The sequence below is a fragment of the Arachis ipaensis genome, chromosome B7, assembly GCF_059453495.1.
Source record: "Arachis ipaensis isolate K30076 ecotype BB chromosome B7, ASM5945349v1, whole genome shotgun sequence".
In the NCBI taxonomy this organism is placed as follows: Eukaryota; Viridiplantae; Streptophyta; class Magnoliopsida; order Fabales; family Fabaceae; genus Arachis; species Arachis ipaensis.
Window position 1 is genome coordinate 2,711,934 of NC_142442.1, and position 107,676 is coordinate 2,819,609.

A 107,676-nucleotide genomic window follows, 5' to 3' on the forward strand; every position below is an offset into this window, starting at 1 on the left:
GCGCTTTCCAATGCTTAATGGCTTTCTCTCTGTTCCCTGTTCACTTTTTGTATTTTTTTTTCTTTATTTCAATCTAAAGGGGTTCGCAAGGGGTTGTGGGTATGTTTGAGTAGCTATCCTGGTCGTTCTCTCTTTCTGCTTTATAAATCTTCTTCCAAAAATTTTAAGTTGCTATTTGTGAAAGTACGGTCAGTGGAGGCCGTGTATCCCTTTTATTTGGACGACAAGTTGATAGAGAGGTTTCCGTTATACTGGTGCTCCGAACCATGTCAGATTCTTGAGGCTGTCGAATAGAGTGAGGAAGATGAGTGGTTGATAGATTTTCTGGTGGAGAGTTTTGCTGATGGGGTGTTGTTGTCTATTCCTGATTTACTTCGTTATTACGATTCAGGGGATATGGAGGGTTTAAAATCGTATATAGGTAATGTTTGGCTGTGTTGTGTTTATTTCTCGCATATTTTGTTCATTTTGACCGTTGTTGTTCTGTGCAGGTGGACGAGTTCCTCTCCTTGACCCCTCCCGATTTCAATCTTTTATGAAGAAGAAAAAGGAAAGGGATGCCGGTGGTTCTAAGATGCCAAAGGATGGTGGTGGGGAGGCTACTCAATCGACTGCATGGCCGGCTTCTTCGCATAAGAGACAAAGAGACGATGGTGATAAGTCTTTAGAAGTTATATCTGAGTGTGACAGAGAAGTGGTTGGGGGTAGCAAATCTGTTTTTGATTGGCAGAAGAAACTCCATGGTTTTATTGCCGGTTCGAGCTCTCATTCCTTGTGGAGCGAGCAATTTCCCATTGCTAAGCTCTCGGACAGGGTTTCCCAATACCCAGGTGATATGCTCATGACACGTCGCATCGGTATGGATGGTATGGGGAAGTTCATTCAGGTCGGCTCATTTATGTATTTGAGTGGTGTTCTTTTCTTTCTGTATTTGTTGTTTTTGTTCATATTGTTTGTGCCGCTATTTGTAGATTGTTGCGTCACGTCTGATGTGCGTCGGTCGCACCACTGAGTTGATTGGGGTTGAGCAGTAGGCTGCCATGGGAAGAATTACCGAGTTGGAGAGATTGCTGAAGGAAAAAGATGTTGCTATGGAAAGGGTTTCGAAGGAGAATGATGAAGTAATTGTGGACGTGACAGCAAAGATGAAGTCGGCTGCGGACGAGGTTACCCGTCTCAGAGACCATATCCGACTTCTTCAATTTGATATTAAGGATAGTGATGTGGCTAAAGGGAAGTTGACCTCCTGGGTTCACGAATTGGAGGAGTTGGGGATGGAAATGTTTGCTTCAGGCTTCGACCGAGCTGTTAGTCAGGTTGCTGTCTTGGCACCTGAGTTTTATTGTGCTCGTCTGGATGTGACAAAGGTTGTTATCGATGGGAAGCTAGATGTGGATGGGACGGTGAAGGATCACGACGAGAATGCTCCTTCCTCCTGAATTTTCATATCTTTTGTTGCTTATGTGTAGTTTGTTATTTTGATAGACTTTTTGATGACATTTGGTTTGTATTGGCCGCGTTTGTAGTCGGCTTTTGGTTAACTGTTTTGATAGCATGCATGCGAACATAGTCCTTTGAACAGTGTTTAGTATTTGAAAACATAGATTGGTATTTATAATTTGTTGTTTGTATTTGATGATATCAAATTTTTGGCGTCCGGCCTCATTAAAACCCTCCTTAGGTAAAACCCTTAGATATGGGAAAAAACCTCTAAGGGAGAAAAAGAGTACCTTCATTCGCTGATTTTGTACAAATTATGATCTGTAGATTTTCAAAGAAGATACATTCCAGTTTCCAGATACTGGTTCGCCGAGTAGTGTTTGGAGCTGGTAAGCCCCCAGGCCGAGTACTTTTGCCACCCGAAATGGTCCTTCCCAGTTGGCGGAGAGCTTTTCGTGTGAAGGTGGTCGCCTTGCTTCCTCTGTTTTTCGGAGGACTAGGTCTCCTTCATCGAATGTCCTCGACACCACTCTTGTGTTGTGCTTTCTTTCAGCCAATTGTTTTTTAGCTTTCTGCTTGATAGCTGCAATTTCCCTGTCTTCTTCACTAAGATCAAGCTCGGCATTTCTCGCGTTTGTATTGTGTTGTTCGTCATATAACTCGGCCCTCAGCGTAGGAATGCCGATCTCAATAGGGATTAGTGCTTCCGACCCATAGACTAGCTTGAAAGGTGTCTCGCCCGTGGTGGACTGTATTGTTGTGTTGTAACTCCAAAGTATTTCTGGGATTAACTCCACTCACTCTCCTTTCGCGTTATTGAGTTTTTTTCTTATTGCCTGCAATATAACTCTGTTAGCAGCTTTGGCCTGCCCATTGGTCTGTGGGTGTTCGACTGAGCTAAAGTGATGCTGTATGTTGAAATTGTTGAGAAATAATGCGAGTTTGTTATCTGTAAATTGTCTTTCGTTGTCTGTTATTATTTCTTTCGGTATTCCAAATCGACAGATGATGTTTTTCCATATGAAAGATCGTACTTTTTTTGCAGTTATTCTCGCTAGTGGCTGTGCCTCTATCCATTTTGAGAAATAGTCTACTGATACTAAAAGAAATTTTACCTGTCCTGGCGCTATTGGAAATGGGCCGAGGATATCGAGTCCCCATCTGCTGAAGGGACAACTTACCTCCATGCTGTGTAATACCTCGGCTGGTTTCATAGATATGGCGGCATGCTTCTGACAGTCGTCACATGTCTTTACCTTTGTTATGCAATCCCTCTTCATGGTCGGCCAGTAGTATCCTGTTCGGACGATCTTTGTGGTGAGAGCTCGTCCGCCGATGTGGTTTCCACATATGCCCTCATGAACTTCATCCATTACTTCTTTTGTCTCATCTTTGTTTAGGCATTTTAGCAGTGGTTGTGAGAAACCGCGCTTGTAAAGTTCTCCTGCTATGCTCGTGTAGAGACTTGCTTTTCGCCTAAAGTGTGGCGGGTTGAGTTCGTCTTTGGGTATGGTACCTGCATTGATATATTCAAGAAAAGGTGTTCTCCAATCGTGGAGGTGGTTAATGTTTGTTATAGATAATAGTTTGATGCTAAGCTTTTTAAGTGTGAGTTGTGATAACATCGATGTTTGTGTGTCCGCCCTAGTGGCGGCGAGTTTAGATAATATGTTTGCTCTAACGTTCTTCTCCCTATGCACATGTAGTATGATAAATGAATTGAATTTTGAAATAAGATCCTTTGCTATGAGCCAGTATCACTCCAGCAAGGGATCTATTACCTGAAATTCTCCTCGAATTTGTTGAACCACCAAGAGAGAATCACAATGTGCTATCAAGCTTTGTACTTGGAGGTTCAGGGCGAGCTTGAGTCCTGCTATGAGGGCATCATACTCGGCCTGATTGTTGCTTGCTGGGAAGTTGAACTAAGGGATTGTTTGCCTATCACTTTGTCCCCTTCTTTTAGAATTATCCCAGCTCCGCTCCCTCCTCGGCTTGATGCCCCATCAACATGCAACTCCCAGGGCTTGTTGGGCTCGTCAGGGGTCAGTTCTGAAACGAAGTCTGCGAGGATCTGTGCTTTCAGGGCCGACCTTGGTTGAAACTGGATATCAAATTTCGAGAGCTCGATAGACCATTTAGTCAGACGTCCGGCGAGTTCTGGTTTTGTCAGTATTTGCCTTAATGGTTGGTTCGTTCTCACTATTATTGTGTGGCTTTTGAAGTAGTGCCTGAGTCTTCTCGCTATTATTACTAGTGCTAAGGCCAGTTGTTCTATTCTCGGATACCTTTGTTCCGCTGGTTGCATGACTCTATTGACGAAGTATACTGGTTGCTGTATTTTTCCTGCCTCAATGACAAGAGCCGAGCTTATAGAATAATTAGAAACGGACAAGTATAAGTATAAAGGTTTACTGACTTTTGGTCTTTATAGCACTGGTGGTGATGATAGAATGGTTTTGAGCTCGGCGAACGCTCTCTCACATTCTTCTATCCATTGAAATTTCTTATTCTTTGATATTGTTTGGAAGAAAAGGTATGATTGGCTTGACACTGCTGGCAAGAACCGAGATAGTGCAGCTACCCTTCCCACCAATTGTTATACCTCTTTCATTGTTTTAGGGCTCACCATATTAAGTATTGCCTCACATTTTTTAGGGTTTGCTTCAATTCCTCGTGAGGTCAGCATGAATCCGAGGAATTTGCCTCCTTGTAACCCGAAAGCGCATTTCTCCGGGTTGAGTCTCATATTGTATGCTCGGATTTGTTTGAATATCTCCCTAAGGTCGTCGCAGTGTGACCTCTCTTGAGTGGTCTTGGCGACCATATCATCCACATAGATTTCCATATTCTGACCTATTTGATTACGGAATACTTTGTCCATCAGTCATTGGTAGGTTGCACATGCATTCTTTAGACCAAATGGCATTACTCTATAACAAAAATTTCCATGTTCAGTTATAAATGCTGTCTTGCTTTGGTCTTCTGGATGCATGAAGATTTGGTTGTAGCCAGAGTATGCATCCATGAAGCTTAAGCTTTTGAAACCTGATGCATTGTCTACGAGCTTATCGATGCATGGTAAGGGATAAGCATCTTTAGGACATGCCTTATTTAAATCTGTAAAGTCGACGCACATGCGCCATTTACCTGAGTTTTTCCTTACCATTACCACGTTTGATAGCCATGTGGTGAAGCGAATCTCTTTGATGAAGTTAGCTTTAAGGAGCTTTCCGGTTTCTTCTAGGGTTGCCTTTGATTTTTCTGCTCCGAGATTCCTCTTCTTTTGAGCTATAGGTCGGATTGTTCTGTCAGTGGCGAGCTTGTGGCAAATAATGTATGGGTTTATGCCTGGCATGTCCACTGGGGTCCAGGCAAATAAGTCGGCGTTGGCTTGTAGTACTTTTATGAGCTCCGATCTTTCTTCTCCTTTTAGTGCTTGGCCGATGTATGTGACCTGTTCTAGTTTTGTCGTCAGTGAGATTTTCTGGAGCTCGTCTGCTGGTTGAGGCCTTTCTTGGGTGTCCCCTCGAGGGTCAGGCTTTGCTGGGGACAGTACCTCATTTGTGCTGTGAATTGCTTTGACTTCTTGTTGGAAATCTTCTTCTGGAGCCGACTTCTTTAGACTTGCATTGTAGCATTGCCGACTTGTTGGCGATCTGAGTGGAGTGTCGCTATCTTTTCGTCCTGTGCCTGAAATTTAACACATAGATAAAAAGTGGATACTACTACCCTGAACACGTTCAGAGCAGGTCTTCCGAGAATAATATTGTAAGGACTGGGGCAGTCAACTATAAGATATTGTATGACGGCGGTTCATGATAATTGGGGGTCTCCCATCATCATTTTTAGCCATATGTAACTGATGAGTGACCAAAAGCATGGGTTTGAATTTTCGCACTAAAAATAGGATTGACGTTGCAAGTATAGTCCAAACCCAACCATTGATCATCAATCAAATTTAATTCCTAAAGATATGTCACTATTCAAACCAAATTAACCAAGAATATTTAGCTCCCGGGTCGTCTTCCCTAGGAACTAATGCCAATAAGTGCACAATTTTGGTTGTAAGAGAGCAAAGGGGTTTTCGATGATTTAGAGCAAACAAAATAAAGGAATTAAAGAACAAGACAAAATTGCAATTAACAAGCAATAAAGGAATAAAAGAAATATTATGTAATATAAACAAGTAAGACTCAAAATTGATGGAAAAGTAGTTTAAAACATAAATGAAACCTTGACTTGGGATGAGTTATGGAATCCCTTCCTTGCCATAACTACAACTATGATAATTATGACGGATTAATCTCACTAAGTCAACCCTCACATCGGAGAGTAAGTTAAATGAGCATAAGTGTTCTTAACCCACAAATCCTAGCTTGCTTGCTAATTACCTTAGCAACAAATTAGCGTTAGTGGGAATAAGAATAAATAACAACCTAAGAATTATCACTAAATATTGGACATTATGGCTCTAGTAATCCATACACTCATTTCCCCCAAGCCAAGGGGTGGAAATTACCCCATAATCAAAATTGGTATTTCATCAAATACATAGTGGGCATAAACATAAAACATGGCAAAATTGGTAAATTAATGAAAGCTATGAATCATAAATGCTCAAAATTAATAAAAGCAACTCAAACAAACATATAAAAGCCATCAAACATCAAATTAAACAACTAGGAATCCAAAATTACAAAACTATGTATATAGTGACAAGAGGAATGAAAATATGAAAAAGTGTAGAACAAGTGTAGTAATTAAAAGAGAAATTAAAGAAATACTTACAATGAGATAGCAAGAATCCAAAAGCAAAACTTGAACTATAAAATTCTACATTGAAAACCTAATTAAAACCCTAATGAAATTGAGAGAAAACCTAAGCTAACTACCCTAAAACTACTCCTAAAATGTGTTATATCAAGTATGGTAATGTATGGTATGATATATAGTTGCTCCCCCCTTCAAATATGCTCCAAATCCTTCAAAAATGGGCCAAAAAGCCCCCAAAACGTGAGTGCACGTGTATTTTTAATGAAGGCACGCACTGGTACTTGTGCGTCCGCACAGGTCTGTGCATGGGCACACTTGCTGATTTTCCTCCTGTGCGTGGGCACAGACCTGTGCGTCCACACAGGTCTTGATTTCCATTCTGTTCTGAGCATGGGCACAGCCTGTGCATGGGCATAGGTCTTGATTTTTACCCTGCCCTGAGCGTGGGCACAGACCTGTACGTGGGCACAGGTGCTGTTTTTGACCCCTGTGTGTGGGCACAGAAGCTGTGCATGGCACAGGCTGAGATGCTTTTCTCCTTTGTTTTCTTCATGTTTTCTCCCTTTTTGCATGCTTTCTTCTACTTCTACCAACCCATTCTTGCCTCTAGGATATGAAATTACTCAACAAATATATCATGGCATCAAATGGAATAAAAGTGGGATTAAATTGCTCAATTTAAGCACAAAAATACATGTTTTCACATTTAGGTTCAATTTAGGGATCAAACACAAAAGTATGCTATTATGGTGCTTAAGTGTAGGTTTATGTGATGAAATCCACTCAAATCAAGCTAAAATATATCGAAAAATATGGACTCATTAGTAACCCTTAATTGGAACTCTTTCTCCAGAGAATCCGACCAATTCTCCGGATGAGGGTTGTATGAGTTTTTCAGATATTTTCATTTTTAGAAAAGTAGTGTAAAAAAGGACATCGGCACTACTACCTGGATCCAAAAGGACTTTTCTTACCAATAGCTCGCCTGTCTGGATGGAAATTACCACTGGGTCGTCTAAATTTGGAGAGGCCGATGATACATCTTCCTGCACAAAGCACTCCGACGCTCAAGTAAGTATGTGAGTTATAAGAGAATGAAGAGTAATAAAACTAGAGTGAGTTCTGTGACCTATTTTCTCCAGGGCTAGTTAGTTTTGTTTTATAGACGAGTGAGATGCCCTCTTCTGTTTGCTTGTTCCAATATCTTAGGTAGTGAGTTCCGTTATTGTGGATAATGGTCAGGGGATAGTGTTTGACTTATGAACGGCTTTGTCAGCTACGTGGCTTTGATATTATTTCCGAATCTTAAGATCGGTTTTGATTCTGATATTGTTTCCAAGTTTATCGGGGTACACGTCAAAAGGTAATCAAGGAAATGAATCAATTGAGGTTGAGAGAAAGAGTTGTGTTTGTAAGGGAAGTGAAGTACCGGAGGATATCCGATGTCTATGATACGAAGAGGTCACGAAAAGGAGAAAACAATCGGAACAATATGGTTTAGAATCCACAAGGTGAAGAGGCTCATATTGATGCGCGTCTGAATACGGTCAGGAAGGAGAAAAAAGAATAAGATCCAAATGGAAACGGGTGGACTAAAAAGATAGAAGTAGCAGTGGCAAAAGATAACTTGGATTGGTTGCAGAGAAGCCTAGTAGGAGGGACAACAAAGGCCACTGACTTTAACTCTTTGAAAGATAAGATTGCGAAAAACCTGCCTCAAGTTATCCAAATACAAGAACTTGATGCATATAAAGCCCTTCTGACGTTTGAGTGCATGTTGAGCACTGAAGAAACTTACACATTTAAATTGAACAATCTTCTACAATTCTTCCATAGTGTATAGAGATGGGAGGAGGCAAAGCGGAGTGAAACTAGAAGAGTGTGGCTAGAATGCTATGGAGTTCCTTTGCATGCCTGGTCGGTGGACACTTTCAATATCATAGGAACTCAATAGGGTGAAGTGGTGGGCTGTGATAATTTGACAGAATCATGTAATTCCTTTAGTGTTGGACGTGTGCAAATCGATACATGTGTTTTGGACGCTATCAAAGAATGGATACATATTATAATAGGGCTCAGTAGTTTTGATGTGTTGGTAAAAGAGGTGGGAGAAGAGGTGGGAGAAGAGACATATGGTTTGGCATGTAAGTTGGAAAAGACTGATGCTGGCAAAACAAGTAGCAAACCATGACATAACGATGTAACAAGTTACTCTCAAGATACGATTATAAAGTCAGCAAGGCAAACAGACAAGTTAGAATGCATGGACCTGGCGACGAAGCTGGTAACGATGGTGATGAGGGAAATTGAAGAGGACAAGGACAGAATAGTAAATTCAGAAGAAATTTTGAATGAGTGTAGTAATGACAATTCAAAAATAATCTTTCGAAAATGGTAACGTCTAATTCATATCAACAGGGAATTAAAGAAAGGGCTAATTTGATGGGAGAGGATATTATGAGTGATGGAGAGGATTCTGAAAGAACTAGATCTGGGGTTTTTGAATACACTTCAGGTGGGCTGGAAGAAGGAGCCATAAGGGAAAAAAAACACAAATCATAATATCATGAAAACTGGGCCAGATACACAAGTTATTATAATATGGGCATGTTTATGCAAATTGGGCCAAAAACCTCCATCAGGCCCTAATCCAAGTAGCATTGGGACAAGAGGCACGAATGGGAAGACTCGGCTGCACCAATCTGGACCGGGTCGGGTGGTGCATGGCTTCAGGGGGGAAAGGAATCCCGCTCCTAGCGCAGCTGCTTTGAGGGAAGCATATGGCGATGGGGGTGTCATTTCGCACAGTAGCCATGGACTTTCCGTAACAGAGAAGAACGAGCGGCAAAGGGCGAGACCAGCGCCTGGATACTCCATGTCAGTGCCTGCCTGCTTCGTTCAAGAATGGAGACTTGTGTGGATGACAATGACGCGAATAGGCTTAACGGAGTTGTTGGTGCGGTGGCGCTGGGAAAGGGTGAAGCTGGGTCGAATAAGATGGTCTTTGGGAACAAATTAAACGTAAAGGAAGCTGTGGTAGAGGAAGTTGAGGGAATGGTCACAAGGTGCTCTGGAGATGATGAAGAGGATGTCGATATGATCGGCAGGGGGAAGGGGGCTGGGGATGCTAGTGATGAAGGGGATGATACTGGAAACACGAGTATAGAGGGCGAGAACGACGCTGGCAGTAGAACTGAAAATAAGACCTTGGCAAAGGAGCGTGTGGATCATGAAAGTGTTGGTCATAAACATAGAGAACATAGAGATGCTATGATAGGCAGGAAGGGTATGGTGAAGGGTGGGGATAAAGCTGGAGCGACTATAATAAATGGCTTGGATAGTGAAAATGATAGCGGAACAGGTGACAATTAGTGTTCAAAAGCGAAGGAGCAAATGACGGAGAACAAAAGAACATGGGAATTAGTAGTGGAATTCAGTGCAATTTTATACGACGAAGAAGATGATATTATGGCGATACTCCAAGCTCAGAATGAAGAAAATGCTCTAAAAAGAAGATTGGCAACACAAAAGGCGAAAGCAAGACGATGCAGACCCAAGAATAAAGATAAGGTGTGTAATAATCTTTTAAAATGATTTTTAGTTCATGGAATGCTAGGGGGTTAAGGGGGATGGAAAGGTGAGAATGATAAAGAACTTAAAGATGAAAATTAGACTTGATATGCTAGGTTTGATAGAGACTAAAAGGCATGCTGTAACTAGATTTGATGTAGCACGACTTTGGGGGTGCGATAGTATGGGTTGGAAATATGTTGTGTTTGATGGTACATCGGGTGGATTGTTGTTAATGTGGGATGAAATTATGTTTAAGATGCATAACTGTTATAAAAGAGAGAGGTGGTTGTGTATCGAATGTGTGTTGTTGAAGAATAATTTTAATTGCGTATTTTTCTTGGTTTATGGTGCTCATGCTAGAGATGAGAAAATTGTTGTGTGGGAAGAGTTGAGCTATATTATTGGATTATGTTAGGTCCCTTGCTGTTTCATGGGGAGTTTAATGAGATTGTACAGGTAGAGGAAAGAAAGGGCGCTGATAGTTTAACAGTAGCTGCTGAAGAATTCAAGAATTGGAAACAAGATATACACTTAGTGGACTTGCCACTTAATGACCGCAAGTATACATGGTTTAGAGGACGTTTATATAGTCGGATTGATAGAGTAATGGTCAGCTTGGAATGGATTGAGGAGTGTCCAGAGACTCGACTAAAAGGAGGACCGAGGGGTTTGTCATATCACTGTCCGATGATTGTGGAAGATACAAAGATGCGAGGCGGCCCAAGACCGTTTAGAAGTCTTGACTCATGGTTTACTCATGAAGGTTTTCTAAGAATGGTTAAAGAGGAATGGAGGGGCTTGAGAGAGGTAGACTTCACAGATAAATTGAAGGCTTTGACAGCTCTTCTAGGTAGATGGCACAAGGACAACTTTGATGACATGGATAACAAAATTCTGCAGTTCGAGAATGAGATAAAGAAAATAGATGACATGGTAAGTAGTGGGACATATGATGGAATAGTGGAGGTGTAACACCCTACCATACTTAATCTTATGCTTAAGTCATAAGACTGAGATAGTAAGGTATTATGACCTCTAAAAATAGAAATATATATATAATAATAGGAAAAGAGATACTTAACTAGGAGCCTTAAAAAAACGGGTAAAACAAAATCACAAAATAAAAAGCGCAATGCTCAAGAAACAGGACTACTTGGGTGCTAAGAAACCTAAAGATTATAGATATAAATAAGCAAAAGAACGAAAAGAGAGCCAAGGATACAGTGAAACGAGCTCCTGACTCAGACAGCGAAGCCAAGGCTGGTCGGAGAATATTTACATATATATACATAAGTATTCCGAATACCCAAAGTACAGAAAAAGGACCCTAGCTCTCCTGTAACCTCTATGAGGAACAAAATAATCAAGTATCTTGGAGAACAAGCTAAGTACATATATACATATATAAATAAACATAAAACCCAAAATGTCCCAGACTACTCCGCTTCAGAAAATACAGACGCCTAGCGAGGAGCCTCTCGACCTACATCTGAAAATAACAACACAGTATGGGATGAGAACCGGAGGTTCTCAGCATGGTAAAGGTGCCACGCGTATAATAAATAAGGTCCTGGGAATGCCAAAGGCAATCCTAGAACTCCGTCATACAAACATAAAACTTAATTTCTAAACAGAAGCCATAAATAGGGGTAGGTATACTAAATCTACCTAAACTCACTCAATCTTAAACCTAACCTACATCAAACCATTTCACCCTTCCTCCACTCCTCCGTCATCCATAATTCAGCAAAGACAAGCAATCAGACAAATTCATGCACAAGTAATAGGCAGATAGTGCAAGTAGCAAGTATAGCAGGTAGCAGGATATATATACATACAGTTAGGCAAACTCAGGAAATGCATAGCAATCAAAACAAACAAATGCACATGATGCATGTCTGTTCTATGGCTGATGGGGCCCATCTGTCGATTATCCAGCCAACCCGACAAGTCCAAAAACCTTAGAATGTCCCCCGTCGCGCATCCCCAAGTGTCTATGCATAGAGTTCACATTCATTTATCATATAATCACTCAATGGGGGTTATCCATACCCGAAAATTTATACGTGCCCGGTCACCCTTACGACGTAGGGTCAACAGAGTATTGAGATTCAACCTGGAACACGTGGTGGCAAGTCACGGTTCTGTTACCCAGGGAAACTCGTATCTCATATATCATTCATAAGCCATTTCATATTTATAATCAATATATCATAATTTATCAAGCCTTGGCATTAAGCTCCTTTAATATTCTTATCTTCTTCATGTACGCCATCATTTACCTCTTACTTCACCCTCAAGTTATCCTATTTTCCTAGCTTTGCTTTTCCACTGTACTTAGTACTACACTTTAAGTCTAAAAAGGAAGAAAATCGAGGTTTAAAAGTGAAAATTTGGCTTAAAATAGTCAAAACCGGTTTTTGCAGCAGGCAGCATCCACGCGTACGCGTGAGTCATGCGTACACGTGAATATGCACACACGGGTACGCATGCTTCTCGCGCATGCGTCGCCAAAATTCCACACCACGCATACGCGTGGGTGGGCGTTTTTTCAAAAAAAAAAAAATGGGCGGAATGCCCAGAAAGCTACTATAAACCAGTTTTTAACACCTGCATCATAGTTTTATATACCAAATTTCCGTCGTCCATAACTTCCTCTACAAAATTCCGTTTTTCTTATACTTTATATCAATCTCAAGCTTATTAAACACACTTTAATTTAGAACAAATGTAATTTGTATTCAAAATTTAAAGAGCAAGTTATGGACTATCAAAGTTCATTAAAAATCACTTTTTACCAAATTTTGCCAAACCTCATTTTCTTACTAAAACTACATTCCTTACCAATATAACCTGCACAGTTAGCACACAACAAACTCCATCTCATTCATACTATCTTCCAACACTTAAATATCCACATCAATTCATAAAACTCATATATTATTCAACAATCCACCCCTTTCAACCATAATCTTCTATTTCAAAAATTCATTAACCCATTCTCTTCATTCATACATAACCAATCATAAATCAACTTCAACCAATTAAACAAGCCATAACCATCAATTCCATTAACATATGCCAACATCAAGCCATCATTAATAAGTCCAAGAACACATACTCAACAATACCAACCATTCATGCTCATAAATTCCAACACAAGCTCAATTTCAATAACACATATTCAATAACTTCAACTACTCATGCTCATAAATTCTAATTCAAACTCAATCATAAATCTATCCAATGTCATCATGAAGTTAATCATTTAGTGTATCCAACCTTTTCAACTTAACCTATGGTTCTCTAGCCTAAGTTTTTACAACACCTTAAATATTAAACGCGTGAAACCTAAACCATACCTTGGCCGATTTTTACGTATAACCCGGGGCAACCCCACAATGCAAGCTCACAAGTTCTACTTCCAAAAATCCAGCCACCAAAGTTGTTCCCAAAAGTTCTAATTCACCAATTCAAACTTCAATCTAACATAATTTCAATCTAATTTACACAATTCACTGAATTAGCACTAGGTACACAAAATTGGATAACCCACAAGGATTTAGAGTCTCCTTACCTTACCCATTGATGATTGGAGTATAATTCAACAACTATCCAATGTTAGATTGCACCTAAACCACCAAAATCATCAAAATCACTCAAAACTCAAATCAATTTCGCACATAAATGGGAAACAGAATACTGGGCACGAATTAGAGAGAGACATACGTTTTTGTTTGGATAGAATTGAAGAGGACTCAAAGACAAACGCGTGGCCGCAAATGGCTCGTCAATCGAAGCTCCGGATCAAAAGTTATCTTGGTTTAAAGTTCAATGTTTTGTGAGAGAGCTTCTTCCCCCTTCATGCTGAGTTTCAGCATGAAAATGAAGGCCAAGAAAGGAAGGGGTGCTGTTTTATTCAATTGGGCTGAGTTGGGTTGGGCCTTGGGCTCAATATGGGCCCAGTCCACCCGATTCGGCTCGTTCGGTCTAATTTTGGGCCAAATTTTTTGAAATTTATATCACAATTCTCGTTTCGACGAGCTCTATCCTATTTTGATATTAGTTTTGTGTTTTTAATTTTTCTAATTAAAATTCAATTTATTAACTAATTATTTACCGATTTTAGCGGGATGTGGGTAGTCCTACGGCATATTCAGAGTTTCTTGAATCTTACATCGTCACTCGAAACATCCATCTCCTTCCATTTAAGCTGGCTTAGGTTGTAAGACACGGATTTGTTTTGAAAGCGTGTTCTAGAAGTTACGAAATATGAAGCACTGCACGTCGGATAGGTTTGAAAGGTACGGCAGAAAACTATTTGGTACGCCACTGGTTATTAATACTTTCCAAAAATTGAAATGGGCTAACTCAGCGGGTTTTAAATTCCTTATTTTTGATTGCTCATCCAACTCTAGTTCATTGAAGTAATCTTCAGAAATAGGTATCCTCTTCCTTCCAACTTGAGAAGTCTTCTTCTTAAATCTGCCTAGCTCTTTTGTCGGCTTTTATAATGAGAATCCTAACTCAAATTTGCGTAGCTTTGTCTCCGTAGTCTCGGCTATCAAATTCAGGAACTAAGACGTTCAACGTTCCAGTTTCTGATTTATTCAGAGGTGTTTAGTGTATTGCAAAGTCTCACCTTTTCTCTAATGTATAGTCTCGTTGATATCCTCAATAAGTAGTTTGCTCCGATGGGTAAAATGGGCTTGGTCACTTGATCCACGATTCTCTAACAGTATAAACTTTTGTCCTAGTCCTCGGCAACCTATTATGAAATTGATGGCTATTCTCTGTTATCTTTAATGTAGACCCTTCGATGGTTGTAGCTTTTCGTACGGCTCCTATTGGTCTCTCTTTTCTTTCTTATGCGTCGAACGTGTAATCACATAAATTGTTACTTCGTTCTTCACTTCTGGCGGCTCAAAATATCTTCTTGGAATCGCGATACGTCTTAGAAACCTCAAGGTAACTTCAAAATCCTCTTTGTAAGCTTCGGACAACAGTTTCTCACTCTAACTTCTGATCTCGACATATAACCCGCTCATGGTGTCTTCTTGATTCAACCGACTTCGGTTCTCATAGTAGCCCCTTATCACCGTTATTGCACTCCTTAAGTCCTTGACTCTACGATCTCTATTTCGGCATTAAGCATATAAATCTTTTCTTAGTTCCCTTTTGTTTACCAAACTTCGACATCCTCGTTAGGTCTTTATCGTCTCCTTACGCTTCTTGCATTTCGTCTTTGCCTTGTTTTAAAACTGCAATAGATTTAGTTTGACTCCTTTAGCTATACCCCTGGTATCCAATTTAAAGTTCCAACTTACCTAGCCTTCCTTCCTCTAAAATTTATATCCAAGAATTTCTCTAGAAACTTCTTACTCAGGGAGTCCGTAACCACTTCACGATGTTGTATTTACACGTATCCTAGACCCCTCTAGTAATGTATCGCACTAATTCCGAGTTGTTAAATAAGTTCGGGTATTCTGATTACTGGATTTAGGGTTAATCCTTCTCTTGGAGTTCAAAAGCTCTCTTCACATTCAGGTATCCATGTAACCGGTGAATTTCTAGCGCGTTAAACTAATTATAGGCTTTGTGGTCGGCAAGAATTTAAAGTTCTGAAACTCTTCTTGACGGTGCACACTTACATGCTTCATCTTCCGTATCCAAAAGTCTTGCTCTTAAGGAATCAACATCACTACAGTTCAGCTATAATTTATACATGATACTAATATAGGCTCGAAAGCTTTCATCAAATCTTGGTATTTCATTCCCACGGTGCACCTCATTGCATCTATTTAGTCACGAGTGATACGATCGGCGAGGATTAAGGTTTTGAATTCTCTCGTAATGTCGCTAGTTTACTTTCATGTTCAAAAGTCTTGCTCTAAAGAATTGTCACTCTAATAATTGCATCTAAGAATTACGCGCATCGCAAGATCCAATACGAGTTGATTTTTCAAAGAATTGTTATGTTCAAAGAGACGAACGAGTAACATGAACGGTGTTCACAAGAAATCAAAAGAAAGTCTTGTATACAGTTAACCGGAGTTGTACAGAACTAATGGAATACACAAGAAGAGAAACCTAGTGGCATTTTAGGGGAGAAGTTCGAATCAAAGCTTGAATAGAAAGAATAAGATATATCGGATTAAATAGGTTCTATTTGTCTTTAAAAGAATGCGAGCTTCCACAAGAGGGCAACTCCACGCACCGCAGGTCTCCAAAATTTAAAGAATAGGTAATTATATTAGGATGAGTTCAAGCTTATTCCAAAAGAGGTAAGCTTTATGCAAGTAAGGAATAAAATCAGAAGAACGATGACTTGGGCTTTTACAGGAAAAGATTCAAGATAGAGTTTTCAAGGTAGGCCGGAGAAGAAATTTTAGATTAAGTCGTGGAAATTAGTTGGCGCACTCTCGCAAGGGAACACTTAGTTGGACGATTCTCTCTTCTAGTACTCCCTTCACTCGGTCCTAAGTTTCACCGGTTATAATGATGTCTTCACTTGTGGTGCAATCAACGCTGATTCGGCTTTTGGGCACTAGGTTTGTCGCAACTCACGTTCTCTCTCTCTAAGGTAGGAATTATGATACATCTTCAAGAATGGTCTCAAAAACTCTCTCTCTCTCGTATAGGAATTTGGTCTCACCTTGACTCGTCTTTTAATCCGTTAGCAACTAACAGTTGAATTCGCTCTATTCCTCTTCCTCAAAGTCTTAATGTCACTGGATTTCAAACGGTAGCTCCGCATAGCTCTCGACAGTTCCAGTTCCTTATGTATAATCCACTCTGCTTCCATTGCGTCATTCTGATTCTTATCCTTCAAGAATCTAGCCACTCCTCTAAGTTAGCTAAGTATCACTCCATCTCAATAACTAATAGTCTTCGACTAATCATTAGCTTGGACTCCACGATCATCAAAACTTGTCATGCTTCACAAATGGATAATACATATTAATGATATGCAAAGTAGCTAAAACTTCAACTACTATTTCATGGTTACCTCGGGTCTAACAATTGGATTCGGCTGCATTCCGGCGTTTCCTATCTGGAGCTGTCTCTCCATAGCCTTCCTGTAGTATTGCCAACTTCATAGAGTAATCTTCTGCGAACTGACTTTTCTTAACCAATTCAGTGAAATCCGTTATCCTTTGCGGATACACATAGTTGAAGATGTCTCTCCTAAGTCCTTTCTCATACTGAGCACACTTCCACGCTTTATAGTCGACTGGATTTCCTTGACAAGCTTTTGAGAGGCGACACAGGTTGTCGAATTCACGGGTATAGTCAGCAAGAGACATATTCTCTTGCTTTAGCTGCATTAACTCCAACTCCTTTGCAACGCGAAGTGCATGTAAGAAATATTTCCCGTAAAATTTCGTCTTGAATCTATGCCAAGGGATATCCGTTAACTCTATCTGCAAGGTATGATATAACTCCTGCCACCACTTCTGAGCATCTCCCTCCAAGATGTAAGTCACTATTTCTACCGACTGCACTTCTGGTATGTGCTGAGTATATAAAAACCTCTCCACGTCTTGAAACCACCGATCAGCCTCTAATGCATTGGCATTTTCATTAAACTGAGGTGGACCACTCTTGAGGAACTCAGTAAGGGTCATAAACCTATAGTATTGACTTATGTTGCTGGTACCAGCACCCAAGCTTCCATCTCGAGGTCTTTCCATCGGTTCGATCCTAAGATTTTTCCTCCGAATGCCTCGCTCAGATCCGTGAGACGATATTTGGTCCCTGTTCACACCAAACAATTGATATTAAGGTGATCAGTCTCAATATCTAAAGTTTAGTGCTTAAGAAACCCAAACGCATGCACACGAACATATATGCTACACATATCAATTAGATATCCTAATAGCACATAGAAACATACACAAAGAATGCACATAAGCATAATCAGTCCGTCCTCAGGCTCTATAGGAACAAACTGCTCTAATACCATAACGTAACATCCTACCATACTTAGTAAAGGTGCCACGCGTATAATAAATAAGGTCCTGGGAATGCCAAAGGCAATCCTAGAACTCCGTCATACAAACATAAAACTTAATTTCTAAACAGAAGCCATAAATAGGGGTAGGTATACTAAATCTACCTAAACTCACTCAATCTTAAACCTAACCTACATCAAACCATTTCACCCTTCCTCCACTCCTCCGTCATCCATAATTCAGCAAAGACAAGCAATCAGACAAATTCATGCACAAGTAATAGGCAGATAGTGCAAGTAGCAAGTATAGCAGGTAGCAGGATATATATACATACAGTTAGGCAAACTCAGGAAATGCATAGCAATCAAAACAAACAAATGCACATGATGCATGTCTGTTCTATGGCTGATGGGACCCATCTGTCGGTTATCCAGCCAACCCGACAAGTCCAAAAACCTTAGAATGTCCCCCGTCGCGCATCCCCAAGTGTCTATGCATAGAGTTCACATTCATTTATCATATAATCACTCAATGGGGGTTATCCATACCCGAAAATTTATACGTGCCCGGTCACCCTTACGACGTAGGGTCAACAGAGTATCGAGATTCAACCTGGAACACGTGGTGGCAAGTCACGGTTCTGTTACCCAGGGAAACTCGTATCTCAGATATCATTCATAAGCCATTTCATATTTATAATCAATATATCATAATTTATCAAGCCTTGGCATTAAGCTCCTTTAATATTCTTATCTTCTTCATGTATGCCATTATTTACCTCTTACTTCACCCTCAAGTTATCCTATTTTCCTAGCTTTGCTTTTCCACTGGACTTAGTACTACACTTTAAGTCTAAAAAGGAAGAAATCGAGGTTTAGAAGTGAAAATTTGGCTTAAAATAGTCAAAACCGGTTTTTGCAGCAGGCAGCATCCACGCGTACGCGTAGGCCACGCGCACGCGTGGAGCGTACATCAAGTCACGCGTACGCGTGAGTCATGCGTACGCGTGAATATGCACACACGCGTACGCATGCTTCTCGCACATGCGTCGCCGAAACTTCACACCATGCGTACGCGTGGGTGGGCGTTTTTTTTTAAAAAATGGGCAGAATGCCCAGAAAGCTGCTATAAACCAGTTTTTAACACCTGCATCATAGTTTTATATACCAAATTTCCGTCGTCCATAACTTCCTCTACAAAATTTTGTTTTTCTTACACTTTATATCAATCTCAAGCTTATTAAACACACTTTAATTTAGAACAAATCTTATTTGTATTCAAAATTTAAAGAGCAAGTTATGGACTGTCAAAGTTCATTAAAAATCACTTTTTACCAAATTTTGCCAAACCTCATTTTCTTACCAAAACTACATTCCTTACCAATATAACCTGCACAGTTAGCACACAACAAACTCCATCTCATTGAGACTATCTTCCAACACTTAAATATCCACATCAATTCATAAAACACATATATTATTCAACAATCCACCCCCTTTCAACCATAATCTTCTATTTCAAAAATTCATTAACCCATTCCCTTCATTCATACATAACCAATCATAAATCAACTTCAACCAATTAAACAAGCCATAACCATCAATTCCATTAACATATGCCAACATCAAGCCATCATTAATAAGTCCAAGAACACATACTCAACAATACCAACCATTCATGCTCATAAATTCCAACACAAGCTCAATTTCAATAACACATATTCAATAACTTCAACTACTCATGCTCATAAATCCTAATTCAAACTCAATCATAAATCTATCCAATGTCATCATGAAGTTAATCATTTAGTGCATCCAACCTTTTCAACTTAACCTATGGTTCTCCAGCCTAAGTTTTCACAACACCTTAAATATTAAACGCGCGAAACCTAAACCATACCTTGACCAATTTTCACGTATAACCCGGGGCAACCCCACAATGCAAGCTCATAAGTTCCACTTCCAAAAATCCAGCCACCAAAGTTGTTCCCAAAAGTTCCAATTCACCAATTCAAACTTCAATCTAACATAATTTTAATCTAATTTACACAATTCACTAAATTAGCACTAGATACACAAAATTGGATAACCCACAAGGGTTTAGAGTCTCCTTACCTTACCCATTGATGATTGGAGTATAATTCAACAACTATCCAATGTTAGATTGTACCCAAACCACCAAAATCATCAAAATCACTCAAAACTCAAACCAATTTCGCACATAAAGGGGAAACAGAACACTGGGCACGAATTAGAGAGAGACATACCTTTTTTGTTTGGATAGAATTGAAAAGGACTCCGAGACAAACGCGTGGCCGTAAACGGCTCGTCAATCGAAGCTCCGAATCAAAAGTTATCTTGGTTTGAAGTTCAACCTAGGTTTATGTTTTGTGAGAGAGCTTCTTCCCCCTTCATGCTGAGTTTCAGCATGAAAATGAAGGCCAAGAAGGGAAGGGGTGCTGTTTTATTCAATTGGGCTGAGTTGGGTTGGGCCTTAGGTCCAATATGAGCCCGGTCTACCCGATTCGGCCTGTTCGGTCCAATTTTGGGCCAAATTTTTCGAAATTTATATCAAAATTCTCGTTTCGACGAGCTTTATCCTATTTTGATATTAGTTTTGTGTTTTTAATTTTTCTAATTAAAATTCAATTTATTAACTAATTATTTACCGATTTTAGCGGGGTTTACAAAAGGCAAGAAGGAAGGCGCTGGTGACTTGTTGTGAGAGATGATATGTCAGAAAAGAGTTGCACTAGAAACAAATGTCACGATCGAGGCATGCGAAGGATATGGACAAAAATAGCAGATATTTCCACCAAATAGCTTCTTCAAGGAGGAAGAATAACAGAATTGATGCTCTAGTTATTATTGGAAGATTTGTTAGAAACTCAGCTAGAATAAAGATCGCTATCCTTGAGTTTTATAAGCAATTGTATCATCAAGAGAAGTCTCCTAGGGTGAGATTCAGGGATGGGTTGGTGGCTAGGATATTTGAAGAGGATGCTTTGGCGTTAGAGGTATTGTCGTCAGTTGAGGAGATTAGAGAGGCAATATGGGATTATAAATCATCTAAAGCACCAGGCAGTGATGGGTACAATATGAACTTTATAAAGAAGTGCTGGGATGAAATTGGGACTTATTTTATAGAAGTTGTGATTGCTTTCTTTCAGACAACCAAATTACCTAAAGACTCTAATATCACTTGGGTTGCGTTGGCTCCTAAGTTCAGTGGGGCCAAGGAAATCAAAGACCTTCGTCCGATTAGCATGGTTGGTTGTGTGTATAAGGTGATTTCGAAGGTGCTAGTTAGGAGGATGAGAGCAGTGATGCTAGAGTTGCTCAGGAAGACTCAGAGTGCGTTTGTCAAGGGTCACAAAATACGTGACGGGGCACTTATTGCGTGTAAAACTGTGCAGTGGCTCAAATTAAGGAAAAAGGAAGCGGCAATCATCAAGCTGGATTTTCAAAAGGCTTATGATAGAGTAAAGTGGAGCTTTGTGGACATCATGTTACAGAAGATGGGATTTGGTTGAAGATAGAGGAAGTGGAAAATGGAGTGTTTCGGCACTTTGTCTATGTCTGTTTTGGTAAATGGTTCACCGACGAAGCCATTTATGATGGAAAGGGGTTTGAGGCAAGGTGATCCACTATCCCCCTTTTTATTTGTGCTTGTGGTTGATGTACTACATAGAATGGTCGGAGAGGCAGTTAGAAACGGCCGTATATCCCCTTTGTTGGTTGGGAGAGACAATATAGAATTGTCCCATCTTCAGTTCGCAGATGACACTATCTTGTTTTGTCCACCAGAGAAGGAGACTATCAAGAACTACAAGAGACTCTACGTTGCTTTGAGTTGATGTCGGGGTTAAACATCAATTTTGACAAATCTAGTCTAATCCCAATCAATTGTGACCAACAGTGGGTAAGGTGTATGTGCAGATTGTTAGAATGCAAGGAAGCTGCTCTGCCAGTCAGATACCTTGGAATTCCTCTAGGAGCTAATCCGAGGTTGGTTAAGACTTGGAAGCCAATAATAAACAAGGTGGAGGAGAAACTCAGCTTATGAAAGTCGAAGGTGCTCAACAAAGTGGGAAAGCTGGTGCTCATCAAAGCTGTTTTAAACAGCTTGCCGGTATATTATTTAAGCTTGTATAAGATGTCGAAGGTTGTTGCTGAAAAGTTGATTTCATTACAGAGGAATTCTTGTGGAGTAAAGAGGATGGTAGAAATGGCTTGGCTTTGGTTAGATGGGAAATGGTTCAGGCGCCGAAAAGGCTAGGTGGTCTAGGTGCCGGAGATACGATGATCCGTAACACATTGCTATTGTTTAAATGGTGGTGGAGATTCTCAAAGGAGGATTGTCTATTATGGAAGAAGGTGGTTTACTCTTGTAATAATCTCAATCCCAACAAGCTACTATCCACCCAGGCATTGCCTACTAAAGGAGGCCCTTGGAAGGATATATGTCAGTTGCAGATCAAGGAGCAATATGTAAGAGAGAAGATGATAAATGGTTTGTCCATGGAGGTTGTGGATGGTAGAAGAACGCGATTTTAGGAGGATGTCTGGCTATACTGTGGTCCACTAAAGGATAGGTTTCCAAGACTCTTCTCAGTTTCAATCCAAAAAGGATGTGTCATTGGGGTCTGTGGGTTCTGGGACGGGTTAGAATGGATTTGGAACTTCCAATGGAGGCATGAGCTATTCCAATGGGAGTTGGAACTTGTGAATCAATTACATGACACTCTGAGATTGGTTAAACTAGCGGCTAACAAAGAAGATAGGATTGTGTGGAAGTTTGATAAACAAGGTATTTTTTCTACTAACTCATTTGTGCAGGTGTTGCAGAAGGATACGATCCCGAAGGACGTAACAAGTTATAGTTTTACTAAGTCTATTGAAAAGGCTTAGTTCCACCAAGAGTGGAGCTATTTATTTGGTTTGTCTTGATAGGCAGGCTGAATACAAAAGAAAGATTGTGTCGGTTTGGGATAGTTAGTCATGAGGATAATATGTGTGCTCTATATAGTAAGGATGTTGAAAATGTTTATCACTTGTCTCTTGGGTGTTATTTTACTTAGCAGGTGTGGTGCGCATGGTTAACTAATTTTGATAGGAAGTGGTCCTTTCCTGGTACTGTGAAGGAACATTTTTAAAGTTGGACAGGTGTAACTATGAGAAAGGAGGAGCGGAATAAATGGCTAATTTGCTTCTTTGCGATTGTGTGAAACGTCTGGATGGAAAGGAATAGGAGGCTTTTTCAAAATGAAAGAAAAAGTGTAGAAGATATTATTAACGTGTCTTTTCATAGTTCCTAGGAGTGGAGGTGTAAAAATCCCTTTTGTTGTTGATGGCAATGTCAAAAATGACAACGGTATATATTTTTGCTTTGTATGGTGCTACTTGGTTGCTGGTTGTGTTAGCTTATTTTTATGTCTCTTTCTTTGCTCCACTTTTCTGAATTATCCTTAGACTGTCCCCCAACGTGCATCCCCAAGAGTCTATGCATAGCTTTTTCTTAAATAATCAATATTACTCAATTGGGGTAACATTCCCGGGAATTTATATAGTGCCCGGTCACACTTACGCTATAGGGTCAACAGAGTATCGAGTTTTCAACCTGGTACACGTGGTGGCAAGCCATAGTACTTTATCCAGGGAACCTCGTATCTCAGATAATTCAAATTCATAAGCCATGTGAATAATTCAAAGTTCATATCTCAACATTCTCAACATCATAATCATTCATCAATCCAAATCTCATTTCCAAATTCATTCAAAAACCATATTTCAAAGAAAATCGTCGTCATCCTTCTTTCCATTCCATCCATTAACAATCCCAATTCAAAACATAATTCTTTCTCTGATAAATAAATCAATCTTAAAACATATAATGTTTAAGAACAATTCTTTTTAATTAATTACTTCAAATAAAACTTCCAATTTTATAAAATTTTGGCAGCATCTCCTCTAAAACTCGGACACTGCCACCCTTTTCGGGTCTCATCCAAACATTTCTCAAACCTTTTCTCAACCGTTTCCAAATCTCAAACATTTTCCAGAGTTGAACCAGTTCCAATATCAATTTATTTTCAAATCAAACCAATTCCAACAATAAAACTCTTTTTAAAATCAAATAAGCTCAAATATTAAATCATTTATAAAATCAGACCAACTCAAAATCAAACCGCTTCCAGAATCAATTTATTTTCATATCTCAAATTATTTCCAAAATTGATTCATTTATATTACTAAGTAAACTCTAAAACTAAGAAAATCCACCTTTCATAATAATCAAGTAAATAATATTTCAAACCGGTTTTTACCAATAACCATACACCACTCACGCAATCAAGCACCCAATAATCCAATCCAACAAACCATCACATCCACAAGACAAATATAATCACAGAAGTATATCTTTTTGCGTTAATATCTATTTATCACAACTCTGTAATGTAAAATAGATTTTAAGAAAAACCCCTACCTCGATGTCTCAATGGCAGAATTTAACTCAATAATCCCCTTTATCCCCAATTCATGGCAGCAGCAGCGATCTTAGCAGCTCCATTATCAATTATGACTTTGCAATAGATAAATTGACAGTGGCTAAAATGGAAACATATTTCTGTAATTAGAGTAAGGGTAGCACAAGAAAACCAAATAGCAGTAGGATAAAGGCAGAAACATTATAAATTTCAGAATTAAAGGAGTTGAAATCAAAATAGGAAGAATAGTGCTACTGGAGACAACAACATTTAGTGGTTCCAAACAAGGGCGGCAGCGCCGAGATATGACAATAGTGACTCTGGTAAATTAAACAGATCAAAACTAGCTGCGTAAATAAAATGGCACAAAGAAGAATCAAAGCGATCTTACCCATAAACTTACCAAGATGAAAAGTAGTGGCTACAACATCTCTCACTACAATCAATCAGCAGCAAGGACACAACCAGGTTCATCACCAAAAACGGCAGGAACTGCAAGCTCCGGAACACCGATAGTAACAGCAGCAGCAGTGGAGGTATCCATCCCCACCTTCTTCCTTTTCTTGCTCGGACTCCTCCCTGCGGCGAATCCAACAGCAGCAACAACTCTCACGATAAAGGTAAACTTAACGGATGAAGAAGCTGAAGAGGGTTAGGGCTTACCAATAGATACAGGCTTGAAAGGCGGTTTCCGGCGTTAGCAGCGGCAGCGAGGAGCTCCGACAACGCAGCAGCCGCGCGAGCAGAACGACGGAGAGCCCATCAACGCGGCGGCGACGGCAGCTCCGCGACAGTTTCCTTCGCGCGCGTTCCCCTGTTCGCAACTCAAACGGCGGCAGATCTGAAGATGATAACACGCGGTGGTTGCAGCGGCGTTCAAGCTCCAGCGACGGCGTGGATGGACCCTCGACAGCGATGAGCACAGACGACGGCGAGGCTCGAGGCGACGGCGGTGACTTCGCACAGCACGGCGGCGTGGCGGTGGTGCGACGTCAACAACAGAATACAACTCCTCTCCCTTCTCGCGTTCTGTTCAATGGCGCTCTCTCTCCCTCTCTCTTCAGATCTCTCTCTTCTGCCAACCTTCTCTCTCTTGTTCCGTTTCTTTCCTTCCTTTCTTTTTTCTTTCTTTCTTTAGTTTTTCTGAAGCTGGATTTTGGGGAAGGTTAGGGAAGAAGGGTTGCTGGTGGTGAATAGAAAGAAACAAGAAAAACTGAAAAAGAAAAAGTAATGATAAAGTTAAAGTAGAGAATTAGTATTTAAAATTTATATAAATATATAAAAGAAAACATAGTATACAGTATTTATTTTAAATATTTGTTTAGTTAAAATTTATATAAATATATAGAAGAAAACAATTTTAGTATCGGTCATTTTATTAAGGTAGAAAAATTAGGATTTTGTCAAGTTAGGATTTGATTTGGGGATTAAGGTTTTGTGTACGAAATTGGGGATTTTGTGGTTTAATTTAGATTTGGTTAATTTTAATCAAATTAGGATATAGAGGGTTAATTTAAAATCTAATTTAATCTTAAAAATTATTTTAAAATATTATTTATTGTATTAAAATACTAATTGGTTTGAAATTAAATTCTTTAATTGAATTTATAAGATAATAAGATTAATTTTCTTTATTCCTAAAACTTGAAGTATTAAATCATAGAAATATCAATTATTTGAATTAAATCACATAAAAATTCTTGTCATTCTGTAACTACTAATTTTGTAATTTAAATATAGAAAATAATTCAATAATTATAAAATTAAGTTAAATTCTAATTAATTATCAAAACCTGATTTAATTTTTTATTTAATTAACTTTAATAAAATAATTTTTGAGAATAAAATTTCTAATGAATTGAAATTAATTCATAATAAGATTTATTTGAAAATTTTGGATCTTACACCAATTGAAAGTGTGTTCCTAGACAGAGAAAAAATGGAAAATGGGATAAGGTACCTACATATATATATACCAATTTTTGCAACCACATTTATTTATATTTAATTTCGTAATTTAACTTGAAATGTTATAATAAGCTAATGAGTCACATAAAATTGTTTTTGGGTAAAAGACTATAATTAAAAATTATTAAATAATTTAATATATATAATTAAAGTAACATTTAACAATTCTTAACTATTAAAAGATGAAGACAATTTTATGTCTTTTTTTTTTTTTTTACATAATCACAAATTCATCTTTAAACACTACTTATTAATTAAGTTAGAAATGGTATAATATTCGTCTAATAATTAAGAATTTCTTTTTAATATATAAGTTTCTAGAGTGAAATACATATCCTATTTATTATTGAGTGTTCAAATTCTATTTATGAGTTTTATTATGAAATTCTATTCACTTAATTAAGGGGAAAAAGCTGAACAACTTTTAAGTTTTAACTCATTATAGGTTACATAAGCTTTCTCTTTGACTATAAACTATACTTTCTAACATTTCAATCTGATGATATATCGAATGATTCAAAGAGAATAGTGGAGTGTTTTGGAACTCATTTGCTTATTAGGGTAAGTGATTTGGTTGTTGATTTTTTTATCCCGCCGCCCAAAATAAATTGGATCGACGTAATATGAAATTAGTATATATAAATTTGTAAATTCTATATATTAAGTAATAAAATGTTATTTTAAAAATTAAATTTTTAACAAATATTATTTTATATTTATATTAAAATAAATAATTTTAAAACAAAAATAATATCATATAATATAAAATATTAATTAAAGTATAAAAGTATAATATGACATTATCAATTTACTAAAAAATATCCAAAAATAAAATCGGATAAAAATAATAAACCCAAATCCAGTAAAATATATTTTGAATCTGGACGGTGTCTTGAATACTCATTTGAATATGGTGACTAATCCTAAACATAGTCTAAATGAAATCGAGTTTGACTCTCAATCTGAGTGGTCTTTTTTTTTTGCTTATGTTTTATGTACATGACTATGATTTTTTCCGTTAACAGGTTAGTAACGTCTCACTTTTGGTACGATCATGACGTGCTAAAAGTTAGGGTGTTACATTATGGTATCAGAGCAGTTCGTCCCTGTTAGAGCCTTGGGAATGGATTGACTATGCTTCACTGCATACTCTGAATGCCTGTCATTGATAAACCCCGATTTTGTGGTTTATCTTGTGCTTATTTTGGGGGATTTTATCACCTCTTCTCACATTTATTCAATGAAATAGAATGGTTTTGCAATTCTCCCTTGATTTGTGCTTAAATATGAAAACATGCTTTTTAGACCCTAAAATTGGTGATTTTAATTCACTTTAATTCCATTCGATGTCTTGATATGTTTGTTGAGTAAATTCAGGTTCATAAGGCAAGTATTGGATGGAAAGAAGTGAGGAGAAAAGCATGCAAAGTGGGAGAACTCATGAAGAAATGAAGGAACCGTAAAGCTGTCAAGGCTGACCTCTTCGCACTCAAATGACCATAACTTGAGCTACAAAGATCCAAATGAGGCGGTTTCAGTTGCGTTGGAAAGCTAACATCCGGGGCTTCAAAATGATATAAAATTTGTCATAGTTTCCTGACGTATAGGGGCGCGCATGCGCCATGTGCGCGGACGCACCGATGATGCACGTGATTCACTAAGAAGCAACTCGTGGCCAGCGATTTCTAGCTCATTTTGGACCCAATCCAACTCATTTCTGATGCTATTAAACCCAAGAATATAGGGGGGGAGGAATGAACCAAGTAGTCATAGTTTAGTTTTCATCATGTTTTTAGGTTAGAATTCTAGAGAGAGAAGCTCTCCCTTCTCTCTAGAATTTAGGGTAGTTTAGGTTTAATTTTCTTAAATCCAACCTTTGATTCTTGTTTTGATTTAGCTTTTCCTCTTAATTTCTTGTTATTACATCTTGGATCTTCTAGTTTTACTTATTAGTTTCTTATTTTACTCTCTTTTATGTTTATGAACCATTGTTGAATCTTGATTTCTTCTAATGCAATTTTATGTTTCCATGTCTCTTTTATGTTTATCTTCATTGCTATTGTTGATTTCTTGTTCATGATGGTTATGGATCTTGTTAATTCTTGCATTTGGTGATGTTTACTTTTCTTGCACTCTAGGTGTTTGATAGAATGTTTCCTTTAGTTTTTGAGTAGTTCTCTTGACTCTTGGCCTAGGCTAAAGAAATTGAGTGATCTTGAGTTATTGGGTCTCATTGAATTGGTGATTTGAGAACCCTATGTGATCAATTTGACACCCATTGATACTAGCCTACTACTAGGTTAATTATTAGTGAGGTTAGACCTTATGGGTTGATGTGATCAAACCCATTTGACGTACTTCAAGCTTAGGAGTAGACATTACGTACTTAAGGCTTTTAGGAAGTAGACTTAATGAGTTGGTATCTCATAATTATCAATATTTGGTTTGTTGACAAGGATGGTGATCTCAATTACCTATGTCTAGCCAAGAGTACTTTTCCTTTATTTTATTAGTTTTTACCATTTTACTTTCTTGTCATTTAATTTTTCTTGCCATTTCTTTTCTTGCAAAAATATAAAACCAAACCCCCTTGCATTTTCATAGCCAATAATTGATCACTTCATTGCAATTCCTTGTGAGACGACTCGGAGTTTAAATTCTTCTTTCTATAAGAGAAATTCGTAACCAACGCAATTCTCGCTATCAAATTAATGGCACCGTTGCCGGGGAGTTGCAATGGTGTTATGTTATTGGTTATTATACATATGTGAATAGTGTGAATATTTTGCTTTTTGCTTTATTTGCTAGTTGTAGAATTTTGTTTCTCTTGTTTTGTATTAGTTTTTTTTTTTATTTTCTCTTTCTACTATGAATTCTCACTTTGGCTATGAGTTTGGTTCTAACTATGTTGTAGGAGATGGAAGCTGTAATGGGGACATGCATCAAGGATTTGAAAATCAAGGATGGGAGAAATCTCAAGCTTATGAACAATCTTCATGGCAACAACCTCCTCCGAACTCTTATGGGTATAATCCCGATCCTAATGCATATCAATCTAATGTATGTGATGACCCTCATTATGGTTGTCAACCACAATCATCATATGCATATGAACCCCCCTTCTCAACATAGCCTTCCACCATACTCACAAGCCCTTCCATACCAAGCACCTCCTTATGATCCATATCTACCATATGACCAATCATCCATACCATATTCTTATGACCATTATGAACAAGAACCTATAGGACCACCACAACCCTATCATGATTATTACCAAGAACCACCTCAATACTCGCCTCAATACTCACCATCTCCATACCCTTACCAAGAAGAACCACCTTCATACCATGAACCCTCTCTCCAAAATAATGAACCTTCCTATTCACCCCAAGCCCCAATAGATGATTCTCTCACTTTGATACTTCAAGGACAAAAGGCCATGAAGCGGAATACATTTGAGTTTGTGACCAACTTGACCAAGGTGGTGCACGCTTTAGCCCACCAATGTTTGAATACTCAAGTTGTTTCCATAAACCCATGTGAAAAGTCAAAAGAAGAACAAAGCATGAAGGAGAATTTAGAAAAGGCGATGGAGAAGGAAGAGTCAAATTTTGAGTTGGAACAATTGGAGGAGCCTATGATCATTGAAGAAAAGAAGAAGAAGTGGTTGAAGAGTTAGAGGAAGTTAAACAAGAGGTGGATTTCAAGCTTGAGAACCCTTCCACACCAAGTGATGTTGTTGGTGATATTGTGGAAGTTGTGGAACCTTCTTCCATTGAACTTGAGATTGATGTTGAGGAGGATAATGCGCAACCTCCAAGGCATAGTATGAGTGATAAAAGATTGGAAGAGGTTGATCAAGAGATGGATTCAATCATTGAGAATTTCTTATCTATAATTGAATCCTCTCCTCTTGAGCTTGAAATTGAGATCAAAGAAGAAGATGCACATCCTCCCATGCCCTTGGTAAGTGATGAGCGGATAATTTATACGCTTTTTGGCACTGTTTTTAGTATATTTTTAGTACATTTTAGTTAGTTTTTAGTATATTTTTATTAGTTTTTATTTAAAATTCACTTTTCTGGGCTTTACTATGAGTTTGTGTGTTTTTCTGTGATTTCAGGTATTTTCTGGCTGAAATTGAGGGACCTGAGCAGAAATCTAATTCAGAGGCTGAAAAAGGACTGCAGATACTGTTGGATTCTGACCTCCCTGCACTCGAAGTCGAATTTTTGGATCTATAAAATCCCAATTGGTGCGCTCTCAATTGCGTTGGAAAGTAGACATCATGGGCTTTTTAGAAATGTATAATAGTCCATACTTTGCCCGAGATTTGATGGCCCAAACCGGCGTTGCAAATCAGCTTCAGAATTCCCGGCGTTTAACGCCGGAACTGGCACAAAAATTGGAGTTAAACGCCCAAACTGGCATCAAAGCTGGCGTTTAACTCCAGAAAAAGTCTCTACACATGAAAGCTTCAATGCTCAGCCCAAGCACACACCAAGTGGACCCCGGAAGTGGATTTTTACGTCATTTACTCATTTCTGTATACCCTAGGTTACTAGTTCACTATTAATAGGACCTTTTGATATTGTATCTCCACCTCATGACACATTACACGTTTCTTATTGTATCTTCTACGGCATGAGTCTCTAAACCCCATGGTTGGGGGTGAGGAGCTCTGCTGTGTCTTGATGGATTAATGCAATTACTACTGTTTTTCATTCAATCACGCTTGTTTCTATTCTAAGATATCACTTGTTCCTCAACTTGATGAATGTGATGATCCGTGACACTCATCATCATTCTCACCCATGAACGTGTGCCTGACAACCACCTCCGTTCTACCTTAGATTGAGTGAATATCTCTTGGATTCCTTAATCAGGAATCTTCGTGGTATAAGCTAGAATTGATGGCGGCATTCAAGAGAATCCGGAAGGTCTAAACCTTGTCTGTGGTATTCTGAGTAGGATTCGAGGATTGAATGACTGTGACGAGCTTCAAACTCCTGAAGGCTGGGCGTTAGTGACAGACGCAAAAGAATCACTGGATTCTATTCCAACGTGATTGAGAACCGACAGATGATTAGCCGTGCTGTGACAGAGCGCGTTGAACATTTTCACTGAGAGGATGGGAGGTAGCCATTGACAACGGTGAAACCCTACATACAGCTTGCCGTGGAAGGAGCTTTGCGTGCATGAAGAAGAAGACAGTAGGAAAGCAGAGATTCAGAAGATAGAGCATCTCCAAAACCTCAACCTGTTCTCCATTACTGCAAAACAAGTATTTATTTCATGTTCTTTTACTTTTCACAATTAAACCTGAGAATTATTGATATCCTGACTAAGATTTACAAGATAACCATAGCTTGCTTCAAGCCGACAATCTCCGTGGGATCGACCCTTACTCACGTAAGGTATTACTTGGACGACCCAGTGCACTTGCTGGTTAGTTGTGCGGAATTGCAAAAGTGTGATTGCAATTTCGTGCACCAGTAAGTAATAAAGAAGAGGTTGAATTGGAAGGAAGTTACCAAGAGGAAGAGGTTGAAATTGAGTAAGCTTGTGAAGAGGTGAAGATAATCAAAGAAGAGCACAAGGGAGTGGAACTTGCAAGACCATTGGAGACATCCCTTCCTAAGTCACCATCCAACACAATATTCAAGTGGGTAAAATTTCTATCCCTAAGCTTTACTTTCTCACTTGAATATGGTTTGATTGAGACGGATGGGCAACTTAGAGCTCTTTGTGGGGTTAAGAGCAGAAGAGAATTTATTAGTAGGTGGAAATGCCAAACAAGGTTCATTATGGTTGAGTCATCGAAGTCTAAGTGCAATGGTTGGTATAGTCCTCAATTGAAGGGGTCTAGGAACGTGCTTTGGTGCTTACATGAGAATTCGAATCACTTACCACCCAAATGGAATTGTGATGATCAACTTGAAGATGGGTGCAAAAACAAGATTTGGGACCCCGGAATTCATTTCAACAATCAACACTCTTGGGGCCTTGTCATTTACTTGAGCTTACTTGAAGGCCTTGTGCGCCTAATTTGGGATCCCGGTGGACATTGGAGATGCAAACAATGGTGGGGATTCAAGGATGAATTCAAGCATAAACCACCCTAGCAAGGACCCCCACCAAATGTCCAACTTAAGGACTTAAACTAAAAGTGCTAGGTGGGAGACAGCCCACCATGGTAAACTCTTTCCACTCTCTTTTAGATTTGGTTAATAAGTGATTGAAGTTGCCATTGTAGGTAGTTTTTGTTATTTTTTATGCTCTTTTATATTTTGCTTTGATTGATTGGTTGTCTCTTAGTTTGTTTTCATTAGTTTAGTTGTTGTTGAATTGCATTTTGCTTGTAGTATAAGTTTTGTTTTTAGTGTATTTGAAATTTTTTCAAAAACCAAAAAGATTTGTTGTTAAATTTGAATTTTGGTTGTTTTAGAATGCTTGTAGATTAGGAGAGTGCTCTGTTTTTGGAAAAAAAAAACGGGCAATCGGCGCGCTAGCGCGCTGTGCGCGCGCGCGCCGGTGTGGTTTCACAGCTCCTAGTACTAAAACCCGAGAGTTGTGCCCACTTTATGCCTACTTTGTGCCAGGCAATTCGCGCGCTAGCACGCTGTGCACGCGCGCGGAATCGCCCTGCCGCATCGGTGCACTAGCACGCTTCGCGCGCGCGCGGATTGTCTCTGCTGCATCCGCGCGTTAGCACGCTGTGCGCGCGCGCGCGAATTTGCATTCTGTTTTTCTCTTTTCTCCTTTCTCCTTCTTTCTTCTTTTCTTCTTCTTTCTTTCTATTTTTTTTCTTTTTCTTCTTCCTCCTCTCTTGAAAAATTCTTTTTTCTCCCATAAAAAAAAATAAATAAATAATATAATAATAAAAAAAATAAAAAATAATAATAAATTTTTTTTTCCCTTTTCTTCCATCCTCTTTTATTGCATTTGCTTGTTTTCATTCATTGCATTTTAATTTTATTTTTGTAACTTGTTTTCCCTTTTATTTTCTAAGTTTTTTATTTTAATAATGGTGTTAGATTCTTATATTCAATTGTTGAGAATTTCTTGGTTAGTATTGGTGCTTTGTGACTTGTTGCATTAATTGTAATATTCGCTCTACATACAAGATTAGTGCTTTAGTCCTTCCTAACTCATGATCCCTTATGTTTATACATTGTTGTCATTGTGTTAGGATAAAGCCAAATACTCTCATGCTTATCCCTAATCTTGTTTGTGTCAATTTCCGTTTGAACTTGATGCTCAACATGCTCTTCATGCTTTAACTTGCTCTTGCATCAAGTATTAGTTAATATGCCTTTGCTTGAATTGCTTTCTCACTCACATGTTGTAGCTACCATGTATTTGAGAACCATACTTCTATTTGGCATTAACCCCCGCCTATGTTATATTTGCTTAATATCTTTGTTGTAGGCTTAATTCTCTTTCTTTTTCTTTCCTTTTAGGTTGGCCACCGAGAAGGGAGAAAGGAAAGCTTCTAAATGGGGCGACAAACAAGTTCATCCGCACAATCCTTTGTAGAAGCTCATCAATTGTTTCAACCCGTCTACCTTGCTCTTCTTTGCATGTACCGAGGACGGTGCAAATTTCTAAGTGTGGGGAGGTCGTCCGACCAATCTCCATGGGTGACAATTTCTTTCTTTCAATACCAATTCTTGATTTTCTTTGTTAGTTAGTTGTTGCATTGCATGATAGGTTGCATGTTAGTTATAATTTGTATATATTCTATCATTTCTTTTTATGTTAGGACTACTTGGTTAGGGTGATGATCTCTTTTCCAAGAAATCTAATTTTAGGGCACCCTACCAATTTGAAAAATTTTTTTTCTTGTTGAACTTGCTTGAAGAATTTATTTTGGAACATATTTTTTGAGCTAAGAACACAAGCATGTGAGTTTTGAGCCTAATTGTGTGGTTACATCATATAACCACTTATTTTCATTCTTGTGTGCATTATTCTTTTTCTATGATTGTAATCCTTGCTTTGTTTGATTCTATATGTCCATTATTCTATGTATACATACATTTATATGACTAAGGCCATCATTTCATTTAGCTCGCTTACCCAAATAGGCCACCTTTCATCAACCATTGTTAGCCAAATTTGAGCCTATTTAATCCCTTTTGTTCTTAATGTTAGCACATCACTACCCATAAGCGAAAAACAATAAATGTCCTTGATTTGGATCTTTGATTAGCTTAGGCTAGTGAGGGTGTATATCATTTGGGTATGGAAAACTTGGGACATTGGTTGAGGTAAAATTGTAATTTTTATTTTTGTTGAAAATATTGGGAACTGGGTACATATTCATGCACTATATGTAAAAACATATGCATTGATAAGTTTGTATATACTTTAGAAAAAAAATGATAAAGAAAAAAAAAGGAAAAAAATAGAAAAAAAAAGAGAAAAAGAAATAAAAAGGGGACAAAAATGCCCCAAAATAAAGTTCAATAAAAACAATCAATGCATATGAAATGTGAATCAAAAGAGAATGCATGAGTATGTGAAAAAGTGAAAAATGGGTAGTTAGGTTAGTACTCAAATTGTATAGGTGGTCATAAGTTAGGTGGGAAGTTTAGGTTAATCAAAGATGCAAATTTTAAGCTCACTTGACCATATACATCCCTACCTTGACCCTAGCCCCATTACAACCTATGAATAAGTCCTCATGATGAATGTATGCATGCATTGAATAATTTTTGATTGTTAGATGAAAAAACAAATCTTGGAAAGCATGATTAGAAGAGAATTGAGTGATTGACGAATGAATTTTTGCCGGTGTAGAAATTATCAAGTGATCAATCGTAGTATAGTCTAAACCGACGCAAAATCCATCATCAAACAAATCTACAATCTATAATCGAGAGTATTAGTCCCGAGTCGTTCTTCCCTAGGAATGCTACAAGGATGCATGTATTGGTTAAGTGGTCTTTTTGTGGCTTGAAGAGTGTGGCATAAAAGTGTGAATAAAAGAAAACAACAATCAATCAATATTAAAAGCCTTGGCCAAGGTTGAACATTGGAAGTCCCATCACTATAGCTTCATTCAATTGTGATAACAAAGGAGTGTTGCTTTACTTAGTTAACCCCTAATCATAGAGGAAAGTCAAGTAAAAGTAATTAACTCAAGTCACAAGTCCTAGTCTTACCCTAGGGAAGTCTAGCTTTAGTGCACTCTAAGTCAATTAGCAATCCTCAATTCTTAATCAACAATTGACATCCATTATTCAAGTGTCTCCAATGACTCAACCACTAGGCCAAGTGAGGAGATACTACTCCATATCTAAAATTGGCATTTTCTCAAACATTTGGAGAGCAAGAATGAAAGACATAGTAAAATTGAGAAGAGATCTAGAATCAAAGTAATTCAATACAAGAGATTAACAACAATCAACAATGAACAACAATGAAAATGAGATCTTCAATGAATTAATAGAATCCAAAACAACAAAGTTAAACCTAAGATCTATAAGAATTGAACAATTACAAACACTAATTGAGATTAGAGAAGAGGATCTACAACATGAACAAAGTGAATTGAGAGTTGTACTAGATCTCACCAAGGAATGGTTGAGAATTGAGAAAATGAAGATGAATCCTAGAGAGAAGTTGGAGTTTCTCTCTCTACAGATGTAACTAACTAAAAATATCTACCTAAGGATCTAAAATTAGTCTATGGATGTGAATGTGTGTTAATCCCCTTCAATCCTTGGCTCTTATATGCATTTTGGCGCCAAAGTTGGTTGTTGAAACCTTCCAAAATCGCCAGGCACGTGTTGCCTTAATGAAGTCATGTGCGATCATCGACGCGTGCGCGCACGGTACGCGTGCGCGTCCCTGGCCGATTCCGCAATGCGCGCGCGAGCGCCTTGTGCGCGTACGCGTGCATGGCTGACTTTGCTTCTTTGACTTTTTGTGCTTCTCTCCACTTGCATGCTTTCTTCCTTGCTTCCTTTGATCCATGCCTAGCCTATTTCAACCTGAGATTACTAGCAAACACATCAAGGCATCTTATGAAATCAAACAGAAACTAGAATTCATCAAAATAAGGCTTGAAAAGCATGTTTTTACACTTAATCACAAATACGGGAGAGATAACAAAATCATGCTAATTCCTAGGCTAAATGTGACAAAAGGTTATCAAGATGCTCTAAATTCAATGCAAAACAAACCGTCAAATTGGGGTTTGTCAACCTCCCCACACTTAAGCCTTAGCATGTCCTCATGCTAAAATAAGAAGGAACTAAGGGGTATGACATTGAATGCAACTAAACTACATGAATCCTATCTAAAGGCAACTATCTAAAGCAATTGGAAATGCTTAGTTCAAACAAATCAATTCCCAAGATAGCATGCATAAGCACAATAGCTAGGGCAATAGGAGTTAAGTCCAAACCACAATTGTATTGAATTATCAAAAAAAGAGTTCAAACTTGCGAGAATATAGATAATATGGGTGAACACATGTAATTGAACTTTTGAACCCTCACCGGATGTGTATCCGCTCTATTCACTCAAGTGTTTAAGGGTTAATTCACTCAATTCTCTTCTAATCATGCTTTCCAAAATTTGATTTTTCTTCTAACAATCAACATTTATTCAATGCATGCATACATTCATCATGAGGTCTTTCATTTAGGTTGTAATGGGGTTAGGGTCAAGGAAGGATCATTTATGGTTAAGTGGACTAGAGTTTAGATCTTTGATTAGCATAGACTTTCCCACCTAACTATATAATATCCTATACACATTCAAACTATTCTAACTACCCATTCTTCACTTTTTCTTACATATTCATGCATCTTATTTCTTGATTCATAACACTTATGCATTGATTCCCTTTTGTTGAGCTTCACTTTGGGGCATTTTGTCCCCTTTTATTATTTTTCTTCCTTCTTTCTTTTTTTTTTTTCTTTTTCACTTTTATTTCTCTCTTTTTTTTTTCTTTTCTTCTTTTTTTTTCTTTTCTTTTTATACTTTGTATAAGGACATCAATTGCATAAGGTCTTATACATTCAATCAATACATGAATATGTTCCCAATTCCTAAATATGGAAGTGTACTACCCCTTTTTATTCCATCCAATGTTCCCAAGCCTCACCAACTTTGAATAATAAACACTCTCACTAGCCTAGGCTAATCAAGGATCCAAACAAGGACTTTTCATTGGTTTTCCGCCTTGGGCTTGTAATGTGCTAAAATGAGAATAAGTTGGTTAAGCATAGGCTCAAAATTGGCTAACAATGGAGAGTAAAAGGTAGGCTATTTGGGTAAGTGGGCTAATGAAATAATGGCCTCAATCATACAAATGCATGAATACAAGAAATAAATGGATATATAGAATCAAGCAAATCAAGGATCACAATCATAGAAAGAGAACAATTTCACACAAGAATGGAAAATAAGTGGTTATAAAATGTAACATATCAATAGGCTCAAGTCTTACAAGCTTGTGTTCTCAATTTAATACATGCTTCACAGTGTATGAAATTCAAGCAAGTTTCAAAAATTCTCTTTCAATCAATTGGGTTAATGCCCTATATTTAAACTTCTTGAAAAAATCTCACTGTTTGACTAAGCATTGTTGTGATTGAAAAGTTCAAAAATTTTCTTAGTTCACCCTTTCCTTTTTCACTTAGAACCAATATATTATGCAAAAAGGGTGACTAAATATTTGCAATCCAGGGTATGATTTCTAATCACAACTACAAACTAAAAACAAAGATGAACAAAATGTACAAAGAAGAGTCCAACTAAAAGTACGGAATCTATCATCCAAAACATCTAGAAATATCCAAAAGCATCAAAATATCTAAAATTCAAAATAAGCAATAAAAGTATCCAAAGCAAACTAGAAATGCATCAAAATATATACAAAGATGTGCAAAATAAGATAACTAGGCCGAAAAGTTCACCGGTTCCCAAATAATGCTACCGGTGCCCTCCCCACACTTAAAACCAAGCATCGTCCTCGATGCTAAACCGGGGGATCAGTGGGAGGTACAACGATAGGCTCTGGCTCTGACTGTGGCTGTGGCTGTGGGACCGGCTCTTCATGAGTCTGTGGTGGCCCGGTAGTGTCAGGGGTGTCCTGCTGAACTGGTGCCTCCGCATCCTCCTCCTGATGATCCTGCTCATCGGAGGCCGGAGAATCGGGAAGCGGAGGTAGCTCAGCACCCAAAGAGATGAGCGCCTGGTCCATCCGGTCTAAACGGCATCTGACATGGCGTCTCTCGCGCTCTAAGAACCGGAATAGACGCTGGACCAGGAGATAGGTGGGCTCGGGTGCTGCGGGTGGATCTGTAGATGATGGGGGAGCTGCGGCTGTAGAGGAAGATGGGGCAGCTGTAGGGGCTGATGGTGAAGGTGTCCCCATGGCAGCTCTAGCTCGAGAGCGGCGTCTAGCAGGTGGTCTCTCATGCACCCAAACGCCCCAAGGAATAGTAACCTCCCTGTCATCTGCATCAGGGGGTGGTGGTACCACATCATCATCCAGCCATGGGACATCAGCTAAGGCCGCCATACTCGTGACCAATGTAGGAAATGGAAGTAGGCCACGAATATGCGCCCGCCACATGCATTGTCGGATAAGTCTAGGGAAGGAGACATCCTTCCCCTCCATCACACACCCGATCAGCAAAAGCATCTCCATGGGGACCTCAGAAAAGTGGGTGGTAGGCAGGACGTAGTGGGCGAAGATCATCTGCCAAGTCCTGGCCTCCCTAGTCAAATGAGTGAATAACATCCCCTTTGGCTTGGTGTTGCCCGCATCCATAACCCATGAAGCCTCCGGTATCCCAATCACGCGCCGAAGCACCTCATAATCAAAAGTCATGGTATGGATGGCTATCTCAGCCTGATGATGGGCACACTGGTCATGCGGAATGTGACGGCAATGTAATGCCTCCCCAATGGCGGTCTCGGTGAGCATAATCTCTCTACCCCACACCTGAACTGAATCCAAGGTCGGACGGAAAAAATTGCAGTAGAATTCCTTCACCCAAGATATATTGATGTCACCCAAATCCCGGTCAACAAAGTCAATACCTAACTCAAGGATCCGACCGTTAATGCGCCGTCTCACATCATTAGGTAGGAGCAACTTCTTCTCAATATTTAGCTTCATGGTTCGATATCTAGAGAACCGAAGCTCACAGTAGAGATTGGGGAATTTGGTTGGGTTGGTAGAGGGTAGCAACTGATTTTCCTTTTCTTCTTCACTCAAAGGATTCTTAGCGATATTCTTGTAGGTGGAGGGAATAGAGGGAGCAGAACGTTTTCTTTTCTTGGAGGAAGTGGCGATAGCTTTTCCTTTATCCGACATCCTGAAAAATAGAATAGAATATAGGCAATTAAGCACTTAGCACGAAGCAGAGAAAGCATGTTCAGGATATCATTTGGCCAATAAACAATCATGCTGTGAACTGAACTTGAAAAGTAAATTGGTAAACAAGTAAGCATAAGCGAACAAGTAAACCAAGAATGCGATGTCCAATAAAGTCACAGCTCCAATTCATTAAGCACTACTATCAACATACTTTTGAAAGAATGGTTAAAGAGGGTTAAATGGTTAAAGAAATTAGTAGGTTAGAAAAGTGAATTAGTGGTATGATGATATTTAGGCTCAATAAGAGAGGGGTTGTGGCTAGTCATAGAAATCATCAAAATGTTTAATGCAGATCCCGGAAGTCGAAAGTAACGAGAATTAGCCCAGAATTATAGTAAAGATCAAGATGAAATTAAATTTCTTGAAAATTGGGCAGCATCTCGGCTTAAAAGTGGACATTCCCGGATAGCAAAATAGCACAAACAGCATGATTACAACATCAATTAAGCACAACGGCAATCAGATAGCAATTATCAATACAAATTGCAGAAAAGAGCAGCCCAAAATCAATCATACAGCACCCAAGGAAACAAACAGCAAATTATGCACGAACAGAGCACTTATCAGGCCTAGAATCCTCTATCCAGTCCTAGCTACCTAACCGCAAGTATTTCTAACTAATCCTAACATACAACATTCCAATTCTAACTAACTAACAGAAAACTTAACAGAAATGAAAGACTAACAGAGAGGGCAGAGTTGGAGCAGGAACCTGGAGCAGAGCAGAAATGGAAGTAAGGCAGAGGAGTAAGGGGGTTGGGGAGTAGGGCCACAGAATCCGAAATCGCGCCGCCGTCGACGGTGGCGGTGGTGAGTGAGAAGAAGGAGAAGATGATGAGGGAGAAGAGAGAGGGTGCGTGACTGCGCAGTGTGCGTCGCGTGCTAGGGTTATCCCTATTTTTAAATCGGCACGTGCGCGCACATTGCGCGTCCGCGTCGATTGAGAGAACGTGGGCTCTACGCATGCACGTACAACGCGCCTAAGCGTGGATGAGCAAAATAGGAAGGGACGCGTGCGCGTACAACGCGCACACGCGTGCATGGAGTTGGGCTAGGGGCTTAGAGGTGGCCCAACTCAGGCCTAACTCTCTAGAGAATGGCCTGGAAGTTGCGCCACCAGATCTGCGCGCACGCGGCATGTACGCGTCCGCGTGTATTGGCAGTCTGTCGTAGGACGCGCAAGCGCGATGCGTGCGCTCGCGTCTTTTCCTGCTTTTGACATCTATGCGCGCACGCGGCATATGTGCGTCCGCGCGAGGTGAGTTGAGCTGGGGGCTTGAAGTTGGCCCAGATCCAGCGCAACTCTCTGGATATTGGCCCAGAAGTTGCAGCAGCGGATCGACGCGGACGCGGCAATTGCGCGTACGCGTGCAGTTCCCTATAGCTGTCTGGGCGCGCACACACGTAGTGCGCGTCCGCGTGGGTCGTGTTGGGCTCAGGGCATAATGTTTGCCCAAGAGAGGCCTAACTCTCTGGAAGGTGTATGGTGGTGGATCCGCTCATGGACGCGTGCGCGTGCAGCGTGCGCGCGCGTCCTCCCCCCTTTGTTTGTTTGTTTTTTTTTTTTTTTTTTTTTTGAAAATGCCTAAAAGCTCTAAATTGCTCAAAGACTCCCCATGGTGCCTACAACTCCTTATTTAGTCAAAAACCACACACTTTCTAAAATGCAAGTTGGTTTTGAGATTTATTCCATTTCTACTAAGCACAACACACATGTTAATATGCTAGCAACTAATGTACACAAACAAGCTAATTATGAAATGAAGACCTACCTACAATGGTAACTCAAATCACTTATTAAACAAAATTAGAAGAGAGTGGAAGGAGTTTACCATGGTGGGGTGTCTCCCACCTAGCACTTTTAGTTTAAGTCCTTAAGTTGGACATTTGGTGGAATCCTTGCTAGGGTGGCTTATGCTTGAACTCTTCTTCGAATCCCCACCAGTTTTTACACTTCCAATAGCCTCCGGGATCCCAATTTAAACGTTCAAGGCCTTCAAGGGGGCCTAAGCAAGTAACAAGGCCTCTAAGTTGATAGTGATCTATGTATGTTCCGGGGTCCCATACTTTGTTTGTCAACCCATTTTCTTCTTGATCTTCATGCTTCCAATAGGGTGGCAAACTTATTGAATTCTCCTTGTAACTCGTACTCATCATCTTAAACCCATTGAATTTGGCTTCACTCAACCTTTGAAACTCAAAGTTTGATCTCCCATCCTTTATGCACCTTGTTTCACATTGTCTACCAACATCTAGTCCGTTCTTACTCTCTAGCCCACAAAGAGTTCTAAGTTGACCGTCCGTTTCTAACAACGCATATTGATATGGGCCAAGAAAATTAAAGGATGAGATTATTACCCACTCAATTTGTGATTGGGACGGCGACTTAGCAAGGAAGATATTCGATGATCTTGACATTGTAGGTTCCACTTCCTTTGGCTCCTCCATGATGATTTCCATCTTTTGATAACTCTTTTTAAATTCTTCTTGTTTGCTAACTTCCTTCAAACCTTTATCATTGATCAAGTTATGTGTTGGAGGTTGCGCACCCTCCTCAACATCGGTTTCACACTCGAAGGGGGAAGCTTCAACAAGATCACCATTGTCACTTGATGTAGAGTTATTTTCGTTGATGGAACTTCCTTCTTGTTCAACCTCCTCTAGGTCTTCTTCCACTTCTTTATCTTCAACAATCTCCATTTCCTCCGCTTGTTGCAACACATACTCTACTTCCTTGTGCTCAACTTGAGACTCTAAAGTCTCCCTCATACCTCCCTCTTTGGTTGCTTTCTCACAATCATCCGTGAACTCATTTTGCTTGTGATATGAATCCCAAGAATCTATCTTTTGACGGATGGTTGCTTGAAGTCGATCCATTTCTTCCTTTAAACGATCTGTTAATTCTTGTTCCGCTTTACTAACATAAGTAAGATCATATTGCTCTTGGATTAATGGACATTGATATGCTTCCATGGAGGTTTGTGGCGGAGAGGGAGAATCATAATATGGTTGGAAAGAAGATTCATCAAAGCTTTGAGATGGGAAGTCATTTTGGTTATTGGTAGAGGGTGAAATTATACGGGACGTAAATTCTTGGAGGGTAGAGGTGAAACTAGTGAAGGCGGTTTGGAGCTCGTCTTGCTCTTGAAGAATGATGCCAAGTGTATCATTTATGGGGACTTGGGTTGGAGGGAAAAAATGTTGGAGTGGTGGTGATTCAAGGGTTGCTTGTTCATAATCGTCACAAGGGTATGCATAGGGGGAATATGGATTTGGATCATATGTAGGCAATTGGTGGAAATAAGATGTGGGTTGAGAATATGGTGCATAGAATGGTGGTGGTTGAGAGGTATAACCATGATAAGAGTCATCATATTCATAGGAATGATATGCATTATAGGAAGGATTACCATCATAGTAACTTGAAGGGGAAGGTTGCCATGATGAGTGCTCATATGGATATGGCTCCCTTCCTAAGAATTCATCTCTCCCATAATGTGAGCCATCATTCAAGTTTTCATCGCCTACAAAATAGTCATAGTCATATCCAAAACCACAAGGAGGAGAATTCATAGTGACAAATAGGAACAAAATTAATAGAGATCTAAAACTAATGAAAACTAACAAACAAACAAAAGGCAAACATATTCACAATATTCACATATTTACATTAACCAAAAACATGGCACTCATGCGCATTTCCCGGCAACGGCGCCATTTTGACGAATGAATTTTTGCCGGTGTAGAAATTATCAAGTGATCAATCGTAGTATAGTCTAAACCGACGCAAAATCCATCATCAAACAAATCTACAATCTATAATCGAGAGTATTAGTCCCGAGTCGTTCTTCCCTAGGAATGCTACAAGGATGCATGTATTGGTTAAGTGGTCTTTTTGTGGCTTGAAGAGTGTGGCATAAAAGTGTGAATAAAAGAAAACAACAATCAATCAATATTAAAAGCCTTGGCCAAGGTTGAACATTGGAAGTCCCATCACTATAGCTTCATTCAATTGTGATAACAAAGGAGTGTTGCTTTACTTAGTTAACCCCTAATCATAGAGGAAAGTCAATTAAAAGTAATTAACTCAAGTCACAAGTCCTAGTCTTACCCTAGGGAAGTCTAGCTTTAGTGCACTCTAAGTCAATTAGCAATCCTCAATTCTTAATCAACAATTGACATCCATTATTCAAGTGTCTCCAATGACTCAACCACTAGGCCAAGTGAGGAGATACTACTCCATATCTAAAATTGGCATTTTCTCAAACATTTGGAGAGCAAGAATGAAAGACATAGTAAAATTGAGAAGAGATCTAGAATCAAAGTAATTCAACACAAGAGATTAACAACAATCAACAATGAACAACAATGAAAATGAGATCTTCAATGAATTAATAGAATCCAAAACAACAAAGTTAAACCTAAGATCTATAAGAATTGAACAATTACAAACACTAATTGAGATTAGAGAAGAGGATCTACAACATGAACAAAGTGAATTGAGAGTTGTACTAGATCTCACCAAGGAATGGTTGAGAATTGAGAAAATGAAGATGAATCCTAGAGAGAAGTTGGAGTTTCTCTCTCTACAAATGTAACTAACTAAAAATATCTACCTAAGGATCTAAAATTAGTCTATGGATGTGAATGTGTGTTAATCCCCTTCAATCCTTGGCTCTTATATGCATTTTGGCGCCAAAGTTGGTTGTTGAAACCTTCCAAAATCGCCAGGCACGTGTTGCCTTAATGAAGTCATGTGCGATCATCGACGCGTGCGCGCACGGTACGCGTGCGCGTCCCTGGCCGATTCCGCAATGCGCGCGCGAGCGCCTTGTGCGCGTACGCGTGCATGGCTGACTTTGCTTCTTTGACTTTTTGTGCTTCTCTCCACTTGCATGCTTTCTTCCTTGCTTCCTTTGATCCATGCCTAGCCTATTTCAACCTGAGATTACTAGCAAACACATCAAGGCATCTTATGGAATCAAACAGAAACTAGAATTCATCAAAATAAGGCTTGAAAAGCATGTTTTTACACTTAATCACAAATACGGGAGAGATAACAAAATCATGCTAATTCCTAGGCTAAATGTGACAAAAGGTTATCAAGATGCTCTAAATTCAATGCAAAACAAACCGTCAAATTGGGGTTTGTCAGTGATCGACCCTATACACTAGAGCGACTGGAGCGGATACACTTCCGGAGAGGGTTCGATGCTCGATTCCTTGTTCCCGACTTTCATGAGCTCTCTTCTTGCAAGTCTGTTTGAACTTTATTTTGATATTTGAATTGGTAGGATTCATGAGTTATCATACTACTTAGCCCTACTTGATATATATTCTTGGAGATTGATTTACTTTTGACCAAGTAGATAGAGTCATATTGTATTTAGTTGCATGCATGTAGATAGGTACATATAGTTTAATTGCATTGAATAAATGTTCATACCCTTTTCTTGTCCTTCTTTATTCTTAGCATGAGGACATGCTCGGTTTAAGTGTGGAAGATTTGATAAACTCCGATTTTGTGGTTTATCTTGTGCTTATTTTGGGAGATTTTATCACCTTTTCTCACATTTATTCAATGAAATAGCATGGTTTTGCAATTCTCCCTTGATTTGTGCTTAAATATGAAAACATGCTTTTTAGGCCCTAAAATTGGTGATTTTAATTCACTTTAATTCCATTCGATGCCTTGATATGTTTGTTGAGTAAATTCAGGTTCATAAGGCAAGTATTGGATGGAAGAAGTGAGGAGAAAAGCATGCAAAGTGGGAGAACTCATGAAGAAATGAAGGAACCGTAAAGCTGTCAAGACTGACCTCTTCGCACTCAAACGACCATAACTTGAGCTACAGAGGTTCAAATGAGGCAGTTCTAGTTGCGTTAGAAAGCTAACATCCGGGGCTTCGAAATGATATAAAATTTGTCATAGTTGCCTAATGTATAGGGGCGCGCACGTGCCATGTGTGCGGACACACCGATGATGCACGTGATTCACTAAGAAGCAACTCGTGGCTAGTGATTTCTAGCTCATTTTAGGCCCAATCCAACTCATTTCTGATACTATTGAACCCAAGGATTGAGGGGGGGGGGGAATGAATCAAGTAGTCATAGTTTAGTTTTCATCATGTTTTAGGTTAGAATTCTAGAGAGAGAAGCTCTCCCTTCTCTCTAGAATTTAGGGTAGTTTAGGTTTAATTTTCTTAAATCCAACCTTTGATTCTTGTTTTGATTTAGCTTTTCCTCTTAATTTCTTGTTATTACATCTTGGATCTTCTAGTTTTACTTGTTAGTTTCTTATTTTACTCTCTTTTATGTTTATGAACCATTGTTGAATCTTGATTTCTTCTAATACAATTTTATGTTTCCATGTCTCTTTTATGTTTATCTTCATTGCTATTGTTGATTTCTTGTTCATGATGGTTATGGATCTTGTTAATTCTTGCATTTGGTGATGTTTACTTTTCTTGCACTCTAGGTGTTTGATAGAATGTTTCCTTTAGTTTTTGAGTAGTTCTCTTGACTCTTGGCCTAGGCTAAAGGAATTGAATGATCTTGAGTTATTGGGTCTCATTGAATTAGTGATTTGAGAACCCTATGTGATCAATTTGACACCCAATGACACTAGCCTACTACTAGGTTAATTAGTAGTGAGGTTAGACCTTATAGGTTGATGTGATCAAACCCATTTGACGTACTTCAAGCTTAGGAGTAGATATTACGTACTTAAGGCTTTTGAGAAGTAGACTTAATGAGTTGGTATCTCATAATTATCAATATTTGGTTTGTTGACAAGGATGGTGATCTCAATTACCTATGTCTAGCCAAGAGTACTTTTCCTTTATTTTATTAGTTTTTATCATTTTACTTTTTTGTCATTTAATTTTTCTTGCCATTTCTTTTCTTGCAAAAATATAAAACCAAACCCCCTTGTATTTTCATAGCCAATAATTGATCACTTCATTGTAATTCCTTGTGAGACGACCCGGAGTTTAAATACTTCGGTTAATTTTCATTTGGGGTTTGTTACTTGTGACAACCAAATTTAATTTGATGTGAGATTTGTTTGTTGGTTTGGAGCTATGCTTACAACGAAATTCTTCTTTCTATAAGAGAAATTCCTAACCAACGCAATTCTCACTATCAGTCATGCGATAGGACTTGTCTTAATGACGAGTTTAAGTTTTAGATGCATGACTGTCTATTGATTAATGCTGTTAGTCGACCGTTGCATTCCTCATGGTATTAAGTCTGGCCAACTTAATACTAATGACTTATGTATATGGGAATGCTAATGGATTATCATAGACGAAATAGAAATAATAGGTTATGCGAATTACAGGATTTGGTTTCGTTAGAAGTTACGTTTTATGGGTTGTATTCGATTCGACGTATACTCTTTACTCGTGCTATGTGACTTGGTGTCATCTCTTCTTTCATTGTTTTCATTGGAATTCTTTGTTCCGGATTCCCTCTTTAAAAAGTGGTTTGATTACTCCTTTCAACCACACCTTATCGTTCATATGTTTCTTTGCCTGATTGTGATCCTATCTGTTCATTTAAATCTTTTCGGATATACATTCTTGGCATAGCCTGTATCATTCTTCATGAATCATGTTTTCTTTTAGTAAAGTCTGAACTTATTTTATTATATCAATTTTTTAGGACGAAAATTTTTTATAAGTGGGATAGGATGTAAGACCCCTAATTTTTTAAAAATTAAATAATTAATTATTTATGAGCAAATATATTATATTGAGACGTAGGTTTTATTATTAATAATATTAAACTATTATTATTATTATTATTATTATTATTATTATTATTAAAATTTAAAAGAAAAAAAAAAAGTTAAACGTAGATATTTATATGCCTGCATATATATAAAGACATACGCACCTTAGTCATCATATAATTCCACACATGCACCTTAGTCATCATATAATTCCATTTCCTTTTCTTTACTTTACCGAAAACCAAAAAGAAAAAGAAAAAGAAGGAAACGTGGACTAGGTGCATGAATATATATATATATATATATATATATATATATATATATATATATATATATGTATGTATTTGTGTGTAACTTGACACCTAATGAATCTTTTATATCCACAAGTCACCATTAGCCTTAACTATCTTCATTTTTTTTCACTCAACACCGAACATAAACCCAAAAAAAGAAAAAGAAAGGTCGATAGAGAATGTGATGCTTCCATGGAAACCCTGAGTTTCCGACTCTAATTTCTTGCGATCCGTAACTAAAAAAATCTAATCCGGTAAAAGTGTTTATATTCTTCTCCTCTACGCGTTGGCGTTATTTTTGTCCGGTAAAAGTTGACGGTGATGTAGCTCCTCTTCCCCTTGAGTTCGGCTAACTAGAGTTCTAGGAAGCACAGACGATTTCTGACGCTTTCTTCTTCAGCAGCTCAATCAGAAAGAAGCTTTCGAGGATTTTGGTTCCGTACGAAGGTAGGGGATTTTATTTTGAAATTAACTGTTTTAAACTATGAATGCCATGGAAGTCTAGTGGGTATTTGTAAATAATTTAAGATTGTTTGGAATGACTAAATGATGAATTTGAGTTGTGGTTGTGACTGAATTTGATGAATATGTATTTGATTTCTTGATTGAAAAGAGATTGAAAATGGTTCAGTTGGGATCCGAAAAGGGTGGCTAAGTCCGAATTTTAGGGGAAGTGCTGCCAAAATTTTATAAAATCTGAGGTTTTATTTGAAAAGTTATTTTAAAAGATTTGGTTTTAGAAAATTAAATTATTTGAGATTTATTTAGTTGAGAAAAGGTGTGTTCTATTTTTTTTAAAAACTCGATTTATTAAAGAAAAATATCATGTTTTAAATCTAATTTTGTAAGGAGAGATTTTGTTTTAAGTGTTGTTTTGAGCTCAGTTTTTTAAGAAAAGGAATCTCTGCCACAAGAGAACAGGGAATAAGAATTTAAAGAATATATTAACTAAAAGGATCTCTGCTACAGGAGAGCAGAGAACAAAGATTAAAGAAATATATTAAATTAATGAAATGTCTGCCACAGGAGAGCAGATGTGATATTGTTTGAGCCTTAGTGGCAAATGTAAAGTGGGGACGCCCACACACTGAGAACTGTTTTCCAGATGTACGCTTATTGATTTGGAAAGTCACACTGTATGCGGCCTAGCCGTACGACTTATAAGCACACTGTATGCATCTGGAAAGCCATATCTGGGACTTGTGTCCGGATAATGTCGGGAGCGGATAGGCAACCGACACATGAGCTCATAGCCTGCATTAGGGACAGGCATGCATCATATGCATTTATATGACATTGTTTGGGTGTGCATATTATAATTGGTTTGCCTATGTGAATAGTTACATTTAATTGCTAATTGTTCTACTTGATATAAGTGCTTGATTGTGTTTGAACCTTCTTACTTGTGTTTGTGGCTGAAAATTGGTTGGATTGTGATGAATTAGTAGTTGATTGAGTTGCTTGGGCCTAGGGCCGTGGTTGATTATGAGATGTTGTGGTTGAAATATGACTAATTTTGTGATTAAAATCTGTTTTGAGTTAAGAAGTTTAAAGAAAAGTAATTATTTATCTGAAGTAGAGATAAAAGTATTTCCAAAGGTTTAACAAAATAGTTTTATTGAGTAAGTTAATTATTTGTATTGAATTCATTACTTTTACGTCATTCCCAATCCCTATTGAGAACGTGTGGTTTGTTCTCACCCAAAATCTTCCACCCTTTCAGTGACACAGGTTCGAAGATTCAGTAAGAAGCTGCAGACGATTAGTAGATTTATTTGTGGTTCCTGTTGTTTTTTATAGAGTTCCCTCGCCCTTGTTGTTTCAGGGTTTTTATTTTATCCAGAGGGATAGGTATTGTATTTGAGTTTTACATTGAATTTAATTGTATGGCATCTATTATTATTAATAATTATGTGATTATTGTTATTCGAAGACCTTTTGTTATGTGATTTTAATTACTAAAATCTATTTTCTGAAATTTTCTTAAAAACTAAAACGTGATACCGATGTAAAGGCTTAATATTAAATAGTAAATAAGGAAAACAGGTTAGTAACGCCTCACTTTTGGTACGATCATGACGTGCTAAAAGTTAGGATGTTACATAAGGTTAAGCCAAATTCTTTTGTTTAGTGGCATATAAAATAAGACATAGATAGACATAACTGGTACAGAAGAAATAAAAGCATTTCCAAAGCACAACATAGCCTATCTTATGATCTATTTATGATATGATCATAACCAAACAAATGCTCCAAAATATGTTTTGGCTGCAATCAACCTCATTCAAATCTTAGGAATTATTATCTGAAGAAATCCATCCCTGAAATTTCAGAAACAAAGAAAACAAGATTAGAAATATCAGCTTCAATTCACATGTGTCTACTATTGATGAAGAATGTTAACATAGATTCAATCAAACACTAACACTTCTTTTGTAAGTTCAAATGAACTTATGTGATTGTGAGATATTGAGTCTTTATGAATCATGATTGTACTTAGTTTTCTAGCTGAAATTGAAAATTTGATTTTAGAATACTATTAACTCTGTAATGAACTATGCATCAGTGGCTAGTTTCAAGAGTTATGAATCTTAAATAGTCAACAAATAACAAGTTAAATAACACTTGAGGTTTCACTCACTGGAATTCAGCTGATATATGATCCTTGTTCACGCCGGAAGGGAGTGGCCAGACCGCCTCGCATGGTCCATATAGTATCTCGCACTTGTTATACGAAGAAAACGAGGCATTTGGAGACCCTGCAATTGTCAAGTAGCTAGTAGAGCCTCTACCTTTGAGAGATAACCTGCCACACAGTTCACATATAGTAGGTCACAAACTTAACACAATTCATAACCAAGAATGTTAATTATTGTTAACATTTTGATTTTCTACCTACCATTCTTTCTTTCACAATTTTTTATGAAACATATATCATAAGAAATGGTTTAAACATATACACTAACATAATTTGATTTGATCAATGTAGCCGATTCCATCTAGTTAGATAAGACTTACTTTTCGATGCGTATGCATAAATTGGATCACATATGAGACTTCAATAGTGACTTGAGTAAAAAGATTGTGCAACATTTTATTAAGCTTTATCCTTTCCATCAGTTGAGAAGATTATAACAGAAATGGTTACTTACTTTTGATCATCAACCTCCACTCTTATGTCATTGATCCTAACTCCTGGAACTTCAACTGTGATAACATATTTTCCTTTTGATTCCGCGACATCCATCCTCGGAGACCACTCAGTTCCTGCTAAGAAAAAAGTTTATAAATGTAGCATACTTCCATTTTAATAACTTTTGGGTTCAAATCTCTAACATACTAACCATTAATTTCAGAATGTAGTTGGTCTACTCGCGGTAGCGGTTTCCTTGGCCTAGAAAATGAAGGAGGTTCAATTGTACTAAATTCACCACCCTGCACTGGAGCCAATGGTTGAACCACTGAACTTAAGTAATCCGATTCAGTTCTCGCCGATCTAGCAAAACACGGCGCTCTTCCGGGTCTGGCAAAACAAGGTGTACTTTCAGGTCTAGCAAAACATAGTGCTCTTGTGTTAGCAGGACTCTGATAAGATGCAGAACCAAAAGTTTTAGGAGTTGGAGCACCCTGCAAAATTTTTCATATTAATTATGCTACTAAGTTTCTTCTTCTGAAAAAGAATCACATAGAAGCAGTATTTCAGCCAATAAGAAATTTGTTGTTATTACCTCTTCAGCTGAAATCTGCCTCATGAAATAACCATAAGATTCAGATGATTGGCGCGCGAAATACACCTTGTTATCGCATCGCCGGAGCACAGAGTTCAAACTACCACTGCAGTTCTGATGAAAAAGGGAATGAAAATGAATTAACAAAACAAGTTGCATACACATACTAATGATGAAAAGGGTAAAGATTATTATGTAAGACATCATACAAAAAAATGCTAGAGAACAGTAGCATATGGAAATTCTGAATTAGCACCTTAATATAGAACTAATTAATTCCTTGCCCTTTATGAAACACAGAGATCTGATGTTAAATCCTTTTGTTTTATAAAGTTGAAAGTTGCTAGAACTCTATGCTAAGCTTAGGAACTTTTAACATCTTGGATTTCAACATTTACTACTACCTATGAATGCAGATATGCAATGATAATGATGTCAAACTACAGAGTCACAAAGAATTTATCAAAAGCTAGATGCACAATTACATCAATTCATCCAATTTTAAACCTAAAAAGGGAAAACATTATCCAACCTTATATCAATTATGCTATGTGTGAATCTCACCAATTGATTTAAAGAATAAATTTTCCCTGTCTCCCTTTGGAGAGAAACCAAAAATGAAACAAAAGAGAATTTAATTTACATAGGATACCCAAATTATATTCAGTTAGTTAGATTCTCTCATGACAAAACATGATCCTAAGATTCTTATCATATGACCTCAGTGAGGAACACAAGTTCACAACCCTTGCTCCTTGTCAAGCATGTCAATAAAAATCCATAATTTCAATTGATCAATTCAAACAATTTCTTCAATAAAAAAAATAATAAGCAAAGAGCATATGATAAATTAATTAAAATAGGGAGAACATGAGTAGCTGAGATGTCATCAGTTGATGCAAAATGGGAAGCAATCAAGTTAACTCCTCTCCATATTTTTTTTTTTTTTTGCACTAAAATTCACTAAACCCAGATGAAGATGAATATGATGAAGGGTTTGTTTGGGTGAGCTTATAAGAAAAGATCTTTTTTTTTTTCCGAGTTATCTGTTTTTAAAAGATCTTATAGAGAAGTAAAAGTAATTTTATATTTAGATATCTCATGCAAAAAGATCATTTTATCAATCTATGTCTGAGTATAACAATATAAAAGTATTTTTCTGTTTATTTATTACCTGAAAAATATCTTTTTTTAGAATAAAATATCTTTAAAAAAAAATGTAAATTGTAACTTCTCAAAGATGTTTTTTTTTTTAATTTTTCTAGTGTTTTTACTTTTATTACTAGAAATTTACCAAATACGCTAAAAGATAAAAAATTTTTTTTCAATTTTTATCAAAATAATGACGCCCAAACAAGCACAAAGTGTGTGTGTGTGTGACACTGCTTGAATCTAAAGATGAATAAGATTATAAGCAGTGAGAAGCTAATCATTGAGCACTGTGGAAGTTTTTTTGGTTGAGCAAAGGAACATGTGGGGCCTATTGAATCTAAATCTCTTTGAAACCTGAAGGTGTAAATCGAACCAGATCGAACGGTTTAACCAGATTAATCGAAAACCAACCATCAGTCGATTCGGTTAGCTTCATAAACTGCCTGGTAAAAACTGGTCAAAGAATTAATCAAACCAACAATTAATCGGTGAATTGCTGAAACAGACCAATTTTTAAAAGGGTTTTCGGTTTGGTGAACCCCCTCCAAACGACGACGTTTTATATTCCTAAAAAAAATTAAAAAAAGGAAACCCTAAATCCCCAATGCACCCAAGCATAGTTATAAAAATCGAATTGAACTGACTAATTCAACCGGATTAATTAGGAACCGTCACCAGGTCGGTCTGATGAGTCTCATAAACTGTTTGGCAAAAACTCGATCAGCGAATCGGTCAAACTAGTAGTTAACCGGTGAACTGCTAGGATCCGTTGGTTTTTTAAAGGGTTCCGGTTGGGATAACCCCTTCAAACGGCGTCGTTTTATAGTTTATAACAAAAAAAAAATATCCTAAATGGCTACCCAGCCTCGCAACCCAGTCCCACTCCCACTCCCACTCCCTCTCGGCCTCTCCTCTCAAACGGAAGAAAGTTTGAAATACAAGAACAAAAACCCTAACCCGCAGCCACCGCAGCCCCCACAGCCCCGCATCATTGTCATCGCCGAACTCTTCTCCGCTGGGTACAAGCGTCGCGTGTGGAAGGTCCGTCGCCGTCGCAGGAGCTGTGTCGCCGTCGTGTGGAAGCTCTGTGGCCGTCATCTGTTCGAGCTCTCTCTCTGTGTTCGAGCTCTCTCTGGTGTCGTCGTCTCCTCTGTCGTCGCCGTCACTCCCCTTCCCCCTCGCCGCCGGTAAGCACTGTGACTTGGAATTATTTTTGCTGGTTTTACTGTTGTTTGAAATTGAATTGCTAATTGTACCTTCTTATTTCATGTTTTGTTACTATATGTTCGAAGTGACTGAAAATAGCTTCTTAATCTTCTTGTTATAACATGATTAGGTTGTTCTAATGATTGAATGCTCCTATGATTAGTTCTATTTTGCACCTTTATCGATTGTAGTTTCATAAAATCCAAAAGCAAGTGATATTTTTGCATCAATGACTAGGCCTATTTTTTAGAAACAAATATTTGTGAGAGGAAAGTTTTTCTAATTAAATAAATATGTCATTTTCTTTTCTAAAGTCATCTGCATAAAGTCAATACGAAAATAATATTAAAGGTTCCAAAATCCAAACCATTAACATAGTAGAGTTTATGCTGCAGCATTTTCTTTTCCTTTCTTGTTGGGTTAAGCAAGCTTTTCTATTGATTTTTATTGTTATTGTTATTGTTATTGTCAGTAGTGATAAATTACATCTATTTTGGATTACTGATGGAGATATTGGAACACTTGATGATGATTCTGATTTGTGATGAGTTGTGCCTTTGATTAGTTGAAAACTTGTTTGTTAATGTTTCTTTTGATAGTAGAACATTAAGTGCTTGTCACTGTGCGTTTTGATTGTTTTTAGTTATGAACTTTGATATTTGAAGTTGTTTGTGAATTTTTAATATTAAATCATGGATAATTTATTTTGTGAAATTTTGAATTTTGTTATGTTAGAAATTATTAAATTTATATGTTTAAAATTATATGTAGGTTATTTAATAATTTTATTTAATATTTAATTAAACCGGTTAAACCCCGGTCGAACCAGTAAACTATTGAACCAGTGAACCTTGGTGGTTTGATTTAATTTTTGGGTGTTTCCAATTCTTTGGGTTTTATTTTGTATCTGTTTTCTAGCTTGATGTTTGCACTTTGCACCCCGTTTTATTTGTTGTTGAGTTTGCTCTAGACTGTTCCTCCATTACTAATAGATTCTAATTGATAACAACTCAAAACACTACCACACTCATGTTTAGTCTTTTAATTCATAATACACAATTTAAGTGATAGTAGCGGTTGCATCTATTAATCATTGCGAGTTTCTTATAAAAGGAAAATAATTTAGCTTTTATTATTTTAATTAAATTGTTTGGAGTGATAGTTTTTGCTTCTAGAGTTAAATGTTGTAGTTTGAAGACTGGTGATCCAATATGCATGTATTAAACTGTGGTTAGAAATACCAAAGTTACTATATTATATATTGAAAATGTAAACTCATTATTAAAACTCTTTTGGGACATATGTTATGTATGTAAAGTACAAAAATTTCTATATGTTAATCTTTACATACTAACTTAATTATAGAATGCTTATTTTATATATCCCTTAATCTACCGCTGCCATCCACCCCGACCCCTCCCCTCCGCTCCCCTTCTTCCCTTTTATTGTTGTGCCTCGCCTCCCTTCCCCTTTTGCTACCAACCCATCCCCTCCCCTTTCGCCGCCACCCCTTTCCCTCTTTGTCGTTTCTTCCCTTTTCGCCCCACCAGCCACCCTCACTAGCCATCTTTTAACGTATTCATCCTATCCTCCATGGCAGAATTAAAAAGAAGGCTCACAAAGCTTCAAGAACAAGAGCTCTGGTGCCAAATTGTAGGAAACCAAACATAGAAACTAGACGGAGTTGTATATTAGTATTATTCACCCTGATGAGTCTGGATCTCAACAAGAAGCCAACGGAAATAGGGCCCTATAGCAACCCCACTCTCCCAAGCCAATTGCCAAATTCAGCCTGCCTTTCCTTTCCTCCCCTTTATACGCGCCATGCGCACAGCCATGTGTTAGCATGGCGTTTCCCCTTGTCTCAATGTCTGCCAAGTTAACAATACTTGGGGACCCACTCAATTTTTCCACTCTGATTCTGCTTAATTCCGAAACTGTCGCTGAACCTTTTGTGCCTATATACCTGCCGCGCTTTGGGGTATTTATGCGTGTTATAAAATGGCGGCTTTAGGTTGCAATTTTTTTGAATTTGAGATGTAATTTGGTAATTTAGAAAACCATAAAACTAAACTAGAGCAGATATCACCTTTTCTCAGAAATGGCCTCTATACCCCCCCAAAACAAAAAAAAAAAAAAAGATGTGGTGCTTCTGGAAGAACCACTGACGGGCCGTAGCTCCAGTCTGTTCCCTGATTTCTAGTTTGAGTCTTTTCTCTGTTTTGTTCTTTTTTCAATTTACATAGATTCATTATGTCTACTTCAAAACAACCAACAATTTCTTTTGAGTTTTCAGTATTCGACTATGCCATAATTGGCATTTAAGTTCTATGTCTTATTTGTTGACTTTGCTGAATTAATTGCATGTCTTATCGGTAGAAAATTGCTTATATTAATTAGATTTTATAATTTATTACTCGTGCAGTTTTTGTGCATGTTTTTTTGTGCATATACATGTATTTTTAGGCCATAATTCTGTTTCATATTTTTGGCTATCAGTCTTAATGTTTGTAATTTTCTTTTGATGTTTTTTAACTTAGGGAAAAACGTGCCATGTCTAGTGTATCTGAAAAAAGCCAGTTTTGGTACGATTACGGGTCTGGTATGAGTGGGTTTTCAGATTTGCCTTCCCCTCTTCCATATAGGGTGAGGGTTAGTCAGTTTTCTGAAAACCAAGATGCTGGTGAACTACAACGTCGATACACCAAACAAGTTGAGTGGAGTATCTTTGACGGAAATATATTTCTGAGAATGCATTATTTAGATGTTTCACGGAAAAGGATCATTTCAGAATACTATGAATCCGATTTAGAAGGTTGGCTAGAAACCAAAAACAGTTTGAAGTATCAATCGGGTACAGATTGGTGGGACAATATAAAAGAAGACTTCATATCAATCTTTAGACCTGTCTTTAAAGGTCTAAAAATGTTGCATTTAAAAGGTCAATTCCATGGAAATTTAAGTTTGAATGATGGTATAAAGGTTCAAACCTGTAATGGACAGAGACGCGGGGTCCTAACAGACATGGCAGTGCTGCCAGTGCAAGGCAAAATAGATGAGCAACTATCGTCTGATGTCAACACCTTGCAAAACATTATTAGGAAGGTTTTGGATTTCCCGTTTGAAGGCGGCATTGTAATGATAAAAGAGGTTCAAGATTTATGTTTGTCTCAATTGAAATACTATTCGAGGTAATTTTTTATTGTTTATTTTTTTTAATTAGTTAACATGATGAGAAACTTTCTTAATTGAAAATAATTTCAAATTTCAATTTAGGAATTCCCACCTCACAATAAAGTGGTCTCTGGATCCGGTTTTATTTTGGGATGTGAATCGACGAAGAAGGTTTTTGTTAGCTGTCTATTGGGCCTTTTATCGTCAAGGATCATCATCATCACCACCAGAACCGGATAAAGAAATTTTAGCCAGTTCCATGTTTCAGAGTTGGCATTATAACCCTGGCCAAGCTACTTTATATACGGTCTACAACCACGAATTAGATCCTGAGAAGTGGGCTACAGATTACAGTATCCTCAAATTTTATAGAAACTGCATCAAGCACGCAAAGTACCCAAACAACGATGAAATAAGGAAGAACTGGGTAATGAAAATTGTAAATATATTACTATACTATAGGTTAAATTTTTTTATATTGATTAATTTTATTATTCTTTTGCAGGTGTTGTGTCCTGAGAACATTCATGAATTATTTATGGAACATGCTGAGGGTTTAAATGTTTTAAATATGAGCATATTGACCACGAGTCAAATTTTTCAAATTCAACCCGTGGCTTCACGTCGTGATAAGTTAGTAATCTAAATGTTATTTAATTTGTACTTCACTTCTTTTTTTTTCTTTTTTTTTATTTGATTATTTGAATTATTCTTTTTCAGGATTGAATCCATATGGAGGTCATTAGCAAATCAAATCGGCCTATAGGATATGTGAAAAAGGTTAGATTCATGTCTACTTGTGTGTTTAGTTTTGCTAATTGATAAGCTACTTCTCCATGATGAATTGAATTCATAAAGACAAGAATGCATTTGTTCACTCCAGTATTCATTGATCTGATTTATTATAACTGCAACATAAAAATATCATCTATATCCGCCTGAAATTATACTACCAAGATTGAGCTTACCGTAGAAAGAATCACTGGATATGGAGTGAAAGGTCAGTGGTCCCATTTTAATTATAAAATGCATGGAAACATTTATCCAAGTTGTATCAATAAATTCCCAAGTCTTTCCGTCTCAACTCTACAAATGCGACTAACAGAGATATTTTTAAGGTTGATGAAATGAAATCTGAAACAAAAGTTGCAATAAGATTAATCTTGGTGCAATTATGCCATAATAGCTTTGAAGCGATCAATCTTTCATGGACATTAGAATTATTTGACATTAGAGTAGCCATGGTTTTTGTTGTTTTAATTTCTAAATAAACAAACAAAGTTACCAATTATTTGAGTTTATAATTCTGAAATTTCCATGACTTTACTTTAAATTTGTTTGTCTACTGCGAATTTATGCAGATTTTTGCAGATGTGTTTGATGATAAAGTTGTTGGGAAGGAAAATCCAAGAAGATTCTTCTTAAAAGAAAAACCTTCGAATTTCTCATTTGTTCTTGGGAATCTCATCTGGGACAAGTACCAAAAACCAAACTTCAATTATTAAGCTCTGCTCAGTGCCTAGTACTTTTTTTTTTTTTTTGGGTAACTTAGAGGGGCCAGTGCCTAGTACTTTATTATTAATTTGCACTTAGATCCAGCACTCCAATTGCTTGCAAGCCCATTAAATTTAAAAGCCCTCGGTATATGCATTTCTTCAAGAAACAATTTTATTTATATATATATAAACAACAACTACACGTAAACTAAACTAAACAAAAGATATATAAGGAGTTTGGTGGTTATAACATACCATCTACAAAAACCTTGGATTGATGCTTCTCTTGGTACCCATTATTGACAACCTCAGCGATTGTTTTAACCTTTGCTTGTTCGAAGTTGAAACACCAAGCTCTGTGTGTGGTTTTTTCTTCTCTCTCACTCTCCCATGCCTACCTTGTTCTCCCAAAAGAAAGAAAGAAAGGAAGAATGAAGGACTGCTTATAGTAGTGCTAGTGTATTACCCGGGCCATGCACGGGAATGTTACCAAAAACTAAAATTTCTTATAACTCTTGCCGAAGAGAACTTTTTTCCTATCTCCCTTTAGAGAGAATCCAAAAATGAAACAAAAGAGAATTTACTTTACACAAGATACCCAAATTATATTCAGTTAGTTAGATTCTCTCATGATAAAACATGATCCTAAGATTCTAATCATATGACCTCAGTGAGGAACACAAGTTCACTACTCTTGCTCCCCACTTAGTATCAACTTGTCAAGCATGTCAATAAAAATCCATAATTTCAATTGATCAATTCAAACAATTTCTTCAATAAAAAAAAAAGTAAAGAGGAGGATAAATTAATTATCATAGGGAGAACATGAGCAGCTGAGATGTCATCAGTTGATGCAAAATGGGAAGCAATCAAGTTAACTCTGCGCCTCACCAATTCACTCCCCATATTTTTTTTTTTGGCACTAAACCAAGATGAAGATGAATATGAAGTTTATGACACTGGATCTGAAGATGAATAAGAATATAAGCAGTGAGAACCCAATCATTGAGCACTGTGGAAGATTTTTTGGTTGAGCAAAGGAACATGTGGGTCCCATTGAATCTAAATATCTTTGAAACTTGAAGGTGTAAAGAGTTAAAGATGCCACATGGTCCTCACCACTAACCTAAATTATCAACTTAGTAGAATAGAATAAGAATAGTGATGTTCTTTTATATATGTTTTAAATTATAAATTCTATAACTATAAAAAAAATATAAGTACTTTCTCTTATTAACAATTCTACAATTAAACAAATGAAATTACTTAATATATAAAAAGGGAATATTTGCATATTGCAAAATGTACAATTTAATTATTTATTTCTTTTACTACATAATTTTTACAATATAATGTAACTAAAAATGCAAAGTAGAGTTATCTTGACATTGTTCAAAGCTGAAAGCATTAGCTTTAGCTGCAAAATGCAAAAATCAGAATTCAGAAATATGAACAATGAATTTGACGTTCATATGATTTGAGGTGCCGTCTTCAACAAACATAACGACATTCAATCCAACAAAAAAGCTTGATCTCACCGACCCAGATTGGATCTCTCTCTCTCTCTCTCCCTCTCAATCTTCCTTAGGTCAGTTTCATTCTTTGTTTCCCGCCAAATGTTCATTTCAGTAACTAATTCATCGTGGGTCTTTTCTTATTGTTATGGAATTGGGATGGATGATGATTTCTATATACAAACAAAAGATATATTAATAAAAAAAAATAGTTTTTGATCCCAAAGTTGGACTAAATCCCCATAATGGTCCTCCAGATTCAGTCCGTGCACTGATTTAGCTCCTAAGATTCCAATTGCACTATTTATATCCTTCTGATTGCGATCCGGGCAACATAATAGTCCTTCAGTGAATTTCCGGCGTAACTCAGCGGCGGCCTTGCTTATGTGGCATAACTACTACCACGTTAGAGCCATGAGTGTACAGATGACGTGGATTGTAATGTAAAATTTCCCCATGTAGCCCCTCTCTTCATGTTTAAACCCTAAAACTTCGTTGGCCTCCCCTCAATGTGGGTTCTCTACATGACATACTTGAAAATCAAATTCTTGTTATTTATTCAGGATGTTGAAGAAGGTTTTGGATTCAGAGTTACTGCTGAAGTAGCAATTGACATCCTTGTAAAGTCTTATGGATCATCTGAGATTAAAAACCAAGTTAATAATGTAGTGGCAACAATAACTGAAAGTGTAAGTTCATGTTACATTCCTTACCAAACTTTTCAAAACCTATATCTCTATGACAAATATGAAAAACTAACCTTTGCATACCTACAGAATTCAGGAGCAGTTGGGAAGAAGAGGGTCAACGCCACATTCCTCACTCAGTGCCTCGTTCTTATGAGAAGATCTTCGCTGCGATTGTTTCGTGACTTGAGCAATTACTGGCTGCTTCTTGTTGTCTTTATTGCAGTAGCTATTAGCATGGGTTCCATGTTCTATAACATTGGCTCAAGTAATGGATCAATTCAAGTAAGTAAACTATGAAAAGCAATTAACATTATGACTTGTAATGCACAAGGTTAAGAAGTTAATATAATATCTTCATGCATGGTTCAGGGAAGAGGGTCTCTGCTTACTTTTTTGATATCAACTCTGGCTTTCATGGCTCTTATTGGTGGATTCGCTCCATTAATGGAGGAAATGAGGGTAAGATTGCTATGCTCCATTATTGGTGGATTCGCTCCATCAACTCTGTACTTTCTCAGCACTTCCATATATGCTAATGATTTGTCTAATTCCTGGAGGAATAATATATTACCTCTCAGGGCTGCAGAGAGGTTTAGAACACTTTGTGTACTTTGCTTCTGTTCTGTTTGCCATTGTGCTTTGGGTTGAGAGCCTCATGATGGTTGTGGGGAGTATGTTTCCCAATTTCGTAACCGGCATGAGCATTACCTGCGGAATTCAAGGACTAACCATCTTAACTGGTGGATTCTACAGGCTGCCAAACAATCTTCGAAAACCATTTTGGAAATACCCCTTTTACTACCTTTCTTTCCTTAAGTATGCTTTCCAAGGATCTTTCAAGAATGAATTTGAAGGCTTAAAATTTTCCATGGAACAAGGTGGAAGTGCAAAAACCATTATTAGTGGTAGAGACATTTTGACAAACACATGGCAGGTGGAAATGGGGCATTCCAAGTGGGTTGATCTTGCCATCATGTTTGGGATGATTCTTGTTTTTAGGATTGTGTATTTGGCTATTACAAAAAGCAAGGAGAAGTTGAAACCTCTTGCTGCTTCCATTAACAATCACCCAACAAAAGGTGGAAATGGCATTGTGCTTCTTCTCCGTCTCTCCGTCGACGATGACCGGTTGGAACTTCCTGCAACATGGCTCCCAGTTCCTCTCATGGGGGACAGCTATTGGTGTACACAACAGATGCAGAAGGAGACGTTGATGGAGAGAACCACATTGAGGGGAGGCCAATGAAGTTTTAGGGTTTAAACATGAAGACAGGGGCTACATTGGGGAATTTTACAACACAATCCAGGTCATCTGTACACTCATGGCTCCAACGTGGCAGTGGCTGTGCCACATAAGCAAAGCCGTCGCTGAGTCACGCCGGAAATTCACCGAAGGACCATTATGTTGCCCGGATCGCAATCTGGAAGACATAAATAGTGCAATTGGAATCTTAGGGGTTAAATCGGTGCACGGGCTGAATCTGGGGGACCATTATGGGGATTTAGTCCCCAAAGTTTGCATTTTAGCTCGAATGGGTCCTTGTATCTTTGTTTTCAAGACGAATACATAATGGTCCCAATGATTGAAGAAAATAACCACCATAATTTGTATTTAGCTTCTCTTTCTCTCTGACACACACATTCCGTATTTTGTTATTGTTATTTTCATTGCATTGTCTAACATTGCATAATTAGCATAAACTAATTTCGATAAAAAAAATTTGAAGAATTGGTCTTTCCTAGTAGTTTCTAAACAATCAATGTTTGTATCATTATTGCTTCATTTAGATGAATAGGGAAGATGTACCTATCTGCTATGAATATTTAGCTTAATCTATCTGCAAAATGGTGGTGGCTATCAAGGAGCAATTGTTTCTTTTGGTTTTTAAAAATATCTTGGCTTATTGTTCTAAGATGTAATGACAATCAATGTTTAATTTGTTTATTCTTTGATTACTGATCAATGATTTTAAGTCCATCATGCAGGCGTACTTTGATGAATTTGATTATGAAACCAGGTCCTGTGCTAGAAAGGCAGCTTGTGCGCTGGCTTTGTTATGCACCCAAGTGAGGTTAAGTAGTTGGTTTTGGTCAAAGAGTATGCTGGATTTGTTGTGGAGTATATAAATGGCAATAATTTGACATACAGAAGGAAATGGTACAGAGTGAATTGGATTCTGACAAGGGCAACTTTGCTAGGATCACTGGTGGTAACAGTGGAAGAGTAGGTTCTGTCTTTGGTAGAGAGCCTTCATTTTCACGCTGGTGTGATGCGGACGAAGAAGTCCATTTCAATTGGGAATTAGGAAATGCAAGGAATGATCTTGTGGACGAAGACCCTCGTTTTGAATTATCATTTCATCAGGAGCTACAAAGAGGACCTTTAGAAAGGGAGAGACTGTTTCACCTAAAGTTTCAGCATAGCATTTTGTATGGTGCTAGTTACATGGATGAAGATTCAATTCATCGGAGAGTAAATGGATCTGAGAAGCATGTGCCTTTTGATATTGAGAACAGGCCTACAGGGGGACTGACCCATGTTGACTCCTCCATGTCCTTGGAAGATCATGGATCATTGGCAAAAAGCTCCCGCAATCCTATTTCTATGGGATATATTTTAAAGACGTTTGTTTTCATTCTTATTTGGTACACATTCAGTCTATGTTTGACCCTGTAAGTTTCTTCTTGATACATATAGTCATCACATGCATAGATACACTATGTAAGGTTATTTACGATTCGCATTTTCTTGTTTTTCTACTAATTTGGACAGGTACAATAAAACTCTATTAGGAGCTGATATGGGGAAGTTCCCGGCTCTTATATGATGAATACTTTCCACTTCATGATGCAAGGTGTCCTATCAAGGATTATTACCTGGTGCTGGTCTCATAAATTTCAAACTGTTGTCATGTCTTGGAGGGATTACTTTTTGAAAGGTAGCCTTTGAACTCTGCTATCTCATTATTGCTATTGTTCTCTGCTCACTTGGTTATGCTCCTTTGGATATTCCATATTGAAACTTCTAGATACATTTTTTTTATCATTAAGTTTGTGTTATTGACTGTTATAGTTCATTGCTCTTTGTGGTAGTTGTTATTCTGACTCGGGAAATACTAACAAAATGTATAGTTACAACACTACTTGGGATATTTGAAGGCATGCCACTTTTTTGTTATAGTTAACCCCCCCCCCCCTCTCCCTTCCCTCTTCCTTCTTTTCCTTTTTTTTTTTAATTAAAAATATCTTGTGCCATTTCTTTACAGTGAAGCTGTTTTTCATGCAAAATTCTCATCACTCGTTATATTAACTTTTCTATCAACTAATGCCACAGATGGACTTTGCCTTTCACAGTTGTGCCGACTGCTCTTGGAACAGCATTGGATGTTAACCTGAGCAATGCATCTTTAATTTCCATCTCTGTCGCAATGTTAGGTGATATTTCTGTTCTTCTCTATGTAACCTGAGGGAAATATTTGTTTAAATTCTTTTGTAATGTCACGTCTCATTTCACTACATCGCCCTCTATTTTGTAGAAGATACTATTTTTCTTCCCTAACTTCATTGTCCTTTCCACTTGCAGTGTAAGTCTGGGGCTCCAATTTTTTTGCTTTTGCATTCGGGTAATTTTCTCTTTTCCCCATATGTCATCTGTGTGCGTATTCAAGTATAAACAAGTCAATTGTTTCAATTCATGTTTTCGCCATTGAATTGTCAAATATTTGTTGGAAGGTTGGAGGCACCAAGCTATAAACTATCTGGCATCGTTGTAGTCATCTCTATCGGCATATTACTAACAGGCACGTTCAGTCTAAGAGCTCCTCGTTATAATTTACATTTATTTGCACTTACAAAATCATAACATCTGACCCAGTATAGCTGCCAACAGGCATTAACAAAGATTAGCTGAATATGGATGCTAATTAACAGTTCCATGGTTCCATCATATCGTTCCATGTTGAATATGCGATTTCTTTAAACATCTTAATTTTTTATGTGAAATAGCTTCTGGAGAGGAGTTGATCTACATTGTTAATTTACTTCATTTGCTTTTCCATGATATTTTGGAATGTTTATCAGAATTTAGAATGGCCCCTATGTCTTTGTGTGCTCTTGGAAGTTCCTAGTCCATTCTGAATTTTGGTTTTTCCAGTTAATACCTCAACATTGTTTAGCAAACTATTGAACAGTGAACCAGTTAAAGATTTCAACGGATATTGGGTTTTAATTATTTTTTACTGTCATGGTGAATGTTTCTCAGTTCTATATAGTATCACGATTACAAGTTCTCTTGATTTTAAATTTTCAATTGAAGCTTGCCCAGCGAACTTTTCAAGCATTAGGAAAACGTGCCACATTGAGAATTCACACACATACCCATCTTATTTCTGTGCATTGCAGTTGCAAAAGAGACAGAATTTCAGTTATGGGGGTTTATACTTGTTATGCTTGCTGCTATTATGTCTGGGTTCCACTGGTGTATGACCCAGATCCTTTTGCAGGTATGATATTTGCATTTTTTTCCTTTTGCTTAAAAAGTCTGTATAAAATACAAGTGAGCACTTGCAGAACCACATTAAAGTTTCATTATTTTTCTTTGTGCCCTTTGTAACTAGTATTCTTACCTTGTTTTGTTGCCGCGGAACCTAATTTTCATTCTTGTTGTGCATGTGGACTCAAAAACCAAATTGAAGAAAGAAACCTATGGTAAGTTCCCTGTATAACTCCACATGAATCATTAGGCACATCTTCATTCACAATAGATTTTTTACAATATATTTGATAAACTTTATTGGTTAAAATAATCTTTTGCTTATTTATTTCTTGTTGGTTTCAGTCAATCGACCCATAAATTTAATATAACTTAGTGCCTTTTGTTTTTTTGGTTCCTGTATAAATTGATAGCAGAATCTTTGTGCCTTTACTGAAAACGCAGATGTACTTTAAAAAAAAGGTAGATGTGTACTTTATACCTAAGATATCATAAATATCCTAAGCATGAGAGATCATATGATTGTTAGAAAACTAAAGCAGATGTTTAAGTGATCATTGTACACCATTTGTAGTTGTAGATAGCAATAAATTAGTTTACATAGGTCACTACTCTCTCCATTATTTATTCATTTCATATGTTGAACTAAATCCTCCATACTCCATAGTATATTTAGGAGATGAAGGCAAATATATATAGACCTTAATGAATAGGCTTAAAATCTCAACCAGGATTGATATCTAGGAGATAGGTAATGGCAAGGATAGTTTCATAAAATGAATCAAAAGATATTTTCGATGTTAGAATCTTAGATGTAAGTAGTGTCCTTTATCCCTTACTTTACTAATACAAATTTTGAAAGTTCTATTATAGTCTAGCAAAGCCTTTATGTGCATTTTCAAATGTTTCAGGTCTAAAAGATCCACTTACTCTTATGAGCTATGTAGCACCAGTAATGGCAGTGGCAACTGCACTTCTCTCTCTTGCATTAGATCCATGGCATGAACTCCATAACAACAAATACTTTGATGATTCAAGGCATATTACTCAAAGTTTCTTCCTGATGATTTTGGGGGGCTTTCTTGCCTTTTACATGGTAATGCTATTCCCTTCAAGATTCATTTGTGCTCTGATCTAACACAACTAGCTTCTTATTGACTTTTTTGAGATAGGCTTTGTTAGAAATAAGGAGAATATCTTGTAATATCTCTATCATATTTCATCATATCAAATCCTATGTCCTAGGATTAGCTGAGATATCTACTTATTTCATGATCATTTCCTTAATTCTTACATAACTAGGATTAGGATTTCACTTCGTTATAAATAGAGATAGTATTCCTCTCTTGTAAACACATCATGTTCTATCAGAATAATACGTCCATATGGTTTAATAATCTTTCTTCTTCTCTTTTCTTTCTCTTCTACTTAAAACTTACAGTCTCAACAGGAAACCATATGATATTTTTTCTTGTTCCAGGTGTTAACCGAATATTTTTTGGTCTCAGTAACCAGTGCAGTCACAGTCCCAATAGCAGGGGTAGTCAAGGAGGCTGTCACAATATTGGTATGAACTACGCTTCGATATTGTTCTTATCTTTTGATATGAATATCCAGTGATCCCTCTTAATCTTTTATGTTTATTACCAGATCCTTTCGGTATTATTCTGTCAAGATTACATTGCTTCAATATATGAATTAATTTAGTACTATATTTTTTATAACTGTTGCATGTTATGTTCGAATAGGATAGAGGTTTCTTAGTGTTGCGGTTGCTTATTGTAGATTTACTTGCACTTTCTGGTTATATGCTGTTTATGTGTAGGTTGCGGTATTGTACTTTCATGATAAATTTACATGGGTGAAAGGACTCGGTCTCTGCACTATTCTGTTTGGTGTCAGTTTATTCAAACTGGTACAAGTAAGTCATCAGCAAACTTGTCTTCCAAAATTCTTTTTCCTTTAATTTTATTATGCTTATTTATATGTTTTTTCGATCTATTTTTCTATTTTAGATATCTGAAGCTTCAGAAGGGCCATTTTGGTGAAGGTGAGGTGGCAGTGCTTCACACAACAGATTCTTCTGGCAAATATGTTATTCTTGAGGAGATGGATGAGCAGGATATCTGAAACCTTCATAGCAACATCTTCAAAGTAAGTCCCTCAGTTGGACTGTTGTTAAGTGATGCATGAAGCTATAATAACTTATCTACAGATATATAAAAATTGACGTTCCCTTTTTAATCATAAGATCATTAGTGCTTGTCTTGCTCATCTCAGGGCTTGAATGTTGATGTTATCAACTACTACTGCTAATATGGCACTCATTAATACTTTCTGTCAGTGGAGAAATGTAGGGCTGCACATGGATCGGATAATATCCGCATATCCGCGGTAATTATCCGCATCCGATCCGAATTTTGCGGATATTATCCGATCCGCAGAGTCATCGGATCGGATCGGGTCTGATCCGCACTATGGTCGGATCGGATTGCGGATTCGGCAGTGATATCCGCGGATCCGATCCGCAAATCCGCATATCCGCACATCACATATAAATAGCATAGTTTAAGAAAGTAAACCCTAATGTTATATGAATTTTAGTGTGTTATTTTATGAATTTTATGATATTTTGTTTTTAATCTTTTATGTTGTACTTCAACTTAGAATAATTAAACTTAAATCTTGTGTTATTATTTTATTTTTGTTATTCAAGAGAACTATTATTGATAATATTTTATGAGTAAATAGACTTAAACAGATAAAAAAATAAATTTTCTGGATATTTTTTTGTAAAAACAGCCAAATAGAATTTTAAAATAGTTTCTTTTGAATTATGCGGATATACCCGATATCCGATCCGCAAGTATGCGGATCGGATCGGATCAGATCCAGCCTAAAAAATTGCGGATATCGTATCCGATCCGATCCTATGAGTGCAGTGCGGATCGGATAGAATTTTAAGCTATATCCGATCCGATCCGATCCGTGTGCAGCCCTAGAGAAATGTACTACTTTTATTGTGCACATTTCTTGTACACCTTTCTTTTATGATATAAAAGTCGAATTTTTTATCTTCTCTCACTTTTTATCGATGGCGTTTATTTGGTATATAAGAGAAGTGTATACAGAGTAGTGCATATAATATCTCTCAATTGCTATATTTGTGTAGCTCCTACGACTCGCCTGCTGACCGACTTCATCTCATGTTTTCAACAGTTACCTCTTGATGCTTCCATTGGATTTGTGATGTGAAGGTGCTTTCCAAGTTTATCAAACCGGAGGAAACAAATCACCCGGCGATGATCAACATTTAAGCCCAATCATTCATCACTTCCATTTTAAAATTTTGTAATTGAATATCTTGTATTCTGTTAGTGTTTCATCGGTAGAACAAATTTTGGTATTCTTGACTTGAGTTGTCAAGATATATTTTGTAGATTAACGCAGCAGGGTGTAGTAGATCAAAGGTTCATTTTTGTTTTAATGTATCGAGTTACATGTTACTAATTTTTTGTTCTTATGTAATAAATGTAACTCTTTGATTTTGTTTATTCTTACCTGATGTTTCATCTAATTCTGAGTCATGTTCAATCTTATAAAAGGGGAAGTATAGATTCTGAAAATAACTGAGTGGCATCAACGCTTCTCTAAGTCGTCCCGTTCCATACTACATGGTATATACAGATTAGCGTGAAGATCTATCTTAATCAGCTCATGAAATTTCATAAACTATGCATGAAAAAGTGTAGTTTGGACACACCAAATAAACCTTTTAAATTTGAGTAAGAAATTCTCATATTCTACAGTTTATATCTTAATATAATGATGCAGAAGAAAAGAAATTCATAATCATAACCTTCTTCATATGCATAACCTTTTTTCTTCATATGTGCAACTGATACAAGAATAATCGAATGTATATACATGTAAGTAGAACAACACCACCTCAACCTTGTGAACATTGAACCGTTACGTTCTAAAATTAAGAAGTTCATTACTTGCACGTATAACATTGTAGTTTGGAGCTTACAATCACCATCTCCCCGCAATTTTCTTACTACCAGAAAGTAAAAAGATTCTCCATTGCCAATCAAAATTAAGTAGTTCATTAATTGCACGTATAACATTGTAGTTTGGAGCTTACAATCACCATCTCCCCGCAATTTTCTTACTACCGGAAAGTAAAAAGATTCTCCATTGCCAATCAAGCACGCATTCAATCTTTTAACAGGGAAGATTATCGTCATGATTGATCTCATATAGATAAAAAATTACAGACGGATACATAAGAATAAACAATGTTATTCAACCAACTTAACACACAATCACTTGGTTATTATTCTCATCAAACTCATTGTGCTATTTTACAAATGTCTTCATATTCCACTGCTTTGAGTACCCTGCCATCATAGGCACCTTTCTTTATCTGCACCTTTGCACAAAAATGATCCGTATCCACCCCCAAAAGTTTCGCAGTTGATCCACGATATGCACCATTGACAATTTTTACACGGCCCCCAACTTGTGGAATCACAGTTTCAAGCTCTTCCTGATCGACTCTCAGCACATGCTTGCTTTGAAGCATTTCAATTTCCCCAACATATTTGTCAATCACCTTTCTCACCACACCCTTTTGCTTGTAGTACCCCTTCTCTGCCAAGGCCTTGCTCATAAACTTAACAATAATTCCCTCATGCAATCAATAGTCCTTCCTGTTGATTTTCTCCTTTTTCTTCTCCTCTTCCCTAATCAATTCTTCCAAGGTTGACTTTCCTCCACCGCCACTCTCTTTTCTCTTCAAACTATTTCCCAGATTCCTTCCCTCGAATTTATCTTCCTCATCCTCATCAAACACAGCCTTCTTCGATGACTCATGTTTCTCTTTGATCACAGGCTTAGCCGATGCCCCAAGAGAAAATCCTATCTTAACTCCATCTTCCACATTTAGTTCCCTCGGAGCCTCGACCCTTGAAGCCTGATCAGCCTCAGTAGTATCTTACCGTTGCATCAATTGCTCAGCTTTTTCGATCTGTTTCATAATCTCCTTCTCTTGCTTCTCTTCCTCCACCATATCTGCCTTGATCCTCTTATTCTTCATCCTCTCCTTGAAAAGGGTCTCAGAATCTCTATCTATATATGTAATGAACCAACCCTTAGGTGTTTCCTCGACTTTACACTTCCCCGTTCGACCCAAGTACTTCACAAACTCTGTAAGAGTTGCCCACTGAGTGGAGTTCATATGAACATGATGCCTGTCATTGATGTACTCATTATAAACCACGGTGGCAGCAATGCGGCTGAACCGATGGCTGCGCTTCATGTGCTCAAGGAAATATGTCTCAAACTCCTCGGAATAACCCTCGATTATCTGATGTGGGTTTTGGCCAAAAATCTGCATCTGGCGCTGGTGGCTTTCACTCATGCAGTGGCATTTGAACCCATTCTCGTCTCGGCATTGCTTCTGGCACATCTGGCAGTACCACCTAAGCTTCTGCAGCCCTTTTGCCATGATTCGATTGGCGATGGCTTTCCGTGTAAGAAATTCATTTTTCCCCATCGATTATCCGGTTCAAATGTTTCAGACAAAAAAAACTAAAAACTAAAAACAAACAAAAGAAACCCTAATTCAGTGGTTGTCTTCAGATTACAAACATAACAGAGAAATTGAATAATTCGCAATTAGAGTCACATTATAACGGTTGCATTCAAAGAAATATAAAATCTCTAATCCATAGCAATCATAGGGAATTAGAGATATATAAGATTGAGAGAGAGAGAGAGAGAGAGAGAGAGAGAGAGAGAGATTCTAAGAACAAACCTGAGAAGGGGGCTTCGAGATGACTTTGATGGCGGTGGCTGGGGGGGCCGAGGATTTGGTTGTGGCGGCGATTGGTGGCGGAGCTCGCGACGGAAAGGGCGGAGGCTGGAACCTGGAAGCTAGATTGGCTACGCGGTCTGTGGATCGTTACTTTTCGTCGTTGATGTCGTGGGTCTGGGCCACTGGGCCTGTTTAATATAAACAACAAGGAGAAGTATAGGAAAAGGATTTATAAACAACTAGCGGGTACTTGTTGACAGGGATGGCAACGGGTAGAGGAGGATAGGGTTTGAACCCAATCCTAACCCTATCTAGTATCCACGACTCAACCCTATCCTATCTGCGGGCTGAAAAATATCCAAACACAACAAAATGAAGAATAGAGCAGTAAAAAAAAAGAGTGAACAGAGCAAAGAGCAGTGAGCAGAAAACCAGAAAAAGAGGGCATGAAAAAAAAATAAAAAAAATCGAAGAACAGAAAGTAGTGAGCAGGCAGTGCTGACCTTCGGCGACCAAACTAAGACGACGGCGCGAGTAGAGGGCAGACGAGGACGACGACGAGCAGAAGACAGGCGAAGACGACGAACACCCAGAGTACAGACGAAGACGGTGAGTGAGATGAAGACGAAGCTGTTCGGCGAAGGGGCTAGGGCTTAGTGTGCCAAGGCTTCCATGGTTCGAAGAGGAGAAAGTGAAGGACTGAAGGCTGCTTTTTTCTTTATTTCAACCCTAAACATACAAGATACAACGATACCGTTTATTTGTTTGACCGAAGGTTGCTCTTGCTTTTGAATTGATCTCTCCTTTTTTTTTGTAAATTTTTGATAAATTTAATAGGTAAAGTTTACAAATTTATAAATTTGGTTTCAGTAGTTAGAGCCTTTTCACATACTTAAGGTCCTTGGTTTATTTCCTATATATAATATTTTTAAACATATATAATACATATTATGCAGGTGCGGGTAGGGTTAAGACTCAACCCGCACTCTACCCGCTCCGCACTTAACCCTGTCCGCAGCGAATCGGATTGGCAACCCTATCCACAGCGAATCAGATTGGTAACCCTATCCGACCGGGTTGGGTTGGATTGGGTACCCGCGGATAGGATCCATGTTGCGAGGCCTACTTGTTGAGCCGTTTTTTTATTATTTTAAAGAAATTAATTTTTATAATTTTATTTTTTATTTATAAATGATTAAATAATAAAATAGTTAAGAATTTATAAAAATTTAAAAATGAATATAAAAATTTTATAGGTTATTTAATTTTTAAAATGTATAAAATTTATAAATTTAAATTAAATAAGATATTAAAATTTTTTTAGAATGTATAAGATTTATAAATTTAAATTAAATAAGATATTGAAAATTTTATTATGTTGTTATTATATATAACAAAACTAAGATAAAGATTTACAAAGATTATTTATAATTTAATTATTTATAAACATTATTAAATTTTTTTTAATAATATTTAATTTAAAGTAAAAATAAATTTTTTATGCAATGTTTTCTTTATCTTTATACATATTTTTAATAAATAAAAAATATTTTATTTTTTTTAATTTTATATTCAATTTTTTAAATTATGTTTAGTTTTATTATTTTTTAAAATTATTAATTTATATTTTTATTGTATTATCTCACTATGCTGCGTACTATTCTTTTTTCTTATTATTATTCTTTATACACATAAATTCGGTACAAAACACTACATTAAATAAAAGACATCATTCTTACATTTTATTTTAACTCAATAATATTTTTAAAATAAAATTAAACTTCAACTTTAAGAAAATAAACAAAAAGAATCTTTTGAAGGAGATAACCACAACTTGAAAATTTGAAGATTTTTGTAAAAATATAGATAGATCTCTTTAAATTTTATAAAAATATAGGTAGAATTTAAAATTTAAATTTTATTATATCAAATAAAATTAAAAAATTAGCTCTATATTAATAATTAACAATTTTGAAATGTCATAGTTACTTAATTGTTTCACAATAATGTGTTGATATCAAATTTTATTTTATTTTATTTTAAATTTTAAAACTTTAAAACATTAATTAATTAATTATTTTTTTGGAGAAAATAGATATTAGAATTACAATTTGTTATGATTGTAACAAATATTTTATATTTAAATTTTATTAATTTATCAACATTTAATTTAAGTATAATTTAAATTTAAAAAACAAATTTAAGTTTGATTTGAATATAAAAAACAAACAAATCTCTTAATTTAGTGAATTTTTAAATCTAAAAAAATTAAATAAATAAGATAAATAAATAAAAATAATCTATGTACAACGAATTAAAATTATCTGTTTCTTAAATTTTTTCAGTTAAAGATATTAACTGAAAGTAATTGATTGTACTAAATAATAGAAATATTGTATTATATATTTTTAATTTGTACTTTTATAATTGACTCATAATTAGAATTTTCTAAAATATAATTAAGTTTGATTTGAATTTGACTTAAATTTATAGATAAAATAAATAAATTTAAATCATAAACTCTAATAACTAACTAATTAACACTATAGTTTTTTCAAAAATCAAAGAGAGTAAATAGGAATATAAGGTAACTACAATAATTACGTGAACTTATTTATTGCGATTAGTTATTAAGTGAACTTAATTTTTTTGAAAATAATAATTTATTAGCTTTTTCTTTAAATAAAAGAGTAATATTATTATAATTAAAGTAAAATGTAACTATAATTTAAACATTTAAAAGTAACTTTTTAAGCAAATAATTTATAAATAATTTATTAAAATAAAAAAAAATTATTGTCAATAAATTTGTTAAAAAAAAAACACAGCCGAAATTATCAATAAAATAAATAAATTTATACATAAATTATACTTTTTCTAAAATAATAAAATATTAGTAGAAAATTCACCTCTTCATCGAGCCAAACCATCTCAATTGAGTATGGCAATGGAGAATTTCCGTAACTTGGTAGTGTCCATAAACGTATCACTCGTATACGTACACACAAATTTTCGATTGTAGGATTGATGTCAGCAATTTTGTGAATACCAGCCATTGGAATAAGTAGAGAGATTTATAATTTAAAAAGATGAGATTATCAAAATTTTTACATTTATAAAAATAAATAGATAATTACCCATCATCAATCTCTAATTCGATAATAGTATACTTGGTAGATTTGCCATCTTTTTCAAGAGTACTCTCATTCCCAATTCTAGCAAGATATCCAACAACATCTGAAATGATTTAAAATAAAAAAAAATTGTTGTCAATAAATTTGTTAAAAAAAAAACACAGCCAAAATTATCAATAAAATAAATAAATTTATACATAATTTATACTTTTTTTTAAATAATAAAATATTAGTAGAAAACTCACCTCTTCATCGAGTCAAACCATCTCAATTGAGTATGGCAATGGAGAATTTCCGTAACTTGGTAGTGTCCATAACCGTATCACTCGTATACGTACACACAAATTTTCAATTGTAGGATTGATGTCAGCAATTTTGTGAATACCTGGAATAAGTAGAGAGATTTTGGATATATGTAAAGAAAGGGATTGATGTACTTTAAATTGTGGTGCTTTACATCTCTCATAACTTATACTTTTATAGTTGCATCGTAACTAAATTTTTTTAAATTTGGTTAACTTTAATTTAAAATTTAAAAAATAACAAATTAAGTAAAACAACTCAAACTTAAAATTTGAAAATAACAACCTAAACAAATAATAATTTAAAAACTCTAAACTAACGTAAATCTTTATAGTAATATTAGTATGTAACAACCGAAGTATAATTAACGTAACTTTTTTTAAAACTCTAAATTTTTTTAAAAGAATTTATGTAGCTGCAATTTAAAAAAAATCAACAAAATTTTAAAAAATAATACTAAAAAGAATTAATTTTTTTTAAAAAAATAGTGTTAAAATGTAAAAAATAACAATCTAAGTAAAATAATTTAAAATGTAAAAAATAACAACCTAAGTACAACAATCTAAAATTTAAAAAATATAAACTTAAATAAAATAATTTAAAATTTAAAAAATAACAACCTAAGTAAAACAACCCAAACTTAAAATTTGAAAATAATAACCAAAGCAAATAATAATTTATAATTTATAAATATAAATCTAAAAATTTCTAGCGACGACACCTAAGCAAATAAACTCCCAGACTCAACGTATGAGTGCCACGTCAGCAAATGAGCTCCCTATTTGTATTACTATAAAGATAAAGATAATATAAAAATATATATTTTTTAAAATAAGAAAATATTTGATTTATTTTATTTATTTAAAAAATTTGTTAAGCATTTTATCGAGAGAATTGTCATAATACTCCAAATTATTTTTTTAAATATTTTTTGTCGAAAATTTTAGTTATAAATATATTTTAATCACAAAATATTTTATTTTATTAAATAAATGAGTTCTAATGTCAAAATTCTAGTAAAAAGTTTTTAACAAATAATAAAAAGTTTAATTTCACAGTCAATAAATTCAACTAATAGTTAAATTTTTTTTTTTCATTTCTTTAAATAATGAAATTAAAAATGAATAGCTTATAATTAAAAAGAGGGAAAAGATGAAAGTACCTCTATTATTGTTTAGAAACAATCTAAAAAATAACAATGTAAATGTAGTAAAGAGAAAAAGTTATAAATGTGACAAATGAAAAAATTAAATTTAAAAATCGAAACTTAAGAAGTCATTTAATTAAGAATTAGTATTAGAATTTTAAATTTTAAATTTTTAAATATAATTTGCTAATTAGCTAGTGTAAATTTTAAATTTTTAAATAAAATTTTTTAATTAAATGTTCGTTGTTCATCAAGAATATAGGAATTTGTTAATTTAAGAATAATTTTATTAGTTTCATCATAAATAGTATCAATCCTATTATTTGTCGATAAAAATAAATAAAATTAAATACAATCTAAAAATTAATAACCTTATAAATTATGTAAATTTAGAAAAAATATTTAAAAAGAGAGAAAAAATGAAAGTACTTCTATTGTGCAGAAACAATTTAAAAGATAACAATGTAAATTGAATAAAGAGAAAATTTATAAATGTGGCAAGTAAAAAAATTTAAATTTAAAAATCGAAATGGTTAAGAAGTCACTTAATTGAATTAGTGTTAGAATTTCAAATTTTAAATTTTAAATAGAGTTTTTTAATTAGCTAGTACAAATTTTAAATTTTTAAATAAAATTTCCTAAATTAATTCAATTTTGTCGAAACAACATTAGAAATAGAATTAACGTATAGAAAAATGTCAAATTAATTTTTTTAAATAATATAAATAACCTCACATTTTAATAAGATTGATAATTCTATTTACTTTAATATAATCTTTTGTAATTAGCATAGTAACTTATAAATTATATAAAATTTTAAAAAATATTGTCAAACCTAATTGCTTACTTAAAAATTCAAAAAAAGTTTATTTGAATTTAAATTTAAAATTTTAAATATAATACTTTAATTAAAAATTATAATTAGATTTTCTTTTTAAAATAAATACACATTAAAAATCAATAACTAACTTAATTGTATCAACAATAATCCATATAAGAAATTTATAACTTTATGACATTAAATACTAAATTAGAAATTAACAGAATATCAACGGTGTGAATCGAATTAAAAATAAAACCATAAATAATAACCAAATAAGTTCAATTTATATTTAAAAAAAATTCTAAATTCCAAACATAAAAATCCAATAGAACCAAAAGAAAAATAACAACTCAAGAAAAGACAATGTTTCTACTAAAACAAACTTAGCATTATTCTATTAGATATACTCTAAAAGGGATTCTAAAACATGTGCATCCAAATTCTCAAGTTTCATTCTCAATTTTGATCTTCTTGCAAGTTGAGGTATCTCCTTGCACCTTCGAATCTTCCGACTCCAAAGATAGTCGCTTGGTTGGTGTAATAGCATTTTCTAATACTTCGGATTCATCACTATCCGCAACTTCATTGGAGAATTCAAGCAACAAATTCTGTACAAAATACTACGTTAAATTAAAGACTTCCTTCTCACCTTTGATTTTATCTCAATAATATTTTTTAATAAAATAAAGATCTAACTTTGAGAAAACAAACAAACAAAAAATTCATTTTTTGAACAAATACCTTAATACCTTTTACTTTCTCCCCTTCAATGATTGATGAAGCTTTTGAAGTTGGAAACAAACCACCGGTGTAGTCAACATCCTAAAATTATAATTAGTTATTAATTATTATTTATAAATTAGATACTACTAATAATCAAAGAGGAGAAGATGTTGCATTTTTTTCAAAAATGTTTCCCTTAATAAAAAGGTTTGTTACCTATTAATAACATTAATAAAAATATTCATAACAAAATAAATTAAATAATAATTTAAAAAGATGAAAATATCAAAAATTTTAGATTTATAAAAATAAATATTCATCAATCTCTAATTCAATAATAGTGTACTTGGTAGATTTGTCATTCTTTTCAAGAGTTCTCTCACTCTCAATTCCAGCAAGATATCCAACAACATCTGAAATGATTTAAAATAAAAAAAAATTGTTATCAATAAGTTTATTAAAAATCAAAACACAGCCGAAATTATCAATAAAATAAATAAATTTATAAATAAATTATACTTTTTTTTAAACAATAACTTACCAACTAAGTAGGTGTAATCGTACCAAGGCGTGTATTTTTTTTCTCTAGAATTGATAAACAAAAATCAAAGAACAATTAGATGGGGATAAACAAATAAATTTAAAATATAAATAATATAAATTTAAAATAAAATTAAAAAATATTAGTAGAAAACTCACGTCTTTATCGAACCAAACCATCTCAATTGAGTATGGCAATAGAGAATTTTCGTAACTTGGTAGTGTCCATAACCATATCACTCGTATACGTACACACAAATTGTCGATTGTAGGATTGATGTCAGCAATTTTGTGAATACCAGCCATTGGAATAAGTAGAGAGATTTTGGATATATGTAAAAAAATGGATTAATGTACTTTAAATTGTGGTGCTTTATATCTCTCATAACTTATACTTTTATACTTGCATCATAACTAACTTTTTTTAAATTTGGTTGACTTTAATTTAAAATTTAAAAAATAACAAACTAAGTAAAACAACCCAAACTTAAAATTTGAAAATAACAACCTAAACAAATAATAATTTAAAAAATCTAAACTAACGTAAATCGTTATAGTAATATTAGTATGTAACAACTGAAGTATAATTAACGGAAATTTTTTTAAAACTCTAAATTTCTTTAAAAGAATTTATGTAGCTGCAATTTTAAAAAAGATCAACAAAATTTTAAAAAATAATGCTAAAAAGAATTAACAGATTTTTAAAAAATAGTGTTAAAATATAAAAAAGAACAATCTAAGTAAAATAATTTAAAATGTAAAAAATAACAATCTAAGTACAACAGTCTAAAATTTAAAAAATAACAACTTAAATAAAATAAATTAAAATTTTAAAAATAACAACCTAAGTAAAACAACCTAAACTTAAAATTTGAAAATAACAACTTAAGCAAATAATAATTTATGATTTATAAATATAAATCTTAAAATTTCTAGTGACGATACTTCAGCAAATGAACTCCCAGACTCAACGTATGAGTGCCACGTCAACAAATGAGCTCCACATTTGTATTACTATAAAGATAAAGATAAAGATAAAGATTATCTTATGCCACTTTTATATTACCTTATCCTCTCCTCATTTCTTGTCTTTTCAGCTTCTTTTCACTCTATCATAATTAATTATCACCCAGTAACATTATTATAACTCTCAATCTTATCTATCATTTTGATATATAACCATCTATTGTAATAACTTTTATGTATTGTTGAAGTTTTGATAAACTAATTCTTTTGTCTTTCTTAAATATCTAGATGTATAAAAACTATAGTTATTTTTTTAATTTGCCTGATAAGTCATCTTATTAATTTATTAAAAAAAATTTATTACATAAATTATTCAAAATTTTTACTCAAATAATCAAAATTTATTATCAATAATCCTAAAAATTAATATAAAAATATTTATTTTTAATTAATGTAATAAATAATAGTATATCGTTATAAGTTTTCTAACTAATAATTATAAATTTTAGTTGCATTTTAATATAGTACATCATTAGTTTTTATATTGGATTACCACCATATAAGTTTTATATTTATTTTTTTTACACATTAATTAAATTGTACTTTATTATTTTATTTTGTATGTTTTAAAATAATATGATTATTATATACTATAATAAGAATGACATTAGTTTTCATAATCTAATATGAATCTTCTTACTATTTTATTTGTCATATGAATACTATTTATAAAAAATAGTTATTTAAGGTGAAACACTACTTCAATTAAGAGAAATAGAAAACTTTTAGATTTATCATTTTGTTATATTTTTTAATTCTCACTTGATATTATTCAAATTTAATAAGTTGATAGTGGTGATTCCTTGTGATTAGTTAAAAATTTCAACTTTTTTTCTCAATTTTGACCAAACTCAATTTTGTTATTAAATAGTTTTTGTGGGTTATAATATTTTTTATTTTTCTATAATTGTATTTTTTTCTACAATAAGTACTTTTAAATTATCTAATGCTTAAAAATTCATTTTTTTTATTTTTTCGAAATGGTGAAAATTAAAGTTAAATGATATTAGTTATTTGTTTAACAAAATTATATATTTAATTTTTGTTATGTATTTTATTTTCTTTATGGTCTAAATTAGTCTATATATTATCAAATTATTTCTATTATTTATGCAACATTTTTTTCTTCTGATAATTATTTATTGATAAATGTTGAATTTATGGTTCTGTTTATTGTATTTTAATATGTTTATTTTAGTTACATTCAATAAATTGCCCAAATTCAAACCTATTTTTCGAACCACTTTTTTATCATATGATTGAAATTATTTAAATCAAGATTTTTAGATCCTAAAATTTTTAAAGTAAAAAAAAAATACAATAAAATAAATTAGAAAAATTAACAAAATGAAATCATTTTATTTTATTGGGTTGTCAAATTAGTTTAAAAATCAATTCAACAAATGTTTTTATCTTGCCACATCTTTAATATTATATATTAATCTAATGATCAGAAAAAAATAATATTATCTAATGTAAAACAGATTAAAAAAGAAAAAAGAAATTAATAAAATATGCGTAAGACTTTTTACTCCATCATTGGTAGGTGCAGACTTTCTTGAATTCTTTATAAGCTAATCAAATAATTTGTGCCATATGTTAAATGAACAATATTAAATCAATTAAATCTTTTTGAAATATAATTTATTTATTTAATTTAATTATAAACAAATTTGCATGTATTTAGATGTCACGTACAATACTCAACATAATTAATAGTTTAAAAAATTAATATATTAATGTTTTAACAAATTATTGATAAGTGTAGACTGCGTCATTCGTATGCCAATCAAATAACCAGTATTATATGCTAGACAAATGATATTATAAAAGACAAAATTAATAATATTTTGCAAAAGGTTATGCATGAAATTTTTTGTATTGTTAGTGAAATAAGTATATGCAAAATTAGTTTCGGATTATGTTAATAAGATTAAAATAAGATAGAAGAAATTGGAAAGTAAAAAAAAAAATACGTAATAACATATATGTATTACATTTTTGAAGCCCCTCTTACACTTTTATAAGGATAATCTATTTGTATTTTTTTATTGTCACTTTTTTTAACCAACTATTGTGCCTCATTGTTTTTTAGATTGTTCATACAACTCAGAATCATGAAAGGAAGCAAAAACAAATATCTTATAATTTATTAAACTATTCTCTTTAGCAGTATCATAAAAAATAGGTAATATCCATTATCAACAAAATACCAAATATAATTATACAACTCGATAATATAACTCCAAAGTAACACAGAGAACCTATTGACACCAATAATATATTATATGAGGCATAATAACAGCATTTTCTTTTATCATGTATGCTACACATTAAAATTTCTTCACATGCTGAATACTTTCTTACTGTTTCGCTTCATGTTGTATTTGTTGGTACATTGATTTCATGTCACCAGTGTACCTAACTCCTTATATAACTCTTGTGTCTAAACCTTTTATATATGTCTCATGACTCATGGTATCCATTACTTGCTCTTCACATGCATCCAAGGTCCATTATAAACTGTTGTCTTTGTCATGTATGCTACACATTAAAACTTCTTCGCTTGCTAGATACTTTCTTATTATTTCGCTTCATGTTGTATTTGTTGGCACATTGATTTCATGTCACTCTTAGCACCTACATGCTCATGGTATCACAACTCTTGTGTCTAAATCTTTTATATATGTCCCATGGTATCTATTACTTGCTCTCTAGTCTCCACACATCCAAAGTCCATTATAAACTGTTGTCTAATATTTTATTATTTTTTCATTCATTCTTGCCACTTCTATTATTTTCAACAACTACTCTTACTTCGTTCATACCAACCATTCTCATATGCAACTTCCTTTAAAGTCATTCTAGATTAATACGTATTAATATGTAAATAAAAGTATTTATCGACTTTAATAAACATAGACTTTAATAATACATATCAAACGATGTAAAAAAATATTAATAAATTTTAATAAATATAGAATATATTTATAAGTAAATAAATAAATGATTTTTTTCATATAACTTAAAATAAAAAATATAATCTCTTTTATTTTTAAATAAATTAAATATAACTTGTATAACTGCATAAAAAAATAAATATTTTTTATTTATTATCAATTATTATGTCATAAATTTTTTATAATATTAGAAAAATTTTATATTAAATGTTATTTTTAATTAAAAAATATAAAATATAAAACAATTAATTTTATTACAATTACTTGTATTGTCTATTTTAAATTTTTTTTATTTGTTATTATTTATTTTAATTATTTATTATGAAATTCATAATCTTGTTTGTTATTAGACATTTTATATATAGTAGTGTGCAATAACATATCTTTAAATTCATTCATTACGAAAAATTCTTTGAATAAATATTATATATTATATGATGAAGATAAAATATTTAAAAAAATTATTGTTACTATTTTATCCATTAAATTTATTTTGTGAAATGAATTATTTGAAGGCAGATGATTTCTTCAAAAATTGGACATCAGATTATAGTAATGCCTTTATATATTATTTAAAACTGGTTCATAAATGAAATTTGTTGAGATATTGAGCAGTAGTGCTCAATCCAGTTATACAAAAAAAAAAATACAAACTTTAAAGTACTTGTCTATTGGATTTTCTTTTAAAAATTAAAAATTAGTACTCAAAAATAAAATAAACCGTGAAGATAGATACCTGTTTCATTATCTATGTTTCTATCTTATATTTTTCAAAAGGAAAAAAGAAAAATAAAATTAAAATTATAAATTAAATTATTAATTAATTATTTTAAATTTTAAATTTTAAAATGTAAAAAATAAAAATTAATAATTAAACTAAATCATAATTGGTACCATTATTTTCTATATCTTAAAGATTTATCTTATTATATTATGACATGTGTAATTGATATATATATATATATATATATATATATATATATATATATATATATATATATATTTTGCAAGATTTCATGGCAGTTTTCCCTTATTCCTTCCCTCCTTTCTCGGCCACCTTTGCCATGAACTTCACAACGCATCACATCATGAATCCAAAAGGCATGAGATGTCTTCATGCAAATGGAATGTTTATTCTTGGTTGGTGATGGTGGCATTGGGGAGAAGGTTTCAATTAAAAGAGAGTGTAATTAGGATTAAAACTTAAAAAGGAGGGGGTGATTAAAATATTGGGGTGATTTTTTTTTTTTTAATTCTTAGTGGCTAAAAAATCAGCCTATTATTCACATTGTTCAAATTTTTTATTGTCTACCTAACAGAATTGAAACAACAATCGTTTGTGTAATTTTAAATTAATTTTTATTATTCATTATTTATTTATATTTCATGCACACTTGAATCCTCAAGTAAAAGATGAGTATTTTCTATACATAAAAAATTAATTAAATTAAATAACTGTATGAAATATTTAGATAATAATATGGTGAAAATTTAAGTGCAGTCAATTTCACGTAAAGTTGACAGTTGAAATCGGTTAAATGATTAAATTTTTATCTAACAGCTATCAATTATCAATTTCACGTGAAGTTGACTGTACCTAAATTTCTACCTAATAATATACATAAAATTTTAAATTCTAATTTTCTTAATACTAATTGACAACATAAAAGGTGGTATTCGTGTTTGCAAATGTGTTTGTAAGATGTTGGAGACAGTGATTTCTGATCCTTGCTTTTACCAAATTGCATCTTAAGTTCAAACGCATTGGCAATTTGGCATGAAACAACCAATTTGACAACCTCTTAAACTCAAAAGGATGGTTAGGAAAGGTTCAACAATTATGATTTGAACTCCTTTCTGCTATCAGATAACGAGAAGGACAAGAAGATTCATCTTAAGTGATGCGATTGTGTGCTACACTAATCATCTCATATTCATATCAATGTTTTCCAGCTAAAAGTTGTATTTTTTTTTTTTGGGTCAATAAAAGTTGTATTATTTTTAATAGTCAACTATTGATTACATTTTTTACTTATTTTTTGAGAGGATGGAAAATATTGGTAAAGTTTTGTACAAGGGTGCAAATTATACCAAGATCATCATTATAAAAATCCAACTTATGCAAATATTAATTGACGGCAATATACCTATGATGTAAAGTAATGATTAAAAACAAGAAATAGATAATGAAGAATACAATTAATTCTGCACTAACGAACATTCACAATAGTTAACAAATATACATCCTGAGATTTTGACTAACCTTCCATGCTCCATTTCTCTACTTGTGATTTGGAAAGATAAATGTAACGAGTTTTATACCCAGAAACAAAGAGATTTATTGATTCATGTACCATGGAAAACTACTTTAAATATGCAGTATAATTTATAAAAACAATAGCCAAAAATAATTATAGATAGCTAAAAAGATTGCTCAACATTACCCAAGTCATAAGTATATTATGTAATCAGAAATATATGGGGGTCACAGATCGGTCCTACACTCACAAATCAGTACACTGTCTTTGCAATCCGGCATCATATTTTTGTTCCTTTCTTGACAATCTACACAATTGATTTATAAGTCTAATGCTCAGGCTGCAATGGCATAACCTCCTCCGAAAACATGATTTTCTAACATAGAACTTCTCATCAACACATTTTAAAAAATTCCCTAACTACAAGATGGTTTGCAACATGCACATGTCCAAGGTCCAAATCTTCAATTCTTCAGAGCATCAACAATAACAACTCGAATTTAGCTGCGACAGTAATTTAAACTTCTCTTTAGTATTGACAAAAAAAAAAAATGAGGGATGCTAGTTAACCATAGGTCAGAGCAGATAAGACAAAAATGAAGTACAAGATGCTGAATACAAATCCAAGTTAAAGATTTAATAAATTAGTTGTAATTAGTGGCCATACAAAAAAATGGATTTCTTCATAAAAATTTAGCCCACAAAGATTTTACAATAACCAGTGAACTGGCTGAAAGTAATGTTAACATGTCAGCAAAAATTAAAGGTTCCTGAAAATGCAGCTAGAAAAAAGCAGAGGCACATAATTCAATTGATATGATCGTACAATTAAAGAACAGATCGGTCACAGAGAACACCAGGTGACAGCCCCACTTCTAACTAGTGGTTAATACTTAATACTTTTATATAGATTGAATCGAATGTACTACTCGTATAATAATATTAATACCAAATTATTCAACTCATGTAAAAGTACCCAACCAAAATGAGATCAACACAACACATGATACATACAATCTGTATCATGTTTTAATTTAACGAAAGTATAGAGAACCAACTTTTAGTTAGCCAACATTAGTGTTTAGGTTTATAATTTAGGATTTAAGGTTAAAGATTTATGAGTTAGGGTCTAGATTTTAAGATGAACAAAATAATTTTAAAAAAGTTGGCTGATGTTGGCCAAAAAAAGTTGGTTACCTAGCATCACTCTTTAATTTATATTCCAAATATGTATTCTAAGGGGTCAATCAGTTAATTCAGCTTCAATAATTTCTATTATTTGATTAATGAAATGCATTTTTCTATAAAAAAGAATATGATTAAGAAGGAGAGAAGATAATAAAAGGAAATGGATGATAAGAGATTCTCTATGGAAGATCATGGGAAAAAAATACTCAAAGTGCTTTCTATGAAGTGTAGCTTACAAATCTCAACATGTTTAAGTGGGAAAATCCTCTAAAAAGATCATTAGCTTTACACCAAATAGATGTGACCAATTTAATCCCATCCTACAAAACATGGTTGTCCTGAAAATCTGTTTTATGCAAGGCAATGAAATATATTCGACAGAAAATGTGAACATATGTGACAGAAGTATACTAAGTTATTCTAATTGTCTTCCCCCTCCCCCTCCCTCTCCTCTTTCGATTCTGTTATTTGTCATCCACAGATAGACAACAATATTAACCCAGTAAATTTTATTCTGTTATTTATTAGCAAAATACTATTGACTAGCATTGAAATGCCCAAAATAAAGCTGAACAGTTGTGCTTGACTACAATCCTGCATGAAAACCACAGAATGAATCAAGACTTGAGGATAAAGGAGAATCTTCGGCAGGAGGTATCGAGTTTGACCTTGGAATTAATAACAACTTCAATGGCTATGGATAAGTGAAAAGAGAATAAAGTGAAAACTGAAATCTAAGATACATGGTCACGGGTGCAGCTCAACTATGAAAAGTGAGACAGTGTATTTCATTTTGGGGGAGAACAAAAGCTTCTATAGATAGTTTGTTCACAGTAAAGTCATCCATAGATAGTTCAAATTAGCTACATTGTTATTTAAATAAACCAAAATTGTTTGACAATGAAGGCTACCTAATTCAATTAGCAGGATTCACAGTCAAATCACAAACACAAAGGAAGAAAATCCATAGAAATTCCCTATAAATAAACCCACATATACAAAGGTACAAGTGAAAGACAAAAGGTTTATCACAAAACTCATGTAAGTTGCTGCTACCATTATACTAATAAACTTCATACCGACTAACTGATTTCCTTCTGTTACTCAATCATAAACTAACAAAATGATTTATTAGGACTATACCCTATATCCAAAAGTAAACTCAATAAACTGTTTATGAGTATGACTATGATATGCCAAATACTGTCTTCTTTGTCTGCAGCTAATTGCTTCTAGTGATAGCATTCTAACATATCTACAAATCATACTACCAAAATACACGATGAACAATTTCATTTTTATTTCAAAACTGCAAATTCCCATCGTATCTTAATTTCATGAACTTCCATGACCACTCTTCGTCCATCAAGACATCACAATCTTAGACAAAAACAAAAAGAAAAATATAATCCTACGCAAATTATGCTAGATAACCAAAAAACACAAGCTATATTAGTTATCATAAACAAATCAAAATAGAAGAAGGAAAAAATAAGAAATTACCTAGTTCATTACCACTACTGCTGTTGCTGGTTTTGTGGGTTCGGTGGAGGAGGCATGCCTGGGCGAGGAGGTCCGAACGCCGGAACGCCGCTGCCAGGTGGGGGAGGCATCCCAGGACGAGGCGGAGGCGGGGCGGGAATCCGCGACCTTGGCGGAGCAGGAGGCCCTCTCACCATCTGACCAGGTGGTGGAGGACCCATAGGCCGCTGCCCAAACTGTGGCGGAACAGGGAAAGGCTGTGGAGGCCCACCACCGGGCCTGGGTGGTGCAAATTGCCCAGGCGGCATCGGAGGTGGTGGGCTCGTGCCATTGGCGGTGGACCCTGACCAGGATACCTCGGCATCTGGCCAGGCGGCCGCATAACCGGTGCAGTGCCGGGATAAGAAACTGGTGGCGCCGAAAGCTGCGGCGGGCGCGAGATCTGCGGCTGCATCATGCCGGGAGCTGGTCCACCAACACCACGGGGCCTGGACAACTGGAGCTGCGGGGATACCTAGGCCTGCGGCACGGCCGATGCCAGGACCGCCCATTGCGGCGGCATTGACGGCCTTAGCGCGTGACTCTTCAGGCGGCGGAGGACCCTCGACGGTCATGGAGATAACCTCCTCGCCGCGTAAGAGAACCAGGCCAAGTGTGCGGCGGTCCTCGCGGTCTTCTCCTGGCGTTTTTTTTCCCTTGGCCGGTGGAAGCTTCCGGAACTCTTCGCAGTCACCGAGGACGAGGTTCATGTGGCGGTCGAAGGCCATAAATTTTCCGACGAGCTGACGGCCGTCTTGGATAGTGACCCTCATTCGGTAGTTAATGTATTGAAAGCATCTTGTGTAGAACCTATGCACAATTACTCAAGAGGGGGTGAATTGAGTATTGCAACAACAATGAATCTTTTTGCGAAAGTTAAAGACAATATACAAAAGTGTTATTGTACTAGTATTTTTCCAAGAGCTTAACTCAATTGCTAAGCATTTATAAGGAGCTTTTACTTTCCAATAGACACCAACTCAAATAAATTGATCAAGCTTTTCACCAATCGGACTTAAGCTATTCCTTAAGTACTTACGAAGCTACTTTTCGATCACAATTTATTTGCTCAAAGGTAAAAGACAATAATATTGAAGAGATGAGTTTGGAGAGATGCAAACGCTATTTAGAGTGGTTCGGCACAATCCTTGTCCTACGTCCACTTTCTTTCTCAATCGCTATTGAGAAGTTCCACTATTGCCAAGCTTCAAGGCGCTCGCGCAAAACCTTTTACAATCCGAGTCCTTAGTTTCTAACACCTCACGGTATATGATCACCACTCGTATACTAACCCACTCCACTTAGAGATACCTTTTCTAAGATTTGCCTTGAGTACTTAGTATACCTCTTTGGTATCCTCACCGACTATAGTGTTTATAACTCTTGACTCAACCTTGGAGATCACACTCGAATTTACAAAGTGTACAAGAAAACAATTCTCAAAGAATTGTTGAGATGAAATGAGTACTCTCTAGAAGAGTGTATGATTACAAGTTTAGCACTATTGAACCAATTGATATTGCTCTCTCAAATTGTGTATTATAACACCTTAAAAAATGTGTAGAATGAAAGAATATGAACAAGATAGTTTGCAAATACTCACTTATGTGAAATAAGGCTTCAATCCATCTATTTATAGACTCCCCAAACCTTAGAAACGTTGGGGGGTTAATAGGATGGAGCCGTTTTGTTAAAACTAGCCGTTTTTTATGTTTTTGAATCATTTGCATCGATGCATAACACTTTGCATCGATGCAAATGTGTCTTTGAAGCTGAAATTTGAATTTTCAGCTAGGTTGCATCGATGCAAACATCTTTGCATCGATGCAACAAGTCGTTGCATGCTTTGCATCGATGCAAGATGAGTGTGCATCGATGCAAACCTTAAAGAATGGTTTAAAATCACTTCAAAATACTTAGGATTGATCTCAAACTTGTTGGAGTCAATTTCTATGCTTTTGTACCTTTGAAAACAAGTTTTTAAACCATTTGGCTAGCATCGAGTTGCAAGATGTGCATCAAAACATTTTGTGAGTGTGTGTTGAGAGATTTAGCAATTGGTTCTTAACAAGAAGTTACCTAAGTCCTAAGACACTATACTTGTCTTCAAATGTTGTGGACTTGAGTTTCTTGTTGTTGTTGTGTTGCTTTCAACTCTTCATTCCTCAATGTTGAATGTTGGTTGATCTTTCAACATGCTTTGTTCATTCAAGTTGTTTGTTGGTTTGTCTTTCATGTCGTTTGTTGGTTTGTCATTCATCAAAACCTACGAATACAAACTTCGCATACAAGCAACATGATTTACAATTTCCCCCTTTTTGATAATGACAAACCAATTTTGAGGATATGCATTTATAAATGATTTTGAAAGCAACAATAATGCACTTTGTTTTATAGAAAGCTTTGGAGAAGACTTCACAAAAATTTTTTTGCAGGAGTTCCCCCTAAATATGTGCATTTGTTCCCTTAAAGGGCGTTTATCAAAGAAAATGATTTAGATATCAAAGTTTTTGCTTAGCGGAAGTCTTTTTGAAATCATTGTTTCGCAAACTTATTTCTTCTTTTCAAATCCTCAAACTTCTTCTTTTTCAAAAGTTCAAAACTTTTAAATATCCTCAAACTTTTCTTCCCCCTTTTGACATTATCAAAAAGAAAGGAGTTTGAAATGTGTCATAGAAGCATGCATAAAACAATGAATTTGGCTAGCATGCATAATTCCCCTTTTTAAGTTCAATTTCTCTATTAATTTCAAGGATGAGATATTCCCCCTTTCAAAAAAGAATTTGATTTTCTTTTTATATATAACAAGCATGCATAATTCCCCCTAAAGAAGTGAAATATATTAAAGCATGCACATTAACTTAAAATAGGGGTACCAATCCTATTTTGAGTTATTCACCAAATAAGCATACAAGCATTAATCATTAAACAAAATTATGAAGGAAATATCAAAGTATTTAAACCATAATAGAAATCCTTAGCTTACTAGGAGTTAGTTTAACAGTTCATATGATCAAATAAACATAAAGCAATAAAAAGTGACTTGATGAAGAAAAAAACTTCAATTTGTTGATCCTCCATTGTTTATAATCTTCAAATACTTCAATCTACCTCAAGTTTAATCACTCATTCATCAACTCATAAATCTACAAAACAATGGCTAATTGGATATCTCCAATGCTTAAGTTAGTAAAAGATAGCAATATAAATACAATGAGTTCAAACAAATCATATTAGATTAGAATCCAAGATACCAAGTTCATTTCGGATGTTAAAAAAACTTTCTTTACATAAAGGTTTAGTGAAGATGTCCGCTAGTTATTTACTAGTTTCGACAAATTCAATAACCACATCACCCTTTTCAACATGGTCTCTTATGAAGTGATGTCTAATCTCAATATGCTTGGTTCTTGAATGTTGAACCGGATTCTTGGTTAAATTTATTGCACTAGTATTATCACATTTGATAGGAATGTGATCAAGCATGAGTCCATAGTCCACAAGTTGTTGTTTCATCCATAAAATTTGGGCGCAACAACTACCGGCGGCTACATACTCGGCTTCGGCGGTAGACAAGGCTACACTTACTTGTTTCTTACTATGCCATGAAACAAGAGAGTTTCCTAGCAAGTGACAAGTGCCGCTAGTGCTTTTCCTATCCAATTTGCAACCGGCAAAATCGGAATCGGAATAACCAATCAAATCACAAGTGGATCCTTTTGGATACCACAAGCCAACATTTAGAGTTCCTATGAGATACTTCATAATCCTTTTTACCGCACTTAAGTGAGATTCCTTAGGATTAGCTTGGTATCTCGCACACATGCATACACTAAACATGATATCTGGCCTACTTGCCGTTAGATAAAGTAATGATCCTATCATGCCTCTATACTTCTTTACATCTATGTTTTTACCTTGTTCATCTTTGTCAAGGTAGCAAGTAGTGCTCATTGGTGTGTCCATTGCCTTAGCATTGTCCATTCCAAATCTTTTGAGCAATTCCTTGCAATATTTGGTTTGGCCAACGAAAGTTCCTTCTTTTCCTTGTTTGATTTGAAGACCAAGGAAGAAGTTGAGTTCGCCCATCATGGACATTTCAAATTCACTTTGCATGAGGTTTGAGAAAAACTTGCAAAGTGATTCGTTAGTTGAAACCAAATATTATGTCATCGACGTAAACTTGTACCAAAAGGATATTTTTGTTTTCAATCATGATAAATAAAGTTGTATCAACCTTCCCTCTTCTAAAACCCTTTTCTATTAAAAACTTGCTCAAACGTTCATACCAAGCTCTTGGAGCTTGTTTAAGACCATAAAGAGCTTTCTTGAGTTTAAAAACATGATTAGGATTTTCATAATCCTCAAAACCGGGAGGTTGTTCAACATATACTTCTTCTTGAATGAAACCATTAAGAAAGGCACTCTTAACATCCATTTGATAAAGTTTGAAGTTATAAGAGGATGCAAAAGCAAGTAACATCCTAATAGCTTCTAATCTAGCTACGGGAGCATAAGTTTCGTCATAATTAATGCCTTCCTCTTGATTATAACCTTTAGCTACTAATCTAGCTTTGTTTCTAACAATTGTACCATTTTCATCGAGTTTATTTCTAAAAACCCATTTTGTTCCTACAATTGTTTGATTACTTGGTTTAGGCACCAATTCCCAAACGTTATTTCGTTTGAATTGGTTAAGCTCCTCTTGCATTGCCATAGCCCAATGTTCATCATCAATTGCGAACTCAATGGTAGATGGTTCAATTTGAGAAACAAAAGCACTATATGTAAATAAATTTCTAAAAGTAGATCGAGTTGTTACCCCTTTCGAAACATCACCAATGACGTTGTCTAGAGGATGATCCTTTGAAGTACGCCAGTCCTTTGGAAGTGCATTTATTTGTGCGTGTGATGGTTCAATTTCTTCAACTTGAACACTATCCTTTGTTGAGCTTGTAGAGGCTTCATTTAAATCTTTTTCTTTGTCTTCACCATTCAAATTTAGTGAATCAAAGTTTTCTACATTTTCATCAAAATCTTTTCTAGCACAACAACGGTTAGTTTCATCAAAAGCGACATGAATACTTTCTTCCATAGTCATGATGCGTTTATTATATACTCTAAAAGCTTTGCTAGTTAAAGAGTAGCCTAAGAAGATTCCTTCATCAGCCTTAGCATCAAATTTGCCTAAGTTATCTTTTCCATTATTTAGAATAAAGCATTTACAGCCAAAGACGTGAAGGTGGAAAATATTTGGCTTTCTTCCTTTGTACAATTCGTACGGTGTTTTCTTAAGAATAGGTCGAATGATAATCCTATTCATAACATAACACGCGGTACTAACCGCATCCGCCCAAAAGTACTTAGGAATATTAGCCTCATTGAGCATGGTTCTTGCCATTTCTTCTAAATGACGATTTTTCCTTTCAACCACACCATTTTGTTGTGGTGTTCTAGGAGAGGAAAAATTATGCTCAATGCCATTTTCTTCACAAAAAGTTTCAAAAAGATTGTTTTCAAATTCTCCACCATGATCACTTCTAATAGATGATATATGCAAATTCTTTTCATTTTGAATAACTTTGGCTAATCTTTTGAATGCTCGAAATGCATCACTCTTGTTTGCTAGGAACAAGGTCCATGTAAATCGAGAGTAATCATCAACAATAACTAAAGCATAGTAATTGCCACCAAAGCTCATAGTCCTAGAAGGACCAAATAAATCCATGTGCAAAAGTTGTAATGGCCTTGTTGTTGAAACAATGTTTTTGGATTTAAAATAGGCCTTTACTTGTTTTCCCTTTTGACATGCGTCGCAAAGGACGTCTTTTTCAAAACGTAGCTTTGGTAAGCCAATTACTAACTCTTTAGAGACCAACTTGCTAAGATGGTCCATGTTAGCATGAGCTACTCTACGATGCCATAACCAAGTTTCATCATTTTTACTAACAAGGCATTTCACATCATTTGAGGAAATTTCATCTAGATTAATCATGTATACATTGTCAACACGGTGCCCAATTAGCACAATTTCATTAGTGTCTTGCCTTTTTATCAAACAACATTTTGAATCAAAGGTGACTAAGTTTCCTTTGTCACAAAGTTGGCTAACACTAATGAGATTATGTTTGAGACCTTTGACAAGTATAACATTATCTATGGAGGTAGAAGAATTTTTACCAACTTTTCCAACGCCGATTACTTTGCCGGTGTTGTTGTCTCCATAGATCACGTTTCCTCCGTTTGTAGGCTCTATTGCGGTGAACTTTGATTCATCGCCGGTCATGTGTTTGGAGCATCCACTATCAACATACCAATTTGTATCCTTAGCTCCAACACGTACCTTTTCTTCGCTTGCCATTAAGCAAAGATTTGCAATCTCGTCGTCATCGGAGTCGGATTCATCCTCGTTCTCCCATGATATGTATGCTTTCTCCTTCTTCTTAAATTTCTTGTTTTTGTCCTCCTTTTGAAGTTTTGGACAATTGGGTTTAATGTGTCCAACTTCTCCACACTCATAGCATTTTGGTACCTTTGTTTTGCTCTTGAAGTTTTTCTTCATTGCAAACTTATTGAATCTTTTTAATAAGAGTGCAAATTCTTCATCTCCTTCTTCTTCATTATCATCACTCTCTTCTTGTAGTGATGTTGTTTTAAGGGCGAGACTTTTCTTCTTGCTTTCTTCACCTTTTTGTCTATTTAGCATAGTCATTTCATAGGTGAGAAGATTACCTCGTAGTTGATCAAATGTAAGTTGATCATAGAGCCTTCCTTCCACAATGGCGTTCACTTTGGAGTTCCATTTTGGTGTAAGGCTTGTAAGCACCTTGGTCACAATTTGTTTATCATTGTATTTTGTGCCAAGCATGCTTAGGTTGTTGAAGATCTTGGAGAGTCTTTCAAGAGCTTCTTCAATGCTCTCTTCATCTTTCATTTTAAAATTTTCCCATTCATGAACCAACATAAATACCTTTGATTCTTTAACGTGGTCGGTTCCTTCGTAAGTGATTTGGAGTTTATCCCAAATCTCTTTAGCGGTTTCACATGTAGAGATCTTCATATAATCATGCTCGTTAAGTGCACAATGAATGAAGTTGATGGCTTTATCATTCATTGCCACTTTCTTCCAATCATCGTCACTATATTCATTTTCTCCTTTCGGTACTTGCTTTAAGACGGAGACTTCTCCTTCCTTAGCGCTTGTTGTCTTTGTTGGAATGTGATTTCCATTCTCAATCACTTTCCAAATTCTCACATCTTGAGAACGGATCCAAATTCTCATCTTATTTTTCCAATAAGAGTAATTTGTTTCGCTAAAAAGAGGAGGTCTAGCGGTTGAGTTACCTTCACTAGTGTTGTTGTTGTTAAAGCTTGTGCTTGCCATGATCTTTTCCCTTAAACGGTTAAGTCTTTCAAAGGGTTAAGCTCTGATGCCACTTGTAGAACCTATGCACAATTACTCAAGAGGGGGGGTGAATTGAGTATTGCAACAACAATGAATCTTTTTGCGAAAGTTAAAGACAATATACAAAAGTGTTATTGTACTAGTATTTTTCCAAGAGCTTAACTCAATTGCTAAGCATTTATAAGGAGCTTTTACTTTCCAATAGACACCAACTCAAATAAATTGATCAAGCTTTTCACCAATCGGACTTAAGCTATTCCTTAAGTACTTACGAAGCTACTTTTCGATCACAATTTATTTGCTCAAAGGTAAAAGACAATAATATTGAAGAGATGAGTTTGGAGAGATGCAAACGCTATTTAGAGTGATTCGGCACAATCCTTGTCCTACGTCCACTTTCTTTCTCAATCGCTATTGAGAAGTTCCACTATTGCCAAGCTTCAAGGCGCTCGCGCAAAACCTTTTACAATCCGAGTCCTTAGTTTCTAACACCTCACGGTATATGATCACCACTCGTATACTAACCCACTCCACTTAGAGATACCTTCTCTAAGATTTGCCTTGAGTACTTAGTATACCTCTTTGGTATCCTCACCGACTATAGTGTTTATAACTCTTGACTCAACCTTGGAGATCACACTCGAATTTACAAAGTGTACAAGAAAACAATTCTCAAAGAATTGTTGAGATGAAATGAGTACTCTCTAGAAGAGTGTATGATTACAAGTTTAGCACTATTGAACCAATTGATATTGCTCTCTCAAATTGTGTATTATAACACCTTAAAAAATGTGTAGAATGAAAGAATATGAACAAGATAGTTTGCAAATACTCACTTATGTGAAATAAGGCTTCAATCCATCTATTTATAGACTCCCCAAACCTTAGAAACGTTGGGGAGTTAATAGGATGGAGCCGTTTTGTTAAAACTAGCCGTTTTTTATGTTTTTGAATCATTTGCATCGATGCATAACACTTTGCATCGATGCAAATGTGTCTTTGAAGCTGAAATTTGAATTTTCAGCTAGGTTGCATCGATGCAAACATCTTTGCATCGATGCAACAAGTCGTTGCATGCTTTGCATCGATGCAAGATGAGTGTGCATCGATGCAAACCTTAAAGAATGGTTTAAAATCACTTCAAAATACTTAGGATTGATCTCAAACTTGTTGGAGTCAATTTCTATGCTTTTGTACCTTTGAAAACAAGTTTTTAAACCATTTGGCTAGCATCGAGTTGCAAGATGTGCATCAAAACATTTTGTGAGTGTGTGTTGAGAGATTTAGCAATTGGTTCTTAACAAGAAGTTACCTAAGTCCTAAGACACTATACTTGTCTTCAAATGTTGTGGACTTGAGTTTCTTGTTGTTGTTGTGTTGCTTTCAACTCTTCATTCCTCAATGTTGAATGTTGGTTGATCTTTCAACATGCTTTGTTCATTCAAGTTGTTTGTTGGTTTGTCTTTCATGTCGTTTGTTGGTTTGTCATTCATCAAAACCTACGAATACAAACTTCGCATACAAGCAACATGATTTACAATTTCCCCCTTTTTGATAATGACAAACCAATTTTGAGGATATGCATTTATAAATGATTTTGAAAGCAACAATAATGCACTTTGTTTTATAGAAAGCTTTGGAGAAGACTTCACAAAAAATTTTTTGCAGGAGTTCCCCCTAAATATGTGCATTTGTTCCCTTAAAGGGCGTTTATCAAAGAAAATGATTTAGATATCAAAGTTTTTGCTTAGCGGAAGTCTTTTTGAAATCATTGTTTCGCAAACTTATTTCTTCTTTTCAAATCCTCAAACTTCTTCTTTTTCAAAAGTTCAAAACTTTTAAATATCCTCAAACTTTTCTTCCCCCTTTTGACATTATCAAAAAGAAAGGAGTTTGAAATGTGTCATAGAAGCATGCATAAAACAATGAATTTGGCTAGCATGCATAATTCCCCTTTTTAAGTTCAATTTCTCTATTAATTTCAAGGATGAGATATTCCCCCTTTCAAAAAAGAATTTGATTTTCTTTTTATATATAACAAGCATGCATAATTCCCCCTAAAGAAGTGAAATATATTAAAGCATGCACATTAACTTAAAATAGGGGTACCAATCCTATTTTGAGTTATTCACCAAATAAGCATACAAGCATTAATCATTAAACAAAATTATGAAGGAAATATCAAAGTATTTAAACCATAATAGAAATCCTTAGCTTACTAGGAGTTAGTTTAACAGTTCATATGATCAAATAAACATAAAGCAATAAAAAGTGACTTGATGAAGAAAAAAACTTCAATTTGTTGATCCTCCATTGTTTATAATCTTCAAATACTTCAATCTACCTCAAGTTTAATCACTCATTCATCAACTCATAAATCTACAAAACAATGGCTAATTGGATATCTCCAATGCTTAAGTTAGTAAAAGATAGCAATATAAATACAATGAGTTCAAACAAATCATATTAGATTAGAATCCAAGATACCAAGTTCATTTCGGATGTTAAAAAAACTTTCTTTACATAAAGGTTTAGTGAAGATGTCCGCTAGTTGTTTACTAGTTTCGACAAATTCAATAACCACATCACCCTTTTCAACATGGTCTCTTATGAAGTGATGTCTAATCTCAATATGCTTGGTTCTTGAATGTTGAACCGGATTCTTGGTTAAATTTATTGCACTAGTATTATCACATTTGATAGGAATGTGATCAAGCATGAGTCCATAGTCCACAAGTTGTTGTTTCATCCATAAAATTTGGACGCAACAACTACCGGCGGCTACATACTCGGCTTCGGCGGTAGACAAGGCTACACTTACTTGTTTCTTACTATGCCATGAAACAAGAGAGTTTCCTAGCAAGTGACAAGTGCCGCTAGTGCTTTTCCTATCCAATTTGCAACCGGCAAAATCGGAATCGGAATAACCAATCAAATCACAAGTGGATCCTTTTGGATACCACAATCCAACATTTAGAGTTCCTATGAGATACTTCATAATCCTTTTTACCGCACTTAAGTGAGATTCCTTAGGATTAGCTTGGTATCTCGCACACATGCATACACTAAACATGATATCTGGCCTACTTGCCGTTAGATAAAGTAATGATCCTATCATGCCTCTATACTTCTTTACATCTATGTTTTTACCTTGTTCATCTTTGTCAAGGTAGCAAGTAGTGCTCATTGGTGTGTCCATTGCCTTAGCATTGTCCATTCCAAATCTTTTGAGCAATTCCTTGCAATATTTGGTTTGGCCAACGAAAGTTCCTTCTTTTCCTTGTTTGATTTGAAGACCAAGGAAGAAGTTGAGTTCGCCCATCATGGACATTTCAAATTCACTTTGCATGAGGTTTGAGAAAAACTTGCAAAGTGATTCGTTAGTTGAAACCAAATATTATGTCATCGACGTAAACTTGTACCAAAAGGATATTTTTGTTTTCAATCATGATAAATAAAGTTGTATCAACCTTCCCTCTTCTAAAACCCTTTTCTATTAAAAACTTGCTCAAACGTTCATACCAAGCTCTTGGAGCTTGTTTAAGACCATAAAGAGCTTTCTTGAGTTTAAAAACATGATTAGGATTTTCATAATCCTCAAAACCGGGAGGTTGTTCAACATATACTTCTTCTTGAATGAAACCATTAAGAAAGGCACTCTTAACATCCATTTGATAAAGTTTGAAGTTATAAGAGGATGCAAAAGCAAGTAACATCCTAATAGCTTCTAATCTAGCTACGGGAGCATAAGTTTCGTCATAATCAATGTCTTCCTCTTGATTATAACCTCTAGCTACTAATCTAGCTTTGTTTCTAACAATTGTACCATTTTCATCGAGTTTATTTCTAAAAACCCATTTTGTTCCTACAATTGTTTGATTACTTGGTTTAGGCACCAATTCCCAAACGTTATTTCGTTTGAATTGGTTAAGCTCCTCTTGCATTGCCATAGCCCAATGTTCATCATCAATTGCGGACTCAATGGTAGATGGTTCAATTTGAGAAACAAAAGCACTATATGTAAATAAATTTCTAAAAGTAGATCGAGTTGTTACCCCTTTCGAAACATCACCAATGACGTTGTCTAGAGGATGATCCTTTGAAGTACGCCAGTCCTTTGGAAGTGCATTTATTTGTGCGTGTGATGGTTCAATTTCTTCAACTTGAACACTATCCTTTGTTGAGCTTGTAGAGGCTTCATTTAAATCTTTTTCTTTGTCTTCACCATTCAAATTTAGTGAATCAAAGTTTTCTACATTTTCATCAAAATCTTTTCTAGCACAACAATGGTTAGTTTCATCAAAAGCGACATGAATACTTTCTTCCATAGTCATGATGCGTTTATTATATACTCTAAAAGCTTTGCTAGTTAAAGAGTAGCCTAAGAAGATTCCTTCATCAGCCTTAGCATCAAATTTGCCTAAGTTATCTTTTCCATTATTTAGAATAAAGCATTTACAGCCAAAGACGTGAAGGTGGGAAATATTTGTCTTTCTTCCTTTGTACAATTCGTACGGTGTTTTCTTAAGAATAGGTCGAATGATAATCCTATTCATAACATAACACGCGGTACTAACCGCATCCGCCCAAAAGTACTTAGGAATATTAGCCTCATTGAGCATGGTTCTTGCCATTTCTTCTAAATGACGATTTTTCCTTTCAACCACACCATTTTGTTGTGGTGTTCTAGGAGAGGAAAAATTATGCTCAATGCCATTTTCTTCACAAAAAGTTTCAAAAGGATTGTTTTCAAATTCTCCACCATGATCACTTCTAATAGATGATATATGCAAATTCTTTTCATTTTGAATAACTTTGGCTAATCTTTTGAATGCTCGAAATGCATCACTCTTGTTTGCTAGGAACAAGGTCCATGTAAATCGAGAGTAATCATCAACAATAACTAAAGCATAGTAATTGCCACCAAAGCTCATAGTCCTAGAAGGACCAAATAAATCCATGTGCAAAAGTTGTAATGGCCTTGTTGTTGAAACAATGTTTTTGGATTTAAAAGAGGCCTTTACTTGTTTTCCCTTTTGACATGCGTCGCAAAGGACGTCTTTTTCAAAACGTAGCTTTGGTAAGCCAATTACTAACTCTTTAGAGACCAACTTGCTAAGATGGTCCATGTTAGCATGAGCTACTCTACGATGCCATAACCAAGTTTCATCATTTTTACTAACAAGGCATTTCACATCATTTGAGGAAATTTCATCTAGATTAATCATGTATACATTGTCAACACGGTGCCCAATTAGCACAATTTCATTAGTGTCTTGCCTTTTTATCAAACAACATTTTGAATCAAAGGTGACTAAGTTTCCTTTGTCACAAAGTTGGCTAACACTAATGAGATTATGTTTGAGACCTTTGACAAGTATAACATTATCTATGGAGGTAGAAGAATTTTTACCAACTTTTCCAACGCCGATTACTTTGCCGGTGTTGTTGTCTCCATAGATCACGTTTCCTCCGTTTGTAGGCTCTATTGCGGTGAACTTTGATTCATCGCCGGTCATGTGTTTGGAGCATCCACTATCAACATACCAATTTGTATCCTTAGCTCCAACACGTACCTTTTCTTTGCTTGCCATTAAGCAAAGATTTGCAATCTCGTCGTCATCGGAGTCGGATTCATCCTCGTTCTCCCATGATATGTATGCTTTCTCCTTCTTCTTAAATTTCTTGTTTTTGTCCTCCTTTTGAAGTTTTGGACAATTGGGTTTAATGTGTCCAACTTCTCCACACTCATAGCATTTTGGTACCTTTGTTTTGCTCTTGAAGTTTTTCTTCATTGCAAACTTATTGAATCTTTTTAATAAGAGTGCAAATTCTTCATCTCCTTCTTCTTCATTATCATCACTCTCTTCTTGTAGTGATGTTGTTTTAAGGGCGAGACTTTTCTTCTTGCTTTCTTCACCTTTTTGTCTATTTAGCATAGTCATTTCATAGGTGAGAAGATTACCTCGTAGTTGATCAAATGTAAGTTGATCATAGAGCCTTCCTTCCACAATGGCGTTCACTTTGGAGTTCCATTTTGGTGTAAGGCTTGTAAGCACCTTGGTCACAATTTGTTTATCATTGTATTTTGTGCCAAGCATGCTTAGGTTGTTGAAGATCTTGGAGAGTCTTTCAAGAGCTTCTTCAATGCTCTCTTCATCTTTCATTTTAAAATTTTCCCATTCATGAACCAACATAAATACCTTTGATTCTTTAACGTGGTCGGTTCCTTCGTAAGTGATTTGGAGTTTATCCCAAATCTCTTTAGCGGTTTCACATGTAGAGATCTTCATATAATCATGCTCGTTAAGTGCACAATGAATGAAGTTGATGGCTTTATCATTCATTGCCACTTTCTTCCAATCATCGTCACTATATTCATTTTCTCCTTTCGGTACTTGCTTTAAGACGGAGACTTCTCCTTCCTTAGCGCTTGTTGTCTTTGTTGGAATGTGATTTCCATTCTCAATCACTTTCCAAATTCTCACATCTTGAGAACGGATCCAAATTCTCATCTTATTTTTCCAATAAGAGTAATTTGTTCCGCTAAAAAGAGGAGGTCTAGCGGTTGAGTTACCTTCACTAGTGTTGTTGTTGTTAAAGCTTGTGCTTGCCATGATCTTTTCCCTTAAACGGTTAAGTCTTTCAAAGGGTTAAGCTCTGATGCCACTTGTAGAACCTATGCACAATTACTCAAGAGGGGGGGTGAATTGAGTATTGCAACAACAATGAATCTTTTTGCGAAAGTTAAAGACAATATACAAAAGTGTTATTGTACTAGTATTTTTCCAAGAGCTTAACTCAATTGCTAAGCATTTATAAGGAGCTTTTACTTTCCAATAGACACCAACTCAAATAAATTGATCAAGCTTTTCACCAATCGGACTTAAGCTATTCCTTAAGTACTTACGAAGCTACTTTTCGATCACAATTTATTTGCTCAAAGGTAAAAGACAATAATATTGAAGAGATGAGTTTGGAGAGATGCAAACGCTATTTAGAGTGGTTCGGCACAATCCTTGTCCTACGTCCACTTTCTTTCTCAATCGCTATTGAGAAGTTCCACTATTGCCAAGCTTCAAGGCGCTCGCGCAAAACCTTTTACAATCCGAGTCCTTAGTTTCTAACACCTCACGGTATATGATCACCACTCGTATACTAACCCACTCCACTTAGAGATACCTTCTCTAAGATTTGCCTTGAGTACTTAGTATACCTCTTTGGTATCCTCACCGACTATAGTGTTTATAACTCTTGACTCAACCTTGGAGATCACACTCGAATTTACAAAGTGTACAAGAAAACAATTCTCAAAGAATTGTTGAGATGAAATGAGTACTCTCTAGAAGAGTGTATGATTACAAGTTTAGCACTATTGAACCAATTGATATTGCTCTCTCAAATTGTGTATTATAACACCTTAAAAAATGTGTAGAATGAAAGAATATGAACAAGATAGTTTGCAAATACTCACTTATGTGAAATAAGGCTTCAATCCATCTATTTATAGACTCCCCAAACCTTAGAAACGTTGGGGAGTTAATAGGATGGAGCCGTTTTGTTAAAACTAGCCGTTTTTTATGTTTTTGAATCATTTGCATCGATGCATAACACTTTGCATCGATGCAAATGTGTCTTTGAAGCTGAAATTTGAATTTTCAGCTAGGTTGCATCGATGCAAACATCTTTGCATCGATGCAACAAGTCGTTGCATGCTTTGCATCGATGCAAGATGAGTGTGCATCGATGCAAACCTTAAAGAATGGTTTAAAATCACTTCAAAATACTTAGGATTGATCTCAAACTTGTTGGAGTCAATTTCTATGCTTTTGTACCTTTGAAAACAAGTTTTTAAACCATTTGGCTAGCATCGAGTTGCAAGATGTGCATCAAAACATTTTGTGAGTGTGTGTTGAGAGATTTAGCAATTGGTTCTTAACAAGAAGTTACCTAAGTCCTAAGACACTATACTTGTCTTCAAATGTTGTGGACTTGAGTTTCTTGTTGTTGTTGTGTTGCTTTCAACTCTTCATTCCTCAATGTTGAATGTTGGTTGATCTTTCAACATGCTTTGTTCATTCAAGTTGTTTGTTGGTTTGTCTTTCATGTCGTTTGTTGGTTTGTCATTCATCAAAACCTACGAATACAAACTTCGCATACAAGCAACATGATTTACAATTTCCCCCTTTTTGATAATGACAAACCAATTTTGAGGATATGCATTTATAAATGATTTTGAAAGCAACAATAATGCACTTTGTTTTATAGAAAGCTTTGGAGAAGACTTCACAAAAAATTTTTTGCAGGAGTTCCCCCTAAATATGTGCATTTGTTCCCTTAAAGGGCGTTTATCAAAGAAAATGATTTAGATATCAAAGTTTTTGCTTAGCGGAAGTCTTTTTGAAATCATTGTTTCGCAAACTTATTTCTTCTTTTCAAATCCTCAAACTTCTTCTTTTTCAAAAGTTCAAAACTTTTAAATATCCTCAAACTTTTCTTCCCCCTTTTGACATTATCAAAAAGAAAGGAGTTTGAAATGTGTCATAGAAGCATGCATAAAACAATGAATTTGGCTAGCATGCATAATTCCCCTTTTTAAGTTCAATTTCTCTATTAATTTCAAGGATGAGATATTCCCCCTTTCAAAAAAGAATTTGATTTTCTTTTTATATATAACAAGCATGCATAATTCCCCCTAAAGAAGTGAAATATATTAAAGCATGCACATTAACTTAAAATAGGGGTACCAATCCTATTTTGAGTTATTCACCAAATAAGCATACAAGCATTAATCATTAAACAAAATTATGAAGGAAATATCAAAGTATTTAAACCATAATAGAAATCCTTAGCTTACTAGGAGTTAGTTTAACAGTTCATATGATCAAATAAACATAAAGCAATAAAAAGTGACTTGATGAAGAAAAAAACTTCAATTTGTTGATCCTCCATTGTTTATAATCTTCAAATACTTCAATCTACCTCAAGTTTAATCACTCATTCATCAACTCATAAATCTACAAAACAATGGCTAATTGGATATCTCCAATGCTTAAGTTAGTAAAAGATAGCAATATAAATACAATGAGTTCAAACAAATCATATTAGATTAGAATCCAAGATACCAAGTTCATTTTGGATGTTAAAAAAACTTTCTTTACATAAAGGTTTAGTGAAGATGTCCGCTAGTTGTTTACTAGTTTCGACAAATTCAATAACCACATCACCCTTTTCAACATGGTCTCTTATGAAGTGATGTCTAATCTCAATATGCTTGGTTCTTGAATGTTGAACCGGATTCTTGGTTAAATTTATTGCACTAGTATTATCACATTTGATAGGAATGTGATCAAGCATGAGTCCATAGTCCACAAGTTGTTGTTTCATCCATAAAATTTGGACGCAACAACTACCGGCGGCTACATACTCGGCTTCGGCGGTAGACAAGGCTACACTTACTTGTTTCTTACTATGCCATGAAACAAGAGAGTTTCCTAGCAAGTGACAAGTGCCGCTAGTGCTTTTCCTATCCAATTTGCAACCGGCAAAATCGGAATCGGAATAACCAATCAAATCACAAGTGGATCCTTTTGGATACCACAATCCAACATTTAGAGTTCCTATGAGATACTTCATAATCCTTTTTACCGCACTTAAGTGAGATTCCTTAGGATTAGCTTGGTATCTCGCACACATGCATACACTAAACATGATATCTGGCCTACTTGCCGTTAGATAAAGTAATGATCCTATCATGCCTCTATACTTCTTTACATCTATGTTTTTACCTTGTTCATCTTTGTCAAGGTAGCAAGTAGTGCTCATTGGTGTGTCCATTGCCTTAGCATTGTCCATTCCAAATCTTTTGAGCAATTCCTTGCAATATTTGGTTTGGCCAACGAAAGTTCCTTCTTTTCCTTGTTTGATTTGAAGACCAAGGAAGAAGTTGAGTTCGCCCATCATGGACATTTCAAATTCACTTTGCATGAGGTTTGAGAAAAACTTGCAAAGTGATTCGTTAGTTGAAACCAAATATTATGTCATCGACGTAAACTTGTACCAAAAGGATATTTTTGTTTTCAATCATGATAAATAAAGTTGTATCAACCTTCCCTCTTCTAAAACCCTTTTCTATTAAAAACTTGCTCAAACGTTCATACCAAGCTCTTGGAGCTTGTTTAAGACCATAAAGAGCTTTCTTGAGTTTAAAAACATGATTAGGATTTTCATAATCCTCAAAACCGGGAGGTTGTTCAACATATACTTCTTCTTGAATGAAACCATTAAGAAAGGCACTCTTAACATCCATTTGATAAAGTTTGAAGTTATAAGAGGATGCAAAAGCAAGTAACATCCTAATAGCTTCTAATCTAGCTACGGGAGCATAAGTTTCGTCATAATCAATGTCTTCCTCTTGATTATAACCTCTAGCTACTAATCTAGCTTTGTTTCTAACAATTGTACCATTTTCATCGAGTTTATTTCTAAAAACCCATTTTGTTCCTACAATTGTTTGATTACTTGGTTTAGGCACCAATTCCCAAACGTTATTTCGTTTGAATTGGTTAAGCTCCTCTTGCATTGCCATAGCCCAATGTTCATCATCAATTGCGGACTCAATGGTAGATGGTTCAATTTGAGAAACAAAAGCACTATATGTAAATAAATTTCTAAAAGTAGATCGAGTTGTTACCCCTTTCGAAACATCACCAATGACGTTGTCTAGAGGATGATCCTTTGAAGTACGCCAGTCCTTTGGAAATAAATCTAGCAACGTTTTCTTTCTTGACTGAGCGCTCCACTGGAGCCAGCACCTGGGTCCAATTTCAATCAAAAGCCAATTTGGATCCACTTCTTCACCAATTTGAAAAGCCCACTCCAAGTTCTGAAAATCAAAAATAAAAAGTGTATAAATAGGAGCTAGTTTGATTTGTAGAGGACCTTTACCTTGACTTTTGAATCTTTTAGCACTTTTACTCTTTCTTGGAGCTGAATTTTAGTTTTCATTAGAATTTTCATTTGAAATTTGGGAATTGGGATTGAGATCTGAGTTTTCTTTCATTTTGTTCTTACTTCTACAACTTCCATCTTCTGTTTTGAATTTTGGATTGAGATTGAAGGAATTCTGTTTCAATTCTTGATCTGAAATTCATCTTTGTTCTTCTGCATAATTCTAAGAATTGAGGAATTGGATCTGAATTTCATTGCTGTTTCATTTACATTTCTTCTGCAATTTATTTTTCTGTTTGATCAAGGAAGTGATTGAGATCTAGATCTGCTTTCTAGTCTCATTGCTCTTCTTGGATCTTCAATTTCTCTTTGAGAATTTCATAATTGAGCTCAGCTTCTTTTTGTTTTGCTTCTTCAAGTAATTTTCCATTTCTGTTTGATACTGAACTGAACTTATTTACTTCACAGCTTTCTGATTTACTTTGGCTTGCATTTTTCTTGTTTAATTTTGAATCCCAGCTCCCAAATCCCTTTAATCTTCAAGCAATTTAAGTTTCCCAGCAATTTAGATTTAGTAATTTACATTTCTTACACTTTAAGCTTCAGCCATTTACATTTCTTGCAATCTAAGTTTCAGTCATTTACATTACTTGCACTTTAAGATTCAGCTCTTTTATTTCTTTTGCACTTTACTTTTCTGTCAATTTCCCTTCTCCCTTTTATTTTCATGCAATTTAGCTTCTATTGATCACAATTCACCCAAATTCTCACTTGTTTGCTTAACTAAATTCATCACCTAACTAAAATTGCTCAATCCTTCAATCCCTATGGGATCGACCTCACTCTTGTGAGTTATTACTACTTGATGCGATCCGGTACACTTGCCGGTGAGTTTTGTGTTGGAATCTGATTTTCACTCATCAAATTTTTGCCGCCGTTGCCGGGGATTGACTAGATTGACAATGATTAGGTAAGGTGGTGGTCTAGATTTTGTTAAGCATTTTTCTTTGTTTTTCTTTATTTTTGATAAGCTCACTAACTGTTTGAGACTTTGTCTTTGCTAACTCTAACAACACTCAAGCTACAGAGTGCTTCTGTGTGTTTCTTGTTGTTTTGGTTGTATGACAGAAGCAAGGAGAGACTCCACCTCTTGTGATCTTGACGAGAGAACTCTCCGAAGATTGAGAATAGAATCAAGGGGAAAATGAGTCATTGGTGAAGAAGCATCTGAGGAAGAATAGCAAGAAATGGAAGGGAACCCTTCCAATTCAAACCCACCAGAGGGAATGGCTAACAACAACCCCCCCCAGAGGAGAGTCTTGGCTTCTTACACGTTTGCAAATCCTAGGTATTGTGAGAGTAGCATCCTTACCCCAAATGTCAATGCAAACAACTTTGAATTGAAGCCCCAACTCATCACTTTGGTACAAAACAACTGCTCTTATAGAGGAAGCCCTAGAAGATCCAAATCAACACTTGTCTATCTTCCTAAGGATCTGTGACACAGTGAAGTCCAATGGAGTGCATCCAGATATTTCTAAACTGTTACTGTTTTCATTTTCATTGAGGGACAAGGCTACTCAATGGCTGGAAGCTTTCCCACAAGGAAGCATCACTAGTTGGGAGGATCTAGTGAATAAATTTCTAGCCAAATTCTACCCACCTCAGAAGATTATCAGATTGAAGACAGAGGTGCAAACCTTCACACAAATGAATGAAGAATCTCTTTATGAGGCTTGGGAGAGATACAAGGCCTTGATTAGAAAGTTTTCCCCTGAAATGTTTAATGAATGGGACATACTGCAGAATTTCTATGAAGGCTTGACTTTGAAAGCTCAGGAAGCACTAGATCACTCAGCAGGAGGTTCTTTGCAATTAATGAAGACATCGGAGGAGGCCTAAAACCTCATTGATATGGTGGCAAACAATCAATATTTCTTTGCTCATCAGAGACAACGCCAACCAGCCCAAAGGAAAGGAGTCTTGGAGTTGGAAGGTGTGGACACTATTCTGGCTCAAAACAAGGTAATGCAGCAACAAATCCAGCAATAATTTGAGCAGATGGCTAAGAGAATTAACAGTTTGCAAGTTGCATCAGTAAATGTCACCAATCATCCACCAACTGGGTGGGGACAAAATGAGAAAAATAGTGAAGATCAGCAGCAGGAACAAGTGAACTACATGCACAACCAAGGATCCAGCCAGAATGAATTCCATGGAGACACATATAACCCCTCTTGGAAGAACCACCCAAACCTAAGATGGGGAGACAACCAAAACCAAAACCAGCAGCCATGGCAAAGAAATTCAAACAAAAACAACTCAAGAAACACAAACCACAACAACCAGCAGAACACTAACCACAATTGGTGCACGAAATCGTGATCGTTCATTTCTTGGTAACGGCGCTAAAAACTCAATACGCACGTTCATAATATTAGCTCTTTGTCACAACTTCGCACAACTAACCAGCAAGTGCACTGGGTCGTCCAAGTAATAAACCTTACGTGAGTAAGGGTCGATCCCACGGAGATTGTCGGCTTGAAGCAAGCTATGGTCATCTTGCAAATCTCAGTCAGGCGGATTCAAATGGTTATAGTGAATTGATAATTAAAACATAATTAAAATATAAAATAGGATAAAGATACTTATGTAATTCATTGGTGAGAATTTCAGATAAGTGTATGGAGATGCTTTCATTCCTCCTGAACCTCTGCTTTCCTGCTGTCTTCATCCAATCATTCATACTCCCTTCCATGGCAAGCTGTATGTTAGGCATCACCGTTGT

At 35.5% G+C, this 107,676-nt stretch overlaps 5 protein-coding genes and 3 pseudogenes across 9 annotated transcripts; 3 read left to right on the forward strand and 5 right to left on the reverse strand.

Moving 5' to 3' along the window:
- Positions 1-1,754: 1,754 nt before the first annotated feature.
- On the reverse strand, positions 1,755-4,288 carry LOC148550159 (uncharacterized). Its single transcript, XM_088493416.1, has 5 exons — positions 4,147-4,288; positions 3,334-3,786; positions 2,622-2,956; positions 2,277-2,348; positions 1,755-2,189 (listed from the first exon to the last, which is right to left on the reverse strand). Exons 1-5 carry the CDS (start codon positions 4,286-4,288, stop codon positions 1,755-1,757), a joined length of 1,437 nt encoding a protein of 478 aa, XP_088349542.1.
- Positions 4,289-16,805: 12,517 nt separating this feature from the next.
- Positions 16,806-17,483, reverse strand: LOC148550160 (uncharacterized). Its single transcript, XM_088493417.1, has one exon. The coding sequence runs from the start codon at positions 17,481-17,483 to the stop codon at positions 16,806-16,808; it is 678 nt and encodes a 225-aa protein (XP_088349543.1).
- Positions 17,484-49,671: 32,188 nt separating this feature from the next.
- LOC107609191 (heat shock protein 16-like) lies at positions 49,672-59,352 on the reverse strand. Of its 2 annotated transcripts, none has more exons than XM_088492604.1 (6): positions 58,650-59,352; positions 51,367-51,480; positions 50,983-51,265; positions 50,791-50,905; positions 50,280-50,444; positions 49,672-49,959 (listed from the first exon to the last, which is right to left on the reverse strand). In XM_088492604.1, exons 1-6 carry the CDS (start codon positions 58,650-58,652, stop codon positions 49,923-49,925), a joined length of 717 nt encoding a protein of 238 aa, XP_088348730.1. In that variant the 5' UTR covers positions 58,653-59,352; the 3' UTR covers positions 49,672-49,922. The 2 variants fall into 2 exon arrangements, with proteins under 2 accessions (XP_088348730.1, XP_088348731.1); XM_088492605.1 differs by lacking the exon at positions 58,650-59,352 and adding an exon at positions 51,899-52,284.
- LOC107609192 (uncharacterized) lies at positions 53,350-58,561 on the forward strand. The gene is made up of 6 exons (XM_016311058.3): positions 53,350-53,705; positions 56,265-56,915; positions 57,001-57,325; positions 57,404-57,531; positions 57,619-57,678; positions 58,260-58,561. Exons 1-5 carry the CDS (start codon positions 53,371-53,373, stop codon positions 57,662-57,664), a joined length of 1,485 nt encoding a protein of 494 aa, XP_016166544.2. The 5' UTR covers positions 53,350-53,370; the 3' UTR covers positions 57,665-57,678; positions 58,260-58,561.
- A 1,113-nt stretch (positions 59,353-60,465) lies between the features above and the next one.
- On the forward strand, positions 60,466-62,584 carry LOC110264614 (ABC transporter G family member 1 pseudogene; annotated as a pseudogene). Its single transcript, XR_015892172.1, has 3 exons — positions 60,466-60,597; positions 60,685-60,879; positions 60,967-62,584. The product of XR_015892172.1 is annotated as an ABC transporter G family member 1 pseudogene (transcript).
- Positions 62,585-62,752: 168 nt separating this feature from the next.
- LOC107606553 (putative sugar phosphate/phosphate translocator At1g06470) lies at positions 62,753-68,643 on the forward strand (annotated as a pseudogene). The gene is made up of 12 exons (XR_015892011.1): positions 62,753-63,270; positions 63,371-63,536; positions 63,952-64,043; positions 64,181-64,218; positions 64,318-64,397; positions 64,999-65,099; positions 65,292-65,304; positions 66,001-66,185; positions 66,570-66,656; positions 66,915-67,010; positions 67,105-67,243; positions 68,309-68,643. The product of XR_015892011.1 is annotated as a putative sugar phosphate/phosphate translocator At1g06470 (transcript).
- A 526-nt stretch (positions 68,644-69,169) lies between these two features.
- LOC107609890 (KIN17-like protein) lies at positions 69,170-71,740 on the reverse strand. The gene is given in 3 exon segments (XM_016311945.3): positions 69,170-70,691; positions 70,911-71,257; positions 71,414-71,740. A coding segment is annotated over 1 exon segment (1,206 nt). The 5' UTR covers positions 70,650-70,691; positions 70,911-71,257; positions 71,414-71,740; the 3' UTR covers positions 69,170-69,443.
- Positions 71,741-83,996: 12,256 nt separating this feature from the next.
- LOC148550161 (uncharacterized) lies at positions 83,997-90,298 on the reverse strand (annotated as a pseudogene). The gene is made up of 3 exons (XR_015892173.1): positions 90,229-90,298; positions 86,516-87,356; positions 83,997-84,328 (listed from the first exon to the last, which is right to left on the reverse strand). The product of XR_015892173.1 is annotated as an uncharacterized LOC148550161 (transcript).
- Between the last annotated feature and the right edge of the window lie 17,378 nt (positions 90,299-107,676).

Coding starts and splice junctions, on each gene's coding strand:
- LOC148550159 (XM_088493416.1), bottom strand. CDS start 4,288: ATGGAAATCTATGTGGATGATATGGTCGCCAAGACCACTCAAGAGAGG. Junction 2,349..2,621: donor AGGTATTACACAGCATGGAG/GTAAGTTGTCCC, acceptor TTCAACATACAG/CATCACTTTAGCTCAGTCGA. Junction 2,190..2,276: donor CTAACAGAGTTATATTGCAG/GCAATAAGAAAA, acceptor ACAACAATACAG/TCCACCACGGGCGAGACACC.
- LOC148550160 (XM_088493417.1), bottom strand. CDS start 17,483: ATGGAAAGACCTCGAGATGGAAGCTTGGGTGCTGGTACCAGCAACATA.
- LOC107609192 (XM_016311058.3), top strand. CDS start 53,371: ATGGCTACCCAGCCTCGCAACCCAGTCCCACTCCCACTCCCACTCCCT. Junction 56,916..57,000: donor CAATTGAAATACTATTCGAG/GTAATTTTTTAT, acceptor ATTTCAATTTAG/GAATTCCCACCTCACAATAA. Junction 57,326..57,403: donor ATGAAATAAGGAAGAACTGG/GTAATGAAAATT, acceptor ATTCTTTTGCAG/GTGTTGTGTCCTGAGAACAT.
- LOC107609191 (XM_088492604.1), bottom strand. Junction 51,266..51,366: donor GGCAGATTTCAGCTGAAGAG/GTAATAACAACA, acceptor AAAATTTTGCAG/GGTGCTCCAACTCCTAAAAC. Junction 50,445..50,790: donor GTGGAGGTTGATGATCAAAA/GTAAGTAACCAT, acceptor ACTGTGTGGCAG/GTTATCTCTCAAAGGTAGAG.